The sequence below is a fragment of the Leuciscus leuciscus genome (assembly GCF_965113295.1).
Source record: "Leuciscus leuciscus genome assembly, chromosome: 12".
Taxonomy (NCBI): domain Eukaryota; kingdom Metazoa; phylum Chordata; class Actinopteri; order Cypriniformes; family Leuciscidae; genus Leuciscus; species Leuciscus leuciscus.
The window spans coordinates 35536923-35681101 of record NC_138736.1 but is presented as its reverse complement, the minus strand read 5'-3'; the positions used below and the strand labels follow the sequence as shown (position 1 = coordinate 35681101).

The window sequence follows — 144179 nt, the reverse complement described above, 5'->3', positions numbered from 1 at the left end:
GATCGGTTTCAGGCCTCATTCATATGTGAAAATAAATCAGATATAAATCAGATATGTGCCAATGCGACTGTCAAGTAAACAGGCTGATCGGATTTTCTGAGGCATTAGGCTACTTCTCCGCGGTTTAAAGACAAGAGCAACCCCGATGCGCGTCTGCAAAGGGACGGATGGCCTGTCGAAACGTTGTGTCGTCATAGGAGAGGAATGTGGACAAACGTTGACACAACATATCAAAGGTTGGCTTGCTCATCCTAAAATTTCGGACCCACTGCTTCTCGTTAAAGCTCGCCACAATATGCTCCTACCAGTCCTGAGATCTCTCTAGCACACAATAACTGAAGCATATGCGTGCACTGCAATGATGGCACTTTTCGTCCTCCTCTGCCTCATAATCATGGTGATGTTTGGCGAACTTCGCATATATCGCAGAGCTATCATCAAGCATATTTTGCATTTGTCCATCTGTGTAAGATAATTGAACCCTTTAAGCATGCGCAATGTTTCAGATAGTATGGCAATTGTAAACACCTGAATCGGATATGGGTCACAATTGAAAGAACGTGTAATCCGACGGTCAAAAAAAAAAAAATCAAATATATAGCCAACAAATCAGAATTGGGCATCAAGACCTGCAGTGTGAACGAGGCCTCTGAGGCCTAATCGTTTTTCAAACGAGTCATAAGCCATTTAGTGGTGACGTCAAGACGGAACATTAGCATATTGCCGACACCAGGGAAAACTTGAACCCCTTCAAACACTACAGCTGATCCCTGTGGATGCTGGATAGCATCATGTTGAGAAGACGCTGTGCTGTACAATGTGACGGTAAAGCCAGTTTTATTTTCACTGCCCAAGGATGAGCATGTGAAGAATCAGTGGTTAAAGTTCATCTTTACCATGATATCATAGCAGTATAATCCTAAACTTTTGCTGTGTTCCCTTTATTTCACTGACGACAGCTTCTCAAATCTCGGAGTTCAATGCAGGATTCGCAAACCGCTTGCTTTTGAAAGATGGTGTTCTAAATAATTAGTTTTGACTTTTATATTGTGTTGGTCTCCTACTAACTGGCTAACTCACATTATCACTGTCTTACTTAAAGGGTTAGTTCACCCAAAAATTTAAATTCTGTCAGTAATTACTCACCCTCATGTTGTTCCAACCCCGTAAGACCTTCGTTCATCTTCAGAACACAAATTAAGATATTTTTGATGAATCTGAGAGCTGGATCACTCCTCCATAAGCTTCTAAGGGATTGGAACTTGCAGGCCCAGAAAATGTATTAAAGACATCGTTAATCTAGTCCAAGTGACTACAGTGGCTCAATCTTAAGTTTATAAAGCGACGAGAATACTTTTTGTGCGCAAAAAACACACAAAAACAACGACTTTATTCCACTATTCGCGTACAACACAGAGGCGCTGCGCAGTTATACTACGTGAAAAAAACTCGAGGCCCAGAGAAAACTAAATGAATAGTGGAATAAAGTCGTTATTTTTGTGGTTTTTTTGCGCACAAAAAGTATTCTCGTCGCTTTATAGACTTAAGATTGAGCCACTGTAGTCACTTGGACTATATTAACGATCTCTTTAATACATTTTCTGGGCCAGCAAGTTATAATGTCTTAGAAGCCTATGGAGGAGTGATCTAGCTCTCAGATTTAATCAAAAAATATCTTAATTTGTGTTCCGAAGATGAACGAAGGTCTTACGGGGTTGGAACAACATGAGGGTGAGTAATTACTGACAGAATTTTCATTTTTGGGTGAACTAACCCTTTAAATACCTATGCTAATCAGTTTATGGGCCAGGATTATCTATAACTGTGTCTATTAATGCAGTGTATCACTGAGAAACGTCCTGCTTGAGTCGTCCTTGTGATGGAGGTTCGGGTTGAATAACTAGTTCTTCCAGTGTTTCATTATTGGACTCGCGTTCGGATTGATTTGGTAAAATCGACGTCATTGTTTGTTATTGTGTTTAGTTTACAGTGTAGGAAGCCTCAGGACAGCTGATGTTGTTATGGCAATGGGTGTTTTTGTTTAAGACGCGCGCTGTATGCAGTAAACCAATCACAACAGACTGAGCTGTCTGGCCAGTAGCATGTGGAAAGGAGGGATTTAGAGAGATTGATTCATCTGACGAGCCGTTTAAGAATCTTTGAAAAAATGTGGTGATGTGCAAATGTATATTATGAGAAAAATAAACAGTTTTTTTTACCTTTGATGCACGTAAACCTGTTGTAGGTAAGTGTTGTAGTAAATAGCATAATAGGGGCACTTTAAAACAGTTATAAAAACAATAAAAAAATGTACAGTACAGTTATAAAATGAATTAAAAGAATAAAAAGATAATATATAGATACATTTCTCATCTGGCAATACACCGGTGTATCATATTTTTCTCAACTCCCAGTTTTACGCTGAGATTTTCCCATGGTGATTACACTGTGTCTGTGGTGTTCTTGCGGCACGCCTAAGAAATCAACTTATCCAAAAAAACAGATTTTTCCCTAAAATCGTACATGAGAAGCTCTAGGACTGACTCACGGGGTAACCTCGGGTTCACTGCCCCATCAGTCCGCACCCCAAAGATTTGTCCAGAAGCTCTAGGAATGGAATCGATCCAGTCCGCACCCCACAGAACCTCGAGTTTAATTACACATCAAACTCACTACTTCACCACAGACAGAGGTCATCAGCATGGTTTCATCTCTCAATTTCCCCAATTTAGTAATTTATGTTTGTCTCTTACCCAATTGCATTTGAGTTCAGTTTAGAATCAAGAGGAGGATGCAAAAAGAGAACTGAATTCATAACAAATCAAAGCAGGGATCATGACAATACGCAAAAAAAGCATCCCAGCTGGTCTTGACTGGCCTCCATACCGGTAAACCACTGATGGCTGATCTGAAAAAACAACAACAAAAAAAACCTGAGAAAATGTGTGAGAAATGGTCATGAGTTTATTTAATCTAAATTTGTTCATGGACAGACGAGGAATCAACTTGTGCAACAGAAGTTATTACCAGTCGAGTTAGTTTAAATAGTATAGCTTTATTGCACATCCCTTGTTAGGGAACTCTATTAATTGCCTGAATGTACAATTACGTTAAAGGTACACTGAGTAACTTTATGGCCCTTCAAACTCAAATCTGAAATAGAAAGCTTTTGTAACATTACAAATGTTTTTACTGTCACTTTTAGCTCAATTTCATGCATCCTTGCCTTGCATCCTTATTCATTTCATTCAACAACCCCAAAAAAAAATAATAATAAAATAAAATAAAATAAAATACTGACTGTTCAGATAAATGCTGTTGTTTTGAACTTTCTATTCAAAGAATTCTGAAAAAAAAGTGTACAACTGAAAATAATCAGAAATGTTTCTTGATTCACACAAGTGCCCCTAAAAAATGTATGCTGCAAGTTCTGCATTACAATATGTTAATCACATAATGCATCTGATAGTTAGTCAAAACATACTTACAAAGTCAAAGATGCTCAGTGCTGAGGCTCTTAAAAGAGCCTTTGGGCTGTAGTTAGCTCCTGTTGACAGGGAAAAGAGAGAAATAGAAGCAAGAAACATTATTTTTCAGCAATGATTATTGGCAAATGACTATATGTTAAGAACATGATAAATGACAGATCTAGGATGACTGCTAGATTGATCAATTTCACAATCAGATGACAGTTTTACCAACAATTGTCATAGAATTTAAAAAAATATATATTTTGCAATGAATATTTTTAAATTAGTCTGCTTTTACATTGCTTTAAATGCCTTACTATTTTAACATGTCATATTTCGGTCCTGTGCAGAGTGAATCCAGCATTTATACGTAGCTGTCACATCTCTTACATCGTGTCTACATTTTGTTAATGAGAGTTTTCGCGAGCCTGCATAATTCGGCACTGAATAAAAACTCCTGCGTTCTCCAGAGCGCGAAAACAAATAAGCAAATATGCACTGGAGCGTTTGGCAAATCTGTTTCGCCAATATATTATAACCGAGGCTGCTCTTTCTTGCGTTTGAGAACTCGCATAGAACCGGGCATGGGGCAGAGAGAGCGCGAGAGAGCGCCTTTGAGAAAACGCGCTGTAGGCCAAACTTACCTTAAAACGCCACACATTTAACTGACGAGTAAAATATGCCATAACTCTGGTCGTAAAAAGGACAGAAAACCTTTGTTTGTGTAAATATTAGATTGGGTCCATCTACTGGAAAAGGCAGTCAGTCAATTCTATGGCATTTAATGGGATATTAAAGAGGCAGTTTCGAGGAAAATTTGACTGTCCTGTGAGCTGTTATTAAAAGTCTATTCGATTTTATTATTTACTTTCTTCATAAATTTAGCTATATTTAATTGATATTGGTAATGGTTTACTTTATAAAAGTAACTTATAAAATAAATGTGTTCAGTAAAAAGTACTTACCTCAGAAAAAAACCCAGCTGGCGTCTAGCGATAGCTCCACTCTCAGCAGGTACGTCCGTTATGAGCGCGCACTCGACACGTGACGTCACACAAACCTCAGTTTACATTCTGCCAGGTTGTTGTGCGGGCTTTGCAACAATTTAAATTTTGTGAGGTGTAAGCAAAGTTTATATATATATATATATATATATATATATAAGTTTATATTAATTTAAAATAAAATAAAAATACATTTATATAATTTATATTGCCTGTATGGGAACCAGTTGTGAATTTTTGTATATATATATATATATATATTTTTTTTTTTTTATTATTATTATTATTGGACAAAATGCTCATATAAAAAAATTACTCTGGTCTCTCACTAAGAACTCATTTTAATCCTTCCATCAACGTGTTTTTTATTTTTATTTATTTTTTATTTAACTTTTAAACATCCAGTGTTTGCATAGCTTAAAAATAAGAATGCAGATTCATGATTTTCATCTGCAGAACAAGATGGGGGGAAAATTATCATATAATATAAAACATTATCATATGATATTTTAATATGCCCAAAACATTAATACAATATGCATATATACAAACTTGAAAAAATCTGTCTTCTTCATTTACAGTAGCACTACTGCTTTTGCGTAAACAGTAAAGTACTGTAAATTCCATATACAGTAAGTTACTGTAAATTTCATACAAAATACCCATAATGCAGTGCATATTACAGTAGTTTACCGTAAATAATATGAGTGGTATTTTACTGGGCTTTTTTGCGGTAAGTAACTGTAAAATTACGGCAAAGTCTAACAGTGTTGATAAAAATGATCATTCTATAAGAAAATTTCAAATGGCATTTAGAGGCTTTTGCATCTGAACTCTTCATATATGTACTATACATTATATATATATATATATATATATATATTGGAATGGTCTCTTCACCCACAAACGGTTCAGCTGCTGTGGGATGTCTTCGGCAGGGCGGAGGTCGACCTCTTCGCCTCAGAAGACAACGCTCACTGCCAAATATTTTTTACAAAGAACAGGGACGTGCTCATCCTCGACTGGTCGAGCCGCCCTCTGTACGCATTCCCTCCTGTCACGATGCTACCACAGGTCATCAAAAGGATCAGGGAGTGCACTGCAGATGTGCAGTGCTGTTAATAGCCTCCCTCTGGAGAACCCAGTTTTGGTACCCAGAGCTGTTACAGCTGCTGGAAACAGCCCCATGGCCGATTCCACTGAGGAAGGACCTCCTCACACAGGCGAACGGAACGATTTCACACCCCCGTCCCGACTTATGGTCCCTCCACGCATGGCCCCTCAACGAGTACCCAGGTATCTCCCGGATAGCTGAAAACCATTTCGGAAGCGAGAGCGCCCTCAACAAGGCGCCTGTATGCTCAGAAATGGGCAGTGTTTTCTAGCTGGTGCGCTACACAAAATGTAGACCCTCATTCATGTGAAGTACCGAGTGTGCTCGCATTTTTACAAGAGCTACTGGATGCGGGTTGCACCCCCTCCACGCTCAAGTCTATGTGGCTGCCATAACAGCGTTTCACGATCCGGTAGCCGACAAACCACTGGGAAGAAACAAGTTGTGGTTAACTGATTGTAATCTTGCCATTCTTTTTCCTTCTCTCTCTCTTTCTTCACTTTCTTTACTTGCTTGATTCTGTATACAATCTTTGTTTATTTGTATGTGTACCCTACCGTAGTTTCATTTATTAAACCAGTGAATCCACGCTTTATTGTCTCTGTGTTTGCCACATATCAAAGTCACTTAAACATCTTGATCTAGCGATACCTATGCTATTATCCTGCCAGTACTTTATTTACTTTAGTTGGAAAAGGTTATTCTTTCTTGGCCAGGAAGATAATATATTTCCTAGAATTAATAGTTGATTATGCTTTCTGTTCATTGGATGAACTGATTAAATAATTGTACTATTAATTCTGCTACAGTCAATTATAAAAATAATGAAAATATTTATAATTAATTATAATCCGTTAAAATAAATGTTTTATATATATATATATATAGAGCTAATTTGCTACAATATATATATATATTCATGCTATGCAGAGTAGACAGACGTCAGTCACCGAGCACCGAAACAGCAGCCACCGTTTACAGTTCCTCCTGAACCAAAACAACAAGCTTATGCTGCGTTCACGCCATAACTACTGTCATTTGGAAGAGATGGACACTCGTGGCGTAATACTCGGAACGGTTCGTGTCTCGAATTTATGCATTTCAATGGCAACATTATCAATGCTGAAATTAATCTGCAGCAGTCGGTTGGTACAGTTCAATGGGATCCATATGACCCCAAGAGACTTTTCTTTAATAAAAAAAATGGTTCCCTTCATCTCAGTGGAATAAAACTTTGTCACTTTTTCTACATTATCTATCTATACACACACAAAAAAACTGGACTTGATTCGGTTGTTCTAAAGGTATGTAAAAAAAAAAGTCACACTCATGACCTTTGGGGTCAATATGACCCCACATTGAAATGAATGGAAGAATCGAAAAAAAATATATAAATCCAGAATAAATCTGAAAATTTCAATACCACAATGAAGTCCTGGTACTAGAACACAAATGCAATGTGGAACGAACATGATCACTTGCACACACACATGCTCACGCACATAAACACACACAAACAAACACACACAGGTGTGACTCCAATAGAAAGCATTTTTATAGAAATTGACAAATAAAATCAATAATTCCAGCATAAATCTGAAAATTCTCACACATAAATGAAGGCCTGGTACTAGAGCATTAATGCAATGTGGAATGAACATTATCACAGACACATATGCGCCCACACACACACAGACACAAATACACACACGCAGACAGAGAGAGGTGTGACTGCAATAGAGAGCCTTTTTATAGAAATTGGGAAATAAAATCAATAATTTCTGCATAAATCTAAAAAATTTCACACGTAAATGAAGGTATGGTATGAGAGCACAAATGCAATGTGGAAAGAACATGACTACACACAGATAACATACACACAGAGAGACAAACACAAACAAACAAACAGTTGTGACTGCAAAAGAGAGCATTTTTATAGAAATTGGGAAATAAAATCAATAATTCCAGCATGAATCTAAAAATGTTCACACATAAATGAAGGCCTGGTACTAGAGCAAAAAAACAATGTGGAATGAGCATGATTACACACACACACACACACATGCAAGTGCATGCACACAAACACACACAGACACACAGGTGTTTACTCTTCACTCCTATTCCTATCCGCCTATAGCTGTTTTTTTTTATTATTATTATTATTATTTTTTTTTTTTTTTTTACTTTTTAAAAATTACTTTCTTATTCTAAAGTTAATCATTTTATACATTTTGATTATTGAAATAATATGTAATGGCAATCAAGTATTTTCTTTTAGTGGCAACTTATGTGACATTATTGCAAATTTATATAGCATAATTGCAATAACAAGACACTTCAAAAGACCTCAAACAACAACAAAAAATATTCTAAACTTTGACAAAATACTGATTTAATGTATTTTAAAATGTTTAAATATATAATTCATAAAAAAAAAAACTGTTATAAGAGCAATAAGTCACATCCAGAAAAATGAATGGATCTCTATGGGGCCTCTGCTGGAAGTATATGGTAATTACACTTTATGGCTAAAACTATATTATCTACAAAAAAACATCTAACCACCAGATGGCAGAATTCTGCATCTAACACCTAGATCAATATCCAGAAACAACTCATATTTAAAATTGATCATCATAAATGTGTTTTTTTCATAAAAATGTTATATTTCATATGTATGCTAATGGTGTAGTTGAGGAATTTTGCAGTAAATAGGTAAAAAAGTACTTAATATCCCCCAAAACACAGCATAAAAATATAGATGAGAAGTAAACGATAAATAATTGATAAAAAAAAATGATATATAATTTGTATTATTAAAATGTATATTTTTTGTACAAAAGCTCTGTGCATCTTTGGGGTCATATAGACCCCAAATGCACTGAGTGTAAACAGGAAACTAAGGTCATATGAGGGTTAAGGTGTTTATGTTTATTATTATTGTAATGTTATGTGCTTTGAGACATGAGGTAGTTTAACGCTGTTTCACATGACGCTTTTGTTTCCTCCCTGCTGTTCATGTGTTTTGAAGGAGGCGTGGCTTTGGAGACTCTCTGAAGGGAGGGTGGGATCTTATGCTTTTAAAGCTAGCTCGTTATTGCTAGCCTCTCTGAAAATGACCTACCCTACCTTAGATAAACAGATACATAGATTAATAAATATAAATATATTGCTGATTGTTAGCTTATGTTAGCTAATGCATTAACTGATGTTAACAAATGAGACCTAATTGTAAAGTCTTAGCTGAGAATTCAGTGGGGCAAAAAAAATTAAAAACTTTTTTTACTCTTTGGTAAAATATGACCTGGGCTCACGCTTGGTGGAATTTGTGACTTTATTTCAACCTCAATTTGTGACTTATTTCACTCATGATTTGAATGACTGATATTATACTTCTGATAAAGATTTCAAATATCAAATGTGATTTGCATAATCATATAGGACCATACAGTTCTGCTCAGTTTACTTGCCATTAGCAAAAGCTGCAACCTATTTTTATTGGTCATAAAGGTTAAAAATTAAATAATGGGATCAAGCTATTTGGCACAAAATATACATAGTGTAGCAAGTCTAAAGACTGTTTATGTTCAATATCAGGTGCGATCTAGATGCATGTATTTTCTTTCATGTGTTATGTGTTCTGGTTGTGTTCATGGGCGGGGTTGGGGAAAGAGGAGTTCTGGAAGTTGGTGGTTCGCTGGACTGTGTGTGGCAAGAGCATCGGCCACACTGGTGCTCACGTAAATAAAAAAGCATTAAAACTGTTAAGTGAGTCTATAATTTTCTCTGATCGTTACACTGGTGTCAGAAGTGAACTGTTTGAATCCAGATAGTATACGAGATTGCTCTCGTTATCGTCCCTGAAACACAATGCGGAAAAAGACTAAAGAAAAAGATTAAGTCCGAGCCAGAAGCAAGCCGGATGTTTCGTGAGGCTCTAGGCGATTCGGCATGGGCTTCCGATCAATTCGCAACAGAGGAAGACTTTCTGGAATCGCACAAGGCTTGTGTGAGGGAGGCTACTAGGAGGATGGCTGTAGATGCCGGGCTTTCGTTGCCAGAGCTGAATGCCGCAGAGTACCGCCAGACTTTCACGAGACAACAAACAGACATGGCGGCGCCCACAGAACCGCGCTGGTTGCCGATGTAAACAGACATGGTGGCATCTACGGAACCGCGCTGTCTTTGGATGTAAACAGACATGGCGGCGCCCACAGAATCGCGCTGGTTGCCGATGTAAACAGACATGCCGGCGCCCACAGAACCGCGCTGGTTGCCGATGTAAACAGACATGGTGGCGCCTACGGAACCGCGCTTTCTTTGGACGTAAACAGACATGGCGGCGCCCACAGAACCGCGCTGGTTGCCGATGTAAACAAGCATGGCTGCGCCCATGGAGCTGCGCTGCTTTCCGACGTGAATGAACATGGCGGCGCCCGCGCTGCCGTGGCTACGGTGGCAGTAAAAAAAAACGAATTCTCAGGTAAAGCTGATTGGGAAGCTTTTCATGCACAGTCGAACTGTTGGCTCATGCTGCTCATGCCGCAAAGCTCTTGAATTGGCTATGTGTCTCACAGATGATGCTCTGAACTGTTTGTTACTGCTTAACCCTGAAGATAGACACAATTATAATACACTTGTCGGGGCACTGAGACGGCATTTTGGGCAATTTGAGCAGCCAGGGCTCCTGCGTTCTGAACTGAGAAATAGACGCAGGCAGCCAGGAGAGCAACTGAGAGTCCTGGCAAAATGATTGAAAATTTGACTCTGCGAGCATATGCCGATTTGCCACCGTCAGTTCAAGGGGAGCTTGCGAAAAACCAATTCATACAGGCTCTTACCCCTGTGGAGCTCCGTAGACAGACACAACTGGCCCACCCTCAAACCCTGCACGATGCCTTGGAGATGGCTTTGGAGAGGGAGATTGTTTGGGGAACTTGCATGCCGGACGAGAGACAGCGCATATCTGTGTCGGTGAGATCTACTGACGTATGAGGGGCTAAGCGAAAGGCCAGCCTGGGTTTCTGAGATTACTGAATTAATTTGCGCTGTGGCACTGTAACCTGGTCAACGTCCCCGCACACGACCACAGATTTGTTGGGGTTGTGGGCAAACTGGACATTTAGTTCGTCAGTGTCCTAAGCTAGCCAGTAACCAGGGAAATGGGACGGGGTTCGCATGATCGGGGCCATGCGGACCCCCAACACTCATCCCCAATATGAGTCATCACCAGCAGTCTCAAGAGATGGACAGAGGGAAAACAAGCAAGGACTGTTGGGGGAGGGTGAAAGTGGGCCAGAGGAGTCTGTGATTGTGGTGGGACGAACATGTGTTAGTGATTTTTGTCAAGTGCCAATTTTAGTGCAGGAGGTTCCATGTTTAGCATTGGTGGATAAGGGATCAACTGTGACAGTTATAAGACTAGAGGTAGTTCCTGCCAATGCCAGTCTGGAACCCACCACTGTCCGACTACGCCAGTGTCAGGTGAACTGGCGCCAATGAAGGGTAAAGGCGTGGTCTGACTGTTGGGGGAAAGACATTACGTCATTCAGTTTGGGTGGCTGCAGTCCAGGACCCTTGTATTCTTCGGCTAGACTTCCTTAAAAGTGCAGGTTGCCAGTTAGACCTGAGAGATGGCCTGCTCTGTTTTGTAGGGGGTCCTGAGGTTGTCATGTCCACTGAAAGGAATGTTGATATGTCTTTTACAGGTCTGCTGGATGCAGCAGCTGCACCTGAGGACACTATTTTGGAGCACCACACAATGCACTCGCGAACCCACCCCAGCGCTGTTGCCAGTCCACCACAGGTAGATGTTTAGACATGCAGTGAGCAGGGATTATTGAGCCGTCCGAGAGCGCGTGGGCCGCACTTAGGTCATGGTGCCTAAGAAGGGGGGGCAGTGGAGGTTTTGCGTTGACTATAGGCGCCTTAATGAGGTCACCAGGAAGGACTCATACCCCATCCCTCGTGTGGATGAGTCACTGGACCTCGTAACCGGGTCATCATGGTTTACTTCACTGGACCTGCGCACTGGTTATTGGCAGGTACCACTTGCTCCTGATGCCAAACCGAAAACTGCTTTTTGTACGAGCAGGAGGCTATGGCAGTTCAGGGTGCTCTGCTTTGGCCTCTGCAATGCACCAGCCACTTTTGCCAGGCAATGGACAGGGTGTTATCGGGTTTTCCGCGGTCAGAGTGTCTGGTGTACCTGGATGACATCCTGGTCCATGGCAGATCATATCAGACCTCGTTGGAGGCACTCAGGCGTGTGCTGGTTCGCATAAGCGAGTCTGGCTTGAAGCTGCACCCGGAGAAATGTAATTTGTTTAGGAAGGACTTACAAGCTGGGGGGCCAAGGGATTGACCCGATGGAAGAGAAGGTGCATGCGATAAGCAACTGGCCCACTCCTACAACCTCACAGCAGCTCAAAAGTTTTTTGGGTTGGCCTCATATTACAGGATTGCGCATGTGCATTTTCCAGCATCGCGGACCAACTTTTCCGCCTGCTGAAGAAGGATAAGTCCTTCGCTTGGACTGAGGAGTGTCAAAACTCTTTTGCTGCCCTGAAACTGTTCTAGGTCACAGCACCTGTATTGGTCCCCCCTGACCTCTGTGGGGTGCAAGCTTGGCGATACGCCGGCATGTTTGATGGTGGGGACAGTGGGAGTAGAGGACTGGAGGCGGCTGCAAGAGGAAGATGCGGATCTGCAGCCAGTAATCCAGTGGGTCCAAACACAGCAGCGACCTCTGTGGGAGGAAGTGGCCATTCTCTCTTTATCCACGAAAAACTTATGGACAAAATTCAAAGACCAGCGTCTGCAAGACGGGTTGTTAGAGAGGGAGTGGAAAGACCCTGCCACTGGGGAGGGGAGGTGGCAGGTGGTGGTGCCCAAGTCGCTGCTGTCGGATGGTGTTGTCTGGACACTTTGGGGTTTCAAAAACACTCAAACGTGTGAGAAAGAGTTTTTACTGGGGGCTTGTGAGGAGAGATGTGGAGGATTTTTGTCGGCGGTGTTCTCATTGGTCAAGCAAACCCGGAGATGTGGGGCCTTTCTCAGGCTTTATTAGAGACAAATCCACAGTGACCCTCTCTCTTCTTCTGGCCTCTACTACTGCTTCTTCAGGTTGATTGTCTGTGGGGACCACCCCGCCCCCCACCCCCCCAGCCCCGGCAGGCCGTGACCACCGCCTGCTATGCCTTCACTCTCCCAACAGAGTCAGACTGTATTTTCTTCAATCCAGAAACCTTACAATCACTGAATGGGCAACGATCAACTCTTGGCCTTCTCGGTACATTCAGGATGCCGTGCTGTCCAGCGTGGCCTCAGCAGGCCCAAGGGTAGCAGGCTTCGACTCACAACAGCCATGTGCTCACTCAGGAGAGAGAGGACTCTCTCAACCACAACAGCATCAAGGACAACCTCAGGAGTTCAATGTCTTCATTCAATGCAGAAGAAGTCCATCGCAACTTCCATCATTTGCCCTGTGTGCTCTCTCTGGCCCAGGGCCGGCAGGCCACAATCTGCCCTCCAGCCATGAGAACAGCGTCGAAATTACCATGCAAGTTCATCATATCCTCTCCATCCAGCGGAGAAGAAAACGATTTCAACTTGTACAGTAACATTTGACACTCACGGATCCATCAACGACTTTCATGTTCGACCGCTTCAAGAATTGTGTCCACTGCACAGACCATGCAAGCAGTGGTGTAGTGGTAAAAAAAGAAGTGGGTAAACTATAAATTCTGGTGGACCACAACTTGATCACCCGGTAAGGTGGGCCACTGCCTACCGGTGTATGTGTATCCTGATGACATCGCTATAGGCTATCATTTGATGGTACTACCAAGGATATCACTGGTTGTTCCCTCATCATAGGTCACACAATCACTATTCAATTCATACATTAATCTAAGTTCTTGTTAAAGAGACTCAAAAAGGAATAATATGGTTGAAATCTATAAAGTTTACTAAATGACAAAACAGAGAGAACAAAAATATTTAAGAGAGATCGAGAGGGAGGCTTATATCCAGGGCTTCCAATGCAATGCACTTGTGCATAATGATTAGGGATTTGGGATTATTTTCATAGTTGATTAATCTGTTGAATATTTCCTCGATTAATTGGTTAGTTGTTTGGTCTATCAGAAAAATGTGGATCAGTGTTTCCCTGTAGGGAAAAGTATTTAACCTGGTGCAGGCTTGATTCCCTCTGAATCTCTTGTACAGTTGGGTTTTGACATGCTCCCTACATTAAACCAGCTGCCTGTAATGAATTTTAAAAAATCACTTTTTTTTTGCATCATTTTAATGATTTCCTGTTGTGGCTGCGATCAAGTTTCATTCTCGCGCAGCTTGTTTAGTAACTTCACGAGCGTGTGTTTTCTGCTACGTGTGTGCGCCGTTCTCTTTGTTCCGTGTGTGTGTGTGTGTGTGTGTGTGTGTGTCGGCGCGCTGCGCTCTCTGCTCCGTGTTTGCGCGCTGCGCGTTCTGCTCTGTAGTTAACGGCCCAAATGCTCGAATCATGTGCTGATCGGCGATCACGCACTGGAAAAGCAAAGTCCGCTCAAATAACGTGAAATTTAGAGGTGGATAAACGCAATGTAGAGGTGGATAAACGCACTTTGGAGGTGGGCAAACGCTATTTCCAAATTTTGGGAGGTGCGTAAACGGCGTTTACGTGCGTTTGGCCTCCACTACATCCCTGAGGTGCTCTGAAAATGATAAGCTGATGGTTCTTTTCATAGTTAAATGGATCTTTTCCATAGTTCCATTTCCTGCTTCCAGTTCCATTCTATCACTCACCATTTTACCTATGCATGTATGTATGTATGTAGGCTATGTTTGTTTAGTTTAGTTATGTTTGTGATTTAGGCCACATTTACACATAGCCGGGTATTTAGAGAAACGAATATTTCTCCCCCTCCGTTTTCAAAAATAACATCGTGCACACAATATCGTTTTCAAAAACAGTTGCCGTTTACATCAACCCGCATAAATACAAAGGGGCGGCAGTGTAAGGAGAAGGATAAAGCCATGCAAGCCAATCAGAATCCTCAAAATCGACAACGACGAATAGCACGAGCGACTTCCTGTTCCTTTCAAAACAATAGACATGGCGCGAGGTTCGTTCGTGTGGACAGACAGCGAAGCAAATGCAAACAGGCCAAAAGCGTTTTCACAAAAGTAAAAATGAGTACCACTTTAACAGCATCCATGATCAAATAGTAGCCAAACAAACTCATAGACAGTATGGAACAAACTCTAAACATAGGGCGCTCACATGACGTAAGCATTTTCTGGCGCATAATGTGACGTTTGAGAACCTAAAACCCCGTTTCTCCCAGTTGACACGGCAACACATAACCGGCGTTTTCAGAAATCTCCACTTTGGCCGGAGTTTTTAAAAATAATCGTTTTCTGGGATAAAAACGGCGTTTTCGTGTAAATGACAGGCCAAAACGCAGGGAAATATCTGCGTTTTCCCATCGTGTAAACGGGGCCTTAGTTAATAAAACTTGTGCACAATATGTATTTGGTTCTGATTCTCTGTTTGCAACAAAGTCCATTTTACGATCTTGATCTTGTTACATGCTCTAATTGATTGTAATATTAATTTAGCTACCTCAATCCAATTAACTGACCCAAATATTAATAATTAATCATAATTGATAATTATGAGTTATTATTAATATTTCCCCTTTGAGCTAACTTGTTACACAGGGTTAATATTAGACAAAATAAAACAGAAACAACAATTGATTAATTAAATGTACAAAAAACATTTATTCAGATGCTAATCACTTGTAAAGCAGCAACAACAAAAAATTCTCATCCTTTGAGGAAAAACACATATATTTTTGATGTTTTTAAACATTAATTAGATGAAGCATTATTTTCATCAAGTATTTCATAATAGGGGTATGAATTCATTTTTTGTATTTGACAGATGTTATGATCAGTGGAGTTGAGTTTTTACCTCCATAGTTTAAGGATGGGCTAAAATATGGATAGAGTTTCCCGGTGAAATACTGATCAGTGAAAGAGTAGAGATGAGAGCTGGATTCCACATCATAAAAGGAGACCAGACCCTCCTCATAATCCACAAACACACCGACCCGCTGCGGCTTCACTCTCACACACAGAGAGACAGCAGGATCATCACAGGCTTCATATTCATTCTCATTCCTCAGCCACACAGTCCAGTGTCCATCAATGGGACTCAAGGTGATCACTCCCTTCCTGTTAATGGATTCTCTAACCACTCCTAAATCCCATTCAGTCTTTCCCTTCACTTGCACCTCAAAATAAAATCTCCCTGAGGAGAATCCCTCCTTTCCCAGGACATTTACACATTCATCAAATCTCTCTGGTTTGTCTGGGAGTTTCTGTCTAATGTCTCCATGTCTCACTTGTTTTCCATCATCAGACAGGATGAGTTTTGGATGAGCTGTATCAGGATCCAGAGTCACATCCACTGAGAAAACAGAGAATATGAATCACAAATTCACAATACAGATATTTAGTGATGATGTTTGTAATATGTAATCATTGGATAATCATACTGTCGGTCAGTGATGAAGCTGTGAGTATCTGAATGTAATCTAGTGTAGTGCAGACAGCACACTGTACCTGCATACTGCTGTATCCTCTTCAGATCTGTAGAGACTAATGACAATAAAACATCATCAGATCTTTGACATGTTTATGTGTGGAATTATAGACCAGATTTAAGGTTATATTTAAAGAATTGTGTACAACATCATGTTTTATCTGATCAATGTGTGTGTGTTTTTAGCACTGCTAAGCTGTTGGAGCTTCAGGCCTGATATTTCACACGCATCCCTCTTCTCATGAAGATCAAATCTGCCCCTTAAACACATGATGTCTATTCATTTGATTTTCTGCTTTTGTGGTTTTGGTGAAACATTTAAAATTATTCTCTGCTAAATTGATTTGCACACAACTGTTTATGGAAACCCTTAGGAAATATATTCAAATATATTGATGGAACAACTGAAAGGAGAAACAATCTCAGAGTTAATTGAATATTAATGTTTCTCTTTACAGTTTCCCCTCTTAACAGTTTTATATGTTTTCTGATATCAGAGCTGAAAATTACCTGAAGAACTGTGAGCTGATGATAATAATGTGACCATCGAGTTTGGGACACAAAGATATTGAATTATTTGTATTTATTAAATTTTTTATCTAAGTCTATTTCTATTTATGCATGTACATAAGTGTTTTAATTACTTAAATTACTTAAATGTATTATTGTGAGTTTGCATTGAACAGTTGAGCTGCGTTTTCTAAATTCTGGGTGGCAGTTGAGAGAGAAGAGTTACCATGACAACTGCAGCATCCTAACACTAACACTCGTCTCTCTCTCTCTCGTTTATTGTTAAAGTTAGTTAAATTTATAAAATTTCATATCATGCTGTAATTTATATGCTTTTATCTCCAATTCATTTGTTTCAGTTGTTATCTATTTTATTAATAACTTTTTTCTTATGTCATGAAGATGTCCATTAGTAGAGTATCGCTTAACCGAAAACCAGTCAGTATCTGGTGTGACCACCATTTGCCTCACGCTTTGCAACACATAGGAATCTCGCCTAGGGTGCCAAAAAGGCTAGAAACAGCCCTGGGCTAGGATGCCGGGCCGCTATTCTCCTCAAGTTGTCATGGATAAAGTGGACAAGCTGCGATGCCGAAGACGCCGCCCCTCACGCCGCAGACCAGAGAGATAAGCGAGTGCGACCGCCGGACACCGCCCCCTCACCTGGACCCATCCCATCTCTTCCCTACCCATCCTTCACGATTCCCTGGCACAATGCGGACACCAGATCGGGCAGATCCCCTTTTATTTAAACACTTTAATTCCCCTGTTTTAGGCATTTTATGTTTATTTTGGGTAGTTGACAAATGGCCAAGAAAAAGTACTTTTTTTGGAAAACATAACTTTTTAAGAAAAAATACATATATTTATGGAGTATGAAAACTGTAGTTTCAGAAAATAGTAGTGGTCACTCATTTTGTCAATGACTTCACATATTTTTTTCACGTTTTCACTGAACAGTACTGTAAATGTGTCCTATGGTGTGACATTTAAAAAGTACTAAGAAATTATATTAAATAACATAAAAAATACTTGAGTAGGAATTGTTCACATTATTAAAACATTATTTTCTTAAAGTGATATTTATTTTACATGAAAGTACTAATTAGAATCATTTTCACCATGGATAGATGAACCTGATAAACTTTTCCCTACAAATGTCAATAAAACTTTTTCGCCAACCTTACAAAACTGTTTGAAATTGTACCTATTTAAGAGGAGATATTATTGTAACTCCCCTAATGCCAAACTTGACTCTTTTTTTAAAGATATTTTAAAATAAGTATATTTTTCTGTTGTTTTATGTTTGTCACACCATAGGACAAAGCGTCACTCTAAAGGACAAAGATAGTCATTGCATAAAAAGAGTCAGAATATATAGTGTTTATTGTAACAATAATAAAGGAGGACATTTGTTTTTTTGTTGAAACTTTATATATTCGTTTTAAAAGCTTGTTAAGGAGGTCTTGTCCTATGGTGTGACATCTGTGTCCTATGGTGTGACAGGCCAAAGCGTCACACCAAAGGACATTTCCTATGACATTTTATGTCACACCAAAGGACATTTGAGCTTTTGTGGCAGTTAATAACCATGCTAATACTAGCTGAACTGTTATTAGCAATTGGCATGATACATTTGCATAATATTACATAGTCCTGCTGTCAAAAATACAAATTTTAATAAAAAAATTAAATTTAGGAGTGTCACACTAAAGGACAAAAAAACTTAACAACTTCAGTGGTCTGAAAACATAGTTAAATATTTGAACAATTCTGAGAGAAATACTTGCCATGTGCACTGCTCATGGGCTTCATAGGGGTCTTCAGTCACATGACCTTGAATGGGGTCTTTCAACTAAATTTAGTTGTCCATGATATTGCCCAACTTAATATCAGGTTATTGCATAACACCAAAGGGCATTTCTTTCTGTGACAAACTTTATTAAATTCCTACACTTTTAGAAATGTATGTATAGGAAACGTGATGGCCACTTAGTGAAATAGACACTTGCACAATTATGCCAGGAGTGTTCATTAAGATGTTTAAACATTATTTTCTTTATTTATAAAAGTTAATATTTATGAAATAATGTTGTCTACCGTCACACCATAGGACGATTTTGAGATTTGGCTCAAAGTTGTAAAAAAATTAAAAATAACTCAGGTATTTAAACAACAAATTCATGTAAAACAAGAAAATGTTTAACCATTTATAGTATTCTAAATGATGAAAATGTGAAATAAATTATTTTTTATCTTCTGTGACGGTGAAAAAGCCACGTCACGTCAACTACCCAGTTAATAAATGCCTCTCTGAGGCTTGACACCACTCCCACTGTGTCTGTCGTTTCCTCCTCCTGCCACAATATATACATGGATATATAGTAGATGTTAATTTTTCTCAAGGAAAAAATCTTTCTCAACTAATGTTGTGAACTACAAGGAACTCTGTCAGCTAGTACATTATTATTAAAGGTTAATTAACAACTGGTTTGTGTACAACTGTGTTTCAGGAAGTTTTAATAAAGTTATAATATAAAATTTTAGTTGTATTTGTAAAAATATAATTAATATATATAGTGCTTTTTTTTGCTCCTGTCTTGAGTACATTTTCTCGCAAACTACTGGTTATTGAATGGCTTTCTGAGGTAAATGTTACGTGACATCATTTGATTGAGCGTTTTCATGAGACATGATACATTTCAGTAAGTTGTACCGGTTCTTTCAACACCCTTTGATGTTCATTCATGTTTGTTTTGTACTGTAACTAGTAATAAAGAGGAAGAGATGATCGGTGCATGTGCCACTTGAATTGAGGCGACAGCAATATTTCACGCCAAAACGGTAGGCTATTTATTGTTTGAATTTCTTAAAACTTACAATATTTGAAAGCTAAGACTTTGTTTCATATTAAAAAAGTAACCTGCTCTTTTCTTGTCTGTCCATGTCCTCCTTGCTCCGCAATGTTTTTTCACTGTGTGAGAATATGTATGTGTGGCGTGAGAACAGTGTCAATTGTGTAAGTCTCACACTGAATGCCTGAGTTGTCAGCCCTGATAAAAAGAAGATAAATATATGTATCTGTACGGTATGTTTGATATTGTTGTACCAGTTTGCGTGAGTTTCTCCTGTAAAGAGTCCTGCAGTTTAGTCAGAGCTCTCCTCAGAGTCTCCAGACTCTCATCAGTCTTCACACTGATCTCAGACCAGTTCCTGGTGTTTCTAGAGCTGCACAGGGATGAGTAAATCTACAGCAGGAGAGAGGAGAAATCCTTCAGCATGGGGAGTGTTATGGTGTCATATACTGCATTATCATTGATCAGAGAGATGTTGACTGACCTGTAGGAGGTGGAGGTGATCTTCAGTGTGTGAGAGCTGCTCCAGCTCAGTGTTTCTCATCTTTAGCTCAGTGATCTCCTGCTCCAGCTCTTCAATGAGCTCTTCCTCCTGTTTCTCTGCTGCTTTCTGCTGCTCCTCCATCATCTCCAGCAGTTCAGTATAAAATATCTAAAGCAAGAGTCAGTATTACTATTGATCATATTTCAGTGTTTTAGGGAGTGTTTTTTTCCAGTTTCATCTGCACCGTTTGGACTGAATAATTCCTCAAATCATGTGCCTTGTAGAGGAGAGTTGTGCTGTCACTTTAAGTGATCTGAGTAAAAAGTAATGAAATGGTAGCCTGACTACGTCAGACTTCGTACTTCCGCTCAGTTTCATTTCGCTTCTGTACTCAGTCTGAGACAGCGTCATAGCTTTCCGTTTTCCTCCGGCCTGAAAACTATGGAAGGCCAAAAGGGCCAAAACGTGTGAAACTGTCGCGTTAACGCGTATTTACGTGTTAACGCGTAAATTGCGTGTTAACGCGTAAATGACGTGTTAACGCGTACCTAAATTTGGGACATTAGAACCACCTACTGGTTTGGTGCTGCTCTTGCTCAAACACAAAGAACCTAAATTAAGCTTGTAAATAGCAGTTTTTAAGGTGAAAATACATGTTCAACAATGACTTTTCAGAATAATTACAGCATATTTTAAATGGGCATATTTAGACAGTTAACTATAACTGTTCAAGCTCTAAAAGTCATGACCATTTTCACAATCACAATAGAAATTGTGTAATATATTTACACATTTCTCCAAACAGTATTTACATGTACACTTATACTGTAGCATATTTCTAAAGTATCTTTTTATAATTGAACCACTATGCATTATTTGTTAGAGAACCCCTTCTGTTAACACCATTAAGCCTTGAATCTGAGAATTTAGAAGAATCTGAGATTTGAGATGCATTGTTTTGCAGTATTTTTCGAAGATAACAAGCTCAATAAAATATAACAAATAATATATAGGCTATATATATATATAGGCTATAAAGGTGGTTATAAATTAGAATGTCTTGGAAAAGTTAATTTTTTCAGGAATTCAACTTAACAGGTGAAACTGTCCATAAGCAAAAGTGGCCCAAACCAAGTATTGAGTACATATGCATTATACTTTTCAGAGAACCAACATTTCTGTATTTAAAATCCTTTTTTTGTTGATTTCATGTAATATTTAAATTTTCTGAGATTTTGAATTTGGGGGTTTCAAAAGCTGTAAGCCATAATCATCAAAATTATAACAAATAAAGGCTTGAAATATCTCACTTTGCATGTAAAAAGTGTATATTAGTTTCACCTGTAAAGTTGAATTCCTGAAATAAATGAACTTTTCCACGACATTCTAATTTATTGAGAAGCACCTGTATGTATATGTGTATATATATATATATATATATATATATAGCCTATATATGCTATATTACAAAGTTATATTACAACACACACTACACACAAACACAAACACACACACACATGCGTAATAATAATAATCTAAAGTGATTGGCTTTAATTTTTAATAAATGAAATGAAACAGAACTTCTGCTTTTCTTTTTTTACAATGGATATTACATTGTGAAATCATGAATATAGGACCAAAAGTAATAATATATATTTTATTAATACTACACAGAACAAGAGATTAATCTATATTCTCGCCAAAATGTTGGATAGATTTGGAGTGCTAATACACTCGTGATCTATCTATTCAGTTTCCTGGAAGTTACCCTTCCATCAGTGTCGTTGCTCATGATGGCTCATGACGTATGTTCAGCGTAGTGCTTGAGTCACTCTATCATGAATAATTCAAATAAAACGGTGACACCGCCTGTCGTTACTGTTTGTAATCATTCTCATGACTATTAATTTGGTGACGCACACCTTCGTTTTATTGTATTTATTCATGAGATTGCGAAAAAGCGCTTACCTCATGGATACGATGAGCCTACGTCACCTGGCATCTTCCGTTCGGTGCGCGCCCGTGATGAGAGACGGGAATCCATACATCGTTTTTCCAAATTATATATTACACTTCTTTACAGGTAACTGTGAACAAACTAGCTTTCGGTTATAATAAACACTGTTAAACATATTACGGTGGGTTGAAAATAGTTTTTTTTTTTAACTTTATTTAAGTTTGTCATGAGATTGTTGGTTCGCAATTAGCGCGACAGCCTGCCATTAAATGCAATACATCAAAAATACCGTTGCATGGAATCCATAAGAGTTGATGTTTCAGAGTTATGCATTTTCTTCGACTCACATATTTGGTCATTTAACCCCCTGTGATATGTCTATTAACAGCGAGTTATAGTACTAGAATAGGCTAGCCTATGTCTTAACACATTTAATCATTTTTTCCCCCAGAGTTTCCCCACATTTGTATGGTATTTACAAGATAATTAAATAATCGATATCAATTATATATAAAAAAATAAATACTTTAAGGCTTTTACTTTTATGGCACAACTAATCAAATAAAATGATGACACAATTACAAAAAATCTAGAAATTGGATGCAGTTATTATAAACTTTATTATAAACTGAATAACACAACAAATAAGTAAAGATAGATAGATAGATAGATAGATAGATAGATACATGGTTTTACTACAGTTCTATTGTATCAATACAGTAAAACCATAGTAACCATCACTGTAGTAACCATGGTTTTACTAAATTATCTAGAATTAGATTCAAGCCATTTTGTTACAACAAACATCTACAACATCACACCAAGAGATTTTTTTCTCGCCCAAGCAAGTGGAAGAATTTTTTTTTTACATTTCCAATAACAGACAGTATATTTGCACAAAATTCCTGTGTTTATGACAAAAAGACACCTGCCACTAAATATCTACAGTGGGTAGGTCGTTGGGCGCGAGGTGATTGAAAGTAGCTTTTTTTTACACATTATAATGTATAATGTGCAAAGTGTGTGTTGATATATATACGATATATATCAGTCAGATTCACAAGGCTTAATGTGTTATCAGAAGGGGCTCTCTAACAAATAATGCATAGTAGTTAAATGATAAAAAGATGCTTGCTTTAGAAATATGCTACAGTAGGAGTGTAGGCTACATGAAAATACTATTTGAAGGAAATGTGTAATATTATCCTAACACAACTTCTATTGTGATTGTGAAAATGGTCATGACTTTCAGAGGCCAATTTAAAATATGCTGTAATTATATGTAGGCCTAGTTGTAACCTATATTCTGAAAAGTCATTGTTGAACATGTATTTTCACCTTAAAAACTGATATTTACAAGCTTAATTTAGGTTCTCTGTGTTTGAGCAAGAGCAGCACCAAACCAGTAGGTGGTGCTAATGTCCCAAATTTAGGTACGCGTTAACACGTCATTTACGCGTTAACACGCAATTTACGCGTTAACGCGACAGTTTCACACGTTTTGGCCCTTTTGGCCTTCCATAGAAAACAGCCGGGCCAATCAACGAACAGAGGGCGGGCTGAGAGCCGTGACGTATAGACGCTGATTGTACCGTAGATGCGTAGATTTACTTCACATAATCTACAAAAGTCGTTCACAGCCATGTTCACTCCGGTATTTCGCTCGATGGTTTTGTTTTCGCATCATACATGTGTTTACAGTGGAAGTTAGATGCGGCTGAGCATGCGCATAACACACGCCATAACCAAATGTTATGTGATTGGCTTACGGGTAACCAATGATTTTAAACTTCAGACAAGCGTCCCCCCCGCGAGAGAGAAAACACTTCTCTATTATGCCATTCCAGACTCTGTCTACGAAGCAAAGCGAAGTAGCAGAGTTTGGTATTACCAGGCTAATGAAATGGCAGCAGGTAATCACAATTAGTGCTTTTATACAACAATTCACTAAACACAAATTTAATATTCATTAATACGTTATAGATACAATATTGACAATTATGTATACTTCATATATTTTTGCTTTGCCAACGAAAAAAAAAAAAATTCCAAACAAAACAACAGAAGAAACAATTATTGAACATGTCTGAGCAACACAAACATACGGTGACCGGGATGGAACATGTTCGGTTCACTTAGTTTTGTCATGGCCACAACATATAAACTCGTGGGAACGTGATATTAAGTCGTGGGAACGTCATAATATCTCGTGGGCTAACATAACATCAATATGTTGAGAGAACGACATCCGTTTCTCGTAGCCACAAATTAATATGTTCTCGTGGCTAGGAGTTTAATAACATGTGGGAACCAAATCTACACACGCGACACTGGCTCTCCTTTTACCCCGGGCATAATTTGCTTTACTTTTTGTTAATTTAAGTTTCTCATAATTTGTTTTTGTTTATTGCCATAAACGGGACTTTATTCGTGACCCGAGTATTTCATTCAAGCCACCAAATTTCCTACGAAAAATCACATTCAACTTAAGAATGCGCTTCAGGAGTCTTTTACTAACATACCCACGTCTTAACGCCAGAGATCACACTATATATTTATATGACATTCCTTATTCAAAGTAAAATGTTATTTCATCAGTCATCTCCATCTCCTACTGCTGTAGGCTATATACAGTATTTACCGGTGTGGTTCCCTCAACATAACTACGAGAACTACATAACTACCTGGCACGAGAAAAATATATCGTTCCCTCAACATTATGATCTTCGAGGCCACGACAAGCATCATGATTAGATCATGACATAATGATGTCGTTTCCTCAACAAAATGATCTCATGGCCCCGATTTATTATCACGTTCCCACGAGTTTATGTTGTGGCCACGACAAAATTAAGTGAACCGAACATATCCCCTCCCAGTCACTGTATTAAGTCCCCTGAACTAATGAAATAAATATTTAAGAAAACTGAATTACATAATTTAACTCACTTTTCTGACTTCTGCTGAGTTTTTGACGTCTTGAATCTTCTTGATTCTGTCCTGGATAATCTTCTGTGTGTCTTTCTGTGTCTTCATCAGTTGAGTCTATAGACAGAGAACAACACATAATTTTTCATAATTGATTCATTTATATTAAAGAAGATGTGATTCCTCATGATAAGAGCCATTTAAAATCAGTTTGTCAGTAACTTTTACCTTCTTCTCTTCACTCTCCTCTTCTAAAGAAACAGTGTTGTGGTTCTTGTGGTCTCCGTCAGTGCAGGCCAGGCACACGATAGTCTGATCATCTCTACAGAACAGCTCCAGAGGTCTCTCATGTTTCTGACATATATAGTCCTCCAGATTCCTCACAGGATTGATCAGTTTGTGTTTCTTTAAACCTGCCACTCTCAAATGAGGCTCCAGGTGAGTTTCACAGTAAGAGCTCTGACACACCAGACACGACTTCAGGGCTTTCAGCTTTCTTTTCTCACAGACGTCACACAGAACTTCAGCTTTTTTCAGAACTTCAGCTTTTTTCTTAGGACTTTTCTTTTTATAGTGATCTACGAGCTCTCGGAGTGTGGTGTTAATCTTGAGATCAGGTCTGTGCTTGAATGTTTCTTTACAATATGGACAGTTGCAGGTCTGGCTGTTGTCCCAGCACTTATTCAGACAGGTCTTGCAGAAGTTGTGTCCACATGGAGTGCTGACTGGATCAGTGAACACGTCCAGACATATAGAGCACTGAAGCTCCTCAGTCTGTGGACCGCTGGAGGATGACATCGCTTGAAAGAGAAATAGTCAATAGTCACCTATTAAATAATGTTTTCCATAAGAGAAATATTTTGGAAGTCATGCAGCAATTCTTTTTTCTATTGTTCATTTACCTGGAGGTATATTTAAACTCTGTCTCCTGGTCTCTCTTCCTTTTGATGATAATGATAGCGATTCTGCCATTGCTCATCCCCTATTTAAGCCTTTTCAAGATCACATCAAACTAAACTAGGGAACGCTGATTAGAAAACAACAAATTATTAATTATCTCCTCAACATAAACAGATGTGTTTTATGACTTCTTGTTTTATGTAAAGCGACTCTCACCTGCTTATCAGGTCTGTCTGTCTGCAGGTAGGCTAGGCTAATTTACTTCCTGATTATCTCTTGTTTTTAAATGTTGTGTGAAAAACACCAAACTGACACCAAATGTCAGTCAAATGATTTACAATACAATTATGAAACAATTTCAGTGCAGTTAACAACTAAAATAGCTGAGTATTTGACATGCTCAAACCTGGTTCTGTTCAACTTATTCCAGTTTGACATAAACCTACTAAACCAGATCACTTCCATTAGAAACCTGTTCAGCACAATCTCTCTTATATTTCTATCTCTTACCTGTGAGGATCAGATGTGTCCACAAGACTCTTTGAACGGATCAATAAATATTCTGTTGTTTAAAGAGGTTGATCGTCCATATTGTTGTTGATCAAGTTAGTGTTTTCTCTGAATTTCTCACTTAAGGTCATAGTCCATTGTATCTGTTATCAGTTTCCAGAACAAAGGCTGCACATAAAATCATCCACTGTACGGAAATAGACTGACATACTCTGGCTTAGTTTTACAACAGATTTGTGGATCGTGAAAATTCTAGGACCAGGACTGTTCAAATTTTAAGACAGTGGGTATTCCCTTTGACAGAACTGTTTTGCTTTATTTGAACTGGGAAAAAAAAGAAAAGAAAAATCAGCAATGGTTCATGTGGCAATGCCAGAGAAATGCATTATTATACAAAGCATTTGTATGCTCATCTGCAAGCATTCATAGTTATTTGAGTAGAGATTCTAGATTAATGAGAGATTTATAAACACATTAAAAATATGACCGTTGAGTCATTTCTATATTTTAGTCTTGCATCACACAGGAACGGAGCCCCTAAAGGGACGTGATGGTGTAAAAATTTAGGATGGGAGCATTTTTTTTTAAGTTCCCTCGCAAAGATATTTGCGTTCCCACGCAAAACCTGTGTGAGCTCGGACAGACACTTCCTGTTTAATGTCCCGCTGGCAGTGTTTCAGAGCTCCGTACGTTAATGGAGCATTTCATAGTGTTTTAACTTGGACTCAAATATAAAGAAATGCGGTCAGTGCTAGGAGTTCATTGAAGTTGGCAATATTCACATAGGCTATGGAAGTGTCTGTCCGAGCTCACAACAGGTTGTGCGTGGGAACGCAAATATCTTTGCGAGGGAACGCAAAAAATGTACATGGGAACGCAAAGTTTCTCGGGGGAACGCAAACGTTTTGCAAGGGAACGCAAAAGATTTAAAAATAATAATAATAATAATAATTATCCCATCCTAATTTTTTTTTTTTTTTTACCACCACGTCCCTTTAGGGGCTCCGTAGAAAGAAACAGTCATCTCCAAAAATCCCAGCAGGTGTTATTGTTATGGTTGGGTGTTAATACTGTTAAGGTGGCACTGCCACTTGTAATTGTTAGTTGTTGAGTAAGTAGAGAATGTTGACTGTTATTTTAACATGGTTTACACCCAAGTGTTTTCTACATGTTGATTGTCACATTCACCGTCTGTCTTCATCATCTGTGTGTGCACTACACTTCCCATCATCCTCCTTGGCACACCTGCACTCATTCAGCCATCATCATCATCACCTGCACTCCCTCGTTAACTAGCCCTATATATTCAGCACTCTCCCTTCACTCCTTGTCTGGTCTCGTCTATACACGTTGATACTTGTCTCACAGACTCACTCTCGCTACGCACCTGAGAACCTTACCTTTATCCGAAGCCTTGCTGCTATCATCTGTCTTCAGTCTTCCACCTTGGAGTTTCCATCTACAAACAGAGACATTGTTATTCTTTAAGTTAAGTTGCTATCTGATGATCTGCTATTCATATACTCACCCATTCGCTCTCTCTGGATCCGTACTTCTGCAAATAAAGTTATATTTCATTTACCATCCTGTCTGTGAACCCTGACATTGATATTGAGAGACATAACAGTTATCAGGTCATAAAGAAGAGATTTCAGCAGACTTACAAAAGCTTGATTGTTTGGTGATATTTTTAAGAGTTTCCTGGACAAATGCTGCTCAATTTACAGAACTCACTGACAATAAGAGCACAGAAATGTCAACAATTCATTCATAAAACTTAGTAGTCTTTTATTCAGACGGTGTAATTATTTTGAAGTAAAACAAGCAGCAACATTTTATATGAAATTAGGGGAGAGTCGGGGTACAGAGAATTTATTTTTCCCCACATTCATTTCACACGTCTTGTACAGTTATGTGTTTTTGTTTCATTAATACATTGTATTTGTTTTCTTGATGTACCCCGAAAGAATGGAAGTGAAATGTGACAACATGCCCCACAGGTGCCCATTGTAAGATGACCATATGACAGCTTCAATTTTTATCTCATTTAATAAAAAAATATATATACAAGACAAATAGCCTGGGAAAACCCAGACAACTTCCGGCAAATTTAGATTTGCTCTGCAAGTAGTCTGGCAAAGAGCTCATTCAAGCCCATTTCTAATCCCTCGAAATCGCGGCACCAATCAGAAACGTTGAGGCGGGCTTTACACGATGACGATCGCTCTGATTGGTTTTAGGTCTATCCAATTGCGCCCAGAGGCATTTGAGCGACGTCCGTTGGTGAAGCACAGCAACTTTTAAATGCATTATTATATTAAAATTGCAAACACATGAGGACAGTCTCCATGAAAGACCCACTGGCAGATGAACGTGCTACTACATTTCTCTCCGAAACGGTAGGAAATGAAATTAGATTTAATAGAGGATTTTAACTGTGACAAGATGATTGACAGGGCAGTTTACGTGACAGGATGCACGCGACAGATCCGTCCGATAAAGATGACGAAGTAGTATGTCCCAAAGCTTGCCTACGTTTTTGCTACACATTCAAAAGTAAATACCTTTTCTTCACAAAAAGAGAACATACTTTTATGGCTTAGTGTAACTTAGGCGAATTGGGACGCAGCATATGGCTTTACACGATGACGATCGCTCTGACTGGTTTTAGGTCTTTAGGCCCAGAGCAGAGCCATAGAGAGAAAGAGTTGCGACACTCTTTGATGTCGCCGCTATGGCTGTCACGTGGTTCATGTAAGCTCCAATAGTTCCAAAACATACGCTGGCTGTCGTGTTCTTCTATGGGACATACAGCAGCGATTGCATTATTGAACGGTAAACATAAAATAAAACACACACCCAAGTACTTTTTCAGCTGTTATAGCATTATTGCATTTTGTTAATGTCAGTTTTGCATTTGGAGATAAGTTTTAGGCTATATTTTTGGAGGGAAAAGCTTAGTGTTCATGTTCGCATGGGTAGTAGCACTGGCTTTAGCGGCTCTAACTTAACCTTTCCATATCATTCATCTGATGATGGACATCTCATGATATTTTTTTTAGCACAACTGGGCTGTATTAGGCTATTGATTCCCGTGATTTTGCTTATAAATTCCGATTCAGCCATTAGCCTACCTTTGTGATCACGCAAAGAGGTCTGCCGTGGCGGTCCGTTCAGAATTCGCTTAGAACTTAGCTCACTTCTTCTGATGAAAGTGGCCACCCCCAGGACCACAACGTGAAACATGATCATGTTAAGACTAAGAATATAATTTTAAGATTAAGCCATACACATATTACCAAAACTATAACAGATTAAAAACGAATTTACGCTTTTATGTTTGGGTATATAGGTAAGTGCAGAGTGAAGATTTTTCTCTATGGCTCTGGGTTAGTGTACAGAGTAGGCTAAGAGTAAGGGTAGCAAGTAACTTAAGCAATTAACTAACAAAACACTTGTAACTTCTGTTACAGCTATTGAGACATCAATTAAGCATGGCTGATACAAATGAAGGTTTTCAAATAAAATATTTTTTATTAAACAATGGCAGACAACAAAAATGTGTGCTTGTGTGAGTGTGTGTGAACAAGAAAAACAAAAACCAGGGGCAGGTGATCCATGAAACAGACAGGACTGGTGATAACAATCCTAGAGGTCCAGCATTGTTCTCACAAGCCGCTTCACTCAAGACAACAAAACATAATGAAAAGTTAGTATATCCCCAAAAAATTAAATGAAATAAAAGTTGCTATAAAGGTGGTAGCGATTCATTACCGAACTCTTACTGTCACAGCTGACGAAGTCGCGCTAGCTAGCAGGCAGTGCTTGAAAATTGGTTGAAACAACCAACATAAAATATAAATAATAACGCTGTGCATGTACAAATGAAGACCAGTATAAGCATCGCAAAGGGCCTCTGATACAATATAGACAGTTGACAATTCAAAAGAGGTCGATATTTCAGCAACTTACCTCTGGAACAACTCGACGCGCAGCAATGTAAGTGAATGGTGTCCAACGCCCAAATGACAGTGTTTGGAACTAATCCGATCTTCAAATCCCGGAAGTAGGCGGTTAAAAGCGCCGCCATTTTTTACAACAGAGGTCTATGGGAGTGTCGCAACTCTTTCTCTCTATGGATCTGGCCCAGAGGCATTTGAGCGACATCCGTTGGTGACGCCTGAAGGATTACAAATTTAAGAATCTATTTCAGATATGCTTCCTTACATAACATCACAGTGAAGAATACTGATTTTAGCATTTGAGGTTTTAATTTAGATTCCAATATAAACTGAGAAAGTTTAGCAGCTGTTATGATGATTATATCAAGAGATTTCCTGCCAGTCCTGTTTCTCTAAATGAGTAAATTCCTGAGACTCTCACCCTCACCCTTTGTCCTTATGCATTTCCTGACCAGTAAGCTCAATGTACAGCTGTGCTTTTGTCTCTATGATAATGTTAATGTATGGGCGATCTAGTCAGGCTGATTGGATCACTGTTATGCTGATGAGATCAGAGCTGCAGAAATTCTGGTAACGAGCTGACGCCTATATTGTATTTGCATACTTTGTAAAAGGAAGGTCTCCACCCCCAAAAGTCCCTCCTCCTAAAATGCCTATAAGATACCATGTAAAGTTACTTTAGATTAGATAATGTTGGAAGTACTGCAGCCACGTACAGCGGAGTTCTCAATAAAGAATAACTTCTGTTGAACGCGATCCCAACTGTCTCCTGGTCTTGCTTTGAAGAAAGAAAAAACTTTCCAACACGCCCCTTTGGAAATGGGTTATTAATGAAGCTTTGCCAGACCATAACTCAGTTACTACTGAGAATGGTCTGGTTTTAACCAGGCTACAAGACAAACTAAATATGTTGTCAATAAAATAAATAACTTTTTCAGTAATTAAAATTAAACACATTTTTGAGTTTGACAACAAAGACACAGCTGCAGCACAGTTCAAATCATAATAATTAATAATTTCTGACCATTGACTCTCAGTCTTTATTCACCTTTGTTTCATAGTTTCTCAATAGAATTCATTAAAATATAGAATAGAATAGCATAGTTCTAACAGGGTTATATTGTAACACAGTGTTACAACGTTCCCCACCTGCGCAACTGGGATTCTGCTGGTTAGATCAGTTTTAAAGAACTATCTCAACTGTTAAATAACAGATATGAGATTAAAATAATATCAGATTTGTCTAATTTTAAATAAACAAAAAACAGAGATGAAGAATTATCTTCAGTAAGAAATTTACTTTTGCTAAGGTTAAAAAAAAAGTTCAGTGATATCTTCCAAAGATTTTTTAGATTTTTGGCACCATTTTTTCTCTATATAGTGTTGATATGACAACTAGTAAATACACTAAGTTTCATTATGCTGGCATGTGTAGAAAGTTTTAAACCATGTGTGTTACAACTAGTCCCATGTTAGTTTGTGCCCTGCTCACCCCTATACTTTGTCAGGCGGAGAGGAGAAAATAGATGACTTGAGGATAATAATACTGAAACATGCAGAAAATTAATTTATGAAATATTATAACAAAGTAGAACATTTATATAACATTTTTTAATTAAAAAAATGCAATTACAACATGTATGAATTTTTTATATATATATATATATATATATGCTGAGAAGTAGCAGCATATTTTTATTTCTTTTTTATTTTCATCATGTATTTCGTATTGTGTGGTTAATTCATTTATTGTAATTAACATGTGTGATGATCAGAGGAGTTGAGTTTTTACCTTTAACTTTCCTTTATCGGGACCAGCACAGGCTTTATATTCATTCCCATTCCTCAGAATCACAGTCCAGTATCCATTACTGGGTTTCAGTGCGTTCGATCCCTTCCTGTTAATGGATTCTCTGGCCACTCCTAAACCCCATTCAGTCTTTCCCTTCACCTGCACAATCAGACAGGATGAGTTTAGGATGAGCTGTATCAGGATCTAGAGTCACATCCACTGAGAAAACAGAGAATATAAATCAAAACCTAATACTCACGTTTAGTGATGTTTGTAATATTTTATCAGTTTTTAATCATACTGTCATCTGAATGTAATGTAATCTATGGTACCATGCAGTGTTGTGACGTTTTGGAAATAGTAGCTACAACCAGATATGTGAGTGGTGCTTCCCATGTGCAACTACACTGCATCGAGTCAAAAAAGCTCACTTCCATGTCTGTACGATATTCTGAGAGGGTCCGAGATATGGGTATGGATTTAACAAGATGCTAACATGATTAGCATGCTTTTAAGTCAAGTCAAGTCAAGTCAAGTTTATTTGTATAGCACTTTTCACAATACAGATTGTATCAAAGCAGCTTCACAGTATTAAATTAAAATGATACAACAAAGTTTGTTTCAAGAGGAATTTATTGATTGATAAAATTAAATTAAATATCCACAAAATATCCCCACCTGAGCAAGCCAAAGGCAACAGTGGCAAGGAACCGAAAAACTCCATCAAGTGACCTAATGGTGTCCTAAAACTCCATCAGGTTACCTAATGGAGAAAAAAAACCTTGGGAGAACCCAGGCTCAGTCGGGGGCCAGTTCTCCTCTGGCATTTATGAGCTAGAGGCCGGATTGTAGTTTGAACTGTAGGATTATATGAATGCCTGGCTGAAGAGATGCGACTTTAATCTAGTTTTAAACTGGGAGAGCGAGTCTGAGCAACGAACAGTATCAGGAAGACTATTCCAGAGTTTTGGAGCCAAATGTGAAAATGCTCTCCCTCCTTTGGTGGTTCTGGATATCCTAGGTATGACCAAAAGCCTTGAATTTAGTGATCTTAAAGAGCGCAATGGATTGTAGGGTGATAGAAGATTTTAACAAGATGCTAACACAATTAGCATGTTTATAATAAGATACTAACACGAATAACATGTTTTAACAAGATTCTAACAAATTAGCATGCTTTTAACAATATGCTAACACTATTAACAAGATGCTAGCATAATGCTAACATGATTAGCATGTTGTAGCATGCTGTTAACATGATATAGATCATCATGTTTGCTAGCATGTTTTAGCAAGATGCTAATATAATTAGCATGTTACTAGCATGATGATAACACAATTAACATGTTGTTAGCATGATGCTAACACATTTTGACTTGTTTTATAAAAATAAATACATTTTAAATAAATAAATAAGCATTTTTAACATGTTTTAGTACTTAGCTTATCGCTATGAGCATAGCTATTCACTGCTAGCATGTGTAGCATGTTGGAAGTCCTGTTTGCTAGCATGAGTCAAAAGAGGCAAATTACATGTCTCTATGATGTTCTGATGCAGAGATATAGGTTTTGTTAAACGGTTGCTAGGATACTCTGTATGGTTGTTAGGCAATGGCTTAGCAGCTGCCAATGATGATGCTCCACAGGTTGCTTTTCAGTATGAATGAAATAAACCAACCGCAATCCCTCTATGACATTCAGATTTGAAGATAAAACTCTTTGGGTTTGGGTTGTTAGGGTGCACAACAATGGTTGCTAAGGCGCAGATAGGTAGTGTTGAAGGTGATTGGTGAATGGCTGCTTGCTGCCCCGAGTCAAACAAGTCCACCCTCATCAGGGCTGGACTGGCCATCGGGCATACCGGGCATTTTCCCGGTGGGCCGACGTGCTTTTTGGGCCGATACATCTCATACTCATACATCATTTTTATTATTATTATTATTTCTTCTTTTTTTTAACGGCCCATACAATTTGTACATCGGCGGCCCATTCATTTTGTTTTGTTTTGCTTAATTGGCGGCGCTGGGTTTGTGCCGGTGTAATGCATTGTTCAAAAAAAGTCCGCGTTAGGCTATGTTCACACTTAGCGTCTTTTTTGACAAGAAAAAGTTGACAACGGCGTTTTTTTAGCAAAAAAAAAACGCTGGCAGCGTTCGGTTACAAATAGCAGCCGAGCGCGTCTTTTGAGGCTGGCGCATATACTGACGCGTCTTGACCATGCGTCAACATACGACGAAAAGGGTACCCCCATAACGTCCATATGTGACGATTCGGGTTATGGGTAGGTTTAGGTATGCGTTAGGGTACCGCTAGGAGGCGCTGCTGGTGCGCTTCTGTCTGCGTCTCATATTGACGTTAAAGGGGTACCCTTTTCGTCGTATGTTGACGCATGGTAAGTATATGACGTTTTGGGGTGAGACCGGGCTGCTATAACAAGAGCTGCAACAGTAGCCTAGTGCTGTGTGATGCAAAAAATGTCGAGAAAGAGAAAGTTGGCTCTTGCGTTGGCTTTTGAAGTTACCGGGGAGGAGAATGTCGGTTCACAAAGACGTTTGTGGGTGCACGACAGACAGTTGTTCTTGTTGTTATGGAAACGACAGGTCTCGCTACTCGCTTGTCATTGGTCAGCTGTCAAAAAGGCGCTTGACGTAGGGCGTTCTTTTCAGAAAAGTTGAACTTTTTTCAACTTAAAAAGACGCTCTGAGCTGCAGAAAAAGACGCCGGCGGTGGCGTCTAAAAAAGCGCTCAGGACTTTTTTGAAAAAACGGTTTACTCCATAGGGTTATAATGTAGAACAGACGCTGGCAGTTTGAAAAAAGACGCTAAGTGTGAACATAGCCTTAGTTGTTTTTTTTCTGACAGACCAGCCCATGAAACGCGTAGATCAGCGGCCCATTGGTTCTTTTCTTGATTGACACTGGGCTGGCCCAATCACAACTTTAAACGAGTGAGCGAGCGTGCAGCAGTGTCAGTGTGTATCTGTCAAAATAGTCAGCGAGGTGGAGAAGAAAAGCAAGGAATGTGAAGAGAAATAGCGTGAAAAAATAGAAACAGGCCCTTAAAGCAGACACTTTATGTGTCAAAATATATGTTTTCTGACCTTCATCAGCTCCTGTGGCAGATGATGATAGGAGGATCAGGAGAGAGAGGTGAGAGAGTGTAGAGTCCGCGGTAAGCAGAACTAACGTACTTTCAAAACACTTAGGCCATGTCATGAGTGTAGGAACCCATAACCCAGTTACAGATTATTTCCACATCTGCATAGTTGTCGATTACCGCAATTCAATTGAAATTTAATGAGAGGAGTTTGTAAACCATGTTTTCCGCCAAAATAAAAGCTTGATGCAGTTTGCGTCAAAATAAAAGATCATGTGCTTATCTCTTTCAAGTATAGAAATTGGTACAAAACTAATTATGAAAGTTTCCTTTATTTTTTAGTGCATTTGTTTTACAAAATATGGCTATTACTGTCATACGATTAATGTTATAACTATTATTATGTAGTGTAATGTAAAAAGACATTACTGTCTACACTGTAACTAAAAGAGGTTTAAATTTTTCTTTGTTTAATATGTACACTGAATATGGGTTGGAGCTTTTAATTTTGAACTCTCAAAGTGCACCAAATTGATGAATTTAACATTAAAATGCACAACATTTTCTTACCCCCAAGAAAGCATGCCCCCAAACCCCCTAGAAGGACCGAGGTCCACCCACCACAGTTTTACCAAAAATCCTGTAAGAAACACTGGTATTGCTATGCCAATGCAGCTTATAGCTTGTTTTAGGATTCATCACTGTGGAGTGTAGTTCAACTGTATTAATAAATGTCAAATTTGTACTTATTTCATCTGTTAACTTTCACTCGTTCCTATACTCACTCATTACATTACATGGCATTAGTGGTTTTAAGGAATAGGAGTTGGTATGCATATATTTAAGGGCGTGCAAAGATGGGTGGTGTTTATGATCATATAGTGGGCCAGTCTGGGCCAAAATGCCCGGGCCGATTTTTTGTCCCAGTCCAGCCCTGACCCTCATGTTTCTATGACGCTTCTATCTGAAGATATTTCATTCAATGGAAGTCTACGGACTTGTTGCTAGGGTGCTCTAAATGGTTGCTAGGGTGTGGCTTGATAGCTTGATGATGATCCTTAATCATCTTAACTTAATGAGAGACTGATTGGTTGCCTGAGTAAAATGAGCCCGCCCCCTTGTCTCTATGACACTGTGATGCAACGTCATGTTCAATACAAAATTCCTATGCAAGTTACCTTAGTAGGATTTGGATCGCCTGTTTCATGGGTAGTCCTTCACCATAGTGTGTCTATAGGGCAATTTTGGGCACCTCTTACACCCCAGGCCCAGAGGTTCAACTTACACCCCATTACGAAGTATGTTCTTACAGAGCCTGTCAGCTTCTTCAAATGTGGTAACCCACATGTTTCTATGAAATCCTCGCTCAGATATATGACCCGTCAAAATTTGTCACAATGTAAAGTCTATGGGATTGTATTCGCCCACTTTTTCGCCTGCCGGACGAACATTGTTCACTCAATCTCTTATAAAAGTCATAGCTCACCTCTCCTCAATAGTCCGCAAGATTTGATGTCCACCTCATTCATGGGTCTCTGACAAACGGTGCGGGACGAGTTACGCGCCAAAGTTTTGTACAGAAGAAGAAGAATAAATATGTGAGATAATTTTTATGGTGAGCTCCAATCATATGGTGTTTGGACTTGATTTTTCTCTTATCTTTATTCTTTATTACCTTTGTAAGATTTTTTTCAACTTTCTTTCAAACTTTGTTTTTCATTCATTCCACTAACAATTCACAAGTAGTTGCATAAATTAGGCCCATTCATATTTATAAAAATGCACAGGTGAACTTCTCACAAAAAAAAAAAATCTCGTATCTCAAGCTAACGCAGCTTTCTTTACTCTTTTTAAATATATTGTAAAAACGAAATATCTATGAATATCTACTTAATTTTATATATAAAATATCTGTTTTAAATTGTATCTTAACATGTCATAAAGCCATCTAAAGTGTGTGAATTGTATGTACAAATCAAACTGATGACCCTGGTTTATGGTTGTGAACCTGAAATGTAAGAATCACACTCAAAAATATCTGTTACAGGAAAGGTAAATCAATCATAATATTGGACACAATAAAACAGAAACAACAACAAAAAGTACAAAGAAATGAATGTCTTTATTCAGATGCTGAATCACTTCGATGAAAAGCAGCAACAAATGATTCTCATCCTTTGAGTAAGAACACATATTTTTGGAAGTTTTTAAACAATTACATGAGGCTTTATTTTAGTCAAGTATTTCATATTAGGGGTATACATTCATTTATTGTGTTTGACAGGAGTGATGATCAGTGGAGTTGAGTTTTTATTGCACGGGTTCAAAATATGGATAGAGTTTCCCAGTGAAAGACTGATCAGTGAAAGAGTAGATATGAGAGCTGGACTCCACATCATAAAAGGAGAGCAGACCCTCCTCATAATCCACAAACACACCGACCCGCTGCGGCTTCACTCTCACACACAGAGAGACAGAGGGACCAGCACAGGCACTATATTCATTCTCTTTCCTCAGAATCACAGTCCAGTATCCATTACTGGGAGTCAGTGTGATCACTCCCTTCCTGTTAATGGATTCTCTGGCCACTCCTAAAGTCCATTTAGTCTTTCCCTTCACCTGCACCTCAAAATAAAATCTCCCTGAGGAGAATCCTTCCTTTCCCAGGACACAGGGACACTGATCAAATCTCTCTGGTTTGTCTGGGAGTTTCTGTCTAATGTCTCCACATCTCACTTGTTTTCCATCATCAGACAGGATGAGAGCAGGATTAGCTGTATCAGGATCCAGAGTCACATCCACTGAGAAAACAGAGAATATGAATCACAAATTCACATTACAGATATTTAGTGATGATGTTTGTAATATGTAATCAGTGTTTAATCATACTGTCGGTCAGTGATGAAGCTGTGAGTATCTGAATGTAATCTAGTGTAGTGCAGACAGCACACTGTACCTGCATACTGCTGTCTCCTCTTCAGTTCTGTAGAGACTAATGACAATAAAACACCATCAGATCTTTGACATGTTTATGTGTGGAATTAGACAAGATTTAACCTGTTAAGCTGCAACGCCACTTTTGAAAAATCCCCAGAAATGACATACCCAAACTGAAACACATACAGTTCATGAACCCTTTGCACTAAAAGCACAAGTATGATCTCATTTGAAAGCTGACACCTGGTAGTTTATTGTATATGTAGAATTAATTATTGTCATAATGAAAAAAACATTTTTTAAATAGCTTCAAAGTTTTGTAAAGTTATTAGAAATTTATTTTTATTAAACATATTCATGAAAATAAAATTGAAGTGGGCCCTGGAGCAATCTAGAAATGCACTGCAGCTAAAGCCATATGTGTGACCATGTTATATTTAAAATCTGAAAATGATAAGTCTAAAACTCTGTATTTGGTTAAATGTTTTTCAAGATCATGTCAAATTACTTTATTTTGATTAGACTCTAAAAATGCTACTGATGTTTAGTCATCATCTAAGTCATCTATTCAGTCTATTGTCTCTATTGTTTTGTGGTGCAAACGAGCCCCATTCAGTCTCAGTCTCCCCAGTACACATTCACACACCTCTCCAGCCTGGTTATGGATCTAAATATGCATATCTTTTGTCTGCATTATAGTTACTAACGACTGGCTATTCACAGGCTATTCATAGGGTTTCAATCCCTAATTTATTTTATCAAAGTTCTCACTTATATTTGAAACTGTATCAAATGCACTAAAACAAGAATAACTTCTAGGTGACAGGTGCACCTGAGCTAGCTAGCATGTTAGCTTAGCACACCATCAATACACGACCATTTATGAGATTAAAACTATGTTTGTGCTTCAAACTTATTTTATAACGCAAGTCGATTGTTTTAAATAATCTTCTGTGATCTAATTTGGCTTCAGATAAAAAAAAAAATCAGAAAGAAAATATATTATTTATAGTATGCACGATGATAAAGTCTATATCGATTAGCATTACATTATAAATATAATCTATTATTATAAAAATACCTGGCATTGCTTGAAGAACACTCAAATATCAAATATCATTTGCAATCATGTTTATTGTCTTCAAAACGTCTATATCTGCATATTACAGCGATCTCTGTGTTAGCTTTGTGTGTAGCTGCTATCAGTGACGTCCTTGAAGGTCACATGATTATGGCTCTTCTTCATGTTCCATATATGGAGTATTATTGTGCATATAGCGCCCTCAGGCTATAGGTATGAATTGAAAACACAGCACATCTCAGTAAGAAGCGCTCATAATGATTACATCGACGCATTTGGGTATAAATTCAATAAATATTATTCCTGTCTATAGAAATATGATGTGAATCTATGAGAATATATCAATATTTCTCCAAGTCTGCACATTTTTGAGCTAAAAGCCCTGAGGGACGTTGTTTTGTGAATCGCTGTCATGACAACAGCACGGAGTTTTTTTTTCTGAATGGACCAGCTGACGGTCATAAATCATATTAAAGGGATCAACGCATTTTTCCATTTCATAACTCCTGACACAAAATAAGACATAACTGTCACTATAAGTTTCTCAGAATACAATAGTTGTCAAATATTGAAACTTGAGTCTTATATCTTTTTAATGATGTATAGTTTGTCAAGGTAAAACATTTAATCTGATAGTAACTTTGAACTAAATAAATAAAAAAACGCTTCAGTGCGCCGACGCACTGGTGAGGGTTAACAGGTTTAAGGTTATATTTAAATAATTGTGTACAAGATCATGTTTTTATCTGATTAATGTGTGTGTGTGTTTAGCACTGCTAAGCTGTTGGTGTCAGGACTTGAGTTTGATCATTGCTTTCCTTCTTCTTCTTTCTTCTTTAAGTTTTATGGCAGTTGGCAAACCAGCTAAAAGGTGCATTTACCGCCACCAACTGGACAGGAGTGTGAAGCACATAATGAAATCATTGCTTTCCTGTCTTGTCTCTTGATTATGGCTGTTTCTCAATTCCAAGAACGCAAAGAACAGACTTGCGTTCTCTTTGAGACTGGTCTTGCCAGGCGACCTTGAAAGAACGAACTCGGAAGGACGCGAGTACACAGAACGCATCTTTATGAGAATTGAGATGTGCTGCGATATTGCTCCTTAACTGACCATCTCGGCAAATACAACACAACATCACAAACATATGTCACAACCTTTTAAACATTTCTTTCATGTTATTATAGACGTTGTTTTCATAGTTTATATCTTTTTTATTGTACCATGTGTATTTATGAGTAGCCTATGTGTTACCTATGTTTTGTCAATGTTAAGATTCTTTTTAATATGCCAATAAAAATACTGCCGCTTTCTTAAGGTCTTTATCACTTTATTAAAATGAAGCAAAAGAGACCGACAAATGTAAACTTTCACGAGCGGGAATCTCTTAAGTGAGAACGAGAAGTTTAAAGCTTACAGCCTTCCGTACGTCGACTGCCCGCAACGTCTTCTGGGATTTTTAGCGGTTCGATTTGATGCATCCTCGATACCAAGGACACATCCGGGCACTTCATGCGTCCTCTGTACTTGCGTTCTTGAGTATTGGAATCGAACTTCGACGGTTGATGATGACGATATTGAGAAACAGCCTAGTATGTTTCCCTGTATATTTCCACAGCACCACAGCTGTGCTGCATTTGTAATCAGCGCTACTGCGCACCTTTCTCTCACCTGTTTCTTATTTCCCTGCACTCTTGTTTCCTGGGCAACCACAGCTGCACAGCATTGTAATTAGTGCTCTTGCACACCTCTCTCACCAGATTCCCCTCATGTTTGATTTCTCACACTATTTAGATCCCTTCTTTATCTGCTTTCTCTGCCAGAGTGTTTTGGCTGTTTTTCTGTCAGTCTCCAGCCACTCAAATATTGTTATATTTTGGCTTGTCAAGCCCTGCAGCTCTGCCCTGTTCCTTGGACTGTGTTTGCTTGTTCTGACCCTGCCTGCCTCTTGACCACTCTCCTGTCTTGCCCTCTTGCCTTGTTGGACTGCCTACCCGTACCCTTGCTTGTCCTTGGACTACGGAATCATCTCTTTGCCTTATGCTCGGTGGCTCGGCTGCCTGTTTAAATATTGTTTCCTTTTACTTAGATTTTTGTCCAATAAACACTGTTGGAACTGATCTGCTCTTGGGTTCTGTTTTTTTTTTTTCTTCCAGCCATTTCAGTTAGAGCTTCAGGCCTGATATTTCACACCCATCCCTCTTCTCATGAAGATCAAATCTGCCTCTTAAACACATGATGTCTATTCATTAGTTTTTCTGCTTTTGTGGTTTTGGTGAAACATTTAAAATCATTCTCTGCTAAATTGATTTGCACACAAATGTTTATGGAAACCCTTAGGAAATATATTCACCAAATATAATGATGGAATAATAAAAAAAAAAAGGACAAACAATCTCAGAGTTCATTGAATATTAATGTTTCTCTTTACAGTTTCCCCTCTATACAGTTTTATATGTTTTCTGAAATCAGAGCTGAAAATTACCTGAATAACTGTGAACTGATGATAATAATGTGACCATTGAGTTTGGGACACAACAATATAGAATTATTTGTATAAGTTGAGCTGCATTTTCCAAATTCTGAGTGGCAGTTGAGAGAGTAGAGTTACCATGACAACGGCAGCATCCTCAGACAACACAGAGGAGCGCTTGAGTAACTACTAACTCTCGTTTCCCTCTCATTTATTGTTAAGTTTTGTTAAATTCATTAAATTTCATATCACAATGTAATTTACACACTTTAATGTCAACAAATTTGTTTCAGTTGGTTATCTATTTTATTAATAATTTTATGATTATGTCATAAACGGAGCCCCTGAGGGGACCTGTGAAAAAAAAAAAAAAAATAGGACTTTCGCGTGCGCACGAGAAACTATCGCGTGGGCACGAGAAACTATCGCGTGGGCACGAGAAACTATCGCGTGGGCACGAGAAACTATCGCGTGCGCACGAGAAACTTTCGCGTGGGCACGAGAAACTTTCGCGTGGGCACGAGAAACTATCGCGTGGGCACGAGAAACTATCGCGTGCGCACGAGAAACTTTCGGTTTGCGTTATAGCATCATTAATACAAATGTGGAAATATGTATGAATATATCATTTATGTTGTTGTTTGACATGTTTTGAAGTGTACATTTTAGCAAAAATCTCAAGCAAGGTGCTATTAAAGACAAGACTTAGAGGCATATTTTAGTCACAATTCAAATAATTGTATTAAATTTGAATATACTTTGAATAAACTTTGTATTTGTATGTGTATTGATAAAAAATAAACAACAGGCTAATAATCTTCTGCTACTGAGATGAAGGAAACAGTTTTTTAAAGAAGTAAAGTTCACAAGATTGCTATTTATCTTGACCAAACTGTTCCGTCATCAGCTCTTCCTCAGTTCCGCACTGCAGAATAAAATAGTCATCCTCTGCTGCAGTTGTACGGATTCTTAACGCATTTATTGCAACTACATTTCATCTTTTTCTCATCAAACAACCAGATTAACGAATGGTTCGACACAACCCGTACCTAAGAGCCTAGACAGGTCTTTCTTCTGTATGATATACTGTATACAGGGTAAATGACGACTGTTGGCCTACCATGGTCGCCCTCGTCCAGTAAGTTTTAAATAATAATAATAATAATAAATTAAGATATAAATCAATATAATTCGTTGTAAATTAAATGTAAACAATAGCTACAAAAAGGTAATAATTGACTGTATAGTCCTAACGTTCATGCATGAACTGTCATTCAGACTTACTGTCTAACAACCAGAGAACAGAGAACATCAGAGATATTAAAATACATACTCTTCTGAGTTTTATGATGTAGGGCTTTTTTTATTAAAATTTATCGGCCTATAATTTATATCTCAAGGATGCGAGCTTGTGCGTGGCGCACTCAGTCATGTTGAGAGGGAAACACGCATTCAACACTAAGTCTATTCAGAAATAGTGTAAAAGACCTGTAAATAAAATACAACATTAACATTAAACACTATTAATAACATATAGGTGCGTATTTTACTTCCCCATAGCCAAATCCTTAAATTAATGGAATCAGAAAACAACAAGAAATGAAAAATAAGTAACCACTTATAATAATAATAAATACTATTTTAAACGCCAAGCCTAAACGAATTTATTTGAATCGAAACTGAAACTATACCGCAAAGTTGCGCATCTTTCGTTCGGTCCAAAGTTTAATACTGAACAGGAATTAATAATAATTTAATAACGAACCGGCTGTGATGTCAATTATGCCAGAAGTGAACCGATGTTGTTAATATCGCGATTCGCCGGCGCCATCACTTGAATTTGTTCCTCAGTTGGGGAAATAACTTTATCGTTATAAACGTAAAACGTCGTATTACGTCATTCGAAACAGTAAAATGTATATTTTTATTTGTGTACATTCAAAATGACTACAAAATGTCATGCCTTTGAAAAAGAAAGAAAACAACATGATGCGGACGTGTAGAACGTTATCCAAGAGCTGTTGTGGTAAAAAAAAAAAAAAAAAAACCCTTTGAAACATCACTTGTCGGGCTTGTGCTAGGCCTACTCTGAATAATACCTGAACTTCGTATTTTGAGCACTTCTTGCGCTGTTGTTGCTTTTGCCTCTTTATGATGACTCGCTGAATTTAGTCCTAATTTGTAAGTCGCTTTGGATAAAAGCGTCTGCTAAATGACTAAATGACTAAATGTAAATGTAAATGTAAAATGTTGTAAAGCCTAGCCTATAAATAATCTGTTACAGTAATTTTCTATTATATGCAAAAGCTGCAACCAAATTGTTAAAAGCGCTATATAAATGAAGGCGACTTGACTTGACCTGACTAGAAATCGAAAAAAGAATGATGACAAAGAAAGCTGATGACTGTTCAATGAACATTCTGCAAAACATTTTTGTGTTCACAGAAGAAAGTCTGAAAAAGACAATGTTTTAAATTATATATATATATATATATATATATATATATATATATATATATATATATATATATATATATATATATATAATATAAATTTTAGATAAAGGTTTGATTTTTTTTTATTCAAACTGCAATTAGTGTAATTGAATCAGTGTGTCTTTCGTTCAGTATAGTTTTTTATTTAATTTAATATTTAAAGTAGAAAATTAGAAAAGAGTTCCTTTTTCGTTTTATAAACAATAGCCTATTTCTAAAACGTTTTTCGTTCTGAGGTAGAAAATTTAATAAACAGCTTGAATTGTTCGATTTCTAGTCAGGTCAGGTGAAGTCGCCTGCATTTATATAGCGCTTTTAACAATGTGGTTGCAAGCAGCTTTTGCATATAATAGAAAATGACTGTAACAGATTGTTTATAGGCTAGGCTTTACAACAGCTCTTGGATAAAGTTCTACACGTCCGCATCATGTTGTTTTCTTTCTTTTTCAAAGGCATGACATTTTGTAGTCATTTTGAATGTACACAAATAAAAATATACATTTTACTGTTTCGAATGACGTAATACGACGTTTTACGTTTATAACGATAAAGTTATTTCCCCAACTGAGGAACAAATTCAAGTGATGGCGCCGGCGAATCGCGATATTAACAACATCGGTTCACTTCTGGCATAATTGACATCACAGCCGGTTCGTTATTAAATTATTATTAATTCCTGTTCAGTATTAAACTTTGGACCGAACGAAAGATGCGCAACTTTGCGGTATAGTTTCAGTTTCGATTCAAATAAATTCGTTTAGGCTTGGCGTTTAAAATAGTATTTATTATTATTATAAGTGGTTACTTATTTTTCATTTCTTGTTGTTTTCTGATTCCATTAATTTAAGGATTTGGCTATGGGGAAGTAAAATACGCACCTATATGTTATTAATAGTGTTTATAATGTTAATGTTGTATTTTATTTACAGGTCTTTTACACTATTTCTGAATAGACTTAGTGTTGAATGCGTGTTTCCCTCTCAACATGACTGAGTGCGCCACGCACAAGCTCGCATCCTTGAGATATAAATTATAGGCCGATAAATTTTAATAAAAAAAGCCCTACATCATAAAACTCAGAAGAGTATGTATTTTAATATCTCTGATGTTCTCTGTTCTCTGGTTGTTAGACAGTAAGTCTGAATGACAGTTCATGCATGAACGTTAGGACTATACAGTCAATTATTACCTTTTTGTAGCTATTGTTTACATTTAATTTACAACGAATTATATTGATTTATATCTTAATTTATTATTATTATTATTATTTAAAACTTACTGGACGAGGGCGACCATGGTAGGCCAACAGTCGTCATTTACCCTGTATACAGTATATCATACAGAAGAAAGACCTGTCTAGGCTCTTAGGTACGGGTTGTGTCGAACCATTCGTTAATCTGGTTGTTTGATGAGAAAAAGATGAAATGTAGTTGCAATAAATGCGTTAAGAATCTGTACAACTGCAGCAGAGGATGACTATTTTATTCTGCAGTGCGGAACTGAGGAAGAGCTGGTGACGGAACAGTTTGGTCAAGATAAATAGCAATCTTGTGAACTTTTCTTCTTTAAAAAACTGTTTCCTTCATCTCAGTAGCAGAAGATTATTAGCCTGTTGTTTATTTTTTATCAATACACATACAAATACAAAGTTTATTCAAAGTATATTCAAATTTAATACAATTATTTGAATTGTGACTAAAATATGCCTCTAAGTCTTGTCTTTAATAGCACCTTGCTTGAGATTTTTGCTAAAATGTACACTTCAAAACATGTCAAACAACAACATAATAAATGATATATACATCATCCATATTTCCACATTTGTATTAATGATGCTATAACGCAAACCGAAAGTTTCTCGTGCGCACGCGATAGTTTCTCGTGCCCACGCGAAAGTTTCTCGTGCCCACGCGATAGTTTCTCGTGCGCACGCGAAAGTCCTATTTTATTTTATTTTTTCACAGGTCCCCTCAGGGGCTCCATAGAAGTCCATTAGTGTATAGAGTCATTTACGTGATACTTTCCTGAGTTTAGCCATTGTGTGAAAGAATTAGAGCATTTGTGAACATATTGTTAGATTTTCTTTATTTATTTACTTATAGATTGTGATTTAATTAAAGTATTTATATATATTTCAATGCATTTATGAATATTGTGATTTAAATGTCTTAAAGACTCTGAAATACAATATTTATCCTCAGAAAACACAGAGGAGCGCTTGAGTAACGTAACTAACTAACATCTCTCTCTCATTTATTGTTACGTTTTTCACTGCTTACAGTCCCTGCAACACACATGATCACACACTTCCCTTATTTCAGCTTGAATCAGATTCATTCTTCATTACTGATGCTTTCTACTAGGCCTATATAAAACAGGGCAGCAACTTTTGAGTTCAGCTAGGAGTGAGAATTGGGGAAAGGGATTAGATTTCAATATCCATTTAATATCGATATATACATGGATATATATAGTCCATGTTAATTTTATATACAAATAAAGTTGTATATAAATAAAAATATAATTATTAATTAATATGTAATATAGTGCTTTTTTTAATCCTCTCTGGAGTACATTTACTTGCCAGCTATAGTTTATGGACACTGAATGGCTTTTCTGAGGTAAATGTTATATGACATTATTTGATTGAGCGATGCATGAGACATGATCCATTTCAGTAAGTTGTACCGGTTCTTTCAACACCCTCTGATATTCATTCATATTTATTTTGAACTAGTAATAAAGAGGAAGAGATGATCGGTTCATGTGCCACTTGAACTGAGGCGACAGCAATACGTCACGCCATATTAAGAGCCACAATGGTATTTATTGTTTGAATTCTGTAATAAAACGTACAACATTTGAAAGCTAAGACTTTGTTTCAACCTGCTCTGTCTTGTGTCTGTGTCCTCGTTGCTCCACAATGTTTTTTCACTGTGTGATAATGTGGATGTGTGGCGTGAGAACAGTGTCAATTGTGAGTCTCACTCTGAATACCTGAGAGTTGTCAGCCCTGATAAAAAGAAGATAAATATATGTATCTGTACGGTGTATTTGATATTGCTGTACCAGTTAGCGTGAATTTCTCCTGTAGAGAATCCTGCAGTTTAGTCAGAGCTCTCCTCAGAGTCTCCAGACTCTCATCAGTCTTCACACTGATCTCAGACCAGTTCCTGGTGTTTCTAGAGCTGCACAGGGATGAGTAAATCTACAGCAGGAGAGAGGAGAAATCCTTCAGCATGGGGAGTGTTATGGTGTCATATACTGCATTATCATTGATCAGAGAGATGTTGACTGACCTGTAGGAGGTGGAGGTGATCTTCAGTGTGTGAGAGCTGCTCCAGCTCAGTGTTTCTCATCTTTAGCTCAGTGATCTCCTGCTCCAGCTCTTCAATGAGCTCTTCCTCCTGTTTCTCTGCTGCTTTCTGCTGCTCCTCCATCATCTCCAGCAGTTCAGTATAAAATATCTAAAGCAAGAGTCAGTATTACTATTGATCATATTTCAGTGTTTTAGGGAGTGTTTTTTCCAGTTTCATCTGCACCGTTTGGACTAAATAATTCCTCAAATCATGTGCCTTGTAGAGGAGAGTTGTGCTGTCACTTTAAGTGATCTGAGTAAAAACTAATGAAATGGCAGCAGGTAATCACAATTAGCGCTTTTATACAACAATTCACTAAACACAAATTTAATATTCATTAACTTACGTTATAGACACAATATTGACAGTTATGCATCCTTCATCTATTTTTGCTTCAACGAAAACATTTCCAAACAAAACCACCGAAGAAACAATTGTTGAACTAAGCAACACAAACAGGTGTTTATGTGGTTCTTTATTTATTTTAAACAAGTCGGTAGACCAAATGAATTAAAATCGATGTCTCTCTCATAAACAGTCACTTTTTGCCATAATGGTGTATCAATGTAACCTGCAGAAAGAGTGACTGTACAGCCCACAGCACTAATATACAGCCTGAAGGCTGGTTTATACTTCTGCATCGGACCTAAGCCTCTACGCTGTAGACTACGGTTTGGTTTTCATTTATTCTTCAGCGTCGTTGTCCGCGTTGACGCACAATTAAGCCCAATATGTTTAATAACTCCTTATGAGCATAAGAATTGGATTAAATGATCTGTGCTGAATTGGTCTGGTCTGACTCAGTTCATCATTGATTGGGAGAGAACAGTTCAAACTTACTGGCTGTGGAAATCAGTGGTTGTGTCTCATTATTATACTATAAGCCAAACGCCGTAAAATAATGCGCGCTCTGTGCAACCAACCAAAACGGCATTATTTACGGCGTCATATGGCGAGATGAACGGCGTAAAAGCGGCGCTTTCCATGCACACTAAAACGCCGTCGAATACGGCGTCATTGACGTATTTCTCGCGTTTTTTACGCCGTTTGTAATTACAACGGCGTATTTTGCGCCGTCAAATATGATTTAAAATGCCATATTTGACGGTGTTTGGCTGTAAACGCGATTAATCTATAGCGGAATTCTAAACCACTGGCTTGCCATTCACATGGAAACTGGGCGAATCATGAGCCGCTGGCTCAAAACCACGCCCAAAGCGGTAACCTGAGAAATGCCCATCAACGTACAAATGAGGGGAGGCGTCGGCACAGTTGCAAAAGTGAATCCCGCTACGGCGTGAGTTCGACGCAGAAATTGGGCTTGACTTACAGACTGTCGAACAAACACAGACAAGAAGAGTGATGGAAACAGAGCAGAGCTCTGAGACAGAGCAAACAGTTCTTTAAACCTGCCACTCTCAAATGAGGCTCCAGGTGAGTTTCACAGTAAGAGCTCTGACACACCAGACACGACTTCAGGGCTTTCAGCTTTCTTTCCTCACAGACGTCACACAGAACTTCAGCTTTTTTCAGAACTTCAGCTTTTTTCTCAGGACTTTTCTTTTTATAGTGATCTACGAGCTCTCGGAGTGTGGTGTTAATCTTGAGATCAGGTCTGTGCTTGAATGTTTCTTTACAATATGGACAATTGCAGGTCTGGCTGTTGTCCCAGCACTTATTCAGACAGGTCTTGCAGAAGTTGTGTCCACATGGAGTGGTGACTGGATCAGTGAACACGTCCAGACATATAGAGCACTGAAGCTCCTCGGTCTGTGGACCACTGGAGGAAGACATCCCTGGAGAGAGAAATGAAGAAGATAAATCACCTACACTACTCAAATATATAAGAAATCATGTTCAGTCAGCTGATCAGAACCCTATTGTGAAGCTCATTACATGACTTACAAAATAAATAAATACATTTTATTCAAGCTATAAATCAAGCTATATTGATTTGAAACATATGATTTTAAATGATTTTGCTACTGTACACCCATGAGCTGTACATAATTAAATATTAGCCTATATGAGAAGAGTGAAAGTTATTCATTCTTCTTGTTTTTTAACTACTGTCATTTGTTTCTTCTTGTTCCAACACAATCATTAAAACACTCTCCTCCCATCAATTTTGCGTCTGAAAGGGAAACTTTTTAGTAAATCCTGACAATATTTTTTAACGCCAAAAGAGGGTTTGCACGGGCGCAAGCTGTTAGTAAATCTGTTTTAGCCTTATGGAAATGATCTGTTCTTTAATATGCTAGTCGTCAGTAGCCAAGAATCACATGCACAATTTCCCACTTCCATCTGCGCTTTTATGGGATTGCGCTCTCAAACTAGAACTCCCAATCTGGCCCTTTATGTAGTGACAAATTGACAGAAACACCAACCTTTGCGTTATAACCAGTCAAATGACATAAATACAATTCTGAAAGGTCTACCATTTCAGTGCAGTAAACAACTTAAATGTATTTGCTTAAGCCTGGTTCTGTTCAACTTTTTCCAGTTCGACATAAACCTATACTAAACCAGATCACTTCCATTAGAATATCGATATATACATGGATATATATAGTTATATCCAGAGAGGATTATCTCTCTTATATTTCTATCTCTTACCTGTGAGGATAAGATGTGTCCACAAGACTCTTTGAACGGATCAATAAATATTCCGTTGTTTAAAGAGTAAGATCGTCCATATTGTCGTTGGTCAAGTTATCCCAGACAGCAACATAGTGCGGCCCACATCCGGCCCGCATCCGGTATACATTGTTTTCTCTGAATCTCTCACTGAACTAAGGTCATAGTCCAGTGTATCTGTAATCAGTTTCCACAACAAAGGCTGCACATAAAATCATCTGCTTAGACTGACATACTCTGGCTTATTGTTTTACAACAGATATGTGGATTGTGAAACTTCTAGGACCAGGACTGTTCAAAGTATAAAATAATTTCAATGTGGCAATGCCAGATAAATGCATTATTTAAAGCATTTGTAAGCTCATCTGCAAGCTATTGTAGTAATTTGAGAAGAGATTCTAGATATTAATGGAGTAATGAGAGATTTATAAACACATTAAAAATATGACCTTCGAGTCCTTTCTATATTTTAGTCTTGCATCACACAGAAAGAAGCAAACATCTCCAAAAGTCTCCAGTAGAGGCCGCCTGCTGTGATCAGTGTTATTGTTCTGTGTGGGTGTATACAGTTATTCCCCATTGTGCCTGCAGGTGGCACTGCCACTTCATGGTTCCCACGCGTCCTGGAAAACCTGGAAAATGAAAGACCAATTTTCCAGTCCTGGAAAACACAAGGAAAATGGGAAAAAAAGTAAAATGTCCAGGAAATGTTTGCGTTGTCCTGGAAAATAATTTTCCCTCCTTGTGGATGAACGCAAACGGGTTAAACATTTTACGCATGAATGTCTGTTTTCAGCTGCCTTCAACGGGTAATACTGGGCTGGAGCGCTTGTCTGCTTTCATTTCTGCATGTAGCCAGCACAGCGCCCCACGTGACACAAACCTGCCAATATGTACGCATTTTGCGTAGCAAGTACGCAATTTGACATCTCAGTACGCTGGTAGGACTTGCCCCTCTAAACTACGAACATGTGAGTTCTGTGGCAAATGTGCACGTGCGGTACTCCTGTCTGACAACACGATGCAGCAGCGTGGTGAAGCAGTTTCAGCTAATCATTGTAGAAAAGCGGAGAATAACGAGTCTACCGAACCTAGCAACGTAACATTCCCGTCCCTCTCCTCCTGCCCTCTGCCTCAGCACCGCTCTACTCAATGACACTGCTCTGCCTCACTCTCTGTACCCCGTTCCCCATTCGCTGCAGTTGGGCTTAAAAAGGTAAACTGTGTGTGTATACTTGTGTGGACCAACCTTTGACAGGTCACCATCATTGTGTGGACATTTGTAGTTCTGAGGACATTTTGCCTGGTCCACACAATGTTTAACAAGCGATTAAACTCTACCAGTTAGGTTTAGAGGTATGGTGTGAATTAGGTTTAGGTTAAGGTTAGAGTTAGGCATGTGCCAGTAATGGTTAGGTTTAGGGAAAGTGTGTGGGTTAGACATAGTAAAATCAATGGAAGTCAATACAATGTCCACACAAGTATAGCAAGACAGGAGTGCGTGTGTGTGTGTGTGTGTGTGTGTGTGTGTGTGTGTGTGTGTGTGTGTGTGTGTGTGTGTGTGTGTGTGTGTGTGTGTGTGTGTGTGTGTGTGTGTGTGTGTATGTGTGAGTTGGTAATCATCACGTTGTGGGGACAAAATGTCCCCACAAGGATGGCAATATCCGAAATCATTTTTTGGTCCCCATGAGGAAAACGTCTTATAAATCAAAAAAGTGATGTTTTTTCGAAAATGTGAAATTGCATAAAGTTTTCTGTGATGGGTAGGTTTAGGGGTAGGGTTAGTGTAAGGGAATAGAATATACAGTTTGTACAGTATAAAAATCATTATGTCTATGGAAAGTCCCCATAAAAAATGAAAACACTACATGTGTGTGTGTGTGTGTGTGTGTGTGTGTGTGTGTGTGTGTGTGTGTGTGTGTGTGTGTGTGTGTGTGTGTGTGTGTGTGTGTGTGTGTGTGTGTGTGTGTGTGTGTGTGTGTGTGTGTGTGTGTGTGTGTGTGTGTGTGTGTGTGTGTGTGTGTGTGTGTGAGCGGACCTGCCAGTTTTGGGAGGTGTTTTTTCTTAGCAAATCTATCAATCATGTTCAGCAGCAGACCTGCTGAACAAGTGTGTGTGTGCGTTTTGCAGACTGTCGACGCCATGTGGAGGGTAAAAAACATTTAAAGATTGTGGCCAGTACAGTACAAAATGTCTATATTTTCTTTATTAAAAGTATTGTAATAAAAATTATAGGTTTTATTGGGTTTTTTTATAACCAATTTCTAGCCAGTGAATGGGGAAATTACTGCGTGTAAAGTAATGGAGTTGCAAAAGTCTGCAAAAAAAAAGCTGCACAACACAAGTTGGCAGGTCTGGTGACGCTACCAACCAATCAAATTGCATATTTCCTTAGAACAGTTCTGCTTCCCAGTGTTTTCATCTGTCTTTGTTGCTAGATTCATCGATTTTTCAGACCCAAGTGAGGATTTATTTATCCAAAGAAGGGCCAAAGCTAGCGACTTTCTGTTAAAGAGTGTTGCTGTATCGCGAGTGAGAGGTTTTTCTCCCTCTCTCTGTTGAGTGACAGAGGAGCACTGGAGAGCTGTGGGCGTGTCATCACGGTCAGGGGATCTCTGGATAATCCGTAATTCGTTTGTAATTATAAAACAAAAATACCGTTTTTCTGTTTTTGGTTTCAAAACGAAAAACCAAATAACCGTTTTTGGTGTCAGAATCAAAAAACGAAAAAACAATTAAAAACGGCCCGTTTTTCGTTTTTGGCGATCATTTTATCGTTATTCCTTTTTGAACAAAGAATGAAGATCGAGAGTCTTTGAAAATCAGGGTATCTTCCGTCCATTTCATTTCCTATTTGAAATGAAATAAGCAGAAACGAGAAACGGCGCCTTTATTCGTTTTTTCGTTTTTTCCAAAAAACGAAAAAACGAGATTTCGGCTTGATTTTTTGTTTTTTTAGCTCACGGGCAAAAAACGAATAAATGACTTCAAAATTCGTTTTGCACATGTGGACGGTCATGAGGCGCCCCTGTCAGCCGATTGGTCAAGAAAATCTGAGCATGTGACGTCATCGGTAGTTCCCCAGGTTTATTCAACAAAATAATAGTCCTATGGCTCTGCGTACCGCATATTAAACTGTTCAGGGCAGGTCCTGGGCTTACTTATGTGCAACTTAACGCATTTCAGAGAAATATTTATATATCAGAAATATTAAATATTAATCTGCTCCCAGACGGTTTTATTAGCTGTGCGGAGTTAAATCTGTGTGGTGAAGCACATACGCAGCAGTCATAACTCTTCTTTTAGACAATACGCTCAGTTTTGGACAAGGGGTGGTTATTGCAAATATTGTAATGCAAAACTGCTGATGGTGGTGGGTACCGCGATGATGGTAAATAAAATTGCACTGTAACTGTAGCTAATCATAGCCTGTTCTTTGGCAGTTGGGTCTGTTCGAGGTCGGATCACGTTCTCACCACAAACGAACCGCTCCAGAGTTCGTTTGAAAGCGTACCGCTTTTGGTGCGCACCCGAGTGCGATTGCTGCATTCACACCTGCCCAAGCGAACCGCACCAAGGTGGAAAACGAACTCTAGTGCCGAGTAGGTACTACATTTAAATTAGAACGTACTTCGCGACCGTTAAAAAAGTACGTTCTAGTATGAATACCGTTAGTATGAATGGAGTCCGGACATACTACATGCGCCATGTTGGTATTGTCACGTAATATGCGCGGTCACATCAGCGCGAAAATTTAAAGAGCCCGTTCCACTGACTGCAATGTTTTTAGTTCTTCTTTCCGCTTTCGTCTGCGTTTTTACGTCGTTCGTGCTCACAATTCAGAGTCGTCGGTCAGTTGCTCGCACACACACACCAGTGAACAATGACAAATGTTGATTTTTGGTAAGGAAAAAGTCATTGATTTGCTTGTGATATTACCATCAATAAATAAACATGAATGAATCAATAGTATGTGTGTGTTTATCTCTGTTGATTCATTCATGGATGGCAATATCACAGTGTGTGTGTATTATATATATATACATACATACACACGCACACACACAGTGAACAGTTGGGTAACACACTGAGGTCAGATACAATACACACACACATTCATATACATGTGTATATATTAAGACTTCAGACGTAAAAGAAAAAAAATCTTCTAAAATTAGCATTTTTATCAAGCTTGTATTATTTAGGTTCAGTAATTTCACTTTAATGACAATTAATAGGTCCTTTTCATTGCCATTAAAGTGAAATAACTGAACATAAACATACAAGCTTGAGAAAAATAATCAAACTAGAAGAAAATTTAAGATGGCACTTAGAGGCTTTTACATCTTAACTATTCATATGTGTGTGTGTGTGTGTGTGTGTGTGTGTGTGTATATATATATATATATACACGAAATGGATCATATACATATAATACATACATACATACATATTATATTTATAAATAATCCAACACAGAAAACAAGTGTCTTGTCGATTCAAATTGTATCTAAAATAAACTATAAACACGTTTACAGATTGTGAGCCCTACAACCTACTGCGCCAATTCTTCATCTATATTTTAAAGATGGAGCTGACCTCCACCCCGACCTCCGACTTTCACGGTAGTCCATCCAGTCACTGATTGCGACCATGGGTGGAAAAAAAGGACATTGAGGTGCTGGTGTTCTAGCTACTACTACATATCACATATTTGAGTTCAATTTTTTACAAATGATTTACTTTAAATTTGGGTAGGAAAAATTCAAGTGGAAATACAAAAATTACCAAGGGTGTAAAGTTCTCATCTTGTACACATGCTTTTAAAGAAACAGATTTTGAATTATTTTAAAGTGATGCCCAACAAATGAGATTGTTAGTAAGAAAGTCCCTTTAGATCTTTTAGAAGGTTACCTTATTGAAGCTGCTGAAGTTCATTTTCTTCCCTCAAGATGACACTTTAATAATAAAAAAAGTTTTTAAACTTTTGCTTTTGGTGGTGCTTTAAGCTATTATACTACTTTGTGCCAAAGTTTTGTGATTTTGTTTTAAGCTTTGTATTCTGTATCCATTTAAAAGTTAAATAATATACAAAAATAAAGCAAATACATTTTAAAGGTGTCTGGAGTGTGTGGGTATTTCTCTTCAGTGTGGCAGTCATATTTTTCAGATATACCTGCAATTTACTTGTTTCAAAAAACATCTGTAATCTGCCACAAAATAAGTGCACACACAACACCCTTTAAAAATATTAATTACTTAATGCCACATATTAAACACTTTACAACTGACAATCTAACTACTGTAAATCCCTGGGAATTAAGTGTTTTGTAATAAAACTTGCTAAAACAGCATTACAAAATGAACTTACTAACAAATAAATGGAAAGAGAGTGTGTAGCATTTGTTTTCTTTATTAATCTTTTTTTTAGCAATTATTTCTAAAAGCAGAAGGAATCTTTCCTCTCTCTCGTCGCTCTTTCTTTTCTTTCCTTTCATTAGCCACTCTCCACTCTATAAGAACACAGGTGTGTTCATCAGCCCCCTGCAAAATCAACACAGAATTTTACATTAGTGATGAACCATGGTCAATCTATATTACTATATTAATATTAATGTTACATGGACAAGTTGAGGTACGTTACACTTGAAACAGTAGCTTGCTACGAAGCCAACACATAGGCCATTACATATCAACACTGGTAAAGGAGAAATAAAATCGTTGTAATATTAAAAAATAAAAGTTTTGTAACTCTCTCATTTAACTGAGAAACAACGTCGTTGTTTAAATAAAACAGTGTTAACTAACTTAGCTGACAGGCATTAGCTCGTCTGTTCGGTAATAATAATGATGAAATTGTCATTTTGCAGCCAATTCACAAACTTGTACCCTCGATTTACATTATTTAAACTTTTAACAAGTCAATCGTTTACTTATATGATGTTAAACGAATACAATTTAACCACAAATAAACAAAAATGTACTTACACTTGAAAACAGCCGCGTCTCCGTTTTCCGCCATTTTCAAATATAACGACGACAACTCCTCTCCCGTGGCATCATGGGATAGTAAAGTGTCCATCGTATGCGCACTTCAGAATCTCGCCGGATGTCTCTATAAAATATCTATGGGTCATCCGGGTACTTCTCGCTTACTGTTTTTCGAATTCTATGATTTCGGACATACTACTCTGCTCGCGTACTGTTTTTCGCATACTATATAGTAGGGAAGTATTCGATTTCGGACGCAGCCGTAGTCTTACCGGGCCACGTTCCCTCAGTATTTCATTCTTGTTCTATTGTACGACAGCAGAAACAAAAAACATGTGAATGAGAAAAACGTCATGAATTCAGCTCTATCAAAATACTGTGTATGTGCACAGAGCCCCAACTTGTCATGCCGTTTTTAGCTAGATACACAGACCGCAGAGAAGAGGCAGTGAGAACTGAAGACTTGCATGTTCATTTGAACACAGTTGTTAAGGTAAATTGATTGAATTCAACATGGCTGAAAAAAAAACAGGACTTCACATTACTGTCCAAATCCAATGCTTATCGCAAAAGTGTGGCCGAGAAAAAGGAAGAGCTGCAAGCCCTAGCAAAAACACAACAAAAGCTACAATAACAGATTTATTTTAGAGGAACATTTTAATTGAAATGACATTGCTTTGGTTTATATTGACCTTTTTGCAGTGCAGGATATTATTTGAGTTTGATATTTATATTTTTGATTTATTTTTGCAATTTTATCAAAATATATCTCGATATGATAATATCGGTATATCGCCCAGCCTTAGTTGTGATAACTTGACTCGCACTGTAGCAGCTGAAAAAGTCTTGACAATGTCCTGGAAAATCATTTCAAGAAAAGAGTGGGAACCCTGCACTTGTAATTGTTAGTTGTTGAGTAAGTAGAGAATGTTGACTGTTATTTTAACATGGTTTACACCCAAGTGTTTTCTATGTTGATATTGAGATACATAACAGTTATGTCAGATGTGCTGCAATCACACCTTGACTGGTGATTGTCTGGGTTTCTTGTTTTTATTTTTTTAATACATCATTTTATATTTTATATTTTTAATAACAAGCAGTTATTTGTAGTTTAGTACACACAGAGTTATAATAATTATTCTAATTTGCTTTATGAATATCCAGTAAGTTGTTAAAATTGCAAATGGCTAGTCCACTTTTTCCTTTAAAAATAGTGATAATAGAATAAAAAAAACAAAAAACATTTGCATATCCACCTATGATGTCCACACTATTGATTTTCTGCATCATCCTGTGGCTTGAAACATTCTGAACGCTGGATTTGTCAATATTATATATAGGCCTATGTTTTTGGTCCCTGTAAGATTTCACTCATATTTGTCACTCCTAGGAAGTTTTTATTCTGTAGTTTATTCTTATATTTTTTTATATTTTGAATAATTTATCCTTTAATGTTGTGTACACTATGATTTGTTAATTCAGGTTAATCCTTCGTAGCCGCTATAATGTTAAGCTATATTCACAAATCTGAGTTTCTGACATAATCTTTCACATCTCTGTGTGCCTGAGAATGGCTGAATGGCTTTGTATTGTATCTATGGCAGTGTCTACTAGTTTATTTGTTCTTTTTGACAGCAAAGTTTAATGACAGTCATGTACAAGATAAAATCTAGATGCCAGAAAAATGCCAGTATTGTTTTCTGCAGAGATGTGATTCAGTCATCAGTTTGTTTGGTGAGCTTACTTGCATCCATATGCGGAAAATAAAGTCATGACTCATGAGTCAATATTTGAGTCACATAGGGCTGTAATCTCCCAGTCGATTAGTCGATTATTGGTCGATACGTTCTGGCTCGACCAAAATTCTGATTGGTCGATTTTTTGCAGCGTTTTTTGTTCAGTCTGGGCCGTTGCCACAAAACCTCGTCACCACCCAGAAGGAAAGCTGGTACCTCTACTTATCCCAACACATCTATGGTCTCACATTGGGATTGATTTTATGACTGACCTGTCACCTTCAAATTCCATGACCTGTGTCTTCGTCGTGGTCGACAGATTCTCCAAGGCATAATAATAATAATACGTTTATTTTATATAGCGCCTTTCAGAAAACTCAAGGTCGCTTTACAATAAAGTACAAATAAACATGACATAGAAACGATACAAATAAACTGAGATAGATAACATAATAGATAGACAAATACATAAAAATCAGATCATAGAGTCAGGGGTCAGGGAAACAAGTAGTAAAAAGATATGTTTTAAGGTGGGTTTTGAAATACTGTAATGATGAAAGATCACGGATGTGTTGGGGAATAGAATTCCAAAGAGTTGGGGCAGTGGTACAAAAAGCCCTTCCACCAAACGATGATAGTTTGTGCCAACGGATCGTCAACAGACCGGTGAATACGAAAGCGAACATGAAGTCTGCCAATGAAGTCTGCGTAAAATCGGAGTAATGTGGGAAGATTTTTTTGTGTATGTGAGGACCCTAGCTGCGGAGTTATGAATATATTGGATCTTATTTATTGATGAATTGGGTAAGCCATAGAAAAGAGAATTGCATGTATTTCATCATTTTGGTCTGCCCGAAGACATAGCCTTGGACTGTGGACCCCAGTTCATCTCCTGTGTCTGGCGAGCCTTCTAGGAGTCACTATCAGCCTGACATCTGGATACCACCCTCAATCCAACGGCCAGACTTGAACGTAAGAAACAAGAGATTGGGAGGTACCTGGAGTAATACTGCCCCCAAAACCAGAACTGCTGGAACCAGTAGATACCAGTGGATACCCTGGGCTGAGTAAGCTCAAAACTCTATCTGTCAATCAACCACCGGTTTAACCCCTTTTCAATGTATTCTGAGCTATCAACCACCATTGTTCCCCCTGGTCCGGGGAACCATCAGATGTCCCAGCTGTTGATCACTGGTTCCAGCAAAGCGAGAGGGTGTGGGACTCAGCTCATGTCCATCTACAGCAAGCAGTGCGTAGACACCAAGCCCAAGCGGACATCCGAAGAGCCAATACCATCCAGGGCAGCGGGTGTGGTTGTCAACCCAGGACATAGTCTACGACTGCCTCCTTGCCATAAGCCAAGTCCCCGCTACATAGGTTCATATACCATCCAGAGGCAGATCAATGAAGTCACCTACCGGTTAAATTTACCCCCTAATCTCTGCATTTCTCCATCATTCCATGTGTCCCTTCTTGAGCCTTTCATTGACCCTGTGTTACCTTCCTCCACAGACTCGGGTGAAAAAATGGTGCCTCCTCCTCCAGAGCTTGTCGAAGAAGAACCCATATATCGTTCCTGATTCCCTCGGGATGATGTACTCGACCCCACTCTTCTCACATCGTACCACCTCGAACATCCCGACTGTCCCACTCCCAGAGGCCGAGGTCGTCCCCGTCATCTTCACCTTCGGCCATCAGGAGTTGGTTCACAGACCCTTTGCTACTCACAGAGAGTTCAACTACCTGCCCTTCAAGTACTACTCATCGGAATATCCGGTCTTCGTCTGTTCTGTTATCCGAATCCTCTTCTGTTCCTGTTTCTGTCAAGTCTGCCATTTGTCTTCTTCCATCCCCGACCAGCGTAGTCCACCATCATCACCAGCCCGGATAAGTCCTATTCACACATACTGGTGAACTGCCTACCTTTTCTACGATCCGCTCCTGTATATATTACATCCTTGCAAATAAACGGTGTTGATTGTTGTAATCCTTGTCTGCTTTTATCTGTGAGTGTGACACTTAACATGTTTATAAAGCCACCCAAAGTGTGTTAATTTTATTTACAAACCAAACTGATGACTCTGATTTATTGTTGTGAACCTGGAATGTAAGAATCACACTCAAAAATATCTGTTTCATGTGAGGTAATCATGTAGGATTAATATTGGACATCATAAAACAGAAACATTAATAGTTACAAATACAGATGCTGTAATTACTTTGATGTAAAGCAGCAACAACAAATCATTCTCATCCTTTGAGTAAGTACACAATGCTACACATACAGTACATTTATGATGTTTTTAAACATTAATTACAGGAAGCATTATTTTAATCAAGTAGTTCATATTAGGGGTGTAAATTCATTTTTTGTAATTGACAGGTGTGATGATCAGTGGGTTTGAGTTTTTACCTTTATAGTTTAGATATGGGCTAAAATATGGATAGAGTTTCCCAGTGAAAGACTGATCAGTGTAAGAGTAGAGATGAGAGCTGGACTCCGTATCATAAAAGGAGACCAGACCCTCCTCATAATCCACAAACACACCGACCCGCTGCGGCTTCACTCTCACACACAGAGAGACATCAGAGGGATCAGCAAAGGCCCAATATTCATTCTCATTCCTCAGAGCCACAGTCCACCATCCATTACTGGGACTCGGTGTGAATTCTCCCTTCCTGTCAATGGATTCTCTGGCCACTCCTAAATCCCATCCAGTCTTTCCCTTCACCTGCACCTCAAAATAAAATCTACCTGAGGAGAATCCCTCCTTTCCCAGGACATTTACACATGGATCAAATCTTTCTGGTTTGTCTGGGAGTTTCTGTCTAATGTCTCCATGTCTCACTTGTTTTCCATCTTTAGACAGGATGAGGTTTGGATGAGCTGTATCAGGATCCAGAGTCACATCCACTGAGAAAACCAAGAATATGAATCACAAATTCAGATATTTTGTGATGTTTGTAATATGTAATCAGTGTTTAATCATACTGTCGGTCAGTGATGAAGCTGTGAGTATCTGAATGTAATCTAGTGTAGTGCAGACAGCACACTGTACCTGCATACTGCTGTATCCTCTTCAGTTCTGTAGAAACTAATGACAATAAAACATCATCAGATCTTTGACATGTTTATGTGTGGAATTATAGACACGAAAATAATTGTGTACAATATTATGTTTTATCTGTTCAATGTGTGTTTTTTAGCTCTGCAAAGCTGTTGGAGCTTCAGGCCTGATATTTCATGCACAATTTCATGAAGATAAAATCTGCCTCTTAAACATGTGGTTTTAGTGAAACATTTAAAATGATTCTCTGCTAAATTTATTTACAGAACTGTTTATGGAAACCCTTAGGAAATGTATTCACCAAATATATTGATTTTATTTATTTATTTTATTTTTATGTATTGATGGATTGGAACAATTGAAAATAATCTCAAAGTTAATTGAATATTAATGTTTCTCTTTACAGTTTCCCCTCTATACAGATATGTATATTTCTGTCAGGACCACTACCGTCAAATACGATTGACAATTAGCATACAGTTTGGATTGGCGATATGGTTCCATTCTGGGCGAGAACTCCCTGCGCATAAGAGCAGGGAGAGCAGCAATAACCCCCCTTGGGGTAAACAGAACAGAACCAATATTAAAGTTTGCAAATATATTTAATTCAAAATTTTAAAGTACAACATATTTCGAGAATTTATTCTGATTCAAGGGGAATCAGAATGCCAAATCCTGACTGATGAGAGGAGGAGCTGGGGATGGAGGAGGGTAATTAGCTCCTGAGAAATGCGATAGCTGCTGATAATACTGAAGGAGCTTATATATGTATACGGTGATAGGCTTCATATTCCTATAGGTAGACGTGGATCAGCTGAGGGTCAGCTGATGCGAGCTTGACTAACGTGACCTGTCAGAACTAACGCTACGCTTGATTTTCTGAAATCAGAGATGAAAATGACCAGCTCTCTTCAAGAAAAACTGAGCTGATGATAATAATGTGACCATCGAAAGAGATTAAATTATTACAAAAATATTACCGTCACAAAAATATTAAATTATTTGTATGTATATATATACATATTTATATTTATGTATGTATAGATTATAATTTTTTTTATTACTTTAATGTATTATAATGAGTTTGCATTGAAGAGTTGAGCTCACTGATTTATATAATGATATATCATTCTATATAGATCAGTGGTTGAGCTGCATTTCCTAAATTCTGAGTGGCAGTTGAGAGAGAACAGTTACCATGACAACTGCAGCATCCTCAGAAAACACAGAGGAGCGCTTGAGTAACTACTAACTCGTGTCGCTCTCTCATTTATTGTTAAGTTTTTTACTGCTTACAGTCCCTGCAACACACATGATCACATACTTCTCTTATTTCAGATTGAATCAGACTCATTCTTCATTACTGATTGCTTTTTACTATATAAAAACTTTTGATTTCAGCTAGGAGTGAGAATTTGGGGGGATGTGGTATTGACACAAAAATCACAATCTGGATTTCGATCTCAATTTAATATCGATTCATTTAGGTATAGACATGGATAGCATATTCATTTTTCTCAAGGCAAATTTTTTCTCAACTAATGTTGTGAACTATACAGGAAACCCTGTCAGATAGTACATTATTATTAAAGGTTAATTAACAACTGATTTGTATACAATAATAAAGTTATAATAAAAACTTGCATATTAGAGTAAAAATATAATTAATATGTAATATAGTGCTTTTTTACTCCTCTCTGGAGTAAATTGTCTTGCAACGTATAATTTATGGACATTGAATGGCTTTTCTGAGGTAAAAGTTAAGTTACATTATTTGATTGAGCGATAACATGAGACATGATACATTTCAGTAGTTGTACTGGTTCTTTCAACACCCTCTGATTATTCATGTTTGTTTTGTACTGAAACTAGTAGTAAAGAGGAAGAGATGATCGGTTCATGTGCCACTTGAACTGAGGCTACAGCAATATGTCACGCCATTTTAAGCATAGATATCCATATAAGGCTAGATGTCTTAAGGCAGAGTCTCGAACGGCATCACCGGTGGCCATTTTATCACAGGGAAGCTTTCTGGTGAGCTCTGTGGTATCTGAAGTAAGGTGAGTGATCAGCACGAACACAAATCCTCTTATCTCGCTGAAATCTTGACGGATTTACAAACGGTTTGGTTTCTTACAAACTTTATTAACGTGTCTATAATTCTTTCATATGGAAGTCCATTGTTATAATTATTCATATGTAAGCAGTGTCATAACTACATCTCTGACGTTTATAACAAACCAAACCGTTTGAAAATCGGTAGAAAATTGAGCAAGTTATGGTTATTTAAAAGTACATGCACCATTAACACAATGTTACGAGTGAGCGAACTCCCTGTGGCAAAATGGCCGCCGTGTGCGGACGTCGACCTCCATTGGCCAGCAGCACGGACGAGACATCTAGCCTTTATTATATGATATCTATGATTTTAAGAGCTAAAACTATTTATTGTTTTAATTTTTGTAATAAAACTTACAAAATTTGAAAGTTTTTCAGCTTAGACTTTGTTTCATATAAAAAAAGTAACCTGCTCTGTCTTGTGTCGGTGTCCTCTTTGCTCCGTGATGTTTTTTTACTGTGTGAGAAAATGGACGTGTGAGTGATTATGCGTGAAAGTTGTCAGCCCTGATAAAAAGATGATGAATATATGTATCTGTCCCTTATTGTGACTTTTATTCTAAAGTGCATTTTCTGTTCCTATTGTTTCTGTGTTCACTTCCTGTGTTTAGTTCCTGTTTTCCATTGTTGCATTGTCTACCTTGTTTGTTTCCATAGTTACCCTCATTTGGTTCCATGACTACTAATCACCTACACCTGTCCCTCGTCAGTCCCTTGTTATCCTGTTAGCCTTTGTGTATTTATACCCCAGTGTTTCTGATGTTCTTTGTTGCATCTTGTTCCTACATGGATGTTATGGTTGGTGCACTCATTCTGTTCCTGCTCGCTGGTCTTTGTGTTGGATTTGTTTGTTTATTTTTGTCAATAAGAACTCACTGCATTTGGGATCCAGCTCTCCTTTGTTTTTGTGTTCACCCTATGTAACAGGTGTATTTGATATTGCCGTACCAGTTTGTGTGAGTTTCTCCTGTAGAGTGTCCTGCAGTTGAATCAAAGCTCTCCTCAGAATCTCCTGACTCTCATCAGTCTTCACACTGATCTCAGACCAGTTCCTGGTGTTTCTAGAGCTGCCCCGGGATGAGTAAATCTACAGCAGGAGAGAGGAGAAATCCTTCAGCATGGGGAGTGTTATGGTGTCATATACTGCATTATCATTGATCAGAGAGATGTTGACTGACCTGTAGGAGGTGGAGGTGATCTTCAGTGTGTGAGAGCTGCTCCAGCTCAGTGTTTATCATCTTTAGCTCAGTGATCTCCTGCTCCAGCTCTTCAATGACCTCTTCCTCCTGTTTCTCTGCTGCTTTCTGCTGCTCCTCCATCATCTCCAGCAGTTCAGTCTGACATCTCTCAATGGAGCGGATGAGATCAGTGAAGAGCTCCACACGGGCTGCTTTCCCCTTCTCTGTGTTAATCTAGGGGCCAAAGTAATCAACAAATTATTAGTTATTAAATATAGTTAATCGGGTCCAAGCATGTAGATGATACGGTAATACATATATAACGAAGTCAGTATATAAAACCAGTCAGTATCTGGTGTGACCACCATTTGCCTCACGCAGTGCAACACATCTCCTTCGCATAGAGTTGATCAGGTTGTTGATTATGCCAAATTCTGCACGCTCCTTCAAAACTTACGACATCTGTGGCATTGTGCTGTGTGATAAAACTGCACATTTTAGATCCCCACAACCCCCTGGAAACCAACCACAATCACTTACTTTTCTGAATTCTGCTGAATGTTTGATGTCTTGAATTTTCTTGATTCTGTCCTGGATCATCTGCTGTGTGTCTTGGATCATCAACTGAGTCTATAGAGAACAACACAGATATATTTATCATAACAGTGATTTCCTGTTTTCTATTTTGTATTCTTAAATGTTAATGGCCAATCACATGTAAAAGGAGTAACAGCACTTTTTGTGCACTGACACTCATGCTGTAGATTTGTGGTCTGGTCTAGTAGAGCAGCCCCAAACTTTTTTCAATGCGACTCTTACAATGAGAGGAGGCTTGTCAGAATCACTAGCTGCCAGTCTTGAGCTGGGAGGCTCTCCTTCAGGAGCAGCCTACTCTGAGACTCTCTAAGCGAGAGGAGGTCAACTCACTCAATACAGGGGAACTAAGTACCTGGAGTTCAGTGGAGTGGTGGCTTCAGCATAATGACTCTCTTTTTGAGTGAGAGGAAACCAGCTTCACTCACTACAAAGAAATTATCAAGGTACCACAGGCCACTTACCACAGGCCTCCAGTTGAAAACATCATCTACCTGGAACTCAGTGGAGCGATGGCTTTAACCTACTGACTCTCTGAAGAGAGAGGAGGTCGACACACTCAGTACAGGGTAATTATCAAGGCGACCCACAGAGGACCGCACTTGAAGTCATGATTTATCTGGAGCTCTTTGGAGCGGAGACTTCAGCATAGTGCCCTTTACTCTCTTTGTGAGAGGAAACCACTTGACTTAACCTAGGTTGGTTAAACAAGGAGGCCTCTCTGGAAGCCACACACTTGAAATCGTGATCTTGCATGGAGCTCAATAAGGCGGTGGCTATTTTCCAAAATAACTCTCTAGACGAGAGGAAGCCAACACACTTGAAGAGGGAGAAGAATGCTCTTACAGCCTGAAAGGTTGCACTCACTACCAAGCCCTGCGCTGGGCATACAGGCGGGTTCCAAATGATGGAGCACACTCTTCATTACCACATCCTCACTCTGGAATTATCAATAAATCAATCAAATGTTCCCAAATGAGCCAAGAAATGATGTGGAATAATTTTTATCATGTGCCATCAAAATGCATGCAGTAGAGGGTTAAGAAGAAGAATATCTATTCAACTTCCTTGTGCATTTATTTATTCAGTTGTCTGACGGCAGAAAGAAGTTCAAAATTACAGGACTTTTAAGGCCAATTCACACCACACCGACAGGCGCCAACAGACACTTCGTCGGGTTTCGTTAGATCGTGTTACCCCTATCGGAGTCTGTTGGTGTCTGTCAGAGCTTGTTTTCGCTGATTGAATATGCTGAATCAGAATTAGATTGTTTGAGAAGTGACGTGCTGTAATCTGGTGACTGTTGGCGTTGGTCTGCGTCTGTCGGTGAAGTGTGAATTGACCTTTAAAGTACATCAAGATCATTTATCCCAAGAACAAAATTTGATCGATGGAATAACATAAGGGTGAGTAAGTAATGATAGTATTTTAATTTATGGGTGTAATAATGTTTTATTGTTAGTATTTAATACACACCTCTTCTAAAGAAACAGTGTTGTGGTTCTTGTGATCAGTGCAGGACAGACACACGATAGTTTGATCATCTCTACAGAACAGCTCCAGAGGTCTCTGATGTTTCTGACATATATAGTCCTCCAGATTACTCACAGGGTTGATCAGTTTGTGTTTCTTTAAACCTGCCACTATCAAATGAGGCTCCAGGTGAGTTTCACAGTAAGAGCTCTGACACACAAGACACGACATCAGGGCTTTCAGCTTTCTTTCCACACAGAAGTCACACAGAACTTCAGCTTTTTTCAGAACTTCAGCTTTTTTCTCAGGACTTTTCTTTTTATAGTGATCTACAACTTCTCTTAGTGTGGTATTAATCTTCAGATCAGGTCTGTGCTTGAATGTTTCTTTACAATATGGACAGTTGCAGGTCCGGCTGTTGTCCCAGCTCTTATTCAGACAGGTCTTGCAGAAGCTGTGTCCACATGGAGTGCTGACTGGATCAGTGAACATGTCCAGACATATAGAGCACTGAAGCTCCTTAGTCAGTGGACCGCTGGAGGAAGACATCCCTGGAGAGAGAAATGATGAAGATAAATCACCTACATAGTGTGAAAATCTTATTGAACAGCAGGTGGCTACTTTCAAGAAGATAAAATAAAAGAGATTTGATTGTGTTATTGACTCACATGGAGGATCATCAATACTCCCTCTCCTGGTTTCTCTTGTTTTCTGTGATGTTGAGGAAGACTCTGCCATTGTTCTTCCTCTCTTGATGCCTTTTTAAGGAATTGCAAAACAATCTGAACTAGGAACTGCTTTTCATATTAAAGAAAAAGTACAGATAACCTTCCCCCTCAAAATTAAGAGATATAGGCCTATTGTATGAATTGGTGTAGGCTAGTTCTCTTACGAGAGTACTCTCGTGTTGCGTAAGTTTAGTTTACCTTTTTCTCGAGAATACTGAAGCAGAAAATTTTCCTTAATTTTTTATAATTTAAAACGTATTTGCTACAGCAGCAGACCTAGGCGAGGCAGCTCGTGCGCCCATAGGCTGCTCTGCGGCAACTGCTGCAACCTATCAGTGCATCTGCCATGACTTCAGCGCCAATGGGAAGCTTTCCCTGCGCTACGTCATGGCCCGCCAATATGGGTGTGGCCTAAGCCTATAAATACCAATCGCTCAGGTTGCACTATGATTTCATCTCCTTTCAGCATGTGTTCCACATCGCTGGATCTTCCTGAGAAGAAGAAGCTGCGCCGTTGAAAAGCATCTCAGCGGGACGAGCTCGAGTTCGAGGACGCCGGTTGTCTTATCGCCGCCTTCACTCGCCATGCCTGCTGTGCTATCCGGCGCCTATATCCTTTTCTCGCTCCGTGTGTGTTCGCTGCCGCGACACACATTTTCTCCTGAAAGAGCCGGCATTTTTCAATGCCCACCATGTCCTGCGGCTCGTGTCGAGCCACGCTCAGCGGCGGGGACCGCCACGTGCTATGCGCTTCCTGCCTGGGCCAGAAACACGCGGACCACGCGCTCGCTGATGGCGGCTGCCGTGAGTGCGAAGCACTGCCTCTCTCGACCCTGCGGGCTTGACAGGCTTTGTTCTCCGCCGAGTCCGCTTCTCAGATGCCTCCTGCTGGACTGCGCCGTAAGAAGCGCCGTTCGCAGAGGCCACCCGAAACTTCGGTGAAAGAGCTCTCGCCGGCGGCTTCCCTGCGAGCCTCTCTCTCGGAGTCCGAAGGCGCTCGACGAGATGGACGGGGGTGTCATGGAGGATGACAGCTGCTCACTCATCGCGTCCAGGAGCGAGGAATTGTCAGGATCCGTCCCGGAGCCCGCCCCGTAGACACGTGAGTCCAGCGTCAGGGCTTCGGTTGACGCAGAGCTTCTTCGCCTCCTCACGTAGGCCATGGAGGACCTCGGCCTTGAGTGGACCGCGCCCCAGGAGCCCGTGCTCAACAGGCTGGATGGCTGCTTTCTTCCTGGACGCCGCTCTTCGACTGTTCTGAGGCCCGCTCCCTTCCTCCCTGAACTGCACGACGAGCTCTCCAGGTCGTGGGGAGCTCCGTATTCGGCTAGGCTGAGATCCTCTGTTTCCTCTGCGTTCTCTGCGGTTGACGGCGCCTAAGAAAGAGGATATCTCTCCATTCCTCCGGTCGAGGAAGCGGTAGCGACTCACTTGTGTCCGCCCTCTGCGGGATGGCGGTCCAAGTCTAGCCAACCTACTAAAGCCTGCCTTATGCTGCCGATCTTGCAAATACACCAGGCCAACCTTCTCCGCTCCCTGGATGAGGCTGGCCCGACTTCAGAACGTGTGACGGACCTGAGGAGCGCAACGGATCTGGCTCTCAGAGTTACCAAAGCCGCCGCCCAGGCCATTGGACGTAATATGGCCTCCCTCACCGTTACGGAGCGTCACTTGTGGTTAACGCTGTCCGATATGTCTGACTCTGACCGCGCCACTTTCCTGGACGCTCCTGTATCACCGTTGGGTCTCTTCGGTCCCTCGGTGAAGGGCTTCGCGGAGTGCTACTCTGAGGTACAGAAGACATCTCAGGCCATGAGACATTTTCTGCCACGGCGTTCCAGTTCCGCAGCGGGTTGCGCTAAGAAGCAGCCGCCCGCTCGGAAAACAGCACCCCCACCGCCTCCGCCGCCTGCCACACAACATCGCCAGGCTCGGGAGGAACGTCAGCGTTCGCGCTCCACTAGCCGACGCAGACTGCCTCCTGCCCGGGGCCCCAGGCCCAAGATTGCGCCGAACTTTGACCCTCCTAAGTCTTCCTAGCCCCCCTAGGAAGGCGCCGATGGCTAAGTCCCGCTGCGGCCAGACCGCCATCGAAATCGGTACGACCCGCTCTCTCAATCCCCTCAACAGAGGCGATTCGAAGAGTGTATTCAGTAGTCAACGAGCCGGTTCTTCAACTCGCTCGCCTGCACACAAACGCCGTTCTCACTGCGACCCACATAAATCTCAAAAAGAGCATTATGTCTGGTCATATTCCGGCTCAGGCCGAAGGTGTTTTGTATGTAGGAAATGTGCCCACTACCCAGTGCCCACCCCTACACATAAGCACTACCCTCTCTGTGTGTCACACTCATCCAGGGTCGAATACAGTAAAGCTGGCTCACGCCGCTCGACCGTTAAGTGTAGGAAAAGTGCCCACTGTCCAGTGTTCACCCCTACACATAAGCACTACCCACGCAGTGTCTCACACCACCCCAGGATCCATATCAGTCAAACCGGCTTGTGCCGTTCATATTTCACGTGTAGGGAATGTGACCGCTGTACAGTGCTCAACCCTACCTATGAACACGACTGTATCTATGTTACCAAGCACCCCATGCCTCGTGCCACGAGCTCACACAGCCTCATCTGTAATACAGCTCCTTCCCGGTTCTGCGGCCGGGAAGTTAGCTACAAAGCCGCTGCACGAAGTGCTGACTGCCCCACTGAACATGAACTTGATATACAGAGTATGTCATCATGGCTGGGTTCCCGAGTCCCTGAATACCAGCGACCGGAGCCCAGATTTCATTCTACCCCTGGCTATTCACGCGAAAGTGTGGGAATCGATTCCAGGGGTCTCAAAGTGGGTGCTAGAGAAACTAAAACGAGGCTATTCGCTGCAATTCGCTCGCAGACCGCCGCGCTTCACAGCACGGGTCGAAACCTCGGTGAATCAGGAAGTAGCACACCTACTTCGCGCCGAGATAGCGAATTTGTTAAGGAAAGGAGCGGTGGAGACCGTTCCCTTGGCAGAGAGCGAGTCGGGGTTTTACAGCCGTTACTTCTTAGTCCCGAAGAAAGGACGGCGGGCTCCGCCCCATACTAGATCTCAGGCATTTGAACAAAGCTCTTATGATACGCTCGTTCAAAATGCTCACAACCAGACAAATCCTCGCTTGAATCCGACCGGGGGACTGGTTTATATCAGTGGATCTGAAAGATGCCTACTTTCAGATTCAAATAGCAGCCCGTCACAGGCCATTCTTGAGATTCGCCTTCGAGGGCCAGGCTTATCAGTACACCGTCCTTCCGTTCGGCCTGTCTTTAGCACCTCGTACATTTACGAAATGCATGGACACAGCGCTCGCGCCCCTCAGATGAAGGGGCGTGAGAATTCTGAACTATTTGGACTACTGGCTGATTTTAGCACAGTCGAGGGAGGAATTGGTGTTGCACAGAGCGCTATTGCTGGACCATCTGAAACAGTTGGGTCTCAGAGTCAACTGGGCCAAAAGCAATCTATCACCCAGCCAGGAAATGTCTTTTCTGGGGATAGAGTTGGACTCCAGGTCAATGTTGGCGCGCCTAACGCGAGAACGCGCGGCAGTAATCCAGCGCCTAGCAGCGACATTCTTAGCAGGGAGGAATCTTCCCCTCAGAGTGTTCCAGAGGATGATGGGTCTTATGGCCTCAGCCTCGACGGTGCTGCGGCTGGGTCTGCTATACATGTGCCCCTTTCAGCTATGGCTGAGGCGGCGTGTTCTGGCGTGAGCGTGGACATAAGGCTTGCTGCGTCTCAGGGTGAATCAGACTTGCGTGGCAGCACTGAAACCGTGGATGAGGGCCGACTGGTACCAGTCCGGCGTGAAGCTGGGCCTACCCCCAGCAGTCAAAGTAGTCTCGACAGACGCCTCCAACACGGGTTGGGGCGCCCTTTACGAAGGGAGGCCATCGATGGGCCTATGGTCAGATGCAGAAAAGCGTCTACACATAAACTGTCTAGAGATGAAAGCGGTCGAGAATGCCCGGCAGTTTTTCCTCCCTGTGCTGAGGAATCACCATGTTCTAGTCAGAACAGACAATATGTCAGTGGTGTCTTATATAAACCGCCAGGGCGGCCTCAGATCTCGGAGCCTTTTTGCAAGAGCAAAACACATCCTTATATGGGCCCAGCACAACCTGTGCTCGCTGAGAGCAGCGCATGTTCCGGGCGTCCTGAACGTGGGCCCAGACATGCTGTCCAGGGCCAAGCTTCCCCCAGGGGAATGGTCCCTGCATCCCCTGGTGGTACAAAGCATCTGGGACATCTTCGGCAGAGCGGAGGTAGACCTATTCGCGTCACAGGCCAACGCTCATTGCCCAATGTTCTTTTCAAAAGAAAGGGACGCGCTGGCTCTAGACTGGCCCAGACGCCCTCTTTATGCATTTCCCCCGTTCACCTTGTTACCACAGGTAAGCAAGCGAATCAGGGAGTGCAAATGCTCAATAATTCTGGTAGCCCCGCTCTGGGAGAATCAAGTTTGGTTCCCAGAGTTGATGGAACTGGGGAGCACAGCTCCATGGCCGATTCCACAGAGGAAGGACCTGTTGTCCCAGGCCGAGGGCGCAATTTGGCACCCATACCCCGAGCTGTGGGCCCTACATGTGTGGGCGATCAATTATTACCGTTTCACCTCCCAGAGGGAGTGATGAACACGATCACACAGGCTAGAGCTCCGTCTACTAGACGGCTCTACGCGTCTAAATGGTCAGTGTTCGCTGAATGGTGTTCAGCTCATGAATTGGACCCGCTACACTGTGAGGTAACGGTAGTGCTTTCTTTCCTGCAAGAGCTGTCGGATAGCGGGAGAACCCCATCCACGCTCAAGGTGTATGTGGCAGCATACACCTATAGCAGCATTTATGGAACCTGTAAATGGGAAAGAATGACCTCATAATCTGTTTTCTCATGGGTGCTAGGAGGCTGAATCCTCCTCGACCCCCCTCGGTTCCAGTGTGGGACCTTTCTACGGTCCTAGAGGCCATGAAAGGTGGCCCATTTGAACCCTTACATGCGGTAGAGCTAAAATACCTTTCCTTCAAAACCGCTTTTCTGCTGGCAATGGTCTCAGTAAAACGGGTAGGCGACCTACACGCGCTCTTAGTGAGTGCTACATGTCTGGAATTTGGGCCTAATGACTCTAAGGTCATCCTCAAACCAAGACATGGCTATGTCCCGAAGGTGCTTGCGACTCCGTTTAGAGAGCAAGTAATTTCCCTGTCAGCCCTCCCTGCACCTGACAGTGAGGATGGGGTTAATTTCCTTTGCCCAGTTAGAGCCTTGAGGATTTATGTAGAACGTTCCGCTGCCTTCAGGCAGACAGAGCAGCTTTTTGTTTCTTTCGGTGGCCGCGTTAAAGGGCTAGCCACCTCGAAACAAACCCTGTCCAGATGGATAGTCGATGCTATTGCGTCAGCTTACGCCTCCAAGGGCCTGGATTGTCCCTTGGGCATTAGAGCCCACTCAACCAGAGGCATGGCCTCGTCGTGGGCATGGACAAGCGGGGTTTCACTTCAAGATATTTTTATGGCAGCAGGCTGGGCCTCCCTGTCTACATTTATTAGGTTTTACAACCTAGAAGTGCCTGCCCAACAGGCCAGGCTGTTCTCAGTCTGATTATTCTATATTAACTATGTCTACCCAACCCAGTTCGCTTAGACTGTTGATATATTGCAATGTCCTGTGCCAACTATGCAGTTTCAAGGCTGTAATATATGTGTAAGCACCTATCTTCATAATACCGAGTCGTCCCGCCCCGTGTGGCCACTATGCGTCTATTCCACTTATACATGAGCCCCGGGCAAACTGCCCTTGGGAGATTGGTGTTGGAATCTTAGCACGCACTGCGTTTTACATTGGGTTCCCCTAGCGTAAGCTAAACTTACGCAACACGAGAGTACTCTCGTAAGAGAGCGACACTCGGTTACTAACGTAACCTCGGTTCTCTCTAGAGAGGGAACGAGTGTTGAGTAACCTGCCGTGCTTGTGCTGCGTTATGGTTTCGCTTCCAGTCGACTGAAATCATAGTGCAACCTGAGCGATGGATATTTATAGGCTTAGGCCACACCCATATTGGCAGGCCATGACGTAACGCAGGCAAAGCTTCCCATTGGCGCTGAAGTCATGGCAGACGTACTGATAGGTTGCAGCAGTTGCCGCAGAGCAGCCTATGAGCGCGCGAGCTGTCTCGCCTATGTCTGCCTGCTGCAGCAAATGCGTTTTAAATTATTAAAAATTAAGGATAATTTTCTGCTTCAGTATTCTCGAGAAAAAGGAGTTTTTCCCGTAGCGTAAGCTAAACTTACGCAACACTCGTTCCCTCTCTAGAGAGAACCGAGGTTACGTTAGCAACCTACTACGCTGGAAGAGGTGTTAAGTGAGGCCAGCAGGGGGTGCTCACCCTGTGGTCTGTGTGGGTCCTAATGCCCCAGTGTAGTGATGGGGACACTATACTGCCAAAAGAGCACCGTCCTTCGGATGAGACGTTAAACCGAGGTCCTGACTCTCTGTGGTCATTAAAAATCCCAGGATGTCCTTCGAAAAAGAGTAGGGGTGTACCCCGGCATTCTGGCCAAATTTGCCCCTTGGCCTCTGTCTATCATGGCCTCCTAATCATCCTCATATACTGATTGGCTTCATCACTGTCTCCGCTCCACCAGTAAGCTGGTGTGTGGTGGGCGTTCTGGCGCAATATGGCTGCCGTCGCATCATCCAAGTGGATGCTGCACATTGGTGGTGGTTGAGGAGATTCCCCCCTACTATGTAAAGCGCTTTGAGGTCTCAGAAAAAGCGCTATATAAATGTAACAAATTATTATTATTATTATTATTAGTAACCAAGTTTCGTTTTTTAAATCCTCTTAATATAAATGTGATTTTCATCTGCAGTTTAGCAGGTTTGTGTTCAGTCTGTCTGCAGGTCATTTACTTCCTGTTTCTTTAGTCTTTCTGTCATGTGACAAAATGACAGAAACACCAAACTTTGCTTTACAGTCAGTGACGGACTGGCCATTGGGCAATGTGGGCAAATGCCACTGCGGCCGCCTGGTCTCATCACTTGTTGTGGCCGCATCACAAACAAATAAATAGGCTAAATAAAGCGAGGAAGCGGGGCGCAATGGCTGCAAGCGGCAGCACCACCAGCGGCTCGCTCGCCGCTCATCACAACTTGTGGCGCACAACCATATAAAAAGGCTAAATAAATAAATAAAGCGGAGATGCGGCCGCCTTTTGGCGGATTGGCCGCCCGCAACCGGCAGCACAGCCAGCGAGCTCGGCGCTCATCACAACCATATAAAAAGGCTAAATAAATAAATAAAGCGGAGTGTCTGCAAAGCGTCTGCCAAATGCATAAATGTAAATGTAAATGTAAATATGAATAAAATAATAATAAATTAAGCGGAGCTGCAGGCGGCCACAAAAAAACAAGGAAAAAAGCAAACAAACAAACACCACGGCCTATCTCTGAAAAATAATAGCCCTATGAACTAAATAATATGACTTTTTATTTATATTTTTTCCTGTGAAGGACAAATAGCCTAAATGTATGTAATCTCTCTATTTATAAGGTATTTTGAATGTTTTTAGTCAGTGGGATTTCTCGCGATCATTGACCTGGGGCTCGTTCTTCGTACGTTGCTTATTACATCCGAGATCAAATGACACATCCAAGATGATTTCATCGTGCTAATCATGATCTGGCTAACTCGGTTCTTCGAACACACTTGCCGGATGAGATTAGTATCGCTGGATTGAGTTATCTCAGATAATTGCGCGTTCATGCGCTGGTTGAAAAGGGGATATGTATCGATAGTAGAAACATTGATCAGCAACGCTGCTATTGGCTGTTCAGCGTGGCCAAAGAGCGCGCTCAGTTTTTCTACGCAGCAGAGCAAGAGAATTAATAGTCGAAGTTTATTCGGAATTTTAATGTTTAATCAAAACGCCAGGGAACACCTCAAAGTCTGCAAAAGCCAGGAGAGAGGGCTGGCAAAAAGTAGCAGACAATTTAAATCCGTTAGAAGTGGCCATGTTAGATGTTTTTATCACTTATTAGCCTATATTTTTGTATTTTAATAATTGCATAATTACTTTGTTCATTGTAATGTCAGAGTCACCACACTAGAACATGGGAACAAATAAAAGTGAAGTACAAAAATATTCTACATAATGGTAATTTTTAGTTATATTATAGTCTCTTTTATAAAAGGCACTGTTAAATAAATGGTTGGCTGTTTATAAAAGCAACCAAGAAAAAGGCTGAGAAAAAAAGAAAGAAAAGATCTTAGTAGCCTACACTGTAAAATAATTTTTGCTGCATTAAATTAAGGCCGTATAGTCATTTCAACTGGTAAATCTTAGGCCACATCCACACGAAGCCAGAGCTTTCCCTATCCGATATTTTTTTTCCCCGTTCAAAATTTTTTTTCCGTAAACACGGCGTCGTCTCAAGAAATATCTGCGTACACACGAAACCACTGAAACCGACTCAAAACGATGTAGTATACATGCCAGACCAGTATGTGGCGCTGTAATTCTGCCACAGACATACACTAAAAACGGAGAAGAAGACTTGGAGCTCGCGCATAAACCTTGCGCGCTGTATACAACAATAATATTAGGCACAGTAGCTTCTTTTTTTCTTTTTTCTTTTTTAATCAAGAACTTTGTTGAACAATATGAAAAACCATAAATGTAGTTGCTGTGACTTAACGGTGTCTGACTAGTTGACACTTGGTGTGATGACATCATCGTTTCGCAAAATATACGGATTGGCCGTACACACGAAAACGCAAGGGCGGCGTTTTCAGATTTATCCACCTTGGGACCCGGTTTCAAAAAATAGCGGTTTCAGTCTCCGAAAACGCCGGATCCGTGTGGACGAAACACCAATACGATAAAAAATGTATACGTATACAGCGAAACGCGTCTCCGTGTGGACAGGGCCTTAATGATGAGTAATGATGAATTGCTTTGACTTGTGAAAGTGAAAACTGATAAATTAATGTAAAAATATTTTGCCATGAGTTATTGATCACATTTTTCCCGAGTGTAGTTCATTGTAATGACATTGTGTTTTCCTCTTTTGTGCACTTTTACACAATACACCAACACTTGTATCTGTTCCCAAGAAAGTGGTGGCTGAAATATGTGCAGTAAGTGGACATTTTTTTTTATAACTTTCCAAAGGAAAGAAAGTATAAGACTTTGTAATGTCCATTTGTTTCCATTTCACTGGACAGTGAATAAACCCTCTCAGATAACTGTCATATGGAGGAACTAGCCTACCTGCAAGTGCATAAATAACTTTACTTAATTTATACTTGTATGCTTTATGGCAGCAATATAAGTTGCAGGATTCCACATCTACAGAAAGGCCTACAGAAGAGTCAGCACAGACAGAGGAGACATAGGCCTACAGGTGGGCAGTGTATAGCCAACTTTTCCTTTTTATTTGTTGCATGAGGCATGTGTCTAATATCTCTTGTTGCAGGCACTTGAACACTGGCTTTTCTTTACAAAGAACAATTGAAATAAAACTCAAGGAACTAAGTATATTGGTCTTTTATTAAACTTTTCATTATATTATAATGAAAAGGTTTTTTTTAGTTTTTTTTGGGGCAATGTTGTGTAATATGGCACATGCAGCAATGTCACAGGCCCTGTCAGGTGTGCAAACCTCAGACTTATCAGACACTGAAATCTTCCCTTTAGTAGCCAAAGTTCATTTCATTGTGTGCCCTTGTCCTGGCTAGAGCTGCATTGTAACTGGTTTGGGTCAGGGAATGGGGTCATAAAACACCTGTCTGCAGGCAGGAACATGTCATAATCACCTATGAAGAAATGCAGTTCTGTTAGGATCAGCATAAGTGTATGTAATACAGTGAGCTTGATATTTAATTGTGGAACTTTCCTTACCACTTTCAAATAATGTGCATAAATGTGATTCTCTGAAAATTCTTAAGTCATGCACAGATCCTGGCCATTTTGCTTTCACATTTGTGATATGGAAGATTTTAGTCAACTGAACTGCTTTAAAAAAACTGCTTTACAACATTGGGTCTTAAAAACCTAAAACTGTTTTTTAAACCTAAAAGCGCCAGGTAAACTCCGAATGACACGACAGACAGCACTTTCCATCAAGTTCTCCGCATCTCCAATAGTGTAAAGGAAAGAGCCACTCGCAAATAATCATAGGGCAATGCAAACAGTTTGTGCTGTAGTTAAAGCCCGACTCCGACAAGTCGAAAATAAATGTGCGTTTCCAACAAATTAATAATGTAAACGACAATCTCACGAGTCACGAGAAAAAAAAATTCAATCTCAGAAAGTGCACTATCGCGCTGCGCTGGACTTCCCGTATCAGCTCCGCTTCTGAAGCCGCAGTCTAATCCTGTTTACATGAAATAAGCCTGCTCCCGAGCAGGTTCAAGTTTGCGCACCTGTTGCTATGACAGCAAGTCCAGGATGAGCGTCGAAGAACCAAACAATCCAAGATCATGCCAAATCGTCAACAATCAAATCCAGCTAACTGAGTTAGCGACGTACGAAGAACGAGCCCCTGATGAGATGACAGATAATGACAAGTGAATGATGGGTAATGAGAGCATATCAACAACACGGAGTGAAAGAAAATGGATCGAGGAATGAGAAAACGGCGAGTAGAAAAGGGTGGAGCAGAAAAAAAGAGAGAGAAGAAGCGTAAGGCTTTATTGGCTGAAAGTGGGAAAAGCGTGGCCTCTCTGCTAAAATTGCCAGGACCTCTTTTTGGTGCCAGTCCGCCACTGTTTACAGTCAATCATTTGGCATATTTTAATACAATTCTGATACCATTTCAGTGCAGTAAACACCTATTAGTCTTTGACATGATTAAACCTGAGGGTTGTTCCATAAAAGACGCTTAGAAAAGCGGGGATTAAACTCCAAAACCGGACTTGAATGAGCCTAACAAATAAGTTGGGGCTAAAGTGGTTCCATAAAAGGTAATTGAAATTCACGCAATCTCACTAATTTGATCCAAGTTTATCTAGTCTAGATAATTGCGTGTGCACGCGTTTCTGAAGCAGCCCTAGAGGTCGATCGTGGATCAAATCGATCCACCATCAAACAGCGTATATTTTGTGCTGTTTTATGCATTTGTGACATGTTTTTTTTTTTTCCTCAGTGCAAAACTTACATTTTACAGTTATATTCTCCATCTGTAAATGTTAGAAAGTCATGCAAATGTATCCATTTTGCTGCTAATCTTTATATTGAACGAGCGCTGCTGCGCGCATGCGCGCCAAATAGGAGCGCAATAATTCTGACTAAAATAGACATTTTGCTTGGAAAATTAATATGCGATATTTTATAACTCTAGAAATATCTTCTAATTATAATAATTTATCTTTAGGATGTTGGATATGTAGCAGTGAACTTCTAGCTAACAGAAGTAGGGGAGCGCGGGGCACAACTTAACGCGGGGCTAGTTGTAACACGCTTGTTTTAAATACTTCCGCACATGCTTGGATGACGAAACTTTGTGTATTTACTAGTTGTATATAACACTATATATAAAAAAAAAAAATCTGCCAAAATGATTTTTTTTGGAAGATATCCATAGACATTTATTAAACCATCGCAAAAGTAAATTTCTTACTTAAGTTAATTTTTCATCTCTATTTTTTGTGTTTATTTAAAATAAGACAAATCTGATATTATTTTAATCTCCAACATGTTATTTAACAGTTGAGATAGTTCTTTAATGCTTCGCTAACTAGCAGAAGACACTAGCAGGGTTTAAATCCCAGTTGTGCAGGCGGGGGCATGTTGTTACAATTATGGCTCCGTTACAATGAGCCCCTATTAGAAATATGCTATTATATTCTATACTTTTAGTAATTTTATTGAGAAAACGTGAGAAAAAGGTGAATAAAGACTGAGAGTCAATGTTCAGAAATTACTAATTATTTATTTGTTTTTGAACTATGTTGTATAGCTGTGTTTTCATGTGTTCATAGTCAAAACTCAAAAATGAGTTTATATTTAATTATTAAAAATTGCCATTATTTTATATGAAAACGTTTTTTAACTGTATTTTATTTAGAAAATATTTTAGTTTGTTTTGTATATTTTTTTTATGAGATCAGATAACATTTTAAGCTGTCATATGTTATGTTACAATGTGTCCCACACATGTTACAATGTACCCCACCTATGGGGCATGTTGTCAAATTTCACTTCCATTCTTTCGGGGTATATCAAGAAAAAAGTATATACTGTATTTATAAAACAAAAACACATAATTGTACTAGACAAGTGGGAAATTAATGTGGGGAAAAATAAATGCTCTGAACCATAAGTAGATTTACACAAACTGAGAAAGTCAAAAAGCGTTACTTTGTGCCCCGCTCTCCCCTACTTCAGTGAACAGAAGTAGCCTAATTCAGGGAATATTTTTTTTAAGAAACTAAATATATAAAGATACAAAATAATGTTTTGGGTATAGGACCTATGCTACTTAATAAAGATGATGTATACTTATTTAGAATGCTGAGAATTACAGCTTTTAATGCAATAATTTTTTGGAGAAAGCAAGAATCCCCAGTTTTAAATGAGTAGATTTAGTTTCTAAAGTACACTATGGAGAGGATAACATGAAATTAAGAGCAAATGTATACATTTTGAAAAGATATGTGCAACTCTAAAATCAAAGAATATTCCATAAAATAAAGGAATATATATGAGCCTACATTAACTACATTTTTATATAACCCTCCCTCCCTTTTATTTCTAGTTATTTGTTATTTTATTTATTTACTTATTTAATATTGAATATTTGATATTCAAATAACATTACTTGAATAACTATTAGGAATTATGTGTCATATAAGAGTTTGATATAAATATGTGAATGTTACATTTTTATTAATATTTATTTATTGTTTTTTGTCTTTTCCCCCTTAAATCATGTAAAAGTGTCTAACTATGTACTTTTTGGTTATTGTTCTAATCATGTGTTTTTTAGGCTATGTGTTGGTGGCTATTATCACAAAAGAAAAAAGTAGAAGGAAAAATAAGGAATATTTATTGGGGGAAAATATTATGTCTTTGTTGATAATTGTGTTAAATGTGTTTGAATTGAAAGACACAATAAAGTACATAATATATATATATATATATATATATATATATATATATATATATATATATATATATATATATGCTAAAATATTTGTTATTTGGACATTAGATGTGCCTTATTTAGAATTTTAAACCTACAAGTGTATTTTTATGATAGCAATAACTGTAAAGGGACTATTGTAATGGGGTAAATCAAATGTAGGCTCATATACTGTCAATTACTAGCTCAGATTCATCTTACAAGTAAAAATATATACTGTGCTTTTGTAATTATTTATTTTTAATTTTGTGATTTTAACTTCTGCTTTAAAAAGATTTTTTTAGGTTGTGTTCTAATGTTCTTCTAATCATAAACATGTACTACAGCTGCCAAACAAAACCAGAGAGAAATGTATTCATAAATCTTTAAAACAAATTAAATCTTGGGCACAAAACATTCAGCCAGTAAAAAAAGAAAACCTGTAGTATATATATTGTATTTAGGCCTATCTATACACACAGTATATTTATCATTGTAGCCTTATTTAAGTTGATTTTCTGTATACTGTGTATTTATTTTTTGACTAATAGTGGTTAATAAAGTCCAATAATGGTATGAGAGAGTGTCAGTGGTAATATCATTGTGTTCTTGTCGGTCAGTGTTAGAGGATCTGTGTAACAGCTGAGGCTTAGCCTGACAGTTAGTCTGCCCTGGACCAGGCTAGTTTCCCAGCATAAGTTGCCAGGGTAACTGAGTTTGAACTATTTTAAGTTTGCTTTATGAAACAGAATCCACCGACAATAAGTCTGACTAACCAAAATAAGCCTGGCTTGTATTCTAATCTAGTTTTATGGAACAACCCTCAGGTTCTGTTCAACTTATTCCTGTTTGACATAAACCTACTAAACCAGATCACTTCCATTAGAAACCTGTTCAGCACAATCTCTCTTATATTTCTATCTCTTACCTGTGAGGATCAGATGTGTCCACAAGACTCTTTGAAAGAATCAATAAATGTTGTTTAAAGAGGTTGATCGTTTCAGGAGTCCATATTGTTGTTGATCAAGTTAGTGTTATTTTCTCTGAATCTCTCTGAACTACAGTGAGATCATAGTCCAAATCTATTATCAGTTTTCAGAACAAAGTCTGCACATAAAATCAGACTGATACTCTGGCTTATAGTTTTATGTAAAACAGATATGTGGATCCTCAAACTATCGTAAAACTTCTAGCACCAGGACAGGAGTTTTCAAAGTTTAAGTTCCCTTTGACAGAACTGTTTTGCTTTATTTGAACTGGGGAAAAAATTATTTCAACAATGGTTTATATGGCAATGCTAGACAAATGCATTATTATACAAAGCATTTGTATGCTCATCAAGCTATTGTAGTAATTTGAGAAGAGATTCAATAGAGTAATTAGAGATTTATAAACACATGAAAATATGCACGTTGAGTCCTTTTATATTTTAGTCTTGCGTCACACACAGAGAAAGAAGCAGTAGAGGCCGCCATTCTCTCACAATGACTGCTGTTATTGGTGTTATTGTTATGTAGGCCCCGCCCCTATGTATTAATAGTACTGTTATTCCCAATTGTGCCTGCAGGTGGCACTGCTACTTGCAATTATTAGTTTTTGTGTTCTTTAAAATAAATTCAGAAGTAGAGTATTCCTGAATGTTGGCTGTGTTATTTGAAAGTGGTTTACCCCCAAGTGTTTTCTACATGTTATGATATAACAGTTATGACCGATGTGCTGCAATCACAGCGTGATTGTCTGGGTTTCTTGGAAGTTTTTTATATATTTTTTTTATTTTTTATGTAGACTTTTTATATATTTTTTCTTTATTGTTAGTCTAATACACACAGAGTTGGGCACATTTAATCTAATTTTATTTATATATATCCAGTAAGTTCACGACACTGACTCTCCATTTCTTCCACTCCAGACAGGCCTAGGGTAGGCTACCCGCTCCTAACTTAGTTATTTTTTTATATTTTTTTCTTATGCATGATATTTTTGTTTCTTATGCATATGCTGTGATTATGTTAGGATTATTTTAATTCCTTTCCTGTGTAAAGCACTTTGAATTACCATTGTGTAGGCTATATGTGCTATATAAACTTGTCTTGCCCAAGTTGTTAAATTTAGTGGCATATGCTTAGTCCACTTTTTTCCTTTAAAATAGTCAAAAAAATAAATGCATTTTGAAACATTTGCATGTCCACACTATATTTTCTGCTATTAGTATTAACGCTATTAGTATATAATATTAGTATATAGGCCTATAATATATATATAAGTATATCAGTATTAGTATATAGGCCTATATAATATATATTATAGGCTATATTTTTGATCCCTGTAAGATTTTACTTTAATAATATTTGTTAGGCTACTCTTGGCAGTTGATTATTCTTGGATTTTCATATTTTGAAAGTTTTATCCTGTAAAGTTGTGTACACTATAGGATTTGTTAATTCAGGTTAATCCTTCAGTTAATGTTTAGCTAGTGAATCACAAATTTCAGAGTTTCTGACATAATCTTTCACATCTCTGTGTGCCTGAGAATGGCTGAATGACTTTTTATTGTATCTATGGCAGTATCTACTAGTTTATTTGCTCTATTTGACAGCAAAGTTTAATGACAGTCATGTACAAGATAAAATCTAGATGCGAGAAAAATGCCAGCATTGTTTTCTGTGGAGATTTGATTCAGTCATCAGTTTGTTTGGTGAGCTTACTTGCATCCATATGCGGAAAATAAAGTCATGACTCATGAGTCGATATTTGAGTCACATCAGACCATCCTGAAGGCCAGTAAGAGCACAGGGTAGATACACATCTACTGATTGTGATGACGTGCAGATAGTGAATATGTCCTGGTTTGATACTGATAACTGAAGATGCAGTCTTTCCAGCTGTGTGACAGTGACAATGTAGGCTACTGTGCATGAGTGTTTGCGGAGATTTTACAGATGAAGAAAAAAACATTTGATTTTTTTAGACAATTGCAAAATTCCAACGACAGAGATAAGAGATGAGAAACCATGTTTAAAAAATTCTCTACACCACAGCATTTCTGATTACTGAAAATTACTGTGATTAGGATCAATATTATCTGCAGGGGAAACTTCGGTACATCCCCTTCATAGTGAGCTCAGGAAGATAAGCATGCTGTGCTAGAACAATAATGTCTAAGACCGTAAATGTAGGTGTTGTTACTGGCTCTTAGACCAAAAGACTGATATTTACTGTTTGATATTTGATCATTTTACATGATTTTTCACTTGCAGGATATGTAGAGTCACAAAAACTGAGTAAATGAAAGCAATTAGCCTAATATGCATTTACATAGAACACTAATACTTAATTCACAAAACAGTAGTTTAGACTAGCTAAAGTGTGGGACATTTTATAAGGTAGCAGACAGTTCAGTTCAGTACCACTGTGGTATTTTTTTTTTAAATCATATTTGAGAGTTCTGTCTATCAGCGCATGAGCCTAATAGTAAAAAAGAAAAAAATTGAAGATGGATTTAGTTTTGGGGAAGTCCAATGACCATGTGCACTAGAGACATGGTCTCTCTCATGACGCCTCTGTCTGAACCACTGAAACTCTAGAAAAATGATGGATCATTACTCCAGTGCATGACGGCTGTCACTCCTGAAAGAAGCACATCACATGATAATCATAATAAAGTATTCTAAATGAAGTCTGGAAAATGACTCACATATGCTGCTTTCCCTCTCATAAAAGCTCTAGTTCCTCTGAAATCCTCTTTCACCTCCCCCAAAAGGCCACTTCCTCTGATAAAATGTATCTATTAAGGACATCTACAGCTCTTCACGTATGTGCTCTTTTCTGACGCCTATGCTGCTGTGTGGTGTGGTTTGTATTTTTCCAATTAAAATAAAAAATTATTATTCAATAAACCCCATACAAAATACATCATTCTTTAGCCTAACATGTTTGTTTTTCCCCTTCATCTGTTATACCACTTATACATGACCTTTACAGTGTTATTTTATTTATATATTTTACTTTATATTTATATATTAGTGCAAGTTCTAACACGTATGCAAAAAAAGTAATAACATAGATATTTTAAAAGAGTATTTGTCCCTTTATTTCATGTCACAGGTTTAATCAGGATTTCAGCTTTCAGAAGTCAAAGTTCAGAGGAATAAGAAGCTTTTCAATGTGCATGAAGGTGATTTTCTCATATTGAAGAGATTGAAATAATTTATCATTAAATATTTTTCACTTATTTAATGTTACAACATTTAATCTTTGTCTGAAAGATTTATACCAAAAATTTGACAATAGATGATATTTGTTTTAGTATGATCAGTGAGGCTTGACACCAACTTTCATGAGAATGTTTCTGGATTACAACCATCTCTTGATTCATGAAATGTAGTGAAATAAACAAGTCAAGTTGTCCTTTATGATTAAGGAATAGTCGATAAAATTACTAATGTTAAGAAATTCCACCAGCTTTTCTGTGAAAAGGAACATTTCCTCTTTAAATATAAACTCTCATGCATGCAAGTGAAAAGTTTTGGCAAACTCAAGAACATTAGATCTTGTCAAATACAAAGTTATTTGATGAAACTCTAGATGGCGCATGCTGAGGTCCTCTATAGGGAACAGCTGATTGGTTCCTGCTGTATCAGTGGCCAATGAGCTCAACCTTCAAATACTTGGTCAGCATTTGCAGCCAGCTTCCAGAAATCCTCCACCTTCCCCAGCTCCACCTGTATAGATCTGCTATGGGTAATTCATGTATGATATATTGTACAGCTGCAGCATGTCTTACTTGCTCACAGCAGTGTGTTGTGTGTGTATTGGCAGTAGAACGTCCTGTACTTGCTCTACATCAGCAGCAGCGAAGCAGATCTATTCCACCAAGACCGAACATATCAACATTGTAATATACCATGCTAAACACTTTTCTCTACTAAGAAACAACATTATTCTCTACTAGGAATCTAGGCAATTATTAAGCTATTATCATTGAGGTAAAATGGTTAGCATGTGGTTTCTTTGCCTAGGTGGTGTGAAACTATGTACTGTCTGTGTTATAGCATTTACATATAGGTGGTTTCTTAGAAGGGAACAGTGATTTATGTGAATGCATCCTTCACAGATGATGCCATCGCCTGCAGCGCAAATGCTTCTAAAGGTCAGGTCTGCTGTAGCTGGTTATTAAGTATGTTTCGAGAGCTTGGAGCCAGAGGGGCGTAAGTGGCTTTTGACAAACTTTACAGGTCTGCTGTAGCTGGTTATAAAGTCTGTTTGTTCACGCAATCACACAGAGGAACAACACGTAAGACACTAACTTGAACAGACAAGACTTTTAATAAAAGTCAAAGACTGATATGTGTACATAAATATGGCACTTATCATAATGAGATACAGCATAAAAAGCAAAGACATACTTAAATGAGCAACGAGCACATTAAGATCTGATATGCCACTAAATGAAACAATGGCAAAAAATTGCCTACTCAATATTGCAGACTCCCTTTTTAAAATCTATTCTAAACAGCTTCAATACAAACAAACAGAGGCACCAAAAGTTCCATGAGAGTCTTATTTGTGCATGTTTCATGCTTTTGGCATTTACCTTTGAGAACTTACACTGCTGATGATTGCATGCTTTATGACATTTTATAAGTTAGCACTTATTAAAATGGGAAAATACACCAAAGGGTGCGTACTCTTCTACCTTTCTGGTAGTTCTGCTTAACAAGCGTCAGTTACGGCACATGGTGCCAACACGTTCAACCTACACGGTACTGCAGTCCATGCAGAACCACAAATAATAACACTTCAAACTCAAAAAAAATGTTTACCAAATAAAAACCTCATGCCATCATTAAATAAGATCTAATCTTTCGTGAAAATAATGACAAGGCTGATACTGAGAACTACAGCAAAAGGGTAAAAACCCTTTAAATACAACTAATAGTGTATTCACCATAGTTATATGTCAAATGACAATATTAAAAATACAACAGAAATAAATCTTGGCTTGAATTGAGTCCATTTCATGACAAAGATTAAATAACTATTAAAATATCATTGTACTTTTAAGCTGTGCAGACATTAAAATGAAAATTTCATTTCAAAACATCCGGAACGGCATGACAATTTTTTGATAGTCAATTAATTTTCTGTCTTTTCTGAAAGCGAAACGCTGCATGACTTGACAAAAACACGTGAGATTTCACTGTGGCTGGAGCTACACTGCATTACATGACAAACTGGGACGAAATGACGTGTTGAGGTTGAGGTTGAGATCTTGGTGTAGCACACTCGGTGCATGAATCTTTGTCTTATTATCTAGTCTTTCAACAAAAATCATAAAGCCCCATCCTGAGACTGAAGGGTCAAAATCTCTGCTGCCAGTCTTTGTGGGTCCAGGAGAAATGGGAACATGTCCATGGCCCTGTCCACCAAACGTGCATTGAAAATTGCAAGTAATTTCTTCCTCACCTGCTCCCGTTCGGACCACTGAGGACTGTGATTGGAAGGGGACCAGTGTCCATGTCCTCTCTCTGGCTGCATGGCATTGTGGGATGCCGGAGGATAGCCATTATAATGGTCGGACCAGTAGCCCTGGTGGGGAGGAGGCCCTCTGCTGTGTGGAAATGAATACTGGGACATGTTGGCGGGAGGGTAAATTGGACCTCCGCCGTAGGAGTGATAGCGGGGTTGACCGTAACCCGGGTTTGGTGAGCTCCTGTGGTGCTGACCGGCTCCACCAGCGCTCAGGGATTGGTAGGAACAGCAACTGCAGGGTTGGCTATTGGCCGGAACGTAGTGATGCCGTCCATTGCTGGATGGTTTGGACTTCCTTTGGTCGCAGTAGCGATCACAATGGGGAGCTTCATGAGAATGACATTCGTAAGAACCCAAGCCAGAATCCATACACTCCTGAGTTCCGTTGGGAAAAGAATCCAGGCTTGTTGGCGAATGCCGACGTTCTTTTTTCGAAGGAAACTTCCTTTGCGTTAGCTGGGGGGCTCCTTTAATGACAATGACATTTTCACTGGCGTAACTCTTCTTGAGAGATCCGCACACGTCGAGGGACAGTTTCTGTTCCATAACTTCATCCAGAGACGGACTCGGACTGGAAAGCGGCTGAGGTTTGTGCGGTGTGGATGAATTTTTGGCTTTCTCCCGGAGCTCATCGGCCAGGGCGCGCTGGGATTGCTTGGTTCGCTCCGGATGATGGAACTTACACTTGATTCCGTAAGTGCACTTCTTTCCTGCATTGAAAATGGGAGAGTTTAATTCTTGTTCACAAATAATCAAATCAAATAAATGCAGCCTTGGTGAGCATAACTTCAAATACATCTTAATGACTTTTGAATAGCAGTGTATATTGTTTATCAATTTCTTGGATCTGGATTATCCCTTTCTATCTGGGCTATAGAAAATACAAATGCCACACCCTGATAATTACACCAACATGTCACCACAAGGCCACGTGAACACACCAGTGATAGTACAGTGTCAATCATTCAAGTCAGAAGAAAAGAAATTCTCACCATAAGGACAGGGCTGTTTCTTAGGTATACGAGGAGTCTTTCTCAGAAAGTTGTCGAGGGTGGGTCCATGTCTTCCCAAAGGGTCATCTGGAGGCATAAACCTACCCCAAAAAAAAAAAAAAAAGTGGATTTACTCAAATTGGAATTAATTAGCAGCAGGGCATTTATCAAACAGCTTGACATATGCTGCAATGACCAAAATGCAACAGTACTTACTTGTCATTGACGAACGAGTACATCAGAAGCCTCTCCTCTATAAAACGCTTCCACTCAGGACGTTCTCCTTGCAGATCTCGGTAAGTGTCATTGGATACAATGATGCCGTCGGATTCATACGCCAGCTTCACGATAAAACGGTCATCATAGCAAACCACCCGTTTTCCAGCCACCCTTCTGGATGGTGTGAACACCAAGAGCTTCCTCCGTTCTAATTCCCGCAGAATGTGCTGATCTGAAGAAAAATATTCATGAAATTTGAAATGAGTGTTGACGCGTTTTGCAATTGTGTCACAATTAGGGCCGTCATTTTGATGCTTTAACTTAGTACAATTATATCTAATTGGACCAATAATAAAATTAACATATTAAGTCATGCACCCTCACCTGTATATACATTTTGTAATAAGAAATTGGAGCATTTTAAACTTGAAGTAACATCTAAATCATGTTTGCACTTTTTAAAATCAAATGTCTTTAAAAAAATGTTTTAAACTACTTTTACCTTGATTAAAAATCCAGCTCTTATGGTGCAAAATGCTGAAGAAAAAACTGTAAGAAACATATGCATTGGCTAGATGCATATGTCTCATGCATATATATACAGAGCAGGTATTTGAAAAATAGCAATGTTTTTTTTATTATATATTATTGTGAACCTCGGACACATTAAAAAACTTGATTGTAAAATGAATTTCTGTGAAATGTAAGCCAGTGATAGGTTTACAGTATGTGTGCATGATATGGAAATAAAATAAACAATATACTGACTTCTAAAATCACTTTTTGCAATATAAACTTAATGTTTTTTGTCTATCAAAATAATATCCTCAGCAAATATTAATATTTGATTGACATGAGATTAACAGCATATCATGTTATTAGTTTGACATATTGATATTTACAAATGAGATTAACACCATATCATTAAATTAGTTTGACATAATGTTATTGATTTACAGCCAATTTTGGAACACACTGTGTCTGTTCTGTTAAAACTAAACAAGTCTTATTGGTATTCAATTATACTTTTGGACCAGCAAGAACAAACACCCCAGGGAGAAAGATTCTTGGCATCTTAAATTGCTTGTGATTTCCATTGGACACATGCCCATTTACACAATGACAGTTTATTTCAAAGGAAGCAGGAATTCAAACATATTTATGCCATGTTTGCATAGTGAAATGGCAACAGTTGAGACAAATCAACACGGTTTTATTACTACATGGTATTATTACTACAACCACAAAGTTGCATTATTTCCCTCTAGCTAGGTCAAACTTCTTGAGGGACTGGCAAACATGCAGATCAAACAGGCTGGTACACTGGTAGAAAAGCAGCAGTCGCGTTATTACACTGCTCTTCTGCGGCCTTCTTTGTTTTACGAGGAAGTAACGAAAGTTTTAAAAACCCAAGGTACTTGCCAATATATCTGATGACATACTTCATTCAGTCAACTACACAAATGAAATTATTTTAGGGTTTTCCCATACTTCCAGTTATAATTTGACACCTGAGTTTGATTGGGTTTAAAACCAGAAACAAAAAAACAGAACTGCATTTCTAGTGCTCCATGTAAACATCAATCATACATAATATACTATCTATTGACATCATCTGTTGCCTCTTTGTTTGGCCATTTGGTTGCTATGAGGAAACAGACACTGCTGATGGGAATGTCCTTTTGGACAGCAGGAATTGTTCCGGACACCAGGTGCATTCCCTTTTCCTCACCTGTAATGGGTACATCAGGTCGCGGCTGTTCTTTTCTCCAGGAAGGCACAAACACTGTGATGTCAATATGACCCCGCTCCAGGAAAAAGTTCACTGCCAGCTGAATTCCCAGACAGGAGAAAACTTCCTTGTTCCCGTGGCTAAGAAACAGTTTTTAGAAATTAGGTTTGAATTTGCATAATACAATTTTATCACATGTTGTACAGACATTAATTCATTTGGCAGGCACTTTCATCCAAAGCTACTTACAAGCAAGGAATATCAAAAGCATTTTATCATATTAAACTTTTCAAATTTAAAGTGATTTTAGAGCAAATCAACGACATAAGCGACACACATTATGAGATCTCCTGAAGAAAGCAGTAAGATATCAGTTCATTTTCTTTCCTTACCAGTTGAGCTAAGGGGAATGTTAAAGTTCATTAAAATAAATGTTGTTATACTTCCTTCTAGACAGTGGCAGACAATAGGGCGGTGATGTACAATCCAGATACATCACAAAATAAAAGCAACTAAATACAGCACCACAAAAGTGGTGCAAGTGTTATTTGTTTAAAATAGACACAATTAGATGAACAGGTACATTTTAATTTAAATCCAAACTGAAAATCAACAGAAGTGGGTGTGTGAAAAGTGAAAACTGTCTGTTTCAACGAGGTAATTAAAAGTGTCTGATTTATAGGAACAAAAATAGCACAAAGGTGGGCAGAGCTATCCAATCAGACGACGTGTTGCAATGCTGTCGGGCCTGTTCGTTTTCACAGCGTACTTTTCACAGACATTCTCCTTCAGGATAGAAAGAAGGAAGGGAGGGGACTGGAAACGCCACTGATTTGCATATAAGATTATTTGCATACTGGAGTGATGACAGCTACAGGAGCCTGCAGGGGCAAATCTGGGCTCTACCTGCAACTGCAGGTGAAATACAAAGGGAAGGGAGGATTTTAAAAGGTCTTAAAGCACGCAGAGGGTGTAAAATGCTTTGAAAGATCACAAGAAAACTGTGAATTCGCTTTGGAAACATATGATTTAACTTCTCCAAATAACTTCCTAATTTTCTGGTCTGACATTTGGAATGAATTACTCATTACGACAAATCCCACGCAAAGAATTTGTTGAGAAAAATACTATGATTTGGAGTGTCCAAATACCATTCAGTCTGTCCAATAAGGATTATCTGTTTTCCATTACATGATTGCCAAAAACATATACGTGCTCAAATAAGCGTTCAGTCATGACTCATTAAGTTGCCCTTCACATGAGCACAAATACACCTCTGTATTCACAAAAACAGAAGGAAATGGACTTGATTTGCACATTTTTAGGAATGTGTGTGAGGAAACACTGGGTTTTATTAAACTGTGACAATTACTGCATGATTGTAAAAAAACAATACTACAGCACAAAGGATAAAAATGTCTCAATATCGTTCCCTTAATTTGTAAACACTATTCATCTATTTTACAGTAAACAATAATGATGTAATGAACATCACACTAAAAACAAATGGTTCTTCGGCGGTTCTTTGCGGTGGTTAAGGTGCTATATAGCACCACTACCATTTAAAGAACCTGTTAAGCCCAGTTTGGTTCTTCAGCGGTTCTTTAGCGGTTCTTTGGGGTGGTTAAGGTGCTATATGGCACCTCTTATGGTTCTACATAGCACCATTTGACAAAGGTAGGTGCTATATGGCACTTAAAGTGGTTCCCCTATGATTACAAGCCAATGAACCACTTTTAGTGCTATTTAGCACCATTTTTGTTTAGAGTGATTCCTTGATTCTTCAATCGTAATAATTATTTGCAAAGCCAACTATAATTAAGACAAAAAGTGTGGCACTATTAAAACGTTAGACCAACAGGGCAACTTTTTGCTAAACCATTTTTGATTTTCCGTTTGGTGATGCTATAAATGGCAAATAAATTGCACACTTCAAATTATTTAAAAAAAATTTAAAAGCGAAAGCAGCCTTAAATAGAACAATATGTACTAGTTCTAGGAAAACTGTTATCTAGTGATTTTTAACATTTCAAATGTCCTGTTAAACATTTGATACAAAGGAAAAGGTCGTCAAAATTAATATTGCCTTTAAATTTACTGTAAATAGTAATAGCAAAGGGATGGAAGATGTAGTGTCATTGAAAGCATGTCATGTGTACAGTAAACTCACCTCATGGCTACATTAGACCCATCAATGACTATAGGTCTGAGTGCGTCCTCATCCTCTATCAGCTGTTCCGGAGCACTTGACACTGCCAGAGCACTTTGATTTTGGGTCTTACTGGAACCATCCCCACGTGGAACCAGCACCGGGGAGGCTGTAGATTCCTCTCTCTCTTCAGATTCCCCAGCAGCCTGTATCAGCTCCCCCAGAACCCTGTTGGTGTCTGCGCTGAGGCCGAGTTTCAGGAAAGCGGCGCGGACCTGCGTTTGGGAAAACCCCAGCTTGAGGAACAGGTCGAGCTGGGTCTGAAAGTCAGACCCCAGTTCTGAGGATTCATCTGGAGTCGGGCTGGGCCGAGCCGGGTCCATTCTAATGTCACAGAAAACGGGAGGGCTGTACAGAGACGTAGGTGCGGTTACCCATGCGTTGGTGGCGTTTGCGTCAGATTTGTGTGATCCTATGCTGTGCGACCAAAGGGAATCCAAATACAATTGTAACGTGGGGATGGTGCCGATTTCAGCACTCATCTCTTCATCTGGAAAAACGTCCTCGTCAGTCTCGCCTGTTTACAGAAAGCGCAATGTTAGAGATAAGATAAATGAAGCATTTATGGTGAATTCAGATATTTATTTAGAACCTGAGATGACAACATTTCTAATAATCTAAAACTAAGGTATCATCTACAGATCACATGGCAGTACTATGTGACAATCAGACTTATATTTCAAACATTTATGAATCTAATAAGGAATCTTAAACCAATTAAAAATGACTATAATAGCTACAATTCTGATATGGTTAAAATAAAGACAAACATTTAATTCCAAAGAAATACATCTTTTTTTAAATAAACAATATTTTATTAAAATTAGTTAGTTCTATAAATTGTTAGTGTATATATATTACAACTTATAAAATGTATAAATATTTATAAATAATTATAAATATGTATTAAATCAATGACATCTAGAAGCAAACAAGCTATAAAAATCAATGTATGAAACTGTTACTGTACCTTTTGAACAAGAAATGTCATCTTCAGACGTGAAACTTTAGGTTTCACAGCCATTTTAAAAACAGTAGGTTTTCTAAACTCATCTAGTCTTATATATTTTCACTACAACACCGACATCACATTATTTCATAGTTTTAATTCTCTTTATTTGAGGCGCGTTCCCGCATTCCAACACACGGACGCGCTCTATCCCCCTTTTTAACCTCATCACTTTGTTTACAAAAGTTTTAAAGTTTATTTCTACATACTACTTGACAAAATAAGTAGCCATTAAACAGTTCGCTATCGGAAATGTCAATGACAACTATTAGGAAAGCCAAATTACCGACTCTATCGTTTAGTGTACTTACATGTACAGATAAACAAGTTACAACAGTTACAAGCAAAACAAAAGTCATACGAACCTTTACTTTATCTGTTCTCTGTGTTTTGAGCTGCTGTCTAGAGGTAATTCAGTTAATATGTTCATAAGTTTCGCTCCTGATGAACTCAAAGCAGTAAACTGCTGAAGAGAGTTTCGACACACCTTTATGTTAGAAAACGCAAAACCAGGAAGTAAGTCACGCACGTGTTGACGTCACGGAGGCCTTTGGATTTTACCAGACAGTTCTCTTTTTCCTCCATTAAGAATAATAGTGTTTACTGGTATATTTTTTTATCCAGTCCATATTAAATTGATAAATATTACCCTTGAAATTATATCTTATAAACAGATTTATTTGTGATATTGATATATTTTGTACATTTTGTGGTTTATATGCAGGAACATTCTTTCATTTATTTTTAGAGTTGTCCTCATTCGGCTTGTTTTTGGTTAGATTTCTGTTCATTTATTAAGGGCCCTATCATGGCCAGATGTCAACTGTGTTTTGGAAAAGTTTTATTCATATTTTATTTTCCCACTCATGACAAATCTTATCATAAGGAATATCTTTTAAATAACATGTTACTTCTAATAGCTAAATGTTGTATATAATGGTGAAATAAGCCTTTGTTTTTAAAGGCGGTAGTTATTTAAAAACAATAAAAACTTTGAAAAATAGGAAGCTGTAAAATGTGTTAATATTTGTACAAAAAAAACAAAAAAAACAAACAAAATAGTGATCTGTGCTCCTTGTGAATTTAATTTCATAGAGATACATATGACAAATCTAAACCATGTTTTACACATTTTATGTCAATTGTAAAAATAGGCTATTTATTTTTTAAATGAAACCTCCTGTTAGAATCAAGTTTCACATGTCACATGATAACTGATGTCATGAGAACTTTAAGTTCCACTTTTTATTTCCACAAAACCTCAGAACCCATAAACCAATACAATGATCTGAAGAAACTATAGCCTAAAAACATCAATAACTATCTTCATTTAAACTCAATAGTCTTACTAATAATTAAGATAACAGTATAGGCCTAGTATGTGATGTTATTATTGTATTTTTTTTTTTTTTTTTTTTTTTTTTTTTTTTTTTGGGAGTATGATTCTTTAAATTAACCTTTTAAGCAAATGGTCTACATTTGTGAATTTTAATTCCCCTAGAATATATAAATATACACACACACACACACACACACACACACACACACACACACACATGACAGTGAGAAGTGAGTGTGTAATTCCTGGTGCTTTTGTAAATTCTCGTTATTACTCTGTAGGTTATTATTTCCTCAAAACCAGCAAAGTACTACATATCACATTTGGTTGATGTTATCTTCAGGTCAAGGAATAAAAATGTCAAGAGAATAACTGTTACAGAATCATGAACATTTTGGTATGTGTTAAAAGTAATTTCCTTTGTGGTTTGCAAAAAAAGGGAAGGCCCTAAGTGCACACTCACTCAGACCACAGCTGCATAGATTGCAGAGGCTCCTCTCACGCCTCCACCACAAAGCAAGAATATTTTCTTGACAAGCAAACAATGAATGACAAAATACTGTGATGTATTGTTTATTTGTGTATTTTATTTAACTGACAGGATGTGTTGCTGCTTATGATACACATGCTGTAGTTTGTAGAGATCAAATTGTGGAAGTGTTCAACATTTAAGTGGTGATTGTTTATTCTAAAACTAAGATTCCCCTTATAATGTTTAAAGTAAAGGAGATGGTTTGGGTCTTGCATGATGAACTTTGTGGCATTTTACCTTTTTAATAATTTTTTTTCTGAATATGGTAGTTGTCGCAAGATGTTCATCATGTAGTGAATGAGATTCATCCTCTGATGGAGAATGTTTGGCATCTTCTGCTGGATGCTCGTCTCCTGTAGATTCTCCTCCTGGAGCTGCTGGAGCTGGATGCTCGTCTTCTGTAGATTCTCCTCCTGGAGCTGCTGGAGCTGGATGCTCGCCTTCTGTAGATTCTCCTCCTGGAGCTGCTGGAGCTGGATGCTCGTCTTCTGTAGATTCTCCTCCTGGAGCTGCTGGAGCTGGATGCTCGTCTTCTGTAGATTCTCCTCCTGGAGCTGCTGGAGCTGGATGCTCGTCTTCTGTAGATTCTCCTCCTGGAGCTGCTGGAGCTGGATGCTCGTCTTCTGTAGATTCTCCTCCTGGAGCTGCTGGAGCTGGATGCTCGTCTTCTGTAGATTCTCCTCCTGGAGCTGCTGGAGCTGGATGCTCGTCTTCTGTAGATTCTCCTCCTGGAGCTGCTGGAGCTGGATGCTCGTCTTCTGTAGATTCTCCTCCTGGAGCTGCTGGAGCTGGATGCTCGTCTCCTGTAGATTCTCCTGCTGGAGCTGCTGGAGCTGGATGCTCGTCTCCAGTAGATTCTCCTCCTGGAGCTGCTGGAGCTGGATGCTCGTCTTCTGTAGATTCTCCTCCTGGAGCTGCTGGAGCTGGATGCTCGTCTCCTGTAGATTCTCCTCCTGGAGCTGCTGGAGCTGGATGCTCGTCTCCTGTAGATTCTCCTCCTGGAGCTGCTGGAGCTGGATGCTCGTCTCCTGTAGATTCTCCTCCTGGAGCTGCTGGAGCTGGATGCTCGTCTTCTGTAGATTCTCCTGCTGGAGCTGCTGGAGCTGGATGCTCGTCTTCTGTAGATTCTCCTCCTGGAGCTGCTGGAGCTGGATGCTCGTCTTCTGTAGATTCTCCTCCTGGAGCTGCTGGAGCTGGATGCTCGTCTTCTGTAGATTCTCCTCCTGGAGCTGCTGGAGCTGGATGCTCGTCTTCTGTAGATTCTCCTCCTGGAGCTGCTGGAGCTGGATGCTCGTCTCCTGTAGATTCTCCTGCTGGAGCTGCTGGAGCTGGATGCTCGTCTCCAGTAGATTCTCCTCCTGGAGCTGCTGGAGCTGGATGCTCGTCTTCTGTAGATTCTCCTCCTGGAGCTGCTGGAGCTGGATGCTCGTCTCCTGTAGATTCTCCTCCTGGAGCTGCTGGAGCTGGATGCTCGTCTCCTGTAGATTCTCCTCCTGGAGCTGCTGGAGCTGGATGCTCGTCTCCTGTAGATTCTCCTCCTGGAGCTGCTGGAGCTGGATGCTCGTCTTCTGTAGATTCTCCTGCTGGAGCTGCTGGAGCTGGATGCTCGTCTTCTGTAGATTCTCCTCCTGGAGCTGCTGGAGCTGGATGCTCGTCTTCTGTAGATTCTCCTCCTGGAGCTGCTGGAGCTGGATGCTCGTCTCCTGTAGATTCTCCTCCTGGAGCTGCTGGAGCTGGATGCTCGTCTCCTGTAGATTCTCCTCCTGGAGCTGCTGGAGCTGGATGCTCGTCTCCTGTAGATTCTCCTCCTGGAGCTGCTGGAGCTGGATGCTCCTCTCCTGTGGACTGAGATTCTTCTTGTTGAGAAGGATGTTCCTCGTCTGAAGAGGATACTGCTGTTTCTTTTTCTTTCCCATCATTCTCAACAGAATCAGGTACAGCAACATCTTCATTGCTACTGCCACCAACTATATTTGACCCCTCTCCTAATTTGCCATTAAAATTGATGATTGTTTGGATGACTTTTGGACCAGGGAAGTCCATAGCAATTATACCTACACAGTGTGGTCTATTGGTGTCCCCCTTAAGATCAAGGAGATAATCATCAACTTGTTTATTCAGTATTTTTGCAACTTCTAGCGGTTCCTCGTTTTCTACTTTGGCCCCAGTGTATGTGAGCATCATCTCATGATCACACTTTTCTGAAGCTAACTTGATATTTTGTCTCATTTGTTTTTCTTTTGTATCCATGTTTGCATCCAATTCTGTTATATGAACAGGAAGTCCTAATTGTAATGTTGAACTCTGAATCAAGACTATCTTCCCTCTCACCTGTCCCATTGTTGGAATCTCTTTGTCTCTCCACAGAGGAAATTTACTTAAATATGTTGTGACTTCAGCAACAGCACCCTCATCTGGAGTCACTCTAAGCAACAGTGTCTCTTTCTTCTGTTTCACAAGAAATGCCAGCAGAGTTTTCACAACATAACGAAGGGTATCTGATTCCTGGACGCTTCCAGTCTTATCATTGATGCTGTTGGATGACACATGCAGTTCAAAAAATCGTATGCCTGCATCCAGTTGGTTATGCAGTCCCCATGCTTGAAACATTGGTTTGGATGTTTTCAAGCCTTTGTTGCTTTGGTGTGTTCCAGGGATTGATATAGCTGATAGAAGCTTGTTATCTTCTATGTACATCATCCACTCGTGATTGATATACTTGTAACTGAGGGTTTCAGAGATGCTGACATGTTTCATGCCCTCACACGCACAGATAGCCACCCTGCAGGTAAAAAAATATCAATTATAATACGCACAATGTGTCACTTATGTATTTTACTCACTTTAGATTAAATCAGTCTAAATGTTTTCATGTTTGTCATATGCATATTACTCATCACAATGGAACTTACACTATAAACACAGAGAGGTACTGAAAGTTTCCCATTATTCTTAGCTTCCTTCTGCAGGAATGTCTGCAAAAAATAAATGATACAATGATATAGATGAAAATCATGACATAGTTATATAAAGATTATAGGCTTGAACATTAGTCTGAATATTTCAAGAGAGCTAAAATCACTCATCACATTATTAAACATTGCTATTGTAAAACATGTGCAATCATAAAAAGCTAGTTTTGCCATTTTGACAGCAAAGATCACCTGTAAAACCCACACTTCAACAGTTCCACATGTTAAACGTGCAAGAGTTTACCCTGTTAAAAATAATCTGCATTTAGCCATCATGCCATCCTAACCACATGGAATTCATATTTAGGAATGTGTTACATAATGATTTTCAAACAACAACAAAATATATATATATACTTACAAAGTCATGTATAGAAACAAAGAATGTTTTTAGAATAGGTTTACATTGAATTAGAACCCTGGCATCAGACAGTTCGGTGATGTTTGCCGTCTTTCCTTCACCCATGTACTTTACATCTTTAACTGATGCAGTTTTACTGCATTTGACTACATTTGCCTAAACGGTCAATGTAAAATGAGCCCTGAAATAGTTTGCATTCATTCTCCATACACAGACGGCGTATGAAAATCATCAAAAACTGACAGATGAATTTAGGAAGAAGAATGAATTAAGCATTTTCCATGCACAGCATTTATGATATCTTTAAAATAAGGGCACATAATTGTTCTATGAGGATAGTAGATCTTAACTTAAAGGTTACACTTTTACAGTTAGGGCAAGTTGGCACATGTTTTAAGTCTTATATCTATTTATATCTATATATCTATATCTATATATATATATATATATATATATATATAGAATACAATATTTGGTTTGGTTAAACGGTTTTGGTTAGATCAAATATAACAATAAAATTGAAATAAATACATAAAATATTTGTGTTTCCTTAATGCAGTAAAAATAAGAAAAATTAATTAACAGATTTTTTACTGAATCAACTAATGATTCGTTAAAAGAACGAATAAACAATACAGTGGAATATGCAAATACGTATAATCCATCCACCGCGCGCGTCTGTGAGGTGTGTGTGAGCGCGCGCGCAAAAGCAGCGGGTCAGCGTGGCATTACGTGACGTCATAATGCCCCACTAAAAGCTCTCGTCTTTGATGGGACTGTCTCTGCGGCGTGTACTAAACCAGTAGAAAATGAACTTGACAAACTGCAGTAACAAGTTCGTGAAAGTGAGCTGCTAATACAATAACTCATTTTCAGCATGTCTCAAAGAACTCTTCCTTTGCTCATCATGAACCTCGGCGGAGAAATGATCTACATTCTGGATCAGCGCCTCCGAGCGCAGGATGAAAACGATGAGAAAACTCAGAGAGGTAACAAACCAACCAACCAACCCCATAGCCCATGATAACGAATCCTGCTTCAGTAAACTAGTGCATCAAAATGACCTTTAGCCTTGCACATCTTCACGTGTAGGCCTATTTGGTTTTTTTAATGAATGTATTATGAGAACAAAAACTAAAGTACAGACAATAAAGATGTGTGATTCTTGGTGGAAAACGGGGGGAAATTGTTAAATGCAAATAATAATAAAAAAATAAATAAAAGAAAAATAAAAGAAAGCAAATAATAGGGTAAAACTTTGACCATTGAAGCCACATCCACAAGTGTTCCACTGAATCTTCCTATTCAGTCTGTTCAGATGTCAGTCATTCTGCACATTATTGGACCTATGCCATAGTAATAAATATCAAAGTTTGTTTTTAAAGACATGTTTGTACCTTTACACAATAAACCTGTGCCCTGAAGCAAAACCAGTTAAGAACACAGTTGAGAAATATTTTTATTCTGACTAGTAAATATAATGAAAGTTTTTATAGAAATATCAGGAATAAGCCCTGTAGGCCTATGTTACCATGCATGATCATGCAATCTCATCTGATGTCAGGGTAATTTGTGTAACAGACAGATTAATGAACCTGAGTCATGGAGACTTGCATGAACTCACTCAAATGTAACAGGATTTTGGTCTGAACGCAGTTTCATTTCTTTTTTTGCAGGTGGTTGGACAGAAGATGACAGGAAAAGAGGTACAAGTTTTAAGTTTGTTACAAATATTTGATATGTCGTACATGTGCCATGCAGCGTGATCATGTGTGAAATAATCTGTTGTGGGAAAAAGCACACATTGAGCACACCATATAATAATTTATAAAAATATATATATTTTCAAAAATTAAGTCCAAAATAAGTCATTTAAAAATAAGATCCACTATATATCATAATTACTACCATAAAAAAAACGAACAAAAAATGATTTTATGATGCAAATTTCAGCAGCTTCTTTTTTTTTTTTTGTTATGTTGAAGATTTCACTCTTGCCTCAGTCTTTCTCTTTTTCTCAATTGTCATCATTCTGTTTCTGCAGTTATGAATGATATAGTGGGCACTATGTTCAATAAGGCTTTTCTAGAGGAGCTCTTGCGGCCGCAGGATCTGTATTCCCACCGAGCTCTGCGGACAGTTTTGACACGGATAGCACACACCTCCATTATGCGTCTTAACCCGGCCAGCATGGACAAGGTATGAACTCACCCTCTCCCCACGCAGAAACAAATAAATGTCTCGACTGAACTTAAAATGTCAATTTGCCATGATCAACAGGTTACTAAATGTGACAAAGTAAAAAAAGCAACTAAATTAAAGTCCACATAAACTGAATTTGCGATAGTCTTTTCTTCTTTATTGTGACGATCACTCACCAGAATAAGGGGTTCCTACTCGGCACTAAAAAGGTGTACCTAATAAAGTGGCCAGTGAGTGTGTATCTGAGTGAAACGGCTTCTCGAACAAGAAAAAATGTAGGGTGGGACTTAATTTTGTCCATGGGGAATTGTTTGGAAGTTTGGGGTTTGCTATTGGTCGATTTCATTTGAGTGACAGGTTGCCCGGCCCTTGAGCCAGTAAAATGACATCATAGAAGAGAAGAGATGTCACTGCAAGAGGGAGGGAATACATTTTTAAAGAAATAATGGTGCACGGATAAATTATTTATGATAAACACTGCAATATTCCATCAAAAATAAGAACTGTCCATTTTGATTTTGACATTTTTTTTTTTTAAACATGCAGTGTCCGACTCACTCCACTGCTTAACTTAAAAAGTAGACAAAATGCATTATTTTGGCTTTACTTGTGTTCCTGAACACTGTTCTTCTGAATATTAAGTAAACCAAAACATTTTTTTTTGCATTATTTAAATGATCTATGAATCATTAACAGTTTACACTGTTATGTAACTGTAGAATGCCGTTATTTCTTCTTGTTCCAACCCAGAAAACTGACTTAAATGTAGTCAGGCACATTCAATAATATTTCTAACTTGAATAAAACCAAATAATTTGAAGCACATTTTATAGAACAGTTTATATTTAATAGTGATTACCTGTTTAAATGTGTGTTGTTGTCTTTATTGTAGCTGTATGATTTGATGACTATGGCCTTTAAGTATCAGATCGTTCTGTGTCCACGTCCACAAGATTTACTGCTCATCACCTTCAACCACACGGACGCCATCAAGGAACTGGTTAAGGATAATCCCAGCCTCGTTAACCAGATCAACGAAGCCCAGCGGCAGCTTATTGAGGTAAATGTGCTCTGCTGTCCACCAACAACTAGTTTGCTTTGCACTTAGTTTCTAAATGTGGTGTAAACTATGGACGCTTGTTTCTCTGCCAGGAAATAAAATAAAATAAAAAAGGTGACTTTTAATCGGACAATTCTGACTTTTTTTCTTGCAATTGTAAGATTATATCTCACAATTCTGAGAGAAAAAAGTCATAATTGCAAGATATAAAGTCGCAATTACTTTTTTTATTCTGAGTTGGAAACCAGCTTCCATCTAGTTTCATTATGTAAAAAAATATATAAATGGATCTCTTTAAAATCTTTTGTTGTTGTGAAGTAATTCTATCTACACTCTATCGCACATCAAGTTGCTTTTCTGTGCCAAGATTATTGTTATTTCTAGTGCATACTTGAACATTCAAAAGCACCTCTTTCTAAGGTATACACACCCTTATCCGATGGTGAGTTTCAACTCATCCGACATACGCTGCTGGTTCTCTTTCAAGATATGCAAATCAGGGTGAGCTATTTACTTATGTGAAAGCTTATTGTTATAAGGGTTTGAAATGGATTGCTGCCAGATCATACAGCTGTATGCAAATCATAAAAAAGTCATGGCATTTTTTGTAAGAGCATTCAAGCGTGGTTATTTTGTCATGTAGTCATACATACAGATTTAATGAAATTTGTGACATTTGTCATTCACAGATCTCCATTTTCTTGAAAGAAAAAATCCAGAACCCTAACGGGCATTTTGTGATGCAGACCTCAGGGCCGGTGCCTCACGGATTTGAGGTTCCTGGTTTAATCAGGTAAAGCAGGTGAAGGTCAGAGGTCGCAGGCAGGCTCCTTATATTCTTTACTTTGGTTCTTCATCAGTAGCTTTTGACTGGAAAACACAGAGGTTTCATGGGAATATGATCACATCCTTACAGTCATACACTCGTTTGGTTCCTTCAGAATTCCAGTAAGCATTCTTGTCATGCAGGTGGTTTAATGCTAAAGGGCGCGAGCTGAGGAGATCAAGGTTCCCCAGTGGAGGAAGCTACACAAGTGCTGTACGCCCGGGCTCCATTGACCTCTCTGGAGACAGGGTCACACTTCTGGGCATCAACATGTAAATGTGAAAATTAATAATTAGGAATTATAAATACTTTTTAAAATTTCAATATTATATATTATTATTTGTAATATGTAAATAATAAAATGTAAATAATAATATAATAAATATATATAATAAATGTAATTACAATAAAATATATTTTATTATATACATTTAAATACATTTACAAAATAATATTTATTTACAATGTTATTTAATAGAGATAATTGTTTATTATAATACAAAATCATTATTATATTTATTACAAATAAACAGCAATAATTAATATTTTTCAAATAATCAAATTTATATAAAAAAGTAAGTTTATATACCAAATATATGTGAGTATAATATACACAAAAAAAATAATTAATTATATATATACACTACTGTTCAAAAGGTTGGTTTTTTTTAAAGAAATTAATACTTTTATTCAGCAAGGATGCATTAAATTAATCAAAAGTGACCGTGAAGACTTTTACATTGTCACAAAAATATATATATTTCAAATAAATGTTGTTCTTTTGAACTTTCTATTCATCAAAGAACCCTGGAAAAAAACCACAGTCTCCACAAACAAAAAATTAAGCAGCACAACTGTTTTCAACATTGATATTAATAATGATAATAATAGATGTTTCTTAAGCAGCAAATCAGCATTTTAAATGATTTCTGAAGGATCATGTGACACTGAAGACTGGAGTAATGATGCTGAAAATTCAGCTTTGCATCACAGGAATAAATAACACTTTAAAATGTATTCAAATAGAAAACAGCTATTTTAAAAAGTATTAATATTTCACAATATTACGTTTACTGTATTTTTGACCAATACACGTTATTTTAAGTGGGTGACACTTCAAATAACCTTATATTTGTGTTTTTTTCATCCTAAAACATATTTCTTAATTCACGCTCATGTGAATCTCTGATGACATCTGCACAGGTACAGCACACCCTCACCTGAAGACATGGATCCATCAAGCGCCTCTAACAGCAGAGGGAAACTAAAGCAGGTGCACCTGTCACAGGTCGGGGTGGAGCGCCAGCGGGCCGCCCACCCCTTCGCTTGCGTGCCGCCCCTGAGGAGCCGGCCGTGGACACGAAGGAAATGGCAGACACAGCATTCAAAATAAATATACACTTTATTAAATAATAAAAACAATGTTAAAAGTCTCTTCCACATCCTCCTTTCTTCGGGAGCAGGTTCTTCCAGCATCAGCAGGCTCTTCCAGCATCAGCCGGCTCTTCACTAGCCTCAGGCTCTTCCAACATTAACGGGCTCTTCCAGCATCAGCAGGCTCTTCCGGCATTAGCAGGCCCTTCCGGCATTAGCCGGCTCTTCACTAGCCTCAGGCTCTTCCAGCATTAACGGGCTCCTCCAGCATCAGCAGGCTCTTCCAGCACCAGCAGGCCCTTCCGGCATTAGCCGGTTCTTCACTAGCCTCCGGCAGAGAGTGGGAGATACATGTAACTCACAGCGTTAGCAGGGTCTTCACTGGACTCAGGCAGAGAGAGGAATGAATACATGCAACTCACAGCATTAGCAGGTTCTTCACTGGACTCAGACAGAGGGAGGAATAGACACGTGTAACTCACAGCATTAGCAGGCTCTTCACTGGACTTCAGACAGAGGGAGGAATAGACACGTGTAACTCACAGCATTAGCAGGCTCTTCAAGCATTAGCAGGCTCTTCAAGCATTAGCAAGCTCTTCAAGCATTAGCAGGCTCTTCACTGGACTCAGACAGAGGGAGGAATAGACACGTGTAACTCACAGCATTAGCAGGCTCTTCAAGCATTAGCAGGCTCTTCTCTGGACTCAGACAGAGGGAGGAATAGACAGCTGTAACTCACAGCATTAGCAGGCTCTTCTCTGGACTCAGACAGAGGGAGGAGTAGACACGTGTAACTCACAGCATTAGCAGGCTCTTCAAGCATTAGCAGGCTCTTCTCTGGACTCAGACAGAGGGAGGAATAGACAGCTGTGATTGCGAGTGAACAGCAGAAATAATTCCCAACTCACATTTCCACCACACACTGTAAGGTTTCACTCGTGCTCATTTCCACAATAAAACTGCAATTCAACAGACTCAGTGTACCAAGGCTTCCACCCGCAATCCAGCCGAGGTTTTCTCTGGCTCTCTCATCTGTCTCTCTCATCTGTCTCTCTCGTCCTCTCTCTCCCGCGGCCTCCCGCCGCGACCGCGGCCACGGCCGCTCACGTGCTGCCCGTCTCACCTCTCATTCTCGTCGTGTCCCCCTCTGCTCGTGCCTCTCTCTCCCGCGGCCACGGCCACGGCCACGGCCACGGCCACGGCCGCTCACGTGCTGCGCGTCTCTCTCTCACAACCCCCGCGGGGAAGAACCACACTCACTTTCTCTTCCTCTGACTTTTTATACTCATGAGCTAGTGTGGCCCCATTCAAACGCTCAGCGCAAATTACCCACACCTGCCGTCAATCCGCCACTAGGTTACCATAGCGACAGGCACTCACCCAGGCTTTGGGACGGTGTTTCGCTTCCCAAATCTCAGCGGGGACATTTCTCTAGCAGGGATAGTCCCGGGCTTATTTGTCACCCCGTGACATACCCCCCCACCAATCCGCTCCAGTCCCTGGAGCGGGACGCCGAAGAAAAGGGAAGAGAAAAACAAAAAAAGAAACAAAACAAAAATAAACAACAAAAAAAAGGAAAAAAAAACTGGTCGCCATACCTTCGGCCCACGGTTGCTCAACTCAGGGCGGCATCCTGCCGACTACGCCATTTTATGTCACAGGTCGGGGTGGAGCGCCAGCGGGCCGCCCACCCCTTCGCTTGCGTGCCGCCCCTGAGGAGCCGGCCGTGGACACGAAGGAAATGGCAGACACAGCATTCAAAATAAATATACACTTTATTAAATAATAAAAACAATGTTAAAAGTCTCTTCCACATCCTCCTTTCTTCGGGAGCAGGTTCTTCCAGCATCAGCAGGCTCTTCCAGCATCAGCCGGCTCTTCACTAGCCTCAGGCTCTTCCAACATTAACGGGCTCTTCCAGCATCAGCAGGCTCTTCCGGCATTAGCAGGCCCTTCCGGCATTAGCCGGCTCTTCACTAGCCTCAGGCTCTTCCAGCATTAACGGGCTCCTCCAGCATCAGCAGGCTCTTCCAGCACCAGCAGGCCCTTCCGGCATTAGCCGGTTCTTCACTAGCCTCCGGCAGAGAGTGGGAGATACATGTAACTCACAGCGTTAGCAGGGTCTTCACTGGACTCAGGCAGAGAGAGGAATGAATACATGCAACTCACAGCATTAGCAGGTTCTTCACTGGACTCAGACAGAGGGAGGAATAGACACGTGTAACTCACAGCATTAGCAGGCTCTTCACTGGACTTCAGACAGAGGGAGGAATAGACACGTGTAACTCACAGCATTAGCAGGCTCTTCAAGCATTAGCAGGCTCTTCAAGCATTAGCAAGCTCTTCAAGCATTAGCAGGCTCTTCACTGGACTCAGACAGAGGGAGGAATAGACACGTGTAACTCACAGCATTAGCAGGCTCTTCAAGCATTAGCAGGCTCTTCTCTGGACTCAGACAGAGGGAGGAATAGACAGCTGTAACTCACAGCATTAGCAGGCTCTTCTCTGGACTCAGACAGAGGGAGGAGTAGACACGTGTAACTCACAGCATTAGCAGGCTCTTCAAGCATTAGCAGGCTCTTCTCTGGACTCAGACAGAGGGAGGAATAGACAGCTGTGATTGCGAGTGAACAGCAGAAATAATTCCCAACTCACATTTCCACCACACACTGTAAGGTTTCACTCGTGCTCATTTCCACAATAAAACTGCAATTCAACAGACTCAGTGTACCAAGGCTTCCACCCGCAATCCAGCCGAGGTTTTCTCTGGCTCTCTCATCTGTCTCTCTCATCTGTCTCTCTCGTCCTCTCTCTCCCGCGGCCTCCCGCCGCGACCGCGGCCACGGCCGCTCACGTGCTGCCCGTCTCACCTCTCATTCTCGTCGTGTCCCCCTCTGCTCGTGCCTCTCTCTCCCGCGGCCACGGCCACGGCCACGGCCACGGCCACGGCCGCTCACGTGCTGCGCGTCTCTCTCTCACAACCCCCGCGGGGAAGAACCACACTCACTTTCTCTTCCTCTGACTTTTTATACTCATGAGCTAGTGTGGCCCCATTCAAACGCTCAGCGCAAATTACCCACACCTGCCGTCAATCCGCCACTAGGTTACCATAGCGACAGGCACTCACCCAGGCTTTGGGACGGTGTTTCGCTTCCCAAATCTCAGCGGGGACATTTCTCTAGCAGGGATAGTCCCGGGCTTATTTGTCACCCCGTGACACACCCTCACTGCAGGCATCATGGGACATTCCAGCAGACTGCTCATGTTGAGGGGAAAAAGCACAAAACTAAATTAGGCTAACGTTTCATACTTAAGTTATATTAGTAATATGAAGTGTTATCTTTGCAACACAAGGCTCTCTGGATGTCATTGTATTTTTGTGTGAATATCTGGACAGGCAGACACAACCCCCAATCCTCTGGCCACAGAAGAACTCAATCTACTCGCTAAACTAATGGGTGGAATGGAGGTGCAGAAACTCTTGAATGTGGACGCTGGTTTCAGAGTCAACCTGTGGACCTTAGATCAGGAGGAGGAGGAGGAGGGCATGTAAGCATTACTAATCCAGACATAATCCTGCCACGTCCACACACAACCTCAGAGGCATGGTTGATACTTTGTCCTTTATAAATACTGTATATGTGTGTGTGTTTGTGTGTGGATAAAAGCATTTTCAACATCTCATTTTGTATTGCAAAGAATAATGAAGGTGAACTGTTGTTTTAAAATATAGTGTTACTGAAGGACTGATTAAAAATAACAGGTTAAAATGTTTGTTACTCTAACCTTTTCTCAAACTTTTTCAGTGGAATTTCTGAAGGAACAGAGCACCAGTCATCTAGAGTCATTAACATACAAGTCCCACAGGTGATGTGTCATGCACTTCACAAAACTGCTCAAGTCCTCGTTTGGCTTTTTTTGTTGCCCATGGCTGGCAATGGCCTATGCGTCTAGTAAATCAGACTCACGCAATTGACACTTTTCAGTCGCTCTCACGCCACACATCCATTTTCTCATGCAGAGAAAAAAAAATCGCGAAGAAGAGGACACTGTCACCGACAGACAAGAGAGAGCAGGCTACTCTTCATATGAAACAAATATGAACCTCTCAAATTCGGTCAATTTTTTAATCCTGTCAATTCAAACAATAAATACCGTTTTGGCGCTTGTAAATGTGACGTGACAGATCGCCTCAGTTCAAGCGGCACGTGAACCGATCATCTCTTACTCTTACTACTACTAGTTAATAGTGAATAAACATAAATTAACAATAGGTATGTTGAAAGTTACAGTACAACTTGCATAATATCGATCAATCAGTGTTTTTCACACGTGGAAATGGTCAATAAAACAGCTGGAGAACATATGTCACATAACGTTACATTTAGGCCTACCTCAGGAAAGCCATTTAATGACCATAGCACATTAGTTGGCTACAAAATATGGCCATAGAGAGGAGTATTTTGCTCAATTTTGCACCAATGTTAAATTTTTCTAAATGTCATAATCATTTAACAAACAAGTATTCGAATTCAATGAGCTCATTGTTTCTGTATTAAATTATTACATTGTGTAAATTAATACATTTTTAGCTAACTGTAACTTTGTATATGTAGCCTACATTTCTGAAATACTTAACTTACAAATACTTATCTCTGATAACAGATCACTCTAAATTGTAATATGGACTCATGCACTTTCTGTAAAGCTGCTTTGAAATTAAATGTATTGTGAAAAGCGCTATACAAATAAATGTGAATTGAATATAATATGTTACTAGAGTGCACATGATATTTTTACTTATATCATTAAAATATTATTACGTTGTTATTATTTTTAAAAAACACATTTACAGTATATTTGAGTTGTTATTTTTAACCTTAATCTATTAACGCATCTACTGTACCTAATATTTATCTAAATGAATCGATATTAAATCAAGATCGGAATCAAATCACACGGAATTGAAAAAGCAATAATAAAAACAGTGGCCTACCAGTCATTGCACCATGTTGAAACATGTTGTCACTAAAATGGAACTTCTGTTTAGTTACCAAATATTTTGACAATCATAATACACTTATCCATAATTTTCCATAATTCTCACTCCAAGCTAAACTTAAAATTTGGCAGCCCTGCTTATACTAATAAACACCAGTTTTCCTCCAGGGCAAGCTTACATTAGAGAGCTTTTTAACATTTGATATGAATTCCATTCAAAAGGAAGTTAACACCAAAACAAGCAACCACACATTTGCTACTGTTAATTCAGGAATATTTTATGAATTTGCAATAATGTTTTAGTTGACAATAACTTTATAAGTACATGCCAACATTTTATATTCATCTCATTCAAATTCCACGCTGGGTTTGTTGTAATCTCGAACCACATCAATACTACTGTAAAGAGACCAATTTTTTTGTTTGTTTTTACGTTAGTGACACATCTATACGATTATTTTATTATTACTGAACTGCAGTAAATGGGACAATAGAAATCACTTTTTATATGCTTCTCAGCCCCGGTGAGGGCTGGAGCAGTCAGAGGAAGGATCCGTTGAGCCTGACCCAACCCATCCCATCCCACCCCCCCTTATAACTAGGGCACAGTACTTACATCAATTCATACTATACCAATCCTGCTGATTTCAACATTCAAACACAAAACACTCAATCATACACAAACTTATACGCACGATAATGTTTATTCTAGCACGCGCACGCACGCACACACACACACACACACACACACCCTTCCTTCTCCACCCTCATGGTAATCTATCCCCAAATTTATTTATATATATATATATATATATATATTTTTTTTTTTTTTTGTCTTGTCAATTACTGTTCTTATTTGTTTCATGTTGAATGTGTGATACAGGCTTTCTCTATATATATTTTTTTTATAACATCAAATAATCATTGTATGCTGTACGCTTTGTCTTTTACACTTTGTTTGGGTTTTGTATCATGTGTGTGGTGTTGCCAATATTTGTATAACACTTATTGAAAATAATAAAATAAAATAAAAAAATAAAAAACTTTTTAAAAATATCAGTTCTTTCTTATTCCTGAGTTTTTACCTTTGTATTCCAGGATCGGCTGGCCAGTACTGAGCTGGCACGCATAGCAGGAGAATTTGATGAAGAGGGAAGCCAGACAGAGGGACCCGGGAACAAGGGGGACGACTTGCTGGCCATGATGGATGAGCTCTGAAGGGCAGTCGCTGAAGGCCATGAGTCAGGAAGCATGAGGTAGGTCTGATAGGTCACAAAAATAAATGGGAGATTTGAAAATGCCTGGAATAGATAAATTCAGAAACATAATTAAGAACAATCTGGATGCAACATTTTACTGTGTTGATGATTTTATTTATGCTTAAATAAAATAAAATACATAATGCAATGTGTTTTCAACTTTTTGCAAATGTTTTTAACTATAGACTACATTAAGGGCACATTTTTTGAAAAATGTCTCCTGAAACTGGCAGATCTGACAAAATCTCTTCTGGGGACGTCTTCAAGAGGGAAATTACTCGTCTAAAATGTCAGTTCAGTTGATTGATGTTCGCTTTCTGTTGGACCTCTAATTTACACCCACAATAACCGATTCATCTGTCAACTATTTTAAGTTCGCTGGAACAAAACATGTTTCATTCTGATGACTAAAAAAACTATGGTTTCCTGCTGTCATTCATTCAAATCTCATTGTAACCTGTTTTTCGGGCACTGCCACTGCTGTTTCATTAGTGTTTACAATATGTGCATCACAAAATCTATAAAGACATGATTAAAATAACAGAAAAAACTCTGAGAAAAAATATATACTGTAGCTTTTGGGTAAACAAAAGGACACAATAAAACCACACATGCATAAATTTAGACAACTGTCAAGGATGTAAAAAATGTGATTTAATTGTTGAACTGTGTTCTCAGTATAAGATTTTAGGTCGCAGCAATTTGTCACAGTTTTAAATGTTGTGTTTTAAGTAATTAGCTACTTTTCATAATTGCTGTAGTCAAATGTAGGGGACACAGCAATTAATACATGTTAAATACAAGTATGTTGTGGGTGCTTTTTAACTTTAGACAGTATTTTAAATTTTAAAAACAAAGCTATTCTCAGCAGATGTCCATTGTGACAACATACCCCGCCACATCAGTCAGTGTGTTAAATTAATTGTATTTTCTTTCTTGAACAACAACAGAGAAATCAACTGATTTAACTTTAAGAATAATAGTCCAGTCATTTTATGAAAAAAGGTTGAACAAATCGCAACAGAAGCAAACTCAACTGATTTTATATCCTCAATATATCCTGAGTAAGGAAAAAAAAGCCCCGAAGAAACCCATTAGGGGAAAGATTTCGAAAAAGACTCAAATATACCCCATTCATACGCCTATTCATTCTTTTTCTAGACAAACGGTGCATAATCTAATTACGTATGTGCTAATTTGCATAAATACCACAACCGATCTAAACATTGGGTATAGCCACGTGAAAATGTCTTGTTGAATCTTGTTGACACATAACAATAAAATACTTAATGTTAAGGTCTGAATGGAACCCATTTAGGCTACCCATGAGTATTAATACATAGAGGCAGGAAGAAGTACTTTAGAAACCAGCCTTTATTAATTATTATTGCAGAGATGGGGTTTGGGGCTGGGTCCGTGGGACTGTTTCTGGGGGAAGAACAGGAGACAAGGGTAAGGAGAATGCAGAAGACAAAAGGTAGGCAAAATAAAAGTGAATCCCCAGAAACAGTCCCACGGACCCAGCCCCAAACCCCATCTCTGCAATAATAATTAATAAAGGCTGGTTTCTAAAGTACTTCTTCCTGCCTCTATTAATACTCATGGGTAGCCTAAATGGGTTCCATTCAGACCTTAACATTAAGTATTTTACTGTTATGTGTCAACAAGATTCAACAAGACATTTTCACGTGGCTATACCCAATGTTTAGATCTGTTGTGGTATTTATGCAAATTAGCACATCTGTCTTTTTTTGTCTTTTTTTTTTTTTTGTCTTGATGTAATTTGTAAGTAATCAACTCGTAATTTCCATGGTGATATCTAAAGGTTCAAATGTTTACCCTATTCATGTGAGAAAAAGAATGAATAGGCGTATGAATGGGGTATATTTGGGTCTTTTTCGAAACTTTCCCCTAATGGAATTCTTCGGGGCTTTTTTTTCCTTACTCAGGATATATTGAGGATACAAAATCAGTTGAGTTTGCTTCTGTTGCAATTTGTTCAAGGTTGACCCCCATTTTGGCTTAAAATGACTGGACTATAACCGAGATAAATATTCACAAAAAAATTTATAACACGTCACCTATGATGTTTATCCAAGCAACTCGCTAGAGGGAGCGCGCGAACGATTTCAACCGGTACGTCTTGATGACGTCACTCTCCTCTGCGACGAAGCGCGGAGCTCGAAACCTGATGTAAATATCATGTTTTGAGCATGTTAGACAACATCAAGTAAGGTAATCAAACGAATATTTTTACTTTAAGAGACATTTATGAGTGACCCTGGATTATGTGAGGGTTAAATGATCATAGTAGATATTTCCTCTCTGATCGTATGCTATATCTTTAGTTAAATACAGTTGCAGGAAAGTTTAATATTTGTTGACGTCTTTTGATGATTCGCGACTAGGATCGTTTTCAATTTCACTACAACCTATTCGTTTAATGGTACTTCATTAGATACTTATATTAATAGTATCTGGATGAATGGCGGATAAAACTGGCAAAAAAAAATATCAAATTTTAGGACTTTCTATACTTATTAGAGTGTTGTGTATGAAATGCAATATGTACATATCTCAAGAATGTAATTAACCATTTTTTTTTGGTGAATCAGATCTTTTTCCCCATGAAAATGTCAATCCTGGGTGAATTTTTTAATTTCTACCAATGTTGGCACATAACGTTACAAATGTACTGATATCCATAATTGGAGCTCAACAAACAATAAGTGCTCGTAAAACTACATTTTAATCACAATTAATATAATCAATTTGGGTTTTCATATAGACATGGGCTCATTTTTGGCTGCTGATAACTCAAAATTCAGAACCAAATAATAATAATAATATGTTTATTTTATATAGCGCCTTTCTGAGGACTCAAGGTCGCTTTTTAAAATTTAAAATAAAGATGGAAAATGTATACAAATGTTTTCCAATAAAGTAAATAAGACTTGTTTTATCACTAAATCAACAAAAAAAAACTGAATTGTGTAATCTAACACACAAATATGAGTTAAATGAATTGCCTGTGTCATTGTTAGCCGGAATGACACACTGTTCGACAGAAGGACATTCTGCAATATTTTTCAGGATTACCATAAAAACCATCCTCAGTATCATTTTTCTTTCCAACACTCAAACTTGAAATAAAGTAAGAGACACTGACAAGTTTTTAATGATTTAAAAATCTGTAAAATTTCAGTAAATCTCAAATTATAATGCTTCATAAACAATGGCCAAGGGTATAGTCCACCACATTATACAGCTAAAACATTTAGGCTTATTGCAAATGAGTCAAGTCACCTTAATTTATACAGCGCTTTTAACAATATAGATTGTTTCAAAGCAGCTTTACATTGATAATAGGAAATTAAAGTAACAGAGATTGTTTTGGCTTTACAGCAGCTCTAGAATAAAGTTATTGTCCAGCTAAAGTTAGTTTTGATTGATTGATTGATTGATTCACTTCCGCTGCAACGATCATTAGTTATTAACTTTGGGGCCGCTAACACGACACCGTTAACCCTTAAGTTCTCTCTGCGCAAACTCTATAAACGCGAACCTGTGAGAACGCTGACGGCGTGCACATGCGTATTACGTGTTTAGTTTATAGGAATGTGAACCTATTTCGATTAATATTTAAGTTTGCTTGTTACTGATACATTATCATTCCACTGAGTCATCACTATAATACCTTGCTCTCTTTTGTCCAAGAGACTCAGCCTTGGCTTCTGCATCTGCGTTTATCCTGGCTCTGAACCGTCTCTGTCTCTCTTTATTAGACAGAGGCATCTGGAAGAACACAATTAACCTTAAAACACCAGAAGCTATAGGCTACTAAAGCTTTAATAAAATGTTGATAAATATCATGATTTGACCATTAACATTACAAAATTCAATTCAAGGATAATGACCCATGTGACTCATTGAATCATATGAAATCAAGATGAATGACAATTATGTAAATAATGTTAATGTTAATAATATAACTATAATAACTATGCCTAAAAGTTTACAAATGTTAATTCAAAACTAGATTTTTATGTCATTCTGGATAACGGATGACATGTCCTGGCTAACAGAGGTTTTTTGTTATCCAGGAATGACATGTTGTCCAGGGATGACATGTTGTCCAGGGATGACAAAAAAATATTGTTTTCTTTATAATCAGGCACTAACTTAAACACCTATGGAAAACTACAACTTAGCTATCATCACTTAAAGTAATTTTGTAGGTCAAATAGATCGTTTTTTAATATAAAAACATTATAAATATTTTATCAAGTGTTATCCAAAAGAACACATGATATTGCTGCAAAGTGCACCAGTGACCGAAAAGGTTAAAATATCAACATTTTAAGAGACGCTTCCTGACCTTTGCACATGTTCTGGTGCTCCTTCAGGGTCTTCTTTTTGATACAATATTATGTCACATGACATACCAAAAATGCATTATGGTCCAAAATGGTCATTGATGTCTGTTATCCAGGAATGACATTAGAGAAATCACAATTTGGAGACAAAAGTCTTTCTGTCATAAAAATGTAAATAAGCTTAGTATCATCACTATATTTGTAGGTATCATTGAAAACATAAATACAATTATGCCCAAGTAGATTTTAAATACTTTTTAATATTTTTTACATTTTTGTATTCAGATTTTAAGCCGGGACAGAGACCCGGAATGACATTTTGAGCTCAATAGTTCCTTAAAGATTAATTATTTATAATGAATTCTCACATGAGTAATTAAAGAGGAGGAAGTTGAGTCTCTTAATGAAGTGCATTTAAAAATGTATACATTTTTAAAATTATGAATATGCTTTGGACACCAGAATTGACATGCCATGTCATTGATCCATGTAATGAATAGTGACTAACGTTATTCAGTTAGTCATTAGTCTTTGCAACTAGTCACTGTTCCAATACTACTTCTAAACTATTGACAAATGGGGAACTTATAGTTGCTAGTGAAATTGAAAAGATACTAATCACTACTGAGGAAAAAAAAGATCAACCGTTGTAGCATATAAATACATACTAGTTAAAGTAATAAATGTTAAAACTGGTGGTAAAATATATAGTGATATATTGTAACTGATATATCTGGAAGAAGTGAGACCCATATTGGAAATGTGTAACCTCAAAATGAAAATTCAACAAGATTTTGTGTATATACAAACAACACTTTGTTTGATATATTATTTATGCAATGCAAATACATTCATTTTTTGTGGCTAAAAAAATCAGAGAAAATGTAATTAATTTAATTTATGTCTACAGAAATTGACTATTACTTTTTCATTCTGCATTTCACCTTGCTTGGTAAAGCTAATTTGCAGGTTTTCCTTCAAACATTTAATAAGGTGCTATATGTGGTTTGTCTGTCAGCAGAGCATCTCAGAAGCCTGTAATTAAAAACATTAAAATAGAAATGTTGCGTATGTGGCTGGATGTGTAATAATACAAATCATTTGTTTATTTGGGCAGCCGTTTCACAGTTAATTGGCAGAGAATCACCAGTATTTATCTGCTTATTCTTGGCATTGTCTGACTGTTAATGATTTCTCTGTGCAGAGGTGAACATGGAAGTGAGCCATTCGATCCGTGAGCGCACCATCGCCGAGAACAGCCTGGTGATTCTCCTGCAGGGTCTGCATGGTCAGGTGACCACCGTTGACCTGCGAGACGAGAGCACGGCCAGGGGACGCGTTATTAACGTGGACGCTTTCATGAACATCCGGCTGGAGAAGGTTCTGTACAGGGACAGACGTGGACGTATGTCCAGTATGGACGACCTGTTTGTCACTGGCCGAAACGTGCGCTATGTCCACATCCCGGACCACATGAACATCAGAGAGACAATAGAGTCCCAGCTCGCCAAAATACACCGCGTGCGAAACTTTGGAGCAGGTGGTGGACGGAAAGAATACTCGAAGAAAAAATAGTTTATGTGTGAGATTAATGTTTGTCTTGTATGGTTTTTGGAATGCGCACTATTATTTGTAATGCAGTCATGAAGCAAAAAGTTATGTGTACATTGTGGCTAGTAAGTAACTGGAAAAGTTCTGTATGTGTTCTCATGGAACAGTGTGGGAAAAGTGATTTCTGTTTACTTTGTACTGCTCTAGTGGTTTGAAAATTCAATAAACGGATGAATGTGATGAAATAACCATTGATTGATGAGTTGTTTAACTTGACGTTGTGTTTGATTAGACAACGCCTCTAATTACTGTGTTCTTATTCTTAATGCTGATGTTAATATCTCTTTACAAGTACACTTATAATTAAGTTTATAGAGTTTACATATGCAAATATTGGTACTTTAAAAGCCCAACTCAACACACTGTTTGCAGGGAACTTTTTTTTTTAATTTGTGGTAAAATATTAGGATTTTAATAAGATAAAAGGTATAACTAATAGAACATAGTCATTGATTGGACTTGAGAGGAATTATCTAACTTGGCAAGCTATTGGAAAAGTAAATGTACTTATTCGTAAAGTTGTGTAAAATGAGCAATCAAATCAATTTGAGCCTTTAGATCAGACTGAAAACAAGGAATGCTTTTGTCTCCTAAGTTTCCTCATTCTTCTGTTTTTGTCTCAGCTTGTGGTCAATGTGGCAAGAGGTTTTAAATCGTATTTTGGAACAATATTATTTTGCTTCCAGAATGCTATACATGCATTTTGCCATTGCGTATGAGGATGCAGGAATTTTTCGGTGACCACATAATCATCATCTTTGAAATGACTCATAAACCTCATTCCTGTTCGGACACAAGCCACAGTTACAGGAAAACAGGAATATTCTGGTTAACAAAAACATTACACAACATAAAAAATTGCGTTGCCCATTATGAAATTTGAATCCAATAAGGGATATATTATTTTTAAGGTGTTGATTTTTACTACATGCTTTGTTTGACTTTCAAATAAAGCTTGTTTGCAGTATTTTAAACAGGAAAATGTGATCCTTTGTCCTTTATGATGGGAAAAGTGGCTCAAATGTGCTACATAACAAGAATCAACCTCATTGGTTCTTGTTGAAGCTCAAACGTGCTGCGTAACACTAGAATGAACCTCATTGGTTATTGCTGAAGCTCAAACGTGCTGCGTAACACTAGAATGAACCTCATTGGTTCTTGCTGAAGCTCAAACGTGCTGCGTAACATGAGAATGAACCTCATTGGTTCTTACAGAAGCTCAAACGTGCTGCGTAACACGAGAATGAACCTCATTGGTTCTTACAGAAGCTCAAACGTGCTGCGTAACACGAGAATGAACCTCATTGGTTCTTACAGAAGCTCAAACGTGCTGCGTAACACGAGAATGAACCTCATTGGTTCTCACACATCAAGTTCCTTTTACCACAACTGATGTGTGAATTGATGAATGTTTATGTGAATAAAAGCCTCAATTTTATCTGTTCATCGTGTCTCTTCAGAAAATGTGGACTATACCACTCAATTCATATTGATTCGTTTTACGATCTCTTTATAAACTTTTTGAAGCGTCAAACTGGTAGTTGTGTAGCTGTGAACTGAGGGACAGAAAGGTTATATCATCTGAAGAGCATGGCTCATTGTACCGTCAAAGATCGAAGGTTTTCATTGGTTGTTGCTAGGCTTGGGACGACGCACGGTTTAGAGTGGCTTCTCGGTGGACGGGAGGGAACACAAAGAGCTCTTTTAATCCAGCATTAGCCTGAAGCTGAGGCGCTGTGCCCACTGCATTTCCCTACATTTCCTGTACTGTTCCACCCCACAGGGTTAACCCTCAACACACAGATCTCTCTCTCTCTCTCTCTCTCTCTCTCTCTCTCTCTCTCTCTCGAATGTTAGACGTGGCCCGTCCCAGAGGCTGGGCCTTATTCAAGCCCGCACACGCTGGCTGAAAGAGACATCATTTAGGTGCCCGAGCCCGAGTGTTTGAATGTTGAAAGACAAACAGAAACATAAAGAGGCTGGTTTGAGGTTTACATTTGCTATTTATCATTACTTTTGAGCTCTGCATGTTGCATTTGAAGGACATTTATTTTGGCTCCCTTTGTAAGTGTTAATACTGTAAGAAGTTTTTCTGAAGAAAATTGAGCAGGGCTTGGTCGTATACAAATGTATTTTAATCAGCTGGTGTTTTGGTGATTTTAATGTTATACTAATGACTCAGACAAAGAGACAATACTTGTCTTAATTTTATATATCAAAATATTATATTCACTACTACCTTTCAAAAGTTCAAGGTCATTTTTTAAAATGTTTATAATGTTACAATAGATTTCTATTCAAATAAATTATGTTTTTTACTCTTTAAAAAAAAAAAAATTCTTTTCAATGAATCCTGAAAAAAGTTACAGTTTCCACAAAAAATAACAAGTTTCTTGAGCAGCAAATCATCATATTAGAATGATTTCTGAAGGATCATGTGACACTGAAGACTGGAGTAATGATGCTGAAAACTCAGCTTTGATCACAGGAATAAATTACATTTTACAATATTTCAAATATAAAACAGCAATTTTAAAATGTAATAATGTTTCGCACTATTACTGTTTTTAATGTATGTATATATTCATGGGTTTCATCAGGTCCCTTTCCACAGGTGTATTAATCAAGCACAATGCAGTCTGCATTCATAGGTGCTTGATTTTATACACCTGTGGAAAGGGACCTGATGAAACCCATGAATAAATATAAAATATAAAAGTATAAAATCATGCATACCATATATAATGTATAGTATGGTATGCATGATTTTATGGTATTTGTGTAAAACTGATTTGGACCAATATTTATTGTGAAAAGCATCTAAATATTTAAATCAATTTTGGCTTTAGTATAACATTCCTATATAATCTTTATAATTTCATACTAACTATTTTCTATTAGGGCCTTTCCTTATATAACTGCCTTTCACGAGGGGATTGTCATATTTGAGGTCCTTGGCATCAAAACGTTTCTTATTTGAGGCCACTGTTTAGTGTATAAACGACAACACTAGACCATACATTTAAACTACACTTACTTCATTCAGATAAGCATCGATAGTCTGTCTGAGATTAAAGAAAACAAGTTGTGTGTTTTACTGTGGTTTACACACCCACACACATTCAAATATACATGTGTGGACGTAAAGAAGAGGTTTACAATGATGCGTGGACCAGCGGGTGTGAAATGTGGCCTGGATCTCACTGCCATCCTGAGGGTGTAAACGCTCCTGTCGCGCGCCCCTCCCTGACTCTATTTTCCCCTCTGACAGGAAACACCTCCCTTCACCCAAACTGCTTTTCTATGGTCTGGTCCCAGTGAGAGAGACGCTGTGGAATGTGTGTGTGTGACCACAGAGGGCTGCTTCTGCTGATGTCAGGCACAGACGTGTGTGTAAACGGGAACTTAAGCACCTCTCAGTGTTTCGTGTGTTCCCGCTTTATCTTCCAGCGTGCTGAGGTCACACCACCTCTGGATACGGGACTCATCTTTCCTCCGCCGGGACATTCTGGATTGAAATTATGGTTCGTTAGAAAAGGTAAGAAATTAAATACTACATTTCTGTTAAAGGGATTAAACATCAAAACTAGTTGACTTTAAATTAAGATAAAATGTGACATGGGTGGATTAGTATACTTTAAAAGTGCTTGCTATTACTTTTAAACTAGTTTTGTCTGTTGAAAAATATAACTGGGTGAAAAATCCCACAGTCTGAAGGAGAGACTATCATATCAGACCAGAGTATCACAGGGACATAAGGGCTGACTCTTCTGACTTGGATCAAAAGCACAGCAACCACAACACTCATAGAAGCACAACAAACTAGCAACTGCGTAGCAATGCCCTAGCAACTACCCAGAACACCATGCATTAAAATACAATAGGTACTAGGCACAACATCCTAGCAACACCTTAGCAACTGCATAGCAATGCCCAAGCAACCATCCACAACACCCTAGAAATTGCATAGTAACACATTAGCAACTGCATAGCAACCACCCACAGCACCTTGTATACAACAAAGTGTATAGCAACACCCTAGCAACCACCCACAACACCCTAGCACCGTGGCTGTGAGAAAGGACCACTCGCATTTTGTTCAGAAAATATAAAAATCTAGTTTGTTTGTTTACTTTGTTTTGATTACATATAAATCATGTGAGGCGTATGGAAGCTTGTTTACGCCACCAAATAAAAATAAAATAAAAAAAGGGAATTGCGACTTTTTTTCTCTCTGAATTCGTACTTTTGGAATTGCGTAATATAAAGTCGCAATTGCGAGTTATAAAGTTCAGTTCTTAAAAAAGACTGACTTTATTTCTCAGAATTCAGAGATTATGATTCGCAATTGCGACTTTATATCACGCAATTCAAAAAAAAAAAAAAAAGTACGAATTGCGAGAAAAAAATCAGAAATGCGAGATAAAAAGTCGCAATTACCTTTTTCATTTTTCTATTCCGTGACAGAAACAGGCTTCCAGAGGCATGAGTTTAGAACAAAAAGATTGTTAAAAAATGTTCTTCTTCTAAATTTCTTAAAAATTCTTTAAATTATGAATACACTTTTTGAACAAACTAGTTTTTGTCTGATTGCTAATGTTTTTAATAATGTGACTATGAAAAACATATTTCTTGTGACATTGAAAAAACAAAGCAAAAGATGCTGTATCAGTTTGCTGATTGGAGAAGAGAGAAAAGCCTGAGCTCAGCAGCCTCAGACATCTGCTGCTACATGCCCCTCTGCAGGTTTGCTCTTCGGGGAACAGATCTGACAGCTGTGAGATGGTATGTGTGTTTGAGAGCTGTTTGGTCCTGTGCTGATGATTCACTCAGGCCAGTGAGCCTCCGTCTGGAATGCTGTGTCGCTGACGGGAGTATTTTTGGAGCTTGTGGCATACGTCCCACGCTAATTGGCACTTGGTGCAGAACTTGACAATGTTTACAAGCTTTTAGTGTAATCTTATATTTCTGGTATCATGGTTCCTGTTTGTCATTTGTTTATGTGTGGGGATGCAGTTAGTGTTTCTGAACCCACTGGAGGGGCTTCACAGGATTGCAGAGCGACACAAAGACAAGAATCCCTGTGTTTAAATATTTCACTACTGGAAGTTTAGTCTCTCAAACATCCTAGGTAAACAATTTATTGATAAAAATGTGCTCTTTCAGTGCTCAATTGAATTTTTGTTCCTTATGTTTATATAAAGTATTAAAACAAATTATTACCATTATTATAACAATAATGTTTTTAAAATAATAATAATAAATATTATTGTTATTATTTTTCTTGTATTATTATGATTAATAATTGTCATATTCAATATAATACTATATGACTGTTACTTACTACTACTAATATGAATAATTCTATTGAATATTATTGTGTAATTATAATAAACAATAATATTTTTTAATATATATATATATACGTATAAAATGTATTATATTATATTATTACAAGAATCATTAACATTATTATTATTATTGATATTATTGTATAATTATGATAAAATTATATATATATATATATATATATAATTACTATTATAATGATTATAACAGGCATAAACATTATTATAAATATTTTATTATATTGACTGTTATAATTATATTAAATGTATTATTTATAACAATAGTGTTGTTATTATCCTTATTACAAAATTATAAAACTATGTAATATTCAATATACTTCAACTACTATTTATTATTATTACTATTATGTAAATATTATTAAAAAAGTATGATTAGTATTATACTGTATAAAATATATAATATAAATATTACTGTATTAATAATAAATATAAATAATATATATATATATATATATATATATAATATATTACATAATTTTAAGAATCATTAACAGCATTATCATTATTATTATTATTGTAGAATTATAATAAACAAAAATAAATATATATATATTATAATAATATTATATAATTAACGTATTATGAATCATAATTTTTATATATATTATAATATAGTAAAATATATTAAAATAAAGTATATTAAATATATTAATAATAATAAAAACAATAATACTGTTGTTATTCTTATTCTTATTTTTATTAATTTAATATAATTATGTAATATGCAATATACTACTAATTATTATTATTTCTATTATATTCAATAATATTGTATAATTATAATAAACATTAATTATAATTTAATTATATAATTATCATCATCATCATTATATTGAATAATATTGTATAACAACAACAACAATTATTATATTCAATAATATTTATATAATCATATCATATTTAATAAAAAATAGAATTAAAAAAAATATGATAATTTGATAATTATTATAATTTGGTCTTGGAAAAATAGAATGAGAAAAGTGAGTTCATGTTGTGATCATATTGTGATATTTAGTCTGTGATTTCTTAAGCACAAGATGTTCTTATTTGTATCCGTTTATTATTATTAACATCTGAGATAATAATTTATTACACAAAAATGAGATCTTCATTAAATCTCATAAGCTATTGAAAAGCAAACAAAACAACATTTCTTTAGGCATCTGTGAGGAGAAAAGTAGAGCATTTGACTCATAGAAAGCAAAAGGACAAACAATCTCAGTCAACATAATGTGCTTCGCTCTAGTGGACTTTGTGCCCTTGTTCTGCCAAGAGCGCTGCAGATAGGGATCGGGGCGGCTGAGACTTTGGGCCTTGATGGCGTAGATTACAGTTTGCTGTAATTACAGACCCAAGAGGAAACAAACAGGAAGACAATAACATGGCACCTCTTCCGTGATCTCGGCATGGTCTCAGCGACTGCGGGTTTTATGGTGTGGACGCACACAGGGAGTCACCACCGCATTTATAGTCTGATGCTTTTTATCGCTTCCTCGCTTGGGCCGGAGGAGTTTCTTGCCAAGCACACATCCAGGACTCGTGTGGCTCCAGATGTTCAGCTTTAAGACTCCCCCTCCTCCTCTATTTCCTTCTTGGAGAGAGTGACACAAGCTGGATCCATCCCAGTTTCCCAGGGAAGAGTCCCACACAGACCCCGAGCTGCATGTGAACGTCTTCATAAAATCTCGGTTCCTGTGGGAAAAATTGGGAAAGTCTGCCTGGGAGCAAACAGTGAGTCCTGGGTCAATGCAAGGACAACAGCAGTAACAAATGGCCTATGTGGAAAGAGATGATATAATGATCCTTAATAGCACTCCTTAATGTGCAATTTCAGCCTCAGGGGCCAAAATAAACAAGTTAGGGAGTTTTCTAATTAAGCATGGCCGGCCATGTTGTTCCAGTTGTCCTTGTGATACTAAAGCATGCAAGTATAAGTATTACAATGGATTTTTTTTTTTTTTTTTTTTAAACCATAACCAAAAGTAAACTTTTGCACGCAACTCAACACTGTTTGGGCTACTAACCCGAATGATAGGCTACCTGCTAAAATCATCATAGCAACCACCCAAAACAGCTGGAAACAACTCAGAAAACCTTAGAAACAGAATAGCAACATGTAGGCAAACCAGCCACAACACCCAGAAGTTTGAATGGGGTTCTTTCTTCAATTGGTAGGCAATTTCGGAGAGGCTAGCAATAGCGAGCTAGCTTTAAAAGCATGAGATCCCACCCTCCCTTCGAGCAGCCGGCAGTCTGCAACGAGTCGTGACTCGTGTCATGAGAGATGCTGTTATATTACCTCATATGGCAAGCCGTTTTAGCTTAAATTGTACCCAGCGTTACTCGTCGTAATTGCATTTTTACTAGTAAGAATTCAATTAGAGAGCTCTACAATTCAATTCTTACTAGTAACAATTACAATTAGAGAGCTCTACAAATGAATTTTTACTTGTCGTATGTCTCCATTGACTTCCATTCATTTTTAATTACGGAGCTCTACAATTGAATTGTTACTAGTAAGAATTACAATTAGAGAGCTCTACAATTGAATTGTTACTAGTAAGAATTACAATTAGAGAGCTCTCTAATTCAATTCTTACTAGTAACAATTACAATTAGAGAGCTCTCTAATTAAATTCTTACTAGTAAGAATGCAATTACAGAGCTCTCTAATTTAATTTTTACTAGTAAAAATATGAATTAAAGATATGTATAATTGCAGAGCTCTGTAATTGAATTAAAGAGCTCTGCAATTACATTCTTACTAGTAACAACTGAATTAGAGAGCTCTCTAATTGGAATTGTTACTAGTAATAATTGGATTAGAGAGCTCTCTATTTAAATTGTTACTAGTAAGAATTGAATTAAAGAGCTCTGCAATTGCATTCTTACTAGTAACAATTCAATTGTAGAGCTCTCTAATTGTAATTCTTACTAGTAACAATTCCATTGTACAGCTCCGTAATTAAAAATGAATGGAAGTCAATGGAGACATATGACTTGTAAAAATTCATTTGTAGAGCTCTCTAATTGTAATTGTTACTAGTAAGAACTGAATTAGAGAGCTCTGTAACTGTAATTCTTACTAGTAATAATTGAATTAGAGAGCTCTATAATTGTAATTCTTACTAGTAATAATTGAATTGGAGAGCTCTCTAATTGTAATTGCTACTAGTAAGAATTGAATTGTAGAGCTCTCTTATTGAATTCTTACTAGTAAAAATGCAATTACGACGAGTAACGCTGGGTACAATTTAAGCTAAAACGGCTTGCCATAACCTCATGTTTCAAAGCACATATACCATTGCGATAATAATGATCGTAAACAACTTAAAGAGCACTGACCTGTACCACCTGACCACAGCAGATTTATTTCGCCGTTGATAGTGCTGACATTGAAACGCATAAATCTGAGTCTGAGGAGGACGCGAACCGCTGCGAGTTGAACGTCACAGGTTGCTATCTCATAATTACGGTTATGACATGGCGTGAACACAGCACAAGCTTGTTGTTTTGGTTCAGGAGGAACTGTAAAAGGTGGCTGTTGTGTGTTTGTGACTGTCTGTCTACAACTCTTCATATCCTGAGTGCATGGAGGTATGGAAATACATACGATAGGCAGGTAGGACATCGTATCTTTGCATTTGGACTGAATGCATTAAATGATTGGAGGAAAATGTTTTGGTCCTGAGACTTCTACAGAAGATAAATGTACATGCTTTAATATTTAGACCACTTCTATTATTGATTGCTTTCAGGATGTGAAGAGAGTTTTAACCTGGTATAACAAAAAGTGCTTATAAATAAAAATTGCCTACCCAACATTTAAACGTATGTCTGCTCTCTCTTAAGCATATCTATTTTTTTCCCCACCACAGTGGCTGAAGGTCGAGGTGCGAAGAAAGTAGAGAAGAAAGCACAAAAGAAAAGAAAGAGAAGCCATCATGAACCCCATAAGGAAAGACATGGAGCTGCTGAGCAACAGCATGGCCACTTACGCACATATAAAAGGTAAAAGAGCAACACAAATGGTTCATTAATGCCCAGGTTCAGAACCCAAGTGCTGAAAGGCACCTGGCTAAACAAAGATTTGGGTCGGTTTTACTGAACTTTATGCCCTGTCGCACTTCTAGCCTCAAGGACAAAATAACAAGCCATTCCATGGACTTTAGTGTTCTGTTTGATTTGGCTTCACACCTCTGACTTCATGAGACACGGCTTACATGTTCCTAAAGACTTCTTTCTCTTTTTCTCAGGGGTTTAAGATTTTTCTTTAGAGTCAAATCAGTCTAGTAAATTAAGAAACCACATTGCAAAATATAATAAAAAAGAGAATGTTAAAAGAGAATACATTTTAAAATGAAATATTTCACAATATTACTGTTTTTACTGTTTGATCAAATAAATTCAGCCTTGATTATAAGAGGCTTCTTTCAAAAACATACAACCGTGTATGTAAATTAATACATTCATATTTTTACCTGAATGTTATGTTTAATATATTAATATGAAATCTTTGAGTTTGGTCTCAAATATGACTCAATCATGCTCTTGACCATTTCCCTCCCGTGTTTAATACAGTGAACATGGAGAGCTTCGCGCTGTACTTCATGTTGGGTGTGTGTTCAGGTCTTCTGCTGGCTCTGGTCCTCCTCTTGCTGGGCATCACCTGCCAATCGCACTCAAAGACAAAGACAAAGACCACACCGGACAAGAGACGACTAAAAGAGTCCAGCGAGGATGAGGAAGACAAGGAAGAGGAGGAGAGTGAGACAGGAGACGACGAGGATCTAGAAGTCCCAGTGCTCACCGTGAGTCCCTTGAGCGATCAGACCCAGCTGAACGGAACCATTAAGAGCGTGAATGTGTTCGCTTCGGCAGAAGAGCTGGAGAGAGCCAGAAGACTGGAGGAGAGAGAACGAATCGTCAGGGAGATCTGGAGGAACGGACAGCCGGATATACTCGTCACCGGAACAGGCACACTGGGTCGAGTTCACTATCACTAGTAGCGTGTTTTACGTTCAGGACGCAGTCGTTTCATAAATACAGAGAGCTCTACATGGTGGTGTTACAAAAAAAAAATGATGAGATGGGAGGAAAAATTATATTTCAGTGCTTTTTCTTTGGCAAAACATTTATATTCTCTTGAGAAACTTTGCGTTCTGTTGCAAAACTTGTGATGGAAATAATGAGGTGAGAAGAAAAACTATTTTTCAGTGGTTTTGTAAGCAAGCTCAAAGTTTCTCAGGGGAACACCATTCTTTTGCTAGAGAACGCATTGAATTTGAAAGATCATTTTTCCTCCCATCTCATATTTTTTTTCCTGTCACCACATGCAAATATTAAATGCCACAGGACATTTATCTGTGCAACAGATATAGGTGTAATATACCTTTAAAAAGGGAAGGATTGAGAGTTTGATTTGCATACGTCTGTTTTGAGGTTGGTTTCACAAGCCTTTGTCTTCTGAATGATCATTTGGAAGTTTTGATGGATCAATTCTCTTTTGCATTTTTTTATATATCTATAAATACATTTTATATCTATAAATACATATTAAAATTTAAATGTTTGTGTATATAAACTTTATGCATTTTTTAAATAAAAACTAAAACAAAATATTTTCACCCAATCTTCACACATGGTGGAAGATGCACCCTTCACCTTCCATAACACTACATTTATGGAAAAATTTATGTTTTCATTTTTCCATATCCCTACTCACCCATCTTAAAGGATACAATAAATAATCAGAAGGTAATACACCTAGAACAGTAGTCGCAAAACTAAATGCATTAGACAAATATACATTTTATGTGGAAGATATAATAGGAAGCACTTTAACAAAAAATATTTATGCTTTTAAATCACCTGGAAGGTTTTTTAGAAATTGAGCATTGAACAGTTCCATTCATTCAGTTGCAGTAAATTATTTAGCACCATAATAAAATTAATGTTCTTAAAAAAAGTGATTAAGAATTAAGAATCTTAAAGGGATAGTTCACCCAAAAATGAACATTCTGTCATTAATTACTCTCTTATGTCGTTCCAAACCCGTAAGACTCAAGAGGTTCATTCTAGTGTTACGCAGCACGTTTGAGCTTCTGTAAGAACCAATGAGGTTCATTCTCGTGTTACGCAGCACGTTTGAGCTTCAGCAAGAACCAATGAGGTTCATTCTCGTGTTACGCAGCACGTTTGAGCTTCAGCAAGAACCAATGAGGTTCATTCTCGTGTTACGCAGCACGTTTGAGCTTCTGTAAGAACCAATGAGGTTCATTCTCGTGTTACGCAGCACGTTTGAGCTTCTGTAAGAACCAATGAGGTTCATTCTCGTGTTACGCAGCACGTTTGAGCTTCAGCAAGAACCAATGAGGTTCATTCTCGTGTTACGCAGCACGTTTGAGCTTCAGCAAGAACCAGTGAGGTTCATTCTCATGTTACGCAGCACGTTTGAGCTTCATCAAGAACCAATGAGGTTCACTCTTGTGTTACGCAGCACGTTTGAGCTTCATCAAGAACCAATGAGGTTCATTCTCGTGTTACGCAGCACGTTTGAGCTTCTGCAAGAACCAATGAGGTTCACTCTTGTGTTACGCAGCACGTTTGAGCTTCTGCAAGAACCAATGAGGTTCACTCTTGTGTTACGCAGCACGTTTGAGCTTCATCAAGAACCAGTGAGGTTCATTCTCGTGTTACACAGCACGTTTGAGCTTCTGCAAGAACCAATGAGGTTCACTCTTGTGTTATGCAGCACGTTTGAGCTTCTGCAAGAACCAATGAGGTTCACTCTTGTGTTACGCAGCACGTTTGAGCTTCATCAAGAACCAGTGAGGTTCATTCTCGTGTTACACAGCACGTTTGAGCTTCTGCAAGAACCAATGAGGTTCACTCTTGTGTTATGCAGCACATTTTAGCTTCATCAAGAACCAATTAGGTTTTTTCTCGCACAAACTCTTTGAAGCGTCAAAGTGTCAGTTGCGTTACTGTCAATGGAGGGACAGAAATCTTTCAGATTTCATCAAAAAGACCTTAATTTGTGTCCCGAAGATGAAACAAAGTTTTACGGGTTTGGAACGACTTGAGGGTGAGTACATGACAAAATTTTCATTTTTGGGTGAACTATCCCTTTAAATGCAATATACTTGCTGTAAAACAGGGGTGTCCAATCCTGCATCTGGAGGGCAACCTTCTTCCAGAGTTTAGCTCCAATCCTAATCAAACACACCTGAACCAGCGAATTAACTTCCAGGCAGATGTGTTCGAGCAGGTTAGAGCGAAACTCTGCAGGAGCATGAATGGACACCCTGACACTTAAAATGTTTTAAAAAACAAAAACAAAACAGTAACTGTATTGCACTGCAACATGAGATTTTAATCACCAAATGCTCACATCACATTGTATAACTAATACTACAGCTGAACCTCATAAAGGCTCTTCACTAAAAGGCACCAGCTGTTGAGAGCAGCTGTTATAACCGATGTGTCTTACAAGACCAAGGCAACTCGAAAGAAAAGATTACGTGTAAAACAGAGGACGGGCTTTATTTCAAATTCACCATGGAGACTGAAAGCACTGAATTAGTTTGTAAATGTTAACAGAACGTCACAGCGTTACAGTATAATGTCATCACAAAGCAGGATTAAAGAAAGCGGTCAGTCCCCCAGAGTATCCTTACAACACAACTGAACAGTGCAGCATACAGAGATCAATGGAAGAAAAACCACATGATCTAAACACATGCAGCATTAACTATTTTACATTTTGGTTGATAAGTTTAAACACAATGCAATAAATGCTTCATTACAAGCTTCGTCTTGCATGTTTCTATTATTATCTACACTTTAAAATCAGATGAATGATCTAAAACCGACAAGATTTTTTTGCTCAAAATAGAAAAAAAGATTATTATTTTTTTAAACTTCACAAAGTAATTAGACTATTTTAAGTCATTAGTGGCATTCATTTAAGGGAAGAAAATGTACTCAATTGGACGTTAAATATAGTTGAGAACCCATTTGTTAGGACAAGGACAATCTTAATCTGTACATTTTTAACAGACACTTTTCTGGAGAAAATCGGCCCAGTACACAGTGTATTGGTCCGCAAGGGATATGCTCCAATAAGACTGAACCTTACACCAATGACATTATAAAATAAAATGGGAAGAAATATAAATGAATGAATTTACATGCAATTCCAAACATATAAAGGGGAAAATCTACTGGCAGAAATAATCAAAATTAAAAGTAAAAAAAAAAAAAAAAGGAATCATAAAACTACAGTTAAATCTAAGGCACAAGTGCACCGATTTTTTATTGCACTTTTTAAATGAAAATCAATTATGAATGACTGAATTTTTTTCCTTCAAATCATCACCCCCCGCAACCTCGAAAACAATCGAAAACAACGTCAAAAACTGAAAAAGTAGCAGATTGTGTGATGCTATAAACGACATGGCTCTACCGTATGGGGCTTCACAGTCCAACACCTGAACACACGAGGATGCATTTCTCACGAGGGCTCTCGTTGAGTTAGAGACGGTAGAGGAGAACAGACACAAATGGTTGCTGATCCGTCTATGGCTTGGAAGCAGGGCTTTCCCCAGACTTTTCGTCATCTTTGTGCTCTGAGCTGCCATCTCCCAATTCTCCCTCTTCAGCGTTGCCCTGGAACATGTCGTGGGTCCACTTGGGGCTGCCGCTGCTGCTGCTTTTGCGAATAATGAAGGTGCCCCTGCTGCGGGGGAAATTGCCTCTGCCGCGCCCCCGAGTGTCCACCCACTTCATCTCCCCTTCCTTGTCCCGGTCGTCATGCTGCAGTTAGACGAGAGAGAAGTAAATTGAAACTCTCCTATTGGCCACCATGCAGCTTATTCTGTCCCAAAATTGCGCACTTATACAGGAAGAGACTGTCTGAGTGACATGCGAAGCAACCAACCACCAGTTTTTGTTTTTAGCGTAAAGTTTAGGGGGGCGCGTGTATCTGAGATCAAAGCTAGTAATCACACCTGGAAGTACTTCCGACTCTTGGGGGTGTATTCGGGGTCCCACTCTTCCTCCGGGGGGCGTGAAGGGCCGCCCATAATTGGAGGGTTGTTATTGGTGTTGTTGCCAGGGTAATTTCCTCGGTTCCATCCTCTTCCTCTCATTCTGGGCTGCAAATACAAGAGAAGCACAGATCAACTGATATATGAGAAAACAACTTCAGGATTATCGTGCCACAAATACAAAAGCAGGCGGAATTACAGAATCCAGTTGTAAAAATAGAATTTACTGTATAACGCAGAAAGTCTCGGAATTTGGCACATTTTGGATTAATACACCAAAAGTAGTTCTACATACAATTAGTCAAATTGTGCTATGGAATAAGTAAGGGATAATGTACATCCAGTCGGTTATCTCAGAATAAACTTGCTTCCGCGGAGAGAAGTTGTTAGCGCGCCAAGTTCAAACTAGACGGACATCATACCACTTATTACACATAAATAATTATTGGGATAAAAGATGTTGGTTTCAGATTGAACTGTTTTAAAATCATACCAGTTTGTTATCTTATATTCCAACAGTGTACAAAACAATAGTCGCAAAAAGAAAAATCGTTCCTAGCAAGCGTATAGTGCCGCTGACTTCAGTAACCCGGATGAGCCTGTTTTATGTTTTCAGTGGGTTTTGTCAGGGAATAACATGGATGGCAGGATTGACCAATGAGAATCAAGTATTCTACAGAGCCGTGTAATAATAATAGTCTGATTTAAACCAGCAAAAAGACTGCTATGGAAAAATTAAGTCTGCATTCCACATGAAAGTTTTACTCAAATTAGTATTATTGTAGAGTAGATCATACTTCTCGAAGTAATGATAAAATATGTTTAATAATATTTATATTTAATTTAAACAGTAAACTTCTGTTGTGCAGAACTTTGTTTGGCAAAAAAATTTGATTACCACCATTTTTGATAATATATTTGTATTAAATCATGAAACACAGAATCCCAAAAAAATGTAAAGGGAAAAAACAAAAAATCTGCAAAACTTACTTTAAAATTCATTGGTCACTATTATTGTTAGTTTTAATAAAATATTAAAATGGTTATGAATTCAATTAATTAGACATGCTTTTTATTTAAACTTAATTAAAACATATACCATTAAAACCAAATTAACAAAAGAGAATTTGGGAAAAATTGTATTGATCCTAAAATATAGTGAGCTACCTACCAAGACAACATTTCAGATTAGGCTTATTTATGATAACTAAGCAACATGCTAGCATCAGACTCTTTCTCTGAAAATTAAAACACTCAGGATTGGGAATGAAGCCAGCGAGGAACAAAGCTCGACATTAAGCATCCTCATCAATGATCAATAATTCCTATCAATGTCACGAGAACTGTAGAATACTTACAAATCCGCGATCGTAACCCCCACGACCCCTGTCATATCCTCCTCGGTCGTATCCTCCTCTGCCTCTCTCATAACCCCTGTCCATGTGGCCCTCATAGTCCCGAGGGCCGCGCTCCATGGGCCCGGGAAACTCCCGTGACCCCAGGCGGGCCTTGTTAAAACCCCCTCCTCCTTCCATGTGCTCCTCCGGATGGTACTCTTTTCCTCTGTATGGATGAGGAGAGGGAGAGGAGGAGGAAGATGAGGAGGAGGAGGGTGAGCGCTCACGCTTCTTCTTGCTTTTCCTTTAGAATGAGGGAGAACAGAGTAAAAAACTCTATTGAGTGACTGGGAAATGATTCTGTGATTAATGCATGTTTTGAAATGATAGAATAGCCGAGGCAAACGCTGTAATAGAAGCGATTCTACAACAATGGTGATCAGTAGGTTCACTGAGGTGAATATGAGGATAAAGATGACATGAGTGTATATATTTGCATTTCCCAAAAGAGATAGTAGTGCTTGAAAGGCAGCAAAAGAACGAGTGTTAAAACTTAGACTAAGGTTTTAGGCTATGATTCGATGGAAATTAAAAGCCACATCAGAGATGCTTTGCCATCTGTTGAACGAGTATGAGAATAGACACGCAACATGACACCATCTTTGCATTATAAAGTTAAAAAGAAGAAAAAAACCAAAAACAAAATTGCAATTAAGTATGCAAGTAAATGCAATAAAATGTCAAATCCCAATACGGTAAGCCAAAACATTCATAATTTAAGAAAAATGACTTGCATTGTTCATACATACATACATACATACGCATATCAGGGATGGGCACAAGTACTCGAACGTGACAGCGACGATTGATCATGAAAACAATGATTGCCCTGACTAAAGGGGCAATCTTTTTTTCTGATTGGTTAATCACAGCATTTTGGGCGGTACCTGAGGTCTGATTGGTTAGCGTTAGACCGCAGCAAACGAGCCCAGTGTGAAAGCACCCTTAGTTGTCCGTGTATATCAGCGTTAAGGGAAGAGCGAATCCACAACGGGATCGAGTTTCCCTTTCAAACTAGCTCGGTGCAAACCTCACGTGTGCATTCGTGTCCTTTTGTGCAGATGTAAGTTGTAATAGGTGGTAGCCTATATATCAGATTAATCTAATATAGGATGCGTTTGGTTAAGTTTATTAACTCTAGCAAATCGCTGCAGGGTGGTGTTTATTCAGAGTTTCAGCTCAAATGCAGAGACGGTCAGTTTCTTTTTCAAAAACATTGATGCATCATAATCTAGCAGTGTGACTGAACATATGACTAGAAAAAAATAACACTGCTAGATTATGATGCATCAATTTGTCAAGATTAATTTTCGCAACAGTCTTAAAATATTTTCATTATCTTTATTTTTATTTGTCAAGATTAATTTGTGTTTTTATTTTTAACATTCATTTTTGTAACAGTCTTAAAATATTTTCATTATCTCCATGACGGACAGCCGACACGGGACACACGCCCCCCCGAGTACTCGTTTTTTGAGACCTATCAGTGATCGAAATGAGAAATTGACAAAAATGCCCATCCCTAATATATATATAATTTTATAGATAGTTAGGGTCTATATATATATATATATATACATATATATATATATATATAGATATATAGATATAGATATATAGAGAGAGAGAGAGAGAGACACACACACACACACGTAAGGCTGAAACTATCTACAAAATTTTAAGTGAGTCTGTACTAGAGATGCACCGATTGATCGGCTGGTGACCGGAATTGGCCGATTTTCACGTGATCGGCGACCGGCCGGTCAGTCTGACAAATACCGATTTTATGCCGGTCAAATGCACTCGGGCGCCGCATGATTAATATCACGCAACATCAGCATCACACGTGCACACGGAACACACATGTAGGAAACCTCGTGAATTACGTCCGTTCAGACCTCAAGCGTGTTAATCAATGAGTGCATTAACAACGGGAGCAGGAGCAGCGCGTGAGCGTCAAGCAGGAGCGTCGCGAGCAGTGAAGCGCGTGTTTCGGCGCCGAGTCTATTTGCTGCACTGCTCACGCTCAATTAAAGGGAAAGCACACTTTTGATGAACAAAATAGCCTAAATAGGGTTTCACAAAAAAGTGCCCAAAATGCACAGAATGTGCGTGTTTTAACAAGAACTGGAGTAGGCAATGTCAGAAAAGAAAACGAAGACTAATATTTATAGAAAATGTACCCATTTAAACTTGTTTTATTATTCAGTTTGTACAAGTGATTGCAATACAGGCCTGTGTGTGTGTGCTTTGAGAAATATCTTTATACTGCAAGGGTACATTTATTGAATTTTTTATTTATATATTATTTTATCGCCATTCCCTGTTTTCATACAGACGTTTAGTTTGCTAAATACATGTATAAAAAAATTATTGGATATTGAATGTGAAAAGGAAATGGTTCTTCCATAACACAGCACTTTAGATATGTGTGAATTACCCACACCTGGAGTAATTTATATAGTTCTATTTTATATAGCGTTTATCTGTTCAAAAAAATATGTACTATGCAAATTGTAAAATGTTCTATTACAGAAAAGATATAAAATAAATATTTGTGTGTGCTGTAAAGTGGTTAGAAAAAATGAAATCGGAATCGGCTAAAATCGGTATCGGCAGGTCAAACTTAATGAAAAATCGGAATCGGCCCAGAAAATTGTAATCGGTGCATCTCTAGTCTGTACATTTAGCTGAATTAGAACATTAGAACTAGAGAATTACAGGAATGACAATATAGAACATTAAAAATAGAATGTTTGAAGAATAATACAGTGCTGCCTTCCAAACATGGTTTTAGATATGAATAAAGTGTTCCACTGTAAATAAAACTGACAAGTTAAATCAACATTCAGCCACAAATCCAGTAAACGAGCACAAGACAATAAGACCCAGGCTCAGAAATCAAGTTCTATTCAAATATTTTTCATCAGAAAGAATAGGACATCTTTAACATACTTTGATTTCTTGTGTTTGGAGGATCTGTCAGGGGAGAGTTCATGACTGGGCGTGCGTGAGCCAGCTGAACTCTTTCCCCCCTCTCGTTTAGGATCCTTTTTACGGCGCTCAATAGCCAAACGAAGGTCCAAAGATTCGGCCTCATGTTTTTTACCATGATCCTGTGGAGACACAATAATGTCCATAATAATTAGCACATTTGATTTCTGAATCAATACAGTGTAAACAACTAAATGTACAAGTGTCTTTATTTTGTGTTGAAATATATGATTTCAACTGAACTTAAGTTTAAAAGGATAGTTCAGTCCAAAAATAAAATTTTATTAATTTAAGTCATTACAAACCCATAACTTTCTTTTTCACAGATGATGATGTTTAGCAGAACCTCCAGCATGCTCTATTCCAAACAATGAAAGTGAAGGTTGACTACTATGTTTGGACTATTTTCATGCGATTGCTGCAACTTGACAGCATTCATCCTCCTTCACTTTCATTGCAACGAAAGAGCATGTGGGAGAATCTGATACAGATTTGAAAGATAAAATCATTTTTGTGTGAACTAACCCTTTAAAATTATTTTAATTAATATGTTATTAATTTTGGATTAACCTAAACACAAAAAGAAGAGATTGAGAGCATTTGTCTCACACTGAAATGGCAGATGCTTATGACAATGACAGTCAAAATCCAGCTGAAATACTCCATCTACTGGTCATTTTTAGGAATAACCTCAAATTCAATCCTCATTTTTAGTCACCCTCTATGACTTTACAGTTCTGGCTGATTTTGGCCAAGTTGTGATGGAACCAATGAAATATGTGCAATTTTAATAAATAATGTGAACATAATATATTCGACACCCACTGAAAATGTGACAGACGTCTATCAAGACATGTGACAAAAAACGAACCAAAACAAAAACGCACAGATCTCATGGGAAAGCAGCATGCTCCATGCTTTCCCAATACTGATTAGTACTGAGCCTCACTTTTTTTTTTTCATAAACACATTTTTGAGGAGATATACTTACTATTGCATTGGTTAGCGGTCCAGTGAAAGGCTTGGACACAGGATCAATTTTCACTTCCTTTTGTTTAGCCATTTTGTTTGGGCAAGTATGTACCCACGATTAATCATACGACAAACTCTGGAGGGTGAGAGCGTAACGCTCAGTAATACAAGATTGAGATTGGGGCTCTTGTGCATTAGCATTTTACACCTCATAGCACATTTCTGCAGTTTCAGTTGGTACACATTTGGGCAGGAATTTCAGATTTGAAAACGCTGTGTCACCTTGTAGCTGCTCTCTTCGAAATCCTCAAACAGGTGAGAGTGCTTCTTAAAAGCACTGGGAGACACATCGATTCGCCTGCGAAAGAACATGCAAAAAAAAAAAAACATATATATTAAGAAAGGATGAGTGGAACAAGGCATCTAAACCATAAAATACATGAATGAGTGCAAATACACCTACCTGTGGATCTCAGGACTCTTTCTCGGCTTCATCATTTCCATCTCTGCAGCTTTTCTTTGGTATATTCCAAATCGCTCATTCAGAGTCATCCCGGATGACTTGAAATGTTGAGCTACAAGAGAGTAGAAAAAATAATAATTCTTACATGCCACCATTTTAATAAATTAAAAACTTCTCCATATTTCGCAAAGAAAAAAATGGCACCTTGAGGCACCTCAAAGCACAAAGTTCAGAATTAAAATGTAAAATTGCACATAACCACTAGATTGGACTGGTATTACCTTTAATATGATGTACTATGGTGACTATGTGTTGAGCAAATAGCTCTGAAGGGCTCCTGCGAAGCTGAGCAGACTGAATATGCTGGAAGATTGAGCGAAACTCCTCATGATCTTTTTTACCAGGGTGCACAAGATCCCGTGACAAATGTCTTTCTTTAGCTAATGGACCTGATGAGCTGAGGGAAAACAGTGGAGTCATACACATGTATCCAGTTGTCATACATTACATTTTTCTATTATAAATCATGATTTTAAAATGTATACCTTTCTCCACCATCAGTGAATGCCTTTATACTGAAATTAAAGTGTGGGTCTTTCTTCCCTGAGGATTTAGTCGGGGGCGAGGCCTCTCTTCCAGCTGGAAACAGTGGCCTGCCTCTATTCTCTGACACACTAGATGGAGATGGAGCGGATGGACTGATCCTGCTTTTTTTCTTTTCTTTCTTCTTGGAGGCCTTCTCTTCTTTTCTAGAAGCATGCTTCCGACTGCGATAAAGTTCCTCATCCAGATCCTCTTCAACCTCTTTGTTGGAGAGATAGTCGTCCCATTTCCCGAAACGCTCTTCGGTTAAGCCCCGCATCGTGACAATGGTTTTTTCTTTATACTTGGATTCTTCCTCAGTCTTCCTTTCTTTCATTTCCTGGCGATACTCCTCTTCCTCGGCATCCAGAAAAGGAAGTCCTTTGTCAGTCTTTGAGCCGTCGTAGCCAGACTCGGACGCTTCGAACATGCTCCTCGACTTACTGCCGCTCTTTTCGCTGTCAGCGTCGCCCAAGCTTAAAGACTCACCCCTTCCGTTATCCCTGTCTGATAAGGGCTTTTTCTTTTCTGCCAAAAACCTGAGGTGGACGATCACGTGTTAATTATTATTAAGGAGCAGACTGTATTAGAAAACATTTACATTTTCAAACCAGTTGGCACTAACCTTTAACAGCAAAACAAGAAAGCCTACTTACAACAACAAAGACATGCGCACAAATATGGATCAACTTTTCAGCAATGCAGACACGACTAACCAAGATGGAGTTTTTTTTTTCCATACTTACATCAATAAAACTTTATCTCCTAAATTATGGGATTGCAAACAACCTCATAGCACAGGTAAAGGCCCATTTGTGACATTTGACTTTGAAATTAGCTGGTTTCCATTATAAGCTCTATTCTTCCAAGGATCTTTGTTGCTGTACAAGGACTAAACACATTTGAGAGAATGATGATTGATTAAAAACTGCCTGGAGGACAAAAGAAAGAGAGGGAAAACATCCAAAAGCCAAAATCAAAAACATACTTTTTGAAAGCAGTTGAGATGGAGGCCGATTTGTCTTCTGTCTTCAAGTCGTCTTTTGTGAAGAACCCAAAGCCAGTTGGTGTTGAAGAACTTGACGTCTTTGCCGGTGGACTTTTACTGGCGGGGCCAATGCTTCGCCACAGTGGACCACCATTGCCGGAACCTCCAGAAAGGGACACTTTAACCTCTGACTGACTCCCAGTAGATGCAGCATTGCGTTTGGGACTGCCATCGTAGTCAGATAGGCCTTCCCACTTACTACTGGGTTCCTCTGGGCTGTTTCCTGTAGGCTTGGATGCTTCCTTGCTGGCTCCCTTGTTCTCACCCGGTGAAGCCTTTCCTTTGGCTTCTTTGGCATGAGGTCGTCCCGCATTTGAGTTGCGTCGTCGTGGGGACGAGGAGCGGGAGGAGGAGCTGGAACGTCTGGAACGCCCCGAGGAAGATTTACCGGAATGACGAGAATGGCTTCGGCTTGGTGATCTTTTCCGTGGTGTGTGGGAACGCGAGCGCCCCCTCCTAGGGCTGTACGAGTGGTCGTATGGTTGTTGCTGATCTCTATGGCCGTGCCAGTTAGAACCATGGTTGGAACGGTAACCATAGTTGCTCCCACCTCGATAATAGTTCCCTCGTGGGAAGTAGCCACGCCCTCTGCCCCGGTTGTACTGAAAGGGCCTCCGGTAGCCACGGTTATAACCACGGTTATACCCACGATTGCCCTGGAAATCTCTAGAAGGATAGTTCCTCTCCCTGCTGTGCGAACGGGATCTTGATCTAGAACTAAAAGAAAAGAGGAAAATGCAAAGCACAGAAAGAGGATTAGAGCAAAATTTGAGAAAAAAAAAGAGAAAGATGCAGTTATGATTCATGACCACATGATGGCGCTACAGAATCAAAATTCACACAAATGGAACAATTCACTTTTGGGGTTTTTGCAATGAGCAAAATGTTTAAAAAGTGTTAAATCACTTCCTGTTGAATTTCACAACTGATGCAATTCTTACAACACCTTTTACCACAGAATAAAAGATTATGCCTTCATCACATCTTCAAAAGTTGCATATGGAAATTTTCTAGAAATGGAACTGCAACTTGAATTCATTACCTAAACCTGGTGGCAATACATTAAAGTTAAGACTTTTTTCAAGCTTTACTATAGGCACTGTGGTCCAAATTTACTAGTGACTAAACCAAACATTCACTAACAGGAAAATGCCTTTTTGATTATTAAGAATAACGTTATCGACCAGCATAGCAAGCCCCTGATTGTGGAAGAGACATGCAGTGGAAAGAGGTAGACACTCCAGACAAAAGGAAACCTTTTCAAACTAACTCTTACTGGACATGTAAAAAAAAACAAAAAAGGGTTTGCTGTTAGAGGAGAAACACTTAGAAAAGGAGAAGCAACCTTCAGGAAAAATATGGTCTCATCTCAGTGCTATTTTAATATTAAATGACTATTTCAAGAGCAGGATAAAGCACTCTAATGCAGCTGTTTTTAAACTGAGTTATGTCAGTCTTAAAATCAGACTTCTCATTTAAAATGCCATTCAATGATCAATTTGTTGCAAAGGAAGTGGCTGAAATCTATTAAATTTGCCTACCTGTAGCGACGCTTTCTGGATCTAGAGCGGGAGCGAGTCCTCGAGTGAGATCGTGAGTAGGACCGTGATCTAGTCCTAGACCTAGAACGGGACCGAGAAGCAGAATTCGGGGGCTTGGACATCTCTGTGCTCACAGTATCTTTAGACCTGAAAAGGGAATCACATGAACACAAGGCTATCACACTCGCACGGTATACCATTATAAAACAAATGTAGGACTATGGAGAAAAGTCCCCTAAAAAGGAAGAAACAATTAAAAGCCACAAAAAAAACTTAGTTGAACAAAGGCATTACAACATCTCAATTATCTTTCTGCTGTGCAAAACAGAGACTGATCGATACAGACTATTTTCATGCTTAAGTGACCGATAACTGATATGTAGAACTTTAAATTGTTTATATTTTTTGCTTTTTTGACACAAACTAAATCATTACACTTCAACAACAATGAAATAATTATAATTACAATGCTGTTATTTATGCCATTATATGCAATAGGGCTGCAATCAATAGAATCTTCTTCATTTTATTGAGTGACTTTGCAGTAGCAAAAAATATATATTTGAAACATTTACTAAATATATTTCTGAAAATCCTTCAGGTCATGCATTTATATTCATTTATGAGAAAGATGACTATCCTTTATATAAACATTCAGGAAAGTACTGACAAAATCATTAGTAGCCCTAATATAAATGCTTTATATAAGCCGTTCTGAGATCTATATGGTTGTACATTTATTTACATCTTTGTTTTGGGCATTGTCTAATGTTTGTTTTTTTCAACACAGTAATATTATAGGCCTGGCTGACAATGATTACCGTTATCTCTCCAGTATACTACATTAGTATTGAACACGGACACCTGCCAAAACAAATTCCAGTTTACGGTAACTGATGCAACTAAAACACAGTATTTATCTTCAAACATCTGCACCTGATTTCCTAACTGATCAACATTCATGATCAGGGTTTCTTTTACCTTGACCCACTACGAATGTATTCTGTTTGTGTTGACCAGATAAATCAAATATTAACAACAACAACAAAAAGCCTGAAACTATGCAGCAAGATGAGAGCCAAACAGATTCAACGAGCTGGAAAGTATGGGTGAAATAGTTTCAGATCCTTCAACATTCGAAACAATCACACTTCCTTTTAATATTATGCAAATTACACAGAAGTCATTTGCAATAAAAGAGTGAATATACAGCCAGTACATTTGCGAAACATACAAAGGACTGAATCGTTTCTGAAAAGAATATTTAGCAAAAATTACTTGCATAAGCTGGTCAAACAATTATTTTACGAGTGGTTAACATCAGAAAAGCCTGGTTTTCCAGTGCATTTATCTTGTAACATGAGTAGCCTAAGTTAATTGATACGCAACATTCTTCAGTGTGGGATACAACAAGGTGTGTCTTCTAGTATGAAAGACTTGTGTGCATTTGCATCGGGGGTCAAAGCAGAACAGGAAAAGCTGCTGCCAAACAATTATAACCCAGTCATTTAGTGTAAGAGGCAGTCCAGCTCAACCAGTGGAGCTAGATACTGATCTAGTCAGGAAATACTTGGAAAAAACATTTGCATTGATGCAATCATCAGTACAGAGCACATTCACTGGGTGAGTCTCAAAACATATTGAGTTGTCTACCTAGCCACTTTAGACTCCATATGCACCATATGGGAAGTTCAATAGACATTTTACTAGGTTTTGAGACATTTTAAGATCCCAAAATTATAACTAGGTCCCTAGATGCTTAAAAACCTCCAAATAAGAGACTACAGACTAGGTATTGTTTTGCTGTCTAGATACGTTAGGCAGCTCACTAGATAGAGAAATTGTGGAAAACACTATTTTTCTTCAGATCCGTTTATGGTAATTTCTCAATGCAAAAGCCAATTAACAGCGAAAAAAAAAATGGCCATTTTATAAGACGTATTTCAAAACACTTTCGTTTTCACTTCTGTCGTGTTAATGGTGAAAAGGAATGAGATTAGGATAATACAATCACAATAGAAATGCAACTCCGACTTGACACGATCATCATCTGCAGCCATCCTCGCTCAGGTGTGTTTTAATAACAAAATAAAGGATATTTACAGAAATAAAATGCATCACCCTCAACGTGTTCAGAATAACAAAAACATAATCTGGATGAACAATAAAAGGCATTGTATTGGTTTTTACAAGTTAAATAACTCAATCACATTGTGTCGCCCTTTTATGCTGCAAAATACAGAATATTACAAGTCATATTACATTTCTACTGTTAGCCGCTATGCTAACATTAGCCCCTTTGCTAATCTGAAACGGCATAAATCGCGCAAAACCAGACACACTATCAACAAAATAACATGAAACAACATTTTAAGGAGAAACACCAGCAGAGAATATTGAGAAAATAGCGATATAGTGTTAAAATGTGTATAAAGAGACTCACCTGAGAGGCTAGTCAGATGTGATTAGCGCGAGCTCACGAGCAGAGGCGCCGCGAGCACGCGACGGAGGAATAACGTGTATTATGCGTCGTATGAGGCTCGAAGTACGTCTGATTTTATTTATTCTGCTCTATTTCGCCCTTCTAACCTAAAAGGGTTCAGTTGTGAAATGTTTCGGAGCAATGAAAATGAGAAGTGCCCATTTGGCCGCCTCAGGAAACGCAAAAGGCTTCGGTCCGAGACAGTTCAGCTTCCTGATCATTCAACGCAGTAAACGCGCGCGCGCGCGCACGCAGAGGATTATACACGCCCCCTTTTTGGTATTTATTTATTTATTTAATAAGCATGTTCTCCTTTTCTTAAAAAACCTATGGATGTTGAATCGAAAAAAATTAAATTATTAAGGCTTTTATGGGCCTGATAGAAATGGTCTACGTTTACACATTCTGCAGTCAATTTCGAATTACACAGAATTCCTTAGGCCTACATTTTAACACAACTACTTTTTTCTCTCTTTAATTAATTTTCAAACAAGACATGCATGTTAATATAATATATGGCTATTTTCTTTCCTCTGAGCATGCACTGCAGCATCTACACATGGTAAAACAGACACAGCGCCTCTATTTCAGACACCTGTTGAAAGCTTCTCATACTGACAGCTGAAATCACAGGCCGCTGAGCCAGTTCAGAGAAATCTGTCCAGCACCAGGGCCGTATTTCACCGAGAGAGGAAACACAACGGAGTCAGCCTACATGAGCCAATCTGTCTGACAACACGTCTGCTAAAATACTATTGTTACTGATGCATGTTTCTGTAAGACAAGATACTGGCCTTTTCTAGGGGTTCCTTAAAAAATATATTGGCTATTTATATATATATATATATATATATATTGTTCGAAAATATATATGAATGAATGAATGTATTGTATAGCTCTAACCCTCCAATGTGTGCACGTGTTTCCTGAATCTGTTTCAGGAAGTTGGATACAGTTTTAAACATTGGTAGCTATGCTAATCTCACTTTCCTTTTTTGATGGTTCATTTGTTTTCTTCTCTTTTTTTCCACTTTTTTTCTCACATTTGTTACACTGCAGCTACACCGGTTTTGAATTACCGGTACTAGGTTGAGAAACACAACTAAAGGTTATTCTTAGCATAGTCTTATACAGTACACTATGCATGGTGCTACATTATGCCATTGACAATGGCTTCCAATCATATAAAAAAAAAAACAGAGATAGATAAACATTCTTCTCTAAGAAGTCTAAGTTAAATAGTCATCCGCAACAGGGCCAGTATAAGGAGATTCAGGTTGATCATTTTTATATTGCCTATGCTAATTGTAATTTTGGGATCATAAAGCTGAGAGCCATATATATACTTGGAGCCAATTTCAGCTCTGTATTTAAATCACCAGAGGTCTTACCCAAGGGGTATATGATATCAATTATGATTATAATTATGTCAAAAAAGTATAAATAAATTAAATTGACCAAATTTAACTCTATTCTGTCATTCATATGGCCTGAACACTGGAGTCCTGTAATGTTATCAGTGAGTGTCATGTTCTATGAAAGATCGCTGCGCAGCACGACTGCAATCCTGCCTGTCATTTTGGCAAACTGTTTACATTCCCAAACTGATCTAGAGGGGTAACTGCATCCAGACAGTTTGATGTTAGCTTAATTCATCTCCAATAAAGTCTTTATTTTTGAAGTAGATGAACTCAAAGAAATGTGCCTGAATGCCCAAACCTGCACACATGCAAAGCAGAACGTGTGTGATGAAACAAAGCATGAGCTAGAGAAAGCTTTTCGATGTGAAAAACCACAATTAAATATCTATATGTGCACCACAACCAAATTTAGAGTGAGTTCCTGTGTTGTTTATTTCAAAAGATAGAGCACACGTGCAGTGGAAACTTCGTCTTGTGGTTTTGTGTTCAGTTAAGAACTATTTTTCCATTCTAAAACCATGTGCTGTTTCTCCCCACTCTCTGTTCAGAAGCAATGTCTTTTAAAGCCACATTTCTCTCTTCAGGTTTCTACATCCACTGAAAATTATTTAGGACAAGCTAGCAAAAAATAAAAACTTTTGAGACAGGGTTTTTAACTTGCAGGGTGTTTAGTTTGTCCATTTCCAGGCCTTTACAATTTTAGTGAAGCCGCATGAGTGCATACATTTACATCTCAACAATTATCACAGTCAATTATTCTTAAAAACATGTTCAAACATGCACAACAGAAATATGAAGAAAACAAAGAGAGCAGCCTCACCTCTAGTGTTCAGGAGTGGAAGGAATATGAAAGAAAGCAAAAGTGAATGCAGCGTATATGCAGTGAACAAAGAACTTCCTGTATTTGATGGACGAAGCTACATATGCTAAGTCATTTCTTGTATGCCAGATGCATTCAGCCTGCTATATGAAGTTTATTAAAAGAACTAACTACACAAAGTGTTTATTATTGGTCCTTCCATGAGTAGAA

The 144179-nt window shown here is 38.6% G+C and overlaps 9 protein-coding genes and 1 long non-coding RNA gene across 13 annotated transcripts in view; 3 read left to right on the top strand and 7 right to left on the bottom strand.

Moving 5' to 3' along the window:
- LOC309511137 (E3 ubiquitin-protein ligase TRIM39-like) overlaps window positions 1-26442 on the bottom strand; it is an 86787-nt gene extending 60345 nt beyond the window's left edge. Inside the window, exon 1 of one of the 2 annotated variants that reach the window (XM_082186223.1) lies at window positions 26345-26442. The gene's annotated coding sequence lies outside the window, so the exon portion shown is untranslated. The remainder of the gene's footprint in view (window positions 1-26344) is intronic. The other variant, XM_082186226.1, reaches the window with a different exon arrangement.
- On the bottom strand, window positions 15400-25920 carry LOC309511645 (E3 ubiquitin-protein ligase TRIM39-like). Its single transcript, XM_082186870.1, has 7 exons — window positions 25837-25920; window positions 25163-25734; window positions 24956-25051; window positions 20050-20217; window positions 19820-19958; window positions 16221-16256; window positions 15400-16065 (listed from the first exon to the last, which is right to left on the bottom strand). The coding sequence occupies exons 1-7, from the start codon at window positions 25904-25906 to the stop codon at window positions 15518-15520; spliced, it is 1629 nt and encodes a 542-aa protein (XP_082042996.1). The 5' UTR covers window positions 25907-25920; the 3' UTR covers window positions 15400-15517.
- Window positions 26443-37297: 10855 nt separating the features above from the next.
- LOC309511181 (erythroid membrane-associated protein-like) lies at window positions 37298-47656 on the bottom strand. The gene is given in 5 exon segments (XM_082186304.1): window positions 37298-37518; window positions 37520-37995; window positions 38151-38186; window positions 47248-47386; window positions 47478-47656. Coding segments are annotated over 5 exon segments (855 nt in total). The 5' UTR covers window positions 47622-47656; the 3' UTR covers window positions 37298-37458.
- Window positions 47657-60197: 12541 nt separating this feature from the next.
- On the bottom strand, window positions 60198-81273 carry LOC309511134 (E3 ubiquitin-protein ligase TRIM39-like). The gene is made up of 8 exons (XM_082186204.1): window positions 81154-81273; window positions 67004-67093; window positions 66339-66886; window positions 64809-64898; window positions 64269-64502; window positions 64039-64177; window positions 60964-60999; window positions 60198-60818 (listed from the first exon to the last, which is right to left on the bottom strand). Exons 2-8 carry the CDS (start codon window positions 67071-67073, stop codon window positions 60268-60270), a joined length of 1668 nt encoding a protein of 555 aa, XP_082042330.1. The 5' UTR covers window positions 67074-67093; window positions 81154-81273; the 3' UTR covers window positions 60198-60267.
- A 4258-nt stretch (window positions 81274-85531) lies between these two features.
- zc3h12ab (zinc finger CCCH-type containing 12Ab) lies at window positions 85532-93422 on the bottom strand. Of its 2 annotated transcripts, none has more exons than XM_082185132.1 (6): window positions 93283-93422; window positions 91870-92425; window positions 89700-89839; window positions 87965-88199; window positions 87749-87849; window positions 85532-87466 (listed from the first exon to the last, which is right to left on the bottom strand). In XM_082185132.1, the coding sequence occupies exons 2-6, from the start codon at window positions 92388-92390 to the stop codon at window positions 86556-86558; spliced, it is 1908 nt and encodes a 635-aa protein (XP_082041258.1). In that variant the 5' UTR covers window positions 92391-92425; window positions 93283-93422; the 3' UTR covers window positions 85532-86555. The 2 variants fall into 2 exon arrangements, with proteins under 2 accessions (XP_082041258.1, XP_082041259.1); XM_082185133.1 differs by lacking the exon at window positions 93283-93422 and adding an exon at window positions 92879-93256.
- A 5455-nt stretch (window positions 93423-98877) lies between these two features.
- oscp1a (organic solute carrier partner 1a) lies at window positions 98878-110147 on the top strand. Its single transcript, XM_082185789.1, has 11 exons — window positions 98878-99110; window positions 99798-99827; window positions 100166-100320; window positions 101216-101383; window positions 101804-101884; window positions 102073-102176; window positions 102353-102481; window positions 103413-103482; window positions 106981-107132; window positions 107390-107450; window positions 109683-110147. Exons 1-11 carry the CDS (start codon window positions 98999-99001, stop codon window positions 109800-109802), a joined length of 1182 nt encoding a protein of 393 aa, XP_082041915.1. The 5' UTR covers window positions 98878-98998; the 3' UTR covers window positions 109803-110147.
- On the bottom strand, window positions 103478-106793 carry LOC309510856. The gene is made up of 3 exons (XR_014210450.1): window positions 106528-106793; window positions 104781-106487; window positions 103478-104740 (listed from the first exon to the last, which is right to left on the bottom strand). It is a non-coding gene; the product is annotated as an uncharacterized lncRNA (long non-coding RNA).
- A 1799-nt stretch (window positions 110148-111946) lies between the features above and the next one.
- Window positions 111947-116019, top strand: lsm10 (LSM10, U7 small nuclear RNA associated). Of its 2 annotated transcripts, none has more exons than XM_082185791.1 (2): window positions 111947-112078; window positions 115424-116019. In XM_082185791.1, exon 2 carries the CDS (start codon window positions 115432-115434, stop codon window positions 115792-115794), a length of 363 nt encoding a protein of 120 aa, XP_082041917.1. In that variant the 5' UTR covers window positions 111947-112078; window positions 115424-115431; the 3' UTR covers window positions 115795-116019. The 2 variants fall into 2 exon arrangements, with proteins under 2 accessions (XP_082041917.1, XP_082041918.1); XM_082185792.1 differs by having other exon boundaries at window positions 111958-112073.
- Window positions 116020-119153: 3134 nt separating this feature from the next.
- Window positions 119154-129467, top strand: eva1bb (eva-1 homolog Bb (C. elegans)). Its single transcript, XM_082185790.1, has 4 exons — window positions 119154-119368; window positions 125078-125210; window positions 125781-127677; window positions 128086-129467. Exons 2-3 carry the CDS (start codon window positions 125144-125146, stop codon window positions 126203-126205), a joined length of 492 nt encoding a protein of 163 aa, XP_082041916.1. The 5' UTR covers window positions 119154-119368; window positions 125078-125143; the 3' UTR covers window positions 126206-127677; window positions 128086-129467.
- Window positions 128726-141962, bottom strand: thrap3b (thyroid hormone receptor associated protein 3b). The gene is made up of 11 exons (XM_082185788.1): window positions 141690-141962; window positions 139247-139393; window positions 137646-138422; window positions 136621-137196; window positions 136357-136532; window positions 136076-136187; window positions 135895-135970; window positions 134602-134762; window positions 131608-131890; window positions 130211-130357; window positions 128726-130016 (listed from the first exon to the last, which is right to left on the bottom strand). The coding sequence occupies exons 2-11, from the start codon at window positions 139366-139368 to the stop codon at window positions 129780-129782; spliced, it is 2667 nt and encodes an 888-aa protein (XP_082041914.1). The 5' UTR covers window positions 139369-139393; window positions 141690-141962; the 3' UTR covers window positions 128726-129779.
- Between the last annotated feature and the right edge of the window lie 2217 nt (window positions 141963-144179).

What these genes read in the sequence shown, in the direction of transcription:
- thrap3b (XM_082185788.1), bottom strand. Translation starts at nt 139,368, where the DNA reads ATGTCCAAGCCCCCGAATTCTGCTTCTCGGTCCCGTTCTAGGTCTAGG. An exon ending in ATCTCAACTGCTTTCAAAAA is followed by an intron (nt 137,197 to 137,645) that starts GTATGTTTTTGA and finishes CGTCCACCTCAG; the next exon opens with GTTTTTGGCAGAAAAGAAAA. An exon ending in GGGGTTACGATCGCGGATTT is followed by an intron (nt 130,358 to 131,607) that starts GTAAGTATTCTA and finishes TTGTATTTGCAG; the next exon opens with CCCAGAATGAGAGGAAGAGG.
- LOC309511645 (XM_082186870.1), bottom strand. Translation starts at nt 25,906, where the DNA reads ATGGCAGAATCGCTATCATTATCATCAAAAGGAAGAGAGACCAGGAGA. An exon ending in GAGTTTAAATATACCTCCAG is followed by an intron (nt 25,735 to 25,836) that starts GTAAATGAACAA and finishes TTCTCTTTCAAG; the next exon opens with CGATGTCATCCTCCAGCGGT. An exon ending in ATCACCTCCACCTCCTACAG is followed by an intron (nt 19,959 to 20,049) that starts GTCAGTCAACAT and finishes CTCCTGCTGTAG; the next exon opens with ATTTACTCATCCCTGTGCAG.
- zc3h12ab (XM_082185132.1), bottom strand. Translation starts at nt 92,390, where the DNA reads ATGAGTGCTGAAATCGGCACCATCCCCACGTTACAATTGTATTTGGAT. An exon ending in ACCTGATGTACCCATTACAG is followed by an intron (nt 88,200 to 89,699) that starts GTGAGGAAAAGG and finishes ATTTTTCTTCAG; the next exon opens with ATCAGCACATTCTGCGGGAA. An exon ending in TACTCGTTCGTCAATGACAA is followed by an intron (nt 87,850 to 87,964) that starts GTAAGTACTGTT and finishes TTTTTGGGGTAG; the next exon opens with GTTTATGCCTCCAGATGACC.
- oscp1a (XM_082185789.1), top strand. Translation starts at nt 98,999, where the DNA reads ATGTCTCAAAGAACTCTTCCTTTGCTCATCATGAACCTCGGCGGAGAA. An exon ending in ACCCGGCCAGCATGGACAAG is followed by an intron (nt 100,321 to 101,215) that starts GTATGAACTCAC and finishes TCTTTATTGTAG; the next exon opens with CTGTATGATTTGATGACTAT. An exon ending in GAGGAGGAGGAGGAGGGCAT is followed by an intron (nt 107,133 to 107,389) that starts GTAAGCATTACT and finishes AAACTTTTTCAG; the next exon opens with TGGAATTTCTGAAGGAACAG.
- lsm10 (XM_082185791.1), top strand. Translation starts at nt 115,432, where the DNA reads ATGGAAGTGAGCCATTCGATCCGTGAGCGCACCATCGCCGAGAACAGC.
- LOC309511134 (XM_082186204.1), bottom strand. Translation starts at nt 67,073, where the DNA reads ATGGCAGAGTCTTCCTCAACATCACAGAAAACAAGAGAAACCAGGAGA. An exon ending in ACACTGTTTCTTTAGAAGAG is followed by an intron (nt 64,899 to 66,338) that starts GTGTGTATTAAA and finishes TGTTCTCTATAG; the next exon opens with ACTCAGTTGATGATCCAAGA. An exon ending in ATTCAGCAGAATTCAGAAAA is followed by an intron (nt 64,503 to 64,808) that starts GTAAGTGATTGT and finishes TTTGGCCCCTAG; the next exon opens with ATTAACACAGAGAAGGGGAA.
- eva1bb (XM_082185790.1), top strand. Translation starts at nt 125,144, where the DNA reads ATGAACCCCATAAGGAAAGACATGGAGCTGCTGAGCAACAGCATGGCC. An exon ending in CACTTACGCACATATAAAAG is followed by an intron (nt 125,211 to 125,780) that starts GTAAAAGAGCAA and finishes TGTTTAATACAG; the next exon opens with TGAACATGGAGAGCTTCGCG.